General features: G+C 37.3%; 7 protein-coding genes across 7 annotated transcripts; 2 read left to right on the top strand and 5 right to left on the bottom strand.

Moving 5' to 3' along the window:
- The first annotated feature begins 24,094 nt into the window (after positions 1–24,094).
- Positions 24,095–46,549, top strand: LOC141289253 (uncharacterized). The gene is made up of 4 exons (XM_073821348.1): positions 24,095–24,518; positions 31,021–31,332; positions 38,855–39,172; positions 40,866–46,549. Exons 1-4 carry the CDS (start codon positions 24,197–24,199, stop codon positions 41,303–41,305), a joined length of 1,392 nt encoding a protein of 463 aa, XP_073677449.1. The 5' UTR covers positions 24,095–24,196; the 3' UTR covers positions 41,306–46,549.
- A 3,501-nt stretch (positions 46,550–50,050) lies between these two features.
- Positions 50,051–55,840, top strand: LOC141289252 (uncharacterized). Its single transcript, XM_073821347.1, has 2 exons — positions 50,051–51,171; positions 52,750–55,840. The coding sequence occupies exon 2, from the start codon at positions 52,913–52,915 to the stop codon at positions 54,407–54,409; it is 1,497 nt and encodes a 498-aa protein (XP_073677448.1). The 5' UTR covers positions 50,051–51,171; positions 52,750–52,912; the 3' UTR covers positions 54,410–55,840.
- Positions 55,841–60,851: 5,011 nt separating this feature from the next.
- On the bottom strand, positions 60,852–64,426 carry krt1-19d (keratin, type 1, gene 19d). Its single transcript, XM_073821249.1, has 8 exons — positions 63,663–64,426; positions 63,496–63,578; positions 62,115–62,271; positions 61,809–61,970; positions 61,589–61,714; positions 61,430–61,504; positions 61,181–61,323; positions 60,852–61,054 (listed from the first exon to the last, which is right to left on the bottom strand). Exons 1-8 carry the CDS (start codon positions 64,044–64,046, stop codon positions 60,925–60,927), a joined length of 1,260 nt encoding a protein of 419 aa, XP_073677350.1. The 5' UTR covers positions 64,047–64,426; the 3' UTR covers positions 60,852–60,924.
- Positions 64,427–69,599: 5,173 nt separating this feature from the next.
- On the bottom strand, positions 69,600–75,948 carry krt1-19e (keratin, type 1, 19e). Its single transcript, XM_073822296.1, has 8 exons — positions 75,203–75,948; positions 75,037–75,119; positions 73,484–73,640; positions 73,092–73,253; positions 71,656–71,781; positions 70,915–70,989; positions 70,632–70,780; positions 69,600–69,850 (listed from the first exon to the last, which is right to left on the bottom strand). Exons 1-8 carry the CDS (start codon positions 75,713–75,715, stop codon positions 69,715–69,717), a joined length of 1,401 nt encoding a protein of 466 aa, XP_073678397.1. The 5' UTR covers positions 75,716–75,948; the 3' UTR covers positions 69,600–69,714.
- Positions 75,949–79,653: 3,705 nt separating this feature from the next.
- On the bottom strand, positions 79,654–81,786 carry LOC141289209 (keratin, type I cytoskeletal 50 kDa-like). Its single transcript, XM_073821303.1, has 7 exons — positions 81,310–81,786; positions 80,975–81,057; positions 80,734–80,890; positions 80,484–80,645; positions 80,267–80,392; positions 79,961–80,181; positions 79,654–79,839 (listed from the first exon to the last, which is right to left on the bottom strand). Exons 1-7 carry the CDS (start codon positions 81,730–81,732, stop codon positions 79,707–79,709), a joined length of 1,305 nt encoding a protein of 434 aa, XP_073677404.1. The 5' UTR covers positions 81,733–81,786; the 3' UTR covers positions 79,654–79,706.
- A 6,243-nt stretch (positions 81,787–88,029) lies between these two features.
- Positions 88,030–90,053, bottom strand: LOC141290198 (keratin, type I cytoskeletal 50 kDa-like). Its single transcript, XM_073822398.1, has 7 exons — positions 89,567–90,053; positions 89,348–89,430; positions 89,106–89,262; positions 88,852–89,013; positions 88,636–88,761; positions 88,331–88,551; positions 88,030–88,213 (listed from the first exon to the last, which is right to left on the bottom strand). Exons 1-7 carry the CDS (start codon positions 89,984–89,986, stop codon positions 88,096–88,098), a joined length of 1,287 nt encoding a protein of 428 aa, XP_073678499.1. The 5' UTR covers positions 89,987–90,053; the 3' UTR covers positions 88,030–88,095.
- Positions 90,054–98,148: 8,095 nt separating this feature from the next.
- On the bottom strand, positions 98,149–100,358 carry LOC141290370 (keratin, type I cytoskeletal 50 kDa-like). Its single transcript, XM_073822536.1, has 7 exons — positions 99,823–100,358; positions 99,515–99,597; positions 99,272–99,428; positions 99,022–99,183; positions 98,806–98,931; positions 98,501–98,721; positions 98,149–98,405 (listed from the first exon to the last, which is right to left on the bottom strand). The coding sequence occupies exons 1-7, from the start codon at positions 100,306–100,308 to the stop codon at positions 98,252–98,254; spliced, it is 1,389 nt and encodes a 462-aa protein (XP_073678637.1). The 5' UTR covers positions 100,309–100,358; the 3' UTR covers positions 98,149–98,251.
- Positions 100,359–144,179: the final 43,821 nt, after the last annotated feature.

Genomic DNA, 144,179 nt, shown 5'->3' on the forward strand with positions numbered 1-144,179 from the left:
CAATAATGCTTTTGCAGTTACACTTCAGTAGTACTACTGTTTTTTTTCCTGATGGATGGATTTTCCTGGAGACTGTTTCAGTATGAGATGCAATAATAAAACAAAACCACATCCTTGTTGTAACAGTAAGCAGCAGAGCACTTTTAAACCTAGGGTTTGTATTATAGCCTGTATTTCTCGATGGCAATGAGGTGCACTTACTGCAAATGAATCATGACGTATATAGTCCTCTACTAGTGAAGCTCACACTGCAGGGTCATACTAATCAAGATTTGATATCAGTCTTGATTCAGTCTTCTGTCTGCTCTGTTTAATGCATTAAATTGCAGACTGTTGACCTCCGCACTGGCTGCGATTGGCATCTCCGGATCTGAGCTCGATTGCTTCTTATCTTACTTGGATGAAAATTCCTACCGAGTCAATTGGAAAGGGTCAGTCTCGGTGGTCTGCACTCTAAGGGATTTCAGAGGAAAGAACCAACCATTTATACTACATTTTTGGACCTCATAATACATGTGCAGGTTTACTAGTATACATACTGATTATTCTTGTAGATTGTTCTGCTTTTATCTCACATTTAAAGAAACAGTTCACCCAAAAATGACATTTGCTGAAAATGTACTCCCCCTCAGGCCATTCAAGATGTAAATGAGTTTGTTTCTTCATCAGAACAGATTTGCAGAGATTTAGCATTACTTGCTCACCAATGGATCCTCTGCAGTGAATGGGTGCCGTCAGAATGAGAGTCCAAATAGCTGATAAAACCATCACAATGATATACAAGTAATCCACTCGACTCCAGTCCATCAATTAATGTCTTGTGAAGAAAAAAAGCTGCATGTTTGTAAGAAACAAACCCATCATTAAGACATTTTAACTTTACACTGTCACTTCTGGCCAAAATACATGTATATAATCCATAATGCTTCTTTCAGTGAAAACATCTGTCCTCTGTTGTCCAATTCACAAACAAGAATTACTGTATACTCATCACACTTTGCAATAGCGAGAAGAAAATAATTCAGACATTTTTCTCAAAAAAAAAAAAACATTCTATTTTTTTAAATCTTGCAATTTTAAATGTAAATCTTGCAATTCTGAATTTATATCTTGCAATACAGAATTTTTTTTATCAGAATTCTAAATGTAAATATTGCAATTCTGAATTTATATCACACAATTCTGAATTTGTATCTTGTAATTCTGTTTTTCTCCAAAAAATATAAATATTGCAATTGTGAATTTATATCACACAATTCTGAATTTATATCTTGCAATTCAGATTTTTTTTCCTCATAATTCTAAATGTAAATCTTGCAATTCTGAATTTATATCTTGCAATTCCGAGTTTGTCTTGGCAATTCTGAATTAATATCATATTTCTGAGTTTATATCTTGCAATTGTTGTCAGGGTTAGCAAGAAGGGACCCAAATGCAGAGTGAATAAAACAGACAAATATTTATTAACACAGGTTCAGGGGTGCACAGGGGTGAACAATCTTGAGCTCCAATCCAGCTAAGAGAATTGTGCCTCCAGAGATGGACAATCTGGAGAACAGTACCATACATATGGCCAAACCAGGCAGAAGACTGAGGGGAACGCCAGAGCAGAAAATGCCAGAGCTAGCAGTCAGAGTGACGGGATGCAAAGCAGGCCAGAATCAGAGTTAGAATCTCAGCACCAGGCTTGGTTGGCAAGCTGCCCAGGAGGACCAACAGGCAGGGAGTCTCAGGCTGGGAGGTCAGGACTGGAGGGAACACACAGCACAAACAACATTCAAGACCACACGACACTAATCAGCACAACACAGGGAGAAACATGTAATATGTAAAAAATGAAAAAATAAAATACAAAAAAATAAAAAAAAGCAAAACAAAAAAGGTAAAAATGAATATCTGAATTTAAACTATAAAAAGTAAAAGTATTAAATCCAAATAAAACAAGACTAGAAACAAGACAAAAGAACTACTAAAAATAATATTTTAAGTAAATATTAGCAAGAAAGCTAAAAGGTATAAATTAAGAACAAAAGCAACAAAACTGCAGCAAGGATACACCAAACTACAAGGCAGGACTGGAATATAGAGCAGCAAGTGAGCACTGTCTCTATGACACAAGACGAACCCGCAAACACTGAAGGAGAAACAGCACAATATAAAGGGAGAAAGGTAATGAGGGCCAGGTGAGCACAATTAGAAGAAACGAGGACAAGACAAGGGCTAAACAAGAGGGCGTGACCAAGGGAAACAAGGAGGTGGGACCACAGGAACACATGGTAGACACAAACAAAGACAAAGCCATGTGTTAAGACACAAGATAAACAAAGAAACATTAAACAAAGACAGCACAGACAAAGCTGCCAGGGCAGAGCCCTGACAGTACCCCCCTCCCAAAGGACGCCACCTGGCGTCCAAACCAGTCCAAGGAGGTGGTGACACAACAGGAAACAAAGGGGGTACCAACTGGGGGGGTGGGCTGGGACTAAAACTTGGAGTTACAGGGCGGCCAGAAAACATAGGAGGTAGGACTGGGAGGGAAGAAAGGGATCCCGGGAAATAATTTGGGACAGACCAGGGAGGTGCTGGCTTTGGGAACTCATAAGGGCTAGGTAATAGGGAGGGTGGGATGGGGGCCTTGTTGGTGGTCCTACTAGAGACATGGGCTTGTTTTACTGGTGGAGTCTTGAAAATAGCCCTAGTGGTCTCTTGACTAGTGAAGGACTTGGGGACAAACTCAGGAGCCATGACTGCACTGGCAGGGAGGGTGAATCCTTGGGAAGCAGGCTCAGGGGATGCCAGAATAGTCTTAGGTACTGACTTGGAAGCACTTTCCAGGGCTTCAGGGGCAGACACTGGGCTTGATTCTGACGTGCCCTCCTGGGCTGCAGGGATAAACACTTGACTTGACTCTGGCGTGCCCTCCTGGGCTGCAGACATGGGGCTAGACTCAGACGTGCCCTCCTGGACTGCAGGGATAAACACTAGGCTTGATTCTGGCATGCCCTCCTGGGCTGCAGGGACAGACACGGGGCTAGGCTCTGACGTGCCCTCCTGGACTGTAGGGATAAACACTAGGCTTGATTCTGGCGTGCCCTCCTGGGCTGCAGGGATAAACACTAGGCTTGATTCTGGCGTGCCCTCCTGGGCTGCAGGGATAAACACTAGGCTTGATTCTGGCGTGCCCTCCTGGGCTGCAGGGATAAACACTAGGCTTGATTCTGGCGTGCCCTCCTGGGCTGCAGGGATAAACACTAGGCTTGACTCTGACTTGCCCTCCTGGGCGGCAGGAAAAGGCTCAGGGTTTGATTCTGATGTGCCCTCCTGGGCTGCAGGAACAGGGCTTGATTCTGACGTGCCCTCCTGGGCTGTACTAATGGTCTCTGGAGACTGCTGGACCGAAGATGACTCTGCAGGCTCCTGGAACGGAGCGGATTCTGGAGTTGATTCTGGAGAGAACTCAAGGGCTGGAGATAACACTGAAGTTAAAGCAGGCTCTCTGACTGGCCTCTCTGAAGCAGGCTCTGAGGACATGACATGACTGGCCTTCTTGGGCATTACAGGATTAACTGGAGGTTCAGGAAAAGTTACCTGGATAGTCACAGTCTCCTTCACCAGGGATGAGACAGCTGGTGAAGTGGGTAGCTTAGGGTTTGGTTCCACCAGGTTACGTACATCTGGGACCACTGGATATTGGACAACCTTAAAAGTGATTGCCGCTGACTTGACCATCTCTGGAATGAAAGGCCCGGTCTTGACTGGCTCTGGAAAGACAGGATCAGGTTCGACTGGTTCCAGAATGACTGGACCGGGCTCAACTTGCTCAGAGACGGATGCAGCATCTTGGGCCGCTCTCCTTGACCTATGCTTCCTTGGAGTCAGAAGATGATCTGGGACTTGACTTAGCATGGGTAAGAGAACTGGTTGGTTGCTGCAGTCTAGGTCTGGGATGACTAGAGAAGACTGGACTGACTCAGAGACGGATTCAGCATCTTGGACTGCTCGCATTCTTCTTGACCCATGCGTCCTTGGAGTCAGAAGATGATCTGGGACTTGACTCAGCATGGGTAAGAGAACTGGTTGGCTGCTGCAGTCTGGCTCTGGGATGAACTCTGACTGCTTCAGGACTGGCACTGGCTCTGGAACGCCCTCGAGGACAGCTGAAACTCCCTCCTGGGCTGAAGTAATAGGCTCAGTAGCTGACTCTGGAACGCCCTCGGGGGCAGCTAAAACACCCTCCAGGGCTGACAGAATGGATTCAGTAGCTGATTTTGGAACACCCTTGGGGGCAGCTGAAATGCCTTCCTTGGCTTCAGGAATAGGCTCAGTAGCCAAATCTGGAACGCCCTCAGGGGCAGCTGAAAAGCCCTTAGGGGCTGCAGGAATTGCCTCAGTAACCGACTCTGGAACGCCCCCAGGGGCAGTTGAAATGCCCTCTGGGGCTGCAGAAATAGGCTCAATAACTGACTCTGGAACACCCTCAGGGGCAGTTGAAACGCCCTCTGGGGCTGCAGGGATAGACTCAGTAGCTGACTCTGGAATGCCCTTGGGGGCAGCTGAAAAGCCCTTAGGGGCTGCAGGAATAGGCTCAGTAACTGACTCTGGAACACCCTCAGGGGCAGTTGAAACGCCCTCCAGGGCTACAGGAATTGCCTCAGTAGAAAGTAAATCACTGACCTTCCTCCTCCTCCGTTTACAAGGTAGCTCTGGGATGAGCTTTGGAGTCAACATTGGAGCGGACTTGAGGGCTAGTGCATACTCAGACATCTCAGCGAGGACAGCTTCAAACTCAATTGCCTGTGGGATGACTGTAGCATTCTCAACCAGCTCAGGGAAGACCGGATTTAGTTTGGTTACCTCTGCAGTGACTGTGGTTGACTCAGTGATGGCTACAGCATTCCGGACAGCTCTCTTCCTTCTCAGCCGGCGCTTTTGTGTGGGAGACAAAAGAGGGAGCAGATCTCGATTCAATGAGGAAGGGACGGTGGGATGGTCAGTGGTGGAGGATTCTGGTGGTGAAAGGATTTGCCAGTCTTTGCGATGATGCACATAGTTGGAGAAATTCCAGAAGTCTAAAATCCTCAGTTGCTCAATCTCCCACTGTGGCAAGGGGTCATCCAAGCAAAGATTGAAGGCATCCTTAAGAGCCGCATCGTCGTACTCCAAGCCCCTGGCCATAGTCCAGAAGAATTGGGCAAAACACCGCACCTCTCGGCCCTGCTGACGAAGCAAGGCCACACACTGCTGAAGTGCCAGCCTCCCTTGAGCAGTTGCAGGAGGAATTATTTTTATACTCATTCTGCTGGGTCCTTGTTATGGCGGGTTCGTAATGTCAGGGTTAGCAAGAAGGGACCCAAATGCAGAGTGAATAAAACAGACAAATATTTATTAACACAGGTTCAGGGGTGCACAGGGGTGAACAATCTTGAGCTCCAATCCAGCTAAGAGAATTGTGCCTCCAGAGATGGACAATCTGGAGAACAGTACCATACATATGGCCAAACCAGGCAGAAGACTGAGGGGAACGCCAGAGCAGAAAATGCCAGAGCTAGCAGTCAGAGTGACGGGATGCAAAGCAGGCCAGAATCAGAGTTAGAATCTCAGCACCAGGCTTGGTTGGCAAGCTGCCCAGGAGGACCAACAGGCAGGGAGTCTCAGGCTGGGAGGTCAGGACTGGAGGGAACACACAGCACAAACAACATTCAAGACCACACGACACTAATCAGCACAACACAGGGAGAAACATGTAATATGTAAAAAATGAAAAAATAAAATAAAAAAAAATAAAAAAAAAAAGCAAAACAAAAAAGGTAAAAATGAATATCTGAATTTAAACTATAAAAAGTAAAAGTATTAAATCCAAATAAAACAAGACTAGAAACAAGACAAAAGAACTACTAAAAATAATATTTTAAGTAAATATTAGCAAGAAAGCTAAAAGGTATAAATTAAGAACAAAAGCAACAAAACTGCAGCAAGGATACACCAAACTACAAGGCAGGACTGGAATATAGAGCAGCAAGTGAGCACTGTCTCTATGACACAAGACGAACCCGCAAACACTGAAGGAGAAACAGCACAATATAAAGGGAGAAAGGTAATGAGGGCCAGGTGAGCACAATTAGAAGAAACGAGGACAAGACAAGGGCTAAACAAGAGGGCGTGACCAAGGGAAACAAGGAGGTGGGACCACAGGAACACATGGTAGACACAAACAAAGACAAAGCCATGTGTTAAGACACAAGATAAACAAAGAAACATTAAACAAAGACAGCACAGACAAAGCTGCCAGGGCAGAGCCCTGACAATTGTGAGTTTATATCAGAATATTTCTCAGAATTCTAAATGCAAATCTTGCAAATCTGAATTTATATCACACAATTCTGAATTTATATCTTGTAATTCTGACTTTTTTAGAATTATGAGTTTATATCTCTCAATTATGACTTTTTTTTCTCAGTATTCTGAGTTTCTAATTCGCAATTCTGACATTTTCTCAGAATTCTAAATGTAAATCTTGCAAATCTGAATTTATATCACACAATTCTGAATTAATATCATATTTCTGACTTTATATCTTGCAATTGTGAATTTATATGATGCAATTCTGAGTTTATATATCTCAATTATGACTTTTTTCTCAGAATTCTCAGTTTATATCTCGCAATTCTGACTTTTTTCTCAGAATTCTAAATGTAAATCTTGCAAATCTGAATTTATATCACACAATTCTGAATTTATATCTTGTAATTCTGACTTTTTTAGAATTATGAGTTTATATCTTGCAATTCTGAATTAATATTATGTTACTGAGTTCATATCTTGCAATTCTGAGTTTATATCTTGACAATTCTGAATTAATATCATATTTCTGAGTTTATATCTTGCAATTGTGAATTTATATCATGCAATTCTGAGTTAATATTTTGGCAATTCTAAATTAATATCATATTTCTGAGTTCATATATATTATATGAGTTTATATCTCACAATTCTGACATTTTCACAGAATTCTTAGTTTATATTTTGCAATTCTGTATTTATACCATGGAATGTTGACCTGATATCTTACAATTCTGACATTTTTTTATAGAATTGTGAGTTAATATTTCACAATTCTTAGTTTATATCTCACAGTTCTGACTTTTTCCTCAGAGTTGCAAGAAACAAAGTCTGAATTGTGAAATCTACACTTGATTGAGAGAAAAAAGTCACAATTGCAAGATAAAAAAGTCACAAATACCTTTTTTATTTTTTTATTTTTATTTGGTGAGAGAAACTGGCTTCCATAACTGCCTGCTAACATTAGTGTAGCAATACATGAAGCACAAGCAGCTGAGCTTATAAAACTCCCAATCGTGCAGATTCTAAATATCTAAACATTGCCTATATTTTGCCTGAACATTAAAATACATAGAACATTATACAACCCCAAATCAGAAAAAGTTGGGACAGTATGGAAAACGCAAACAAAAAAAGAAAGTAGTGATTTCTAAATTTACTTTGACTTGTATTTCATTGCAGACAATATGAACACAAAATATGTCATGTTTTGTCTGGTCAACTTCATTTCATTTGTAAATATACATCCTTTCCTGTCATTCAGACCTGCAACACATTCCAAAAAAGGTTGGGACAGGAGCAATTTAGGGCTAGTAATCTGGTAAATTGGTTAAATAATGATGTGATTTTAAGCAGGTCATGTCAACTGGTGATTGTAATTATGTTTTGGTAGAAAAGCAGCATCCAAGTAAGGTCTAGTGCTTTAGGAGCAAAGATGGGCCGATGATCGCCAGTTTGCCAACAAATACGTGAGAAAATTATTGAAATGTTTAAAAACAATGTTAGATAGTAAGACATTTGGATATTTCACCTTCAACAGTGCATAACATAATCAAAAGATTCAAGGAATCTGGAGCAATTTCAGTCCGTAAAGGACAAGGGCGCAAGCCTAAGCTGAACAACCGTGATCTCCGATCCCTCAGGTGGCACTGCATCAAGAATCGTCATTCATCTATAAGCGATATCACCACATGGGCTCAGGACTACTTTGGCAAACCTTTGTCAAGTACCACAATACGTAGTTACATCCATAAATGCCAATTGAAACTGTACTGTGCCAAAAGGAAGCCCTATGTTAACAGTGTCCAGAAGCGCCGTCGAATTCTCTGGGCTCGGAGGCATCTGCAGGGAATATGATTTTTCCGGATTAATCCGAAATTCCGGATTTTTCGACCTGAAAATGTGACCTATGTCACGTATTTGCGACCGTTCGCAAATGGCATATGGCGAAGTATGATTGGTCAGATCACCTGTCAATCAAGCTCCCTGCTGCGCAGTGTAAGTTACCTCAGTCGCTCTCGCGCTACAGTGGTATCATGACAAGAACGATCGCCGGATCGGATGATCTGGGTATGTATTATTGCTTGTGTCTATATATAACCTATAAGTTACTAATTTGACTTTGTTGTCGATTGATTAGATGATTGATTTTGGTATTTTTTAGGATTTTTTGATCTCAGGTATTTTTGGGGAGAAATAGATGCCGTCTAAAGACAAAAAGAAGAAAAGGATCATCCAGACTGTTACCAGCAACAAGTCCAAAAGCCAGGGTCTGTCATGGTATGGGGTTGTGTCAGTGCCCTTGGCAAAGGTAACTTGCACTTCTGTGATGGCACCATTAATGCAGAAAAGTACATAGAGATTTTGGAGCACAATATGCTGCCTTCAAAAAGACATCTTTTCCAGTGACGCCCATGCATATTTCAACAAGACAATGCAAAACCACATTCTGCACACATTACAAAGTCCTGGCTGTGGAGGAAGAGGATACAGGTAGTTGACTGGCCTGCCTGCAGTCCCGACCTGTCTCCAATAGAGAATGTGTGATGCATTTTGAAGCGCAAAATGCGACGACGAAGACCCCGTATACTGTTGCCCACCTTAAGACTTGTTTGCAGGAAGAATGGGACAAAATTACACCTGAAACACTTTATCACTTGGTGTCTTCAGTCCCTAAACATCTTTTAAGTGTTGTGAAAAGGAATGGCAACATTACAAAGTGGTAAATGCTTTACTGTTCCAACTTTTTTTGAAATGTGTTGCAAGAACCAAAATTGGAATACGTGTTTATTTTGAAAAAAAAAAAAATCATGAGGAACACATTAAATAATGTGCTGTTGTATTGTCTGCAATGAAATACAAGTCAAAGTGAATTTAGAAATCACTACTTTCTTTTTTATTTGCGTTTTCCGTACTGTCTCAACTTTTTCTGATTTGGGGTTGTAACATTACTACTATATGGCTTAAACTTTATGATGTTATAGGTTGAAACAAATCACAATCTTAGGGTTGTTAATGCATTCGATAAGCTAACACAACTCAAACAGTATTTATATGGTGCATATTACAGTCTATCTTCTGTTGTCCTCACATCAAAATCCACAAACAACTGTTAGAACTGTTTTAGACTGTTTTCGCTTGTAAACAGTGCTTGATCTGTGCATACTTCTCTCCTGATTCAGACAAGATAACTTTTTCACTGGAGAAAACAGTATTATGTATTGCTTCTGGCTGTTGCTCAACCAGAAGCAACAGTTTAAAGTTAAAACATGCAAATTTCACTTCACGAGATGTTAACCGACAGACTTGAGTGGTGTGGATTACTTGCGGATTATTGTGATGTTTTTATCAGCTGTTTGGACTCTCGTTCTGATGGTACCCATTCACTGCAAAGCATCCACTGGTGAGCAAGTGATGTAAGGATAAAATTCTTCAAATCTGCTCTGATGAAAAACAAACCTATCTACATCTCAAATGACCTGAGGGTGAATAAATGTTCACTTGGGCGAACTACAGTTGTGGCCAAAAGTTTTGAGAATGACACAAATATTAGTTTTCACAAAGTTTGCTGCTAAACTGCTTTTAGATCTTTGTTTCAGTTGTTTCTGTGATGTACTGAAATATAATTACAAGCACTTCATACATTTCAAAGGCTTTTATCGACAATTACATGACATTTATGCAAAGAGTTCAGGACCTCTGCAATTCGACTGGGCATGCTCTCAATCAACTTCTGGGCCAAATCCTGACTGATTGCAACCCATTCTTTCATAATCACTTCTTGGAGTTTGTCAGAATTAGTGGGTTTTTTGTTTGTCCACCCGCCTCTTGAGGATTGACCACAAGTTTTAAGATCTGGGGAGTTTCCAGGCCATGGACCCAAAATATCAACGTTTTGGTCCCCGAGCCACTTAGTTATCACTTTTGCCTTATGGCACGGTGCTCCATCGTGCTGGAAAATGCATTGTTCTTGAAGAAGTTGCTGTTGGAGGGTGTTTTGGTACCATTCTTTATTCATGGCTGTGTTTTTGGGCAAAATTGTGAGTGAGCCCACTCCCTTGGATGAGAAGCAACCCCACACATGAATGGTCTCAGGATGCTTTACTGTTGGCATGACACAGGACTGATGGTAGCGCTCACCTTTTCTTCTCCGGACAAGCCTTTTTCCAGATGCCCCAAACAATCGGAAAGAGGCTTCATCGGAGAATATGACTTTGCCCCAGTCCTCAGCAGTCCACTTTTTGCAGAAGATCAATCTGTCCCTGATGTTTTTTTTGGAGAGAAGTGGCTTCTTTGCTGCCCTTCTTGACACCAGGCCATCTTCCAAAAGTCTTGGCCTCACTGTGCGTGCAGATGCGCTCACACCTGCCTGCTGCCATTCCTGAGCAAGCTCTGCACTGGTGGCACTCCGATCCCGCAGCTGAATCCTCTTTAGGAGACGATCCAGGCGCTTGCTGGACTTTCTTGGATGCCCTGAAGCCTTCTTAACAATGCAGTGAAAAGGTTTTTTTCGGGATTAAGTTAATTTTCATGGCAAAGAAGGACTATGCAATTCATCTGATCACTCTTCATAACATTCTGGAGTATATGCATATTGCTATTATAAAAGCTTAAGCAGCAACTTTTCCAATTTCCAATATTTATGTAGTTCTCAAAACTTTTGGCCACGACTGTACACTCTTAAAAATAAAGGTGCTTTAAAAGGTTCTTCACAGCGATGCCATAGAAGAACCATTATTGGTTCCACAAAGAACCATTCAGTCAAAGGTTCTTTAAAGAACCATCTCTTTCTTACCTTCTTATAATCTGAAGAACCTTGTTTCACCACAAAGAACCTTTTGTGAAGCCTAAAGAAACCTTTGTTTCTTTATGGAACCATTTAGACAAAAAGGTTCTTCTATGGCATCGTGAAGCAACTTTATTTTTAAGAGTGTATTCCTTAAATGTCTTTAATAATGCTAAGATCTTTGTGTATTCTTGACCTGCTTCAGTTGAAAGAAGAATATCTGACTAAACAATTTTAGAGAGAAACAGAAGTTCTTCACACCTCTCATCTGCAATGTCTGCAGAAATGGTGTGTAAACCGCTGGTTCTCTAATAATAACATTAAAGCATTCAAGAACCATGAGGCATTGACTCAAAAATTTGAATAGGAAAGTCCATTTATTTCAATAATTTGTTTCAAATAGTGAAACTTGTATGTTATATTCACTACACACAAAGTGAAATATTTCAAGCCTTTATTTGTTTTCAATTTTGATGATTATGGATTAAAGACAAAAAAAAAATCCAGTATTTCACAAAATTAGAATATTTCATGTGACCAATAAAAAAAGGATCTTAAACACATGTTGGCCTTCTGAAAAGTGTGTTAATGTACTTTATTATGTCCTCAGTATTTTGTTGGGCCTCCTTTTGCACTAATTCCAGCATCAAGGCGGCGAGGCATGGAGGCGATCAGCCTTTGACACAGTTGAGGTGTTATGGTAGCCCAAGTTGCTTTGATATTGGCCTTCAGCTCGTCTGCATTTCGGGGTCTCATCTTCCTTTTGACAATACCCCATAGATTTTCAATGGGGTTTAAGTCAGGTGAGTTTGCCGGCCAATCAAGTACAGTTATTCCATGGCTATTAAACCAGGTACTGGTAGTTTTGGCTTTGTGGGCAGATGCCAAATCCTGCTGGAAAATAAAATCATCATCTCCAAAAAGCTTGTTGGCAGCAGGAAGCATGAAGTGCTCTAAAATGTCCTAGTAGACAGCTGCGTTGACTGTGGACTTGATAAAAGACAATGGACCCACAGCAGCAGATGACATGGCTCCCCAAACCATCACTGACTGTGGGAACTTCACTGGACTTTAAGCAGCTTGACTTTTGTGCCTCTCCAGTCTTCCTCCAGACTCTGGGACCTTGATTTCCAAATGAAATGCAAAATTTGCTTTCATCTGAAAACAGGACTTGGGACCACTGGGCAACAGACCAGTACTTTTTGCAGTCATGCACCACATACAGACGTCATGCAGACGTCTGTATGTGGTGGTTCTTGATGCACTGACACCAGCCTCAGTCCACTCCTAATGAAGCTCCCCCAGATTTCTGAACCACCCTTGCTTGATAATCCTCTCAAGGCTACGGTCATCCCTGTCACTTGTGCACCTTTTCCGGACACATTTTTACCTTCGTCTTTAAACTCTGTTAATATACTTTGATACTGTGAGCTTCCAGCTTCTTTTGCAATTGCCTTTTGAGACTTTTCCTCCTTATGGAGGGTGTCAATGAAGGTCTTCTGCACAACCGTCAAGTCAGCAGTCTTCCCCATGATTCTGAAGCCTACTAAGCCAGACTGAGACAATTTAAAGGCTGCGAGGAAACCTAGATTGGGACACAGGGATCCTACAATTTTGAACATTGTCATGATATTCTAATTTTGTGAAATACTGGATTTTTTTTTTTTATCTTTAATCCATAATCATTAAAATTTAAACAAATAAAGGCTTGAAATATTTCACTTTGTGTGTAGTGAACTAATATAACGTACAAGTTTCACTTTTTGAAACAAATTATTGAAATAAATGGACTTTCCCTTGATATTCTAATTTTGTGGTACATACCTCTAGATCTTCAACTAAAACTTACTTAAAGGTCAGGATGCACTCCAAAAAAATTGAGCTAAGACATGAGAAGCCAGGCAACAGCTTGCTTGAAATTTACAAAATGAAACCGAGGATTAAATAAGATGAAAGTAAGCTCTGACAAACGTTCAACAAAATTGTTTTACAGACATGCATTTTTTTTTTCATTGTATCCTCAAGAACAATGAGGTTACACTACAGGTTTCATAAAGCCATTGATCATAGCAATGAAAACTCTTTATATGATTAGATTCATTTATTCTGAAGCTCGCTTTTGGTTTGCCAAGGGCCACTTTCTATTTAGCACTAATGTTTTTTGTTATTTTTTGTTGTTGTGTTCATCCAAGCAGGCCACGGTACCCCTGGCACACCAGAAATCCGTATTTGGTCATATTTGACCAATTCATAATGAACTAACTTTCTTAAAGGCACAAACAGGGAATTGCGTTTGTAATGTATATGACTTATAACCTCGGTTACCAGTGCCACGCAGTATTAAATCTCGGTTTAGTCCCGATTGTGATCTAGGCCATGAACACTGGCTGTGGAATGTGGGTTAACCCATTTACACTAACAGCATAGCTGAGTCCGACCCAGATGTTACATCAGTTGTAAAGTCCTTCGGTCTGACAGGCCTGTGGTCTGAAAACAAACTTTACTATGAGCAATACAAGATGTGGTAACAGTGCACACAAAAATGAGAAACCTGTCAATTACATTTTACCTTTTATCCTTGTGTCAGTTCAAACCTGCTCGTCTCGTCACACAGAGAAAGTGAAAGGAAATGAAAAGTCATATATATGGACTACTTTGTGATGCTTTTATGCTGCATCTTTGGTTTTTGTTCCACAAGAAGGAATGAAATCCTTATGAAATGACATGAGGGTGAGCAAATGATGACGGATATTTCATTTTTGGCTGAACTATTTCTTTTACGCCATTGAATTGATTGCTAGGCTGTGTTGAGCGCACTGCTGCAGGAGGGCTTGTTGTTTTGCATTCTGTGCTGCAATTTATGACCCACGTACAGGTCACTGAGTGCAGCGGCAGCGAAGGGAGAAACTTGCAGTCTATCTTAAATGCCTGCCAAGCTGCATCTCAATGCTGCAGCAGTCCCTGTGCCGGCAAGAGGCGACACAAGACCCCAGGGGTTTACAAGTGAAACATACACAAGTCTGTGTTTTTTCCTATTAAAAAGTGCTATAAATACATATTGTTTTACATTATTTGATCTAATAGGTTTTCTTCTCAAACAAATAACTTGCTCAAAATTAGAATAGTCATCATTTACTCACCCACATATTGTACCAAACTCACAACTTACGTACTTTCTTCTGTGGAACACAAAATAATAATTTCGAAGAAATGCTGTATACTCATCACACTTTGCAATTGCGAGGGGAAAAAAAATCTGACTTTTTCTTGCAATTGCAATTTACATTTCGCAATTTTTGCTTTTTTCACCACCATGGAATTAAAAAAAATAATAATTGCAACTTTTTACACTTTTGACTTTTTGGTGAAATGGTGAAATGGTGAGTTCATATTTCACAATTCTGATGTTTTTTTCACAGAATTCTGAGTTTTTATTTAGCAATTCTGACATTTTTCCTCAAAATTCTACATTTAAATATTGCAATTCTGAGTTTATATCACACAATTCTGAATTAATATCTTGAAATTATTGTGATTTTATATTACAGAATTCTACATTTATATCTTGTTTTTCTGACTTTTTAGATTTCTTAGTATATATCTTGCAATTGTGAATTTATATCATCCAGTTTCTGGGTTTATATCTCACAATTCTGACTATTTTCTCAGAATTTTACATTTACATTTTTATATCACACAATGCTGAATGTATATCTTGTAATTCTGACTTTCTTCTCAGAATTCTACATTTAAATCGTCCAAATCTGAATTTATATCACACAATTCTGAATTTATGTCTTGCAATTCTGACATTTTTCTCAAAATTCTAGATTTAAATCTTGTAATTCTGAGTTTATATCACACAGTTCTGAATTAATATCTTAAAATTCTAACTTTTTTCTTAGAATTTTAAAATTCAAATCTTGCAATTTTGAATTTATATTACAGAATTCTGAGTATATATTTTGCAATTCTAAATTAATATCATACAATTCTGAGTTTATATCTCACAATTCTGACTATTTTTATATTTACATTTTTATATCACACAATTCTGAATGTATATCTTGTAATTCTGACTTTTTTCTCAGAATTCTGATTTTATATCTTGCAATTATAAATTTATACAACACAATCCTGAATTTATAACTTGTAATTCAGTTTTTTTCCCCTCACAATTCTGATATTATATCTTACAATTGTAAGTTTCAAAATTCATATCTTTTATATCTGTAATTCTGACTTTTTCTCAGAATTTTGAGTTTATCTTACCTTGCAATTGTGAATTTATATCATCATTCTGAATTTATATCTTGGAATTTTGACTTTTTTCTCAGAATTCTGGGTTTATATCTTGCAATTCTGAATTTATATCACACAATTCTGAGATTATATCTTGTAATTCTGACCCTTTTTCTCAGAATTCTGAGTTTATATCTTGCAATTCTGAATTTCATATAAGAATTCTAAATCTTGCAATTCTGAATTTATATCAGAATTCTGAGTTTATACCTTACAGTTGTGAATTTATATCACACAATTCTGAGTTTATATCTTGCAATTCTGAATTTCATATAAGAATTCTAAATCTTGCAATTCTGAATTTATATCAGAATTCTGAGTTTATACCTTACAGTTGTGAATTTATATCACACAATTCTGAGTCTGTCTTGCAATTCTGAACTGATATTCCTTTTTTCTTAGAATTCTGTGTTTTACAATTCTGACTTTTTTCTTATAATTGTTAAGTTAATATTTCACAATTCTTAGTTTATATGTCACAGTTGGAGTTGCAAGAAACAAAGTCTGAATTATGAAAACAATGGTTTATAATAATCCCTACCATATTTGTTGTAACAAATCACAATCTTAGGGCTGTGTAAATGCATTCAATAAGCTAACACAACTCAAACAGTTATTTATATGGTGCATATTACAGTATAAGAGCCAGACTTGTCAGTATATCCCGATAATATGATGTGACACGGCTCCTGAACCTTACCCAGTGGAATACCGCTAGTTTCCTGAGGCTCATGAATATTAATAAAGTAACAAGACGTTCAAACACGAGCCCTAAACGATTGGCTGAGAAGGCACTGGACCACTGGTGAATTTAGGAAATCTACTATGGTGAAGGATTGGGCTTATGTGTATTAAATAGGTGGCGTGAACACCTGCGTAATGTTACGAAGCAGTGTGGCCATATTAATATTCATGTGCTGCGCGGATGAAGGGCAGGTGTTTATTGCGTCTCGTCACCTGTCATTAATTCTCTGCCTCAGTGGAATCACAAAATGCATGAATGAGAAGTGCTCGGTTCTCGAGCCACACACACACACACACACACACACACACACACACACACACACAAAAAACTCTGTTTTATGACAAATAAACAACCATGTCCGTTTTTTTCCTCTCAAATGAGCGTACCTTATCTTTTTTCCGACCCTTTCTTCACTTCCGGTACACGCCCCGTGCTTGTTAGTTCTTCGATTTATTTGTAAATAAATGTGGGTGTGATCAATATAGTGAATAATAACTACTTTTGGATGTATTTATGCATTAAACACTTAAAATTATGTTTTAAAAATTATCTTCCAGGGTGTGTGTGTGTGTGTATATACAAACCAAAAATTACGGAACAAAATTAAGCATTGCTTGGTAATTGGTGAACAAAGTATTGATAGTTGTGGAAATATTGTCATGCTAACAGTTTTTGGTTGATTGTAATCCATTACATAACTTTCTATCAAGGTTATCTGACATTATCAAGTTCTCAGTTCTTGTCACATTTTATTACCATTTTTTAAACCGTGTGAGATGTGTGATAAACAGTGTGATAATGTGAGAAATGTTAAAGGTGTCTGAATAAATTTTGGTTTGACAATATATGTGACCCTGGACCACAAAACCAGTCATAAGGTAAATTTTTACAAAACTGAGATGTTTACAACATATGAAAGCTCAATAAATAAGCTTTCTATTGATGTATGGTTTGTTAGGATAGGACAATATTTGGCCGAGATACATCTATTTGAAAATCTGGAATCTGAGGATGCAAAAAAATCAAAATACTGAGAAAATCACCTTTAAAGTTGTCCAAATTAAGTTCTTAACAATGCATATTACTAATCAAAAATTACATTTTGATATATTTATAGTAGAAATTTTACAAAAAATCTTAATGGAACATGATCTTTACTTAATTTCCTAATGATTTTTGGCATAAAAGAAAAATCAATAATTTTGACCCATACAATGTATTTTTGGCTATTGCTACAAATATACCCTAGCGACTTAAGACTGGTTTTGTGGTCCAGGGTCACATATAAACATTACCGTTCAAAAGTTCGGAATCAGTTAGACTTGAAATGTTTTGTAAAGTCTCATCAAGGCTGCATTCATTTGATCAAAAATACAGAAAAAAATAGTAATACTGCTAAATGTTTTTACAATATTTCTATTTTAATATATTTTAAAATATAATTTATTTCTGTCATGCAAAGTGTCACATTATCCTTCAGAAATCATTCTTTGTTGTTTTGGAACCTGTGCATTTTTGCTGAATAAAATTATTCATTTTTTTCTCAAAAAATTGCTGAGCGATTTATTTGTATTTCTGTTTTAAGGATATTTCGAGAAGTCTATCTGTAGATGTTTAGATGGTTTCATTTTAAGCAACTGGCTTACAACTTAAAACTTAAAAGGCAATCGGCGTGTATCAGCACTACTGAAAAAGCTTGTGACATATCCTACATGTTTAATTCATGATGAGTGTCTAAAATTTATTTATTTATTTCTGGGATGTTGTCAGTGCAGGGCTGTAAAAGCTGAATAAAACTATCCTATTTGTAGCATCAAGGTAAAATGGATACATCGACTTGAACTGGCCTCTTCTGGTGTTAAAATAACAGGCCAAATCAACCAACTGGCATGAAAACTGCACTGCATTGCACTGAAATAATAAAATAAATGAAGATTTAAGGATCCTGGCAGACCTGGCTGACCTTGCAATTGGCACTTTGTGCTTTCTCACTGGAGGTCTTGACCTAAAACTCTGTAGCAGCGGTTTTTATGCATTTTGATTAGTTTAATCTAAACAAAGGCTAATTGTTTATATAATCCCTAATCAGGTTATTTTTTTTTATTAATCAAGGTATTGTTTTATATTGTTCTCAGCTGAAAAGTTAGTTTAGAATGCAGTTACCTAAAATGATCACACTATTAAACGCATTATGTTTTATTTGATACAGTTATCATACTGCACCCCCTGGTGTTTGAAAACTGTGCTGTGCTTAGCGCATTTTAATTAGTTGAATACTAGATACACGAAACATAATTAAGGCAGACTTTGAAACAGAATGTGCTGTTTAAATAGACTGATATATATTACTATGAAGGTGCAATGAAGTGGCCTAATTTGTCAATTTTAAGTCATTTATAGAAGTATTCTCTTGATTGAACCCTCTGATTAAATTTAAATCCTATAGCAATGTTTAGTTTGTCTAAAGTTGTGAACTGCTGCAACTTGGCAGACGCTTTCCCAATAGAAAATAGAAAAAATAGAAAAAACCAAAATAGCTTTCAAACATAGTTTTGACATTCAAACAGCATTATTTCTTTAATACCACTAGCAATTCCTATTCAAGTTTGAATATGGATTTATAAATAACTGTACTGATATTGATTTGTGCTGTCATTTGCACTACTGAACACTCACTTCTCACGAACACAAGTTGCATTGAACTTTAATCCTTGAATAAAAGCAGGATTAATAGTTGAATACTTACTGAATGTGATTAACAAAAAAAGGCAAGTGAAAACTAAGCTCTTCCAACAATAGAAGGCAAGTGCAACACAGTAAAGAAACAAAATATAGCATTATTAGACTAGACTCACTATTAGAAAAACATCTGTACAAACTGAAAAAATATCGGATGATGAATAAGTTATATATAACAATCAACTGTGGTCTTGTGTACAAGAAGTGGAAACTACCTAGAATTACTTGTGTGTCTCTCTTTGCCCCAATACACTAATAACACAATTGGTGTGAGTCCCACAGTCTTCTTCCTCTGCTGCTAGGAACAGGAACCGGGGCTGTGGTATATTCGTGGCCACAGATCACTCGCACGACAAAGTTCTTTTCCTGCTGTTTTATGACTTCAAAAACTCAACAGATGTCTTCATTTAAAAACCTTTTACACAAGAAATGAACAGCATGTCTGAAAAACATGCAGGAAATGAAGAATATAGTCATATTAGTTGCCAAATATTTAGTTTTGTTTGGTTTTGTTTAAAGGAATAACTCTCATCATGTACTCACCCTCAAGTTGTTCCAAACCTGTATGAGTTTCTTTCTTCTGTTGAACACTATAAAAGATATTTTAAAGCATGCTGGTAACTTGACTTATAATGGTTTGGTTACCAACATTCTTCAAAATATCATATCTTCTTTTATGCTTAATAATAGAAAGAAACTTATACAGGTTTGAAACAAAATGAGGGTCTCCCTTATGAAAATGAACCATGGTTTTATTGTAGTAAACGTGTGGTAGCAATGGTTTTTGGCATTGATTACCGTTTGTATAACCACAGTTATACCATAGTTAAACTATGGTTAGCTAAATCATGGTTAATTTGTAGTTACATTGGTTTAACTATTGTAACCATTTTTTTGGTTTTATTTGTACAACCATGGGTAATTTTTATAAGGGATTTTTGGGTGAAGCAAACCTTTTACAGGAAGTGGGTCGCCTCATCGGGCAGACATCTTTTGCTTGAAATGAATGAATGAATGCAAACATGTGTGTATATGCTTTTTGTGGGTGTGATCAATATAGTAAATAACTACTTTTAAATTTCTTATGCAGTAAACTAAAACACTAAAAATTATGTTTAAAAAATAATCTGCCAGGGTGTATGTATATGCAGTCAAACCAAAAAATTCAGACACTTTGACCTGACCATGTTTTTTCTTTCTTCTAATTTAACTTTTTTACACCACAGCCTGAAAAAAAATTAAGCATTGCTTGGTAATTGGTCAACAAAGTATTGATATCTGTGTAAATATTGTAATACTAACAGTTTTTGTTTGATTGTAATCCATTACATAACTTTCTATCAAAGTTATCTGACATTACCAAGTTCGGAGTTCTTGTCATATTTTATTACCAGTTTGTAAACTATAGCAAATAAATAGTGTGAGATGTGTGATAAACAGTGTGATAATGTGAGAAATGTTAAAGGTGTCTGAATAAATTTTGGTTTGACAATATATACACATTACCGTTTAAAAGTTTGGAATCAGTAAGACTTGTAATGTTTTGTAAAGTCTCTTATGCTCATCAAAGCTGCATTTATTTGATCAAAATTACAGAAAAAAAACCCAGTAATACTGTGAAATTGTCACAGTCTGGCTGGTTGAGGAGTGAAGATGGACGAGGAGAACCGGAGTAACTGAACGAATGAAGTTTAAATAAAATACTGCAAAAATGAACAAATAAACAAAACCGAGAGCAGGAAATGAGCACATGGAACAAAACAAACGGAAGTAACATAATCATTGACCGACAAACAGGGTGTGCAAACACAGACTCTTAAATACACTGAAAAACAAGGCGTGGTCACAAACAAGATAACAGGATAACGAGGGGGAAATACAAATATGGGCATGAACAAACCAAATGGAAACAAAACTAGAGGGGAAGACAAGGACTAAACCATTTAAACTAGAAACAGAGGGGGAAAAACACTAGGAAAACAGAACAAAACACAGACATAATCCTGACATTACCCCCCCCCCCCTCCCAGAAGGCGCGTCTCGCGCCTAATAACATCTATAAGGGAGGGAGGGTGGGTGCCCTGGAGACCGCTAGGTAGGGACACAGGATACAGAGGTGGTCTCCAGGGCGGATCAGGGAGCTCAGGTGGCCATGGCCGGGTAACCAGTCCAGGAGGCCATGGTGGCGCGCTGGCTCTTGAGGAGCGGGCTCTGGACGGCGCTCTGGCGGCGCGGTCACTGGAGGGCGCTCTGGCGGAACCAGCGGAGACTCTGGGAGGCTGGACGGAACCAGCGGAGACTCTGACTTGGCGGTAGCCATCTTGGGTACAGACTCAGGCTTGGCGGCCATCTTGGCCGGGGACTCAGGATCAACGGCCATCTTGGCCAGGGATTCAGGCTTGGCGGCCATCTTGGCCGAGAACTCAGGAACGGCGGCCATCTTGGCCGGGAACTCAGGAACGGAGGCCATCTTGGCCAGAGATTCAGGTTTGGCGGCCATCTTGGCCGGGAACTCAGGAACGGCGGCCATCTTGACCAGAGATTCAGGTTTGGTGGCCATCTTGGCCAGAGATTCAGGTTTGGCGGCCATCTTGGCCGGGAACTCAGGAACGGTGGCCATCTTGACCAGAGATTCAGGTTTGGCGGCCATCTTGGCCAGGGATTCAGGCTTGGCGGCCATCTTGGCTGGGGACTCAGGAACGAAAGCCGTCTTGCATGCAGACTCTGGCGTGACAGCCATCTTGCTGACAGACTCATGCGTGGCAGCCATCTTGAGGGCAGATAGTAACATGGTGGCCATCTTGCGAACAGTCTCTGGCGTGGCAGCCATCTTGCTTGCAGATTCTGGCATGGCATTTTCCTCAGCCCGACTCATCTTCTGTTTGGTCGGTCAATCTGTCACATTCTGGCTGGTTGAGGAGTGAAGATGGACGAGGAGAACCGGAGTAACTGAACGAATGAAGTTTAAATAAAATACTGCAAAAATGAACAAATAAACAAAACCGGGAGCAGGAAATGAGCACATGGAACAAAACAAACGGAAGTAACATAATCATTGACCGACAAACGGGGTGTGCAAACAGACTCTTAAATACACTGAAAAACAAGGCGTGGTCACAAACAAGATAACAGGATAACGAGGGGGAAATACAAATATGGGCATGAACAAACCAAATGGAAACAAAACTAGAGGGGAAGACAAGGACTAAACCATTTAAACTAGAAACAGAGGGGGAAAAACACTAGGAAAACAGAACAAAACACAGACATAATCCTGACAGAAATGTTTTTACAATATAAAATAATGGTTTCTATTTTAATATACTTATATAAATATAATTTATTTCTGTGATGCAAAGCTGAATTTTCATCAGCATCATTACTCCAGTCTTAAGTGTCACATGATCCTTCAGAAATCGTTCTAATTTGCTGATTTATTATTAAAATAATCAATGTTGGCAATGTTGCCAAATATTTTTTTTGGAACCTGTGATACTTTTTTTCTTTATTCTTTGATGAATGAATAAAAAAGAACAGCATTTATTCAAAATATAAATCTTTTCTAACAATATAAGTAAGTCTTTCACATTTTATCAATTGCACATGTTTTTGCTGAATAAAAGTATTAATTTCTTTCAAAAAAATAAAAAGTAAAAAATTGACTGAGCCCAAACTTTTGAACGGTATATATTGTTAGAAAAGACTTTTAATTCATTTGAAATAAATGGTGTTCTTTTTAACTTTTTATTCATCAAAGAATCCTGAAAAAAAGTATCACAGGTTCCAAAAAAATATTAAGCTGCACAACTGTTTCCAGCACTGAAAATAAATGTGACCCTGGACCACAAAAGGCACGGGTGTACAGTAGTCAACATTTGAAGTGGATCAGAACCTTTCATCAGAGTTGTCCTAAAACCAAAACAATACCCGTTTTTGTCTAAGGACAACTTTGATCAACTTTTTTGATCCACTTCAAATGTTGAATACTGTATTTGTAGCAAAAGCCAACAATACATTGTATGGGTCAAAATGGTCAAATTTATTAGGACATGAAGTAAACATAATGTTCCATTAAGATATTTTGTAAATTTCCTACTATAAACATATCATAGTTTAATTTTTGATAAGTAATATGCATCGCTAAGAACTTCGGACAACTAAAAAAAAACAATAAAAATGATTTTCTCAATATTTTTTATTTTTTTTGGCACCCTCAGATTTTCAAATAGTTGTATCTCTGCCACCAAATATTGTCATATCCTAACAAATTATACATCAATGGAAAGCTTATATTCAGCTTTCACATTATGTACAAAGCTCAATTTTAAACAAATGACCCTTTTGACTGTTTTTGTAGTCCAGGTTCAGCATATTAGAATGATTTCTGAAGGATCGTGTGACACTAAAGACTGCAGTAATGATGATAAAAATTCAGCTTTGGTCACAGGAATAAATTAGATATTAATACATGGTAATAATATTTCACAATGTTACATATTACACCACAGCCTTGATCATCAGACACTTACAAAACATTTAAATCCTTAATGATCCCAAACTTTTGAACGAGACTGTATGTATGTATATACATATAGGCTTATAGGCCACACATACATACACACACCCTGGGAGCTCAATTTCAACGCGCCACACAACATGCCTTTGCATCAGTAATCTACCATGAATCTCGCCCCGCCTTCCTCTTAGATAATGCAGGCAGCGCCTGTTTTACCGTAGTTCACATAGTGCAGCGCACGCTAAACGTGTTGTGGGAATCAATATGCAATACAATCTAAATACTATGCTTGATAAAAGTCGTGCGTAACTGGATATAACTGGCAGTGACTGAATGGATGTAATCTACTAAAAAGTTTAAATGAATCGAGTGATAATGCGCGCTGCTCACCTACAAAACGTAGGACAGAAAAACCTGCAAACGGCTCAAAACTTATATTAAAGGTTAAAACGGCGTTTTACTCTGTCGCGCTTCCTACAACTCGTTTCTAGGTTATGTGCGCCAGACGTTTTCATATTTGGGGCAAAATGGCGTAGTGGTTGTCTGAGAGATGTGCTCGTGGACTATTTGGACTCCCAATGCGACTTTACAAAGTGGATTACGGTACAGCATACTAAGGGGTGTATACATCCACGATGTGTTTCGCGAGAAAGGGGTAACTGTTCATTTCTAGGCAGTTGTTCTGGGGGGACTTCTGTATATTTAACACTATTTTGGGAGGTGGGAAGAGGAAGAATGAAAGAGGTCTTCCTACAGAGCGGTTGTAAACATGAACGGTGCCCTGTACATTTCGTTTTTCCAAGGTCAGCTGGAGTCCGCACTGGAGCAGGTAGTGCAGCTCGCCGTTCAGGAAATCACCAAGACTGTTGGGGCCACTTTGAATTCAATGCTATTGGAAACGGCCACCAAAGAGCAAGAAAATCAGCGTTTGAGGGCGACCCTTCAGTCTCGTGGAGGGAACGGGAAAAGAAATGCGTCTAAGGGGAAAACAGGCACGAGCGATGAAACAAAGCAACACACCCCCAGTCAGAGCCTTGAATGTGGCGTTCAGTCTGAAACGCTCAGGCGTGAACAGAAAGCGAGAGCAGTTGGTAAGGCTAAACTGTGTTTTTATGGAATGGAAATGCATAAAACATGCTGGCTATCGCGCGTAATAATCCGTATTATTTCAACACTCGCGTTTGCAATGCAAATCTGACTCGATGGTTTGGTGCGCAGTGGCGAGGTTTATAAAACAAGGGTAAACACCATTTTGAACGGAAGGAGGAAGTCATAATAAACTTGGTCTGCTTTTGCACCCATGCATTTCAATTCCCTAATTTCAGAAACGTGGCACCAATGACCCTGCAGTTAAACCCATGCCCTAATGCGGGAAATCCAGCTTTTGAAACGTGGTTGATGGTTCTATGTGGTCTAAGTTGGCCATTAGCTGGTTGATTAGTTGGTAAAACCAGCATGACCAACTTTCTTGCTGGTCCAAGATGGTCTACTGGTTAGTAGTTTTCCATTGATGCATGGCTTGTTAGGATAGGACAATATTTGGCTGAGATACAACTATTTTAAAAAATGGAATCTTAGGGTGCAACATAAAAAAAATCTAAATATTGAGAAAATCACCTTTAAAGTTGTCCAAATGAAGTTCTTAGCAATGCATATTACTAATCAAAAATTAAGACTTAAAAAATATATATATATACAGTAGGAGATTTACCAAATATCTTCATGGAGCATAATCTTTACTTAATATCCAATTGATTTTTGAGCTAAAAAATAAAATTGACCATTTTGACCCATACAATGTATTTTTGTCTGTTGCTACAAATATACCCATGCAACTTAAGACTGGTTTTGGGGTCCAGGGTCACATATTAGACTAACTAGAAAACAACTGGAATATGCTGAATTTTAGTCTTGTTTGATTTTTATGTCTAGCTTATTGGTTTCTTCAGTTCAGATAGTATTTAAGATAAACTGGTCCACAGTACTTTAGTCGTAATCTGTAGGAAGTGTGCAAGTCTGCATAATTTCTAATGGGAGACTGCACAGAAGCAACGCATTGTTTTAGACCGAATGTTTTGTCTTTTGTGTGATTGCAGGAAGTTTTTGATGTCTGGTCTTTGTAATGAATATTACTCAGCAGTTTTCAGGCCTGTGTGGGCATGTATACATGGACCTTTTAATGTCTGGAGTGTGGCTGACTTGTTATGACTGCTGCCAGTGGCTGGTTTGGGTGATGACGCTTCTGTCGTTTAGCTGCTCCTTAGCGCTGCTTTTCATACTGCGGTGACGGTAGCCATGGGGAGGGTGCCTTTGCCTTGCATTTTGGCCAATGGAGGTGGTTCGAGAAAGCCACACCTACCAGACCCTGCAGAGGGTATCCATGGTTGGGCTTTGAAGAGTCTCCATAGTACATAAGCAGAGACTGCAGCCAAATCACAAGGGAGCCCAATTGATCCACTTTGATGTCATAGCTTGGCATGTCAATGAGTTTTTTTTTAGAAATGCACCATTTAATTTGTTTGCTATAGATGCAGCGCTAGAATTAAATACTAGTCACGCAATGAGATTTCAATTCAAGTCATCTTGACAGTGACGTATGCTTTAGGGTTGTTTCTGAAAAGGCAAATCTTGAATGTTTTCATTTGCAGCTTTCTAAAAGTCAACATCAGGGCTTAATGGTAAGGATGGCCCATTGGGGCCATTGTAAGAGGCTTTCAGCAGACAGTCTAGACTAGACTAGTTTTGGAGCTTTTGTGTTGAAAAATCCAAACCAGTGAGTACTGTTTTGCATTGTATGCCATAATTATTCCTCAAATACAATAAATGGAGTTACGTTATAGATTTATGTACATACACTACCAGTCAAATGTTTTTGAACAGTAAGATTTTTGATGTTTTTTTAAAGCACACCAAGCCTGCATTAACTTGATCCAAAGTACAGCAAAAACTGTAAAAATCTGAAATATTTGTATGTTTTAAAATAACAGTTTTCTATTTGAATATTTTAAAATGTGATTTCAAAGCTGAATTTTTTAGCATCATTACTCCAGTCACATGATCTGTCAGAAATCATTCCAATATTCTGATTTGCTGCTCAAAAAATATGTATTACTATTAGTATATGTTGAAAACAGCTGAGTAGATGTTTTTCAGGTTTCTTTGATGAATAGAAAGTTCAGAAGAACTGCATTTATCTGAAATAGAAATCTTTTGCAACATTATAATCATCTTTATCATCATTGATCAATTTAAAGCATCCTTGCTAAATAAAAACAAAATACTGACTCCAAGCTTTTGAATGGTATAGTGTGTAATGTCACAAAAGCTTTTTATTTCAGATAAATGCTGGTCTTTGGATCTTTCTATTCATTGAAGAATTTAAAAAAATGTACTCAACTGTTTCAAATGTTGATGATGATGATAATAATAATAATAAACATGTTTCTTGAATTGGTAAAGAATATTTCACAATATTACTGTGTTTTTTTTTTTTTTTGCTGTACTTTGGATCAAATAAATCCAGGCTTGGTGAGCAGAAGAGACGTCTTTAAAAACATTTAAAAACTTTAGACTTGAAGAGAGAAACTGTAAAAAGTCTGATATTTAATGAAAGTAGTATTTCAGGCAAATATAAAAAAAAAAATATTTCAATAGAATTTTAGATTTGTGTGAAACTTGTAACCTTCTGTGGGCATATTTTTGTAGTTAGGCCAGTGAAAATGTTTTTGAAAACCTTATTGTTGAGCCCTGAGAATGAAATCAGGATTGATTTTCTAATGCATTTTTTTTAAATCCTTGTGAATTATTCATTAGTGCACATTATTCCAAAGAAATAAAAGCTTTTGAAATGACTTTCCATTTTGATCAATGTCACACAGCCCTCTTACTTTCCAGCCAGGGACCACTTTGCATGATCCATTCAATTGCTGCAGGATAATGTCATGCCCTGTATTTCTTTTTCGTTACTATCCTGTTTCATTCTGGAGAGCATCGAATTACAGAAGTAAAATGGGTCGTGCATAGCATTAAATGTTGTCTAAAAGGTGTTGCACGATTTCATCATAGGTGTGAGCCAGGGTGGCACATTGCAGGGTTTGGGTGACGGGGGCAATTTGCAAAAATAAAGTATTATTAGATGACATTAGTTTGACATTGACATCTAGTGCATTTAATAGGGATGTAAGGATGTTAAAATCTCATGACACAATAATATCTTGATATGAAATCCCCCATACAATATTTATTCCGATATTTAAGTAGAAAAAAGACAGATTAAGAAATGTTCATTTTAAAGTTACATTTTTCTATCTAATGCACTTCTAATGCAGTTCAAAATTAAAAGCTCCAACCCATGTTCTTTACTAAGAAAAATTACTTCAGAATAAAGTCAGTGAATTGACTTGTACCTAAACTTAACACTGAAGTTTTAGGAAGCTAAACAAATTACAATATAATAATAATAATAATAATAATAATAATAACAACAGGAAGACTTTCGTTTCATTATGTGACCACGATATTGATAATACTGTTACATCCGTAGCATTTAATAGTTTAATGATCAAAAATCAATTCAATTCAATGGATCAGTTCAGATCAATGGGATTTTTGGAAGTATTTGCATTATCCTTTTCTAGCATCACTAGGTTTATTTTTATTTTCATGTTTTTTTTTTTGTTGACTTTCTATGTTGGATCTGCCTTGTGCTGCAATTTTAAAAGATTTTAGACCATTTTTAGATTGATAAAAGAACTGAAAACATATTTTTGCTGCTTGAATCTATACGGTGAGGAAAAAAATTGATTTGATCCTCTGCTCATTTTGTACGTTTGCTTACTGACAAAGAAATGATCAGTCTATCATTTTAATGGAAGGTTTATTTTTAACAGTGAGAGACAGAAGAACAACAACAAAAATCCAGAAAAAGGCATTTCAAAAAAGTTATAAATTGATTTGCATTTTAATGATGAAATAATTTTTTGACCCCATCGCAAAACATGACTTAGTACTTGGTGGCAAAACCCTTGTTGGCAATCACAGAGGTCAGACGTTTCTTGTAGTTGGCCACCAGGTTTGTGCACACCTTAGGAGGGATTTTGTCCCACTCCTCTTTGCAGAACCTCTCCAGGTCATTAAGATTTTGAAACTGACATTTGGCAACTCGAACCTTCAGCTCCCTCCACAGATTTTTCAATGGGATTAAGGTCTGGAGACTGGCTAGGCCACTACAGGACCTCAATGAGCTTCTTCTTGAGACACTCATTTGCTGCCTTGGCCGTGTGTTTTGGGTCACTGTCTTGCCGGAATACCCATCCACGACCCATTTTCAATGCCTTGGCTAAGTTCTCGCCCAAGATTTGACAGTACATGGCCCCGTCCATAGTCCCTGTGATGCGGTGCAGTTGTCCTGTCCCCTTAGCAGAAAAACAGCCCCAAATCATGTTTCCACCTCCATGTTTGACAGTAGGGATGGTGTTCTTAAGGTCATAGACAGCATTCCTCCTCCTCAAAACACGTCGAGTTAAGTTGATGCCGAAGAGCTTAATTTTGGTCTCATCTTTCACCCAGTTCTCCTCTGAATCATTCAGATGCTCATTGGCAAACTTCAGACGGGCCTGTACATGTGCCTTTTTTTGAGTAGGGGGACCTTGCGGGCGCTGCAGGATTTCAGTCCACTTCACGGCGTAGTATGTTACCAATTGTTTTCTTGGTGACTATGGTCCCAGCTGCCTTGAGATCATTGACAATATCCTCCTGTGTAGTTCTGGGCTGATTCCTCACCGTATTCATGATCATTGAAACTCCATGAAATGAGATCTTGCATGGAACCCCAGACTGAGGGAGATGGACAGTTATTTTGTGTTTCTTCCATTTGCAAATAATTGCACCAACTGTTGTCAACTTCTCAACAAGCTGTTGGCGATGGTCTTGTAGCCCATTCCATTCTTGTGTAGGTCTACAATCTTTTCCCTGACATCCTTGAACAGCTCTTTGGTCTTGGCTAATGGTGGAGAGCTTGGAATCTGATTTTTTTGGAGTTCTCTGGACAGGTGTCTTTTATACAGGTAACAAGCTGAGATTAGGAGCGCTTCCTTTAAGAGAGTGCACCTAATCTCAGCTCTTTACATGTATAAAAGAGACCTGGGAGCCAGAAATCGTGCTGATTGATATTGGATCAAATACTTATTTGTGACCCTGGACCACAAAACCAGTCTTATGTCGCTGGGGTATATTTGTAGCAATAGCCAAAAATAAATTGTATGGGTCAAAATTATTGATTTTTCTTTTATGTCAAAAATCATTAGGATATTAAGTAAAGATCATGTTCCATGAGGATTTTTTGTAAAATTCCTACTGTAAACATATCAAAATGCAATTTTTGATTAGTAATATGCATTGTTAAGAACTTAATTTGGACAACTTTAAAGGTGATTTTCTCAGTATTTTTGATTTTTTTTGCACCCTCAGATTCCAGATTTTCAAATAGATGTATCTCGGCCAAATATTGTCCTATCCTAACAAACCATACATCAATAGAAAGCTTATTTATTGAGCTTTCATATGATGTATATATCTCAGTTTTGTAAAATTTTACCATATGACTGGTTTTGTGGTCCATGGTCACATTTCACTCACTAAAATGCAAATCAATATATAACTTTTTTTAAATGCATTTTTCAGGATTTTTTTTTTTTTGACTGATCATTTCTTTCTCAGTGGGCAAACGTACAAAATTAGCAGGGGATCAAATAATTTTCTTCCTCACTGTATATATAGTAGATATTTATTTTAATAAAACTTTAGTAGGGAACTTGACCACTTTGACCTCTGTTAATATATAATATTTTTGGCAATAAGATGTTAATATTGTTCATATTTTTTTTAGTTTGCTTTGACAGTGAAGCATTTGATGTCTTTTAGATGTGGCTTTTCAGTTGTCTGATCAAAATGGGCTCTTGTACTGTCAGGGAGGAATGGAGAGGACTGCATGCTGTGCATTTTAAAGGCCTTATTTCTGCAGGGAGGTGCATTTGATACAAGTTACAAGATAATGTCCAAATCCAAATTCAGACCTGCAGCACTTCCTTCTGATTTGAATACAAGCCACCGATACCCTGTGTGTAGAGATTACCAACGATTTCTCCTGTGTCGTAAAATGCAGATTTAATTGGTATGCTTCCTAATGTGACCATTATAAATGTGTAAATATAATATGGTAGTATGTACATATTATTGCAGATCAGGTTTAAAATACACCACTGAATTTATACAGTTCATCTACTCCATTTCTCCATCAACAGAAACGCATTCGTAGTTTTGTTTTAGATTGCCTTCAAATTCTGACATAGCATAATTGAGCCTTTGAATGTGAACTTTTACTCGCTGAAAGTAGGGAGTGAAGCAAATTGGTGTGATTCTCATAAATGTCAGCCAGCGGCCTTATTTCTGCCATTCACTGCAGCGTGTGGATGGTGCAGAGAGCGATTAGAGAACCTACAGGCAATAACTACCTGTTTGTGTCATGACAACCTTATGGATGGATTTTTCTGAGTAAATATATCATCATGTCCCTCATTTTGTCTCCATTTTCAGGTCAGTTAAAATCTGTTATGGAACACGTGCTAGAATTCGCAGTTTGCGAGCTGACCAAAATCGTGGAAGACAGCTTTGACGACCTGCTCTCAGAGTTCACCAAGAAGGAGCGGGAAAACCAGATATTGAAAGACCAGTTACGGGACAAGAACACAGTGGAGGACAATGATGGGGTTGCTGTGGAAACAGAGGACCGCGAAAATGACTCTGCCTCTCCTAGCAGTTCCAAAACGGATAAGCAAGAGTCAAAAGACCTGCAGAAACGATCACCCAAAAAAGAGTGGGAAAAGGAGCAGACTGAAACCACAAATGGTACAGTGTTTTATTATCTATATTAGTTAGTATTAAGAATGTACGTGGGTCAAAGATATTAAAGGATAGCAATTGCCAAAATGCAGCCTGGGCTGTTTTTTTTTTTACTGTAATCCAGACAACCTTATATCTAAAAGCATAATTACGACGAACGAGCCGTTTTTGAGATTGACCGTGATTTCGTTTTGTGGTCAATGGCCGGTGAATGAGAGTAGTTTACATTAAAACAATTACATTCAATTTCCGTAGTAGGCTGTTAGACTACATTAGAGTTGCATAAAAGTATTCAGTATTTTATATAAAAAAAAAAAACTTTTTTTTTTTATTTCATTTGTATCTTTTTTTTTTCTGTTGTATTGCCATCTTTAAATTAATCACTAATATAAAGTTTTGGACCCAGTCATAATTGTGTTAAATAATCGTGATTACAATATTGACCAAAATAATCGTGATTATGATTTTTGCCGTAATTGAGCAGCTCTACATTAAACGTAAGTAAAGTGTCTACTTTTAAGGTTTCAAATAAAGTTTTTGGAGAATACGATTTTGGTTGAAGTAATGTTACATTGTCATTCAGTGTAACACAATATTTATGTAAAAATTCAAACAACTTGCTTATTCTGATTTGTACACATTAAAATATCAAAGAATAAGGGAGCATATTAATTTTTTTGAGTTACAAATTTTTACTGACAGATGGGCAAAACCTAGGATCATGGCAAATTTTAAAAATGTAAAATTACAACTAATTAGTAATTGGAGTGCAAGTAATTTGTCTTTTAATATGTCATAAATTGATTTTTGTTGTAAATATGCCTGACAAGACTGTTACACTGAATGACATTTTAGTGGGTGTCTTCTGTAAATTAGAGAAAATTGTATGATATTTATTTTGTGCTCAGAAAAACTAAAACAAAATTGCTATTAAATTAAACAGAAAACGTAAAAGAAAATATGGAAAAACAACAACAATTTAAAGCAGTATTGCACATTGTTTTTATGCTTAAAACATTTTTCGTCTTTGACCCATGATGCTTTGAAGAATCTCTTATGCATTCTGCATTTATTTGATCAAAAATACAGTAAAACAGTAAAATTGTGAAATATTAAATGGTTGTGTTAAGTTGGGATAGAAGCACTTATTTTTGTGTGAAAAATGTACACTTTATGAATTGTGCCCACTAAGGCCGTTTTCACACTTGGCGTCTTTTTTTTTTTAACTGCCAGCGTCTGTTTTACATTATAACCTATGGAGTAAACCGTCTTTTCAAAAAAAGCCCTGAGCGCTTTTTTTAAACGCCCCCGCTGGCGTCTTTTTCTGCAGCTCAGAGCGTCTTTTTAAGTTGAAAAAAGTTGAACTTTTCTGAAGAAAACGCCCTACGTCAAGCGCTTTTTTGACAGGTGACCAATGACAAGTGAGTAGCTAGACCTTTGTTTCCATAACAACAAGAAAAAATGGGAAAGGTACGATGGCCGAGAGAGCTCAACGCGCTGCAACTTAAACACATGCAAGCAGAAAAAAACGACAACACAATAAGAAAACATATTCATCAGTTTGACAACACAGGCGCTGCAAATCCTCGCAACACAAATACGGAAACGCACTGTAAATTCTCACAACATAACCAAACTCAGAAACGCGCTGCCAACACACGAACGCATTGCAAATTCTCACAACACAACCAAACTCAGAAACGCGCTGCCAACACACGAACGCATTGCAAATTCTCACAACACAACCAAACTCAGAAACGCGCTGCCAACACACGAACGCATTGCAAATTCTCACAACACAACCAAACTCAGAAACGCGCTGCCAACACACGAACGCACTGCAAATTCTCACAACACAACCAAACTCAGAAATGCGCTGCCAACACACGAACGCACTGCAAATTCTCACAACACAACCAAACTCAGAAACGCGCTGCCAACACACGAACGCACTGCAAATTCTCACAACACAACCAAACTCAGAAACGCGCTGCCAACACACGAACGCACTGCAAATTCTCACAACACAACCAAACTCAGAAACGCGCTGCCAACACACGAACGCACTGCAAATTCTCACAACACAACCAAACTCAGAAACGCGCTGCCAACACACGAACGCATTGCAAATTCTCACAACACAACCAAACTCAGAAACGCGCTGCCAACACACGAACGCACTGCAAATTCTCACAACACAACCAAACTCAGAAACGCGCTGCCAACACACGAACGCACTGCAAATTCTCACAACACAACCAAACTCAGAAATGCGCTGCCAACACACAAACGCACTGCAAATTCTCACAACACAACCAAACTCAGAAATGCGCTGCCAACACACGAACGCATTGCAAATTCTCACAACACAACCAAACTCAGAAACGCGCTGCCAACACACGAACGCATTGCAAATTCTCACAACACAACCAAACTCAGAAATGCGCTACCAACACACGAACGCATTGCAAATTCTCACAACACAACCAAACTCAGAAACGCGCTGCCAACACACGAACGCATTGCAAATTCTCACAACACAACCAAACTCAGAAACGCGCTGCCAACACACGAACGCATTGCAAATTCTCACAACACAACCAAACTCAGAAACGCGCTGCCAACACACGAACGCATTGCAAATTCTCACAACACAACCAAACTCAGAAACGCGCTGCCAACACACGAACGCACTGCAAATTCTCACAACACAACCAAACTCAGAAATGCGCTGCCAACACGCGTTTCCTTATTTGTGTTTGCGAGGATTTGCAGCGCCTGTGTTGTCAAACTGATGATGTTTTCTTAATGTGTTGCCGTTTTTTTTCTGTTTGCATGTTTTCTTAAGTTGCAGCGTGTTGAGCTCTCTCGGCCACCGTAGAAAGGTGCCGTTATAGACTTTCGTTTTATTGTTGTGAACCGGATTTGCCTCCCGTTAACTTCAAAAACCAGCGTGCAGCACCGATAGCCTCTTGAGCCGCATATCGACATGTACAGTAGCGCCGTTGCGCTTCGGGCGTCCGTTTTTCGAGTCCTGGCTCGCAGACCTTTCCTGATCCCGTCCCTTGCTCTCTCTCCCACTATGGGGCAGCCGTGGCCTAATGGTTAGAGAGTCGGACTTGTAACCTAAAGGTTGCAGGTTCGAATCTCAGGTCCGGCAGGGATTGTAGGTGGGGGGAGTGAATCACCAGCGCTCTTTCCACCCTCAATACCACGACTGAGGTGAGTCCCTTGAGCAAGGCACCGAACCCCCAACTGCTCCCCGGGCGCCGCAGCAATGGCTGCCCACTGCTCCGGGTGTGTGTGTGTGTGTTCACTACTGTGTGTGTGCACTTGGATGGGTTAAATGCAGAGCACAAATTCCAACTATGGGTCACCATACTTGGCCTCATGTCACCTCCTTTCCTTCCTTCCTTTTTCCACTTCACTTTCTGTCTAAATACTGTCCTATCAAATAAAAGGCAAAAATGTCAAAAAAAGAAAAGAGCCAGCTTCCTTTTCTATTGACATTTCTGCACCACACACAGGCTACTGTTGCAGCTGTGGTTATAGCAACAAAAAGATGCCCTCTGCTGCAACGCCTCCAGATTTTTTTGTAACTAAAAAAACGCCCTTTTTCTTGTCAAAAAAGACGCCAAGTGTGAACACGCCCTCATTGTTTATTTGCATGTGCTGTCTGTGTTGTTTTAGAAATCAGTTCACTATAAAAAGGATTATGAAAATTAGATAACTGTGCCAGTCCTATAGAGTGTTTGCAATTACTTCACTGTATGGTCAGTTATCCAGATGCTCAACCGTATTGGCGATACTTGAATGTAAACAGCAGCATGGATTGCAGGGTTAATGCACTACTGAATACGTTGTTCTAAACCACAGAATAAATGTGTGGAAGCTGCTAAATCATAAAGAGAAGGACTTATTAAGCAGGAAAGGGCTTAATAGTTTGACAAACTAAAATTAACAGTAGGGCTGGGTATCGTTCCAAAATTTTCGATACCGATACCCTGAATTCGATACCGGTTCCGAACGATACTTTTTTCGATGCTTTTATTTTAAGAAATATATTTTAACAAGATTACAGAACACATAATCTCAGAGAAACTTTGGTTTTATTTTTTTCAGGATGTTTGTGACACTTTTCACAGCAGAGCTTATCTCTAAGACCAATAAACAAGAGAACAAAAGTACAAAATTGTATTGAAAGTGTAGTTAACACAATATATCAGTGCAAACAGTTTTAATAAAGTCAAAATGAAAATATTTTGGATTTAATCCAAGAGCTTTCTGATCCTCCCATAGATAAATCGTTGAATAAAGTTATTTTTGTTTACTTTGCACACAGAAGTATTCTCGCAGCTTCATATAATTATGATTACTTATATCACATGGACTTATTTTGACTATGTTTTTGGTTCCTTTCTGGGCATTGAAAAATGCATATCCAGTAAATCTATGGGAGGATCAGAAAGCTCTTTTTATCTTCATCTCATTTGTGTTCTGAAGATAAACAAAGGTCTTGTGGGTTTGGAACAACATTAGGGTGAGTAATTAATGACAGAATTTTCATTTTTTGGTGAACTACCCTTTTAAGATCACCTGAAATCACTCAACAGTTCTTCTTCAGAAAAATTATGTCCCAGGGCTCGAAATTAACTTTTTTACTTGGTAGCACTGGTGCTCCCAACTTCAAAAAGTTAGGAGCACCAAAAAAAAATTTAGGAGCACACAATTTCTTTTTTAGTAATGCACCGATATTGATTCTTCATGGTCTATTTTGATTGCCGATGTTTTACAAGCAAATGGGCTGATTCTGAAAGCCTTTTAAATATATTTATTTTATGCCTTAAGCAAGGGACAAGAATGAATGATAATATAAGTACATGAACATTTATTAAGAGTACATTTATTTTCTCTGTTATAGGTACAGCCATTTAAATTAGAGACAACCACTGCATTTTTAAACAATCTACATAAATAAAATATATTATAAATAACAAAAAATAAACGACACAGTTCTTTCTTAGTCGTGTAGACAATAAATGCAGCCATAATCAAAGTAAGCTACCCTTTCAATATTCAAAGTGCAAACAGAGACCGAATCTTTCAAGCATGATACAGAGCTATAGACAGCTACACAACTTATTAAAGCCCACATACTAATAACAGCTTTGATATTTTATGTAGCCTAATTTTCACGCATGGGGGAGTTGCTCTCTAAACGCGGGGTATTAAAATTGCGTTTGAATGCGAGTGCGGGTTTTACTTTTGGTTTCGTTTTAACGATCAAGCGAAACTCGGCGGTGCTGAGCGTGCATTCTACAATATAAGGGCTTACTTTAACAAAACCTTTTGAAAGTGGGAGGACACAAACGGGATTTTGAAAAGCGGGACCCCAGTGAAAATTACGCCCCTACGTGAGTGCAACTCTGCCGCTGAGTTATCATTTGATGTGATTGTATGCCGCGTTGCACAGTAGCCTATATTGAGACTGAGACGCCAGAACTGTATCTGACAGAATGTGTCAGGAGTTTTATCATATTTGACGTGTTCCCAGTCTTGCACTCGATAACCTTTTTACAAATATTGCATCGCATGCTGTTGCCGTCAATATTGGCGTAATGTAGCCATACTTTTGATCGCTTAAACATCGTTTGTGTTAAATTTATGCTATGCTTTAAAGTGTAGTGTACATTACAGCCTCACATTTGACAAGCTCTGGGCGAGTGGGCGTAACCGCCGTAAACTATCGATTTTCAAGGCAGCCTCGCCGCAGCTAGTCGCCAGCATTTGATCGGGGCACGTTAAAGATGCCGCATGTTTTCTAGCTCACTGACGTTGACAAGATTATACCCTTGGGTATTGAAATTTGGTACCGAACGAAAATGATTTTTTCGATACTCGATAGTATCGAGACAATTCGGTCGGTGCTTAAAAAGTATCGAACTCGATACCCAGCCCTAATTAACAGGTGGTAAAGATACATACAACAATATTAATTAAGACATTAGCCTAATATTTCACCTACCTGACCGGGAATTATAAGAACAAACAAATGTTGTCAAGATTCTTGCCCTGGAAATCCTGGTTCAGTTTGGCCAACCACAAACTCCTTTTGTTCCTTAGACAGTTTTTTGCACTCTTCTCCTTGATTTGTTAGTCCAAATTTTTTTCCCGATCCGACCAATTAGTACAGCCCAAAAACATGACAATAATTGACAACTTTCAGTAGCAATAATCAGCGAAAAATGCAAATTTCATTCGGTTTAGTGGCATTCTTTTCATTTAGTGCCACTTATATGGCCGATTGATGGCGTGTCGTGAAAACACTCTATAAGGCTCAATCTTAATTTTCCATAGAAGGCATGTTTGTGCTGAAAAATGACAGCGAGTTAATTTAAATATGTCTGGTGTGAAGCTAATGTTAAAAGCTGATGTAAAATGGTGAGTGTTAAATATAATATGCCCAATGTTCAAACACAGTATTACACCAAAGTTTAAGTTTCCTTATTATTGATGCATTATATTGGCACGCCAAGTTTATTGTTCAACCAGACAGACCAGAAACGAAAGAACTTGATTGTTTCGCCATCTGTTCTTTGGGTTTCATTCAGAATCCTATTTTTAAAGCAGTTATGTAAAAACAAAGCAGACCAGGCCAACAATTCAGCTCACAATAAATGTCTTGTTTTCAGACAGACAGCGCCTGTAATTACTGAACAATAATGGTCGTTTTTCAGTTGTTTAAACATTTTAAAAAATTTTTAACAAGTTGTTGCTTTCAAATGCAAAAATCTATTTACAAAATGTCCTACACTCACTACCAGTCAAGACTTTTTAATGTTTTTTTTAAAGTCTCTTTGATCCAAAATACAGCAAAAAAAAAGAAAAAAAAAATGTTGTTTAAAATAACCGTTTTCTATTTGATTATATTTTAAAATGTAATTTATTCCTGTGATTTCAAAGCTGCATTCTTAGCATGATTACTCCAGTCACATGATCCTTCAGAAATCATTCTAATATGCTGATTTGCTGCTCAAAAACATGTTGAAAACAGCCGTTTACTCGGTTGTTTTAAATATTGATGATGATAATAATAATAATGTTTTTCTTGAACAGCGAATCAGGATATTAGAATGATTTCTGAAGGGTCATGTGACACTGAAGACTGGAGTAATGATCTTAAAATAGAAAACTGTTATTTTAATAGTAAAAATATTTGAAATGTTTACTGTTTTTGCTGTACTTCAAATAAATGCATGCTTGATGAGCAGAAGAGACTTCAACAGTAAAAATCTTCCTGTTCAAAATCTTTTGACTAGTAGTATAGGCATTTAAAAGCAAAGTCTGCATTATTTGCAAATGAATTGCAGCTAAACTCCTCCGGATCTTTGACTGAAAAACCCCAGTGAACTTTGCTTGCTGATTTAGCAGTTTAGTTTGGTGTATAATCCTAATTGGAGTCAATTCAACCTGAAAATCAAGTCTTATTGTTTTCATTTCCATCTATTATGTTGTTATCCCCCAACAGAACCAGACAAGCAAACTGTCATTGCAGTGGCTCAGGACTGGGTGCCCATCCTAGACAAAGTCTTTGGGCAGAAGTGGTGCAGTGACCTCTGGCAGATCAAAGAGGTCACCACCAGTAAAGAGGAATGCACCGGGCTGAGCTCGGGCCCGATGACCGACATGGACAGCCTAATTCGAGAGACACTCATGCCGTCTTGCTTGGCCACTCAGAGGAAGCTGGACCTGGAGGTGGGACAGCCTCCCTGGTTGCAGATTGATGATATGGAGGTGGTTTCTCTGTCCTCTGAGACGCGAGGCATTCCTGTCGTCAGCTCCACAGGTAAGCAGTGTTGTGCTGATGATCTAGTGTGGTCAGTGCTGAGTAGTTGTTCGTGTCTTTCTTTCTTCAGTTGCAAAGAAATTAAGATTTTTGAGGAAAACATTCCAGGATTTTTCTCCATATAGTGGATTTCAATGGGGATCAGTAATTTGAAGGTCCAAATTGCAGTTTCAATGCAGCTTCAAATGGACAACTCCAGCTCAATAAGGCTCTTATCTAGCAAAACGATTGGTCATTTTAAAAAATCAAAATAAAAAATGTATATATTTTAACCACAAATGCTCATTTTGTACTAGCTCGACTTATGTAATCACGCATGTGTGATGTAAGCGGAAGTACCAACCCAGTGTTAACAAAGTGAACGTGCAAAGAAAGTCAAACACCTTTTAACAAAAGGACAACTTTAAAGTTGAAGGAGAAAATGTAATGGATTTTTTTTGGCCTACCCTACATTTAACTAACCACTAGATAAGACATATTTCTCGGCTGGGATTGTGTTAGAGCCCTTTGAAGCTGCAATTTAGACTTTCAACCCATCGATCCCCATTGAAATCCACTATATGAAGAAAAATCCTGGAATGTGTTCCTCAAAAACCTTGATTTGCTTTCAATGGAAGAAACAAAGACATTAAAGGAACACTCCACTTTTTTTGGAAATAGGCTCATTTTCCAACTCCCCCCGAGTTAATAAGTTGAGTTTTACCATTTTGAAATCCATTCAGCCGTTCTCCTGTTCTGGCGATATCACTTTTAGCATAGCTTAGCATAGATCATTGAATCCTATTAGACCAATAGCATCACGTTCAAAAATGACCAACGAGTTTCCATATTTGTTGTATTTAAAACTTGACTCTTCTGTAGTTATATCGTGTACTAAGACCGGTGGAAATGCAAAGCTGCGAGTTTCTAGGCTGATAAGATTAGGAACTACACTCCCATTCCAGCGTAATAGTCAAGGAAGTTTGCTGCCGTAATAAGGCTGAAGCAGGAGCAGTAATATCACGCAGCACATGTGCAAATGCTAAACTAGCTGGGAACTCATTTCTGATAATACTCCGCCTGCTTCGGCCATATTACGGCAGCAAACTTCCTTGACTATTACGCCGGAATGGAAGTGTAGTTCCTAATCTTATCGGCCTAGAAACTCGCAGCTTTGCATTTCCACCGGTCTTAGTACACGATATAACTACAGAAGAGTCAAGTTTTAAATACAACAAATATGGAAACTCGTTGGTCATTTTTGAACGCGATGCTATTGGTCTAATAGGATTCAATGATCTATGCTAAAAGTGATATCGCCAGAACAAGAGAACGTCTGAATGGATTTCAAAACGGTAAAAATCAACTTATTAACTCGGGGGGAGTTGGAGAATGAGCCTATTTCCAAAAAAAGTGGAGTGTTCCTTTAACATTTTGGATGACATGGAGGTAAATAAATGATCAGGATTTTTTTTTTATTCTGGAAGTCTGGAAGTGAACTAATCCTTTAACAGTAAGTTTGTAACAAGTTATATAAAAAGTAATCTAAAAAGTATTCTGAATACATTACCCAAAATGAGTAACATAGATTACATTACTATCTACAGTTTTCATCATGTAATCTGCAATCAGTAACATACTACTACTTTGTAAGTACTCTAGTTATAATTTGAAATTATACCAACATTTCAAGTCACTGTCTTTTTATATACAGGCGACGACTCTCAAATCAGATCCCCATCGATGTTGCAAAGGCTCCTGACACTTCCTTCCCAGCTGCTCGCGGATGACGAAGAGTCCATGGATGCTGTTCCCAGTCAGGAAGTGTCCACGGACCCGGCTGAGTCTCAAGTCGACAAGGATTCAGAGAGTAATCAGACAAATAAGAAAAAGGATGAAGAGGAGGAAGAAGAGGAAGACTACGAAGATGACGACGAGATGACTGAAAGGACGGAGTCCTCGAAACACAAAGGTAGGAGGAAATCCCATGCTTGCAAAGAGTGCGGCAGGAAGTTCAGTCGAGCGCATCTTCTCAGAGCTCACCGACAAACGCATGAGGAGACGCCCAACCGATGCCCGCAATGTGGAAAGAGTTTCTCCCAGGCATCGAGGCTCCAGGCTCACTTACGGACGCACACGGACAAAACAATATGAAATAGAAGAACAATTCGGGTGAATAGGAGGTGAGGTGATTGTTCCAGTGATTGTTGTTTCTCGAAGTGAGTCCGACTTTCAAGTTCATTTCAAGTACTGGTGAAGGAAACGCAAGAAACGTGTTGCCGTGTTTTTTTGCAAGTTTGAAGGTACACCGGGGTAAACGGATTAGTCCTCCGACACAATTTAAGATGTTTTTACCTTCATTCCGTTTCCCTCATTTTAGGGATTATTGGAAGAAACAAAATCCAGTAACAACAAGCTGTGTACGCAGTGTAAATATCAAAGTAGGGCTGTATGGACCATCACAATAAGGATCAAAGAATTTCCTTTTTTCCATTTTCATAATACAAGTTTTCGAAAGATCCTAAAACTATGTAAATATTTTAAACTCATTACATGAAGATGTCATGGAAAAGGAGGTCCCTAGTTGATAGGTCCCTTGCAGCATGCTGGTCTTGTTTCGTTTTACAACCTTTTGAATGTGATCAAACGAACCAGAGACGGTGTAACGCGTCTCCTGCGATCAAATCGACCATTTTTTCAAATGTCCTTACTGACTTCGTACTCAACACGAAATACCTCTTATGTTCAGATGTCATACTGGATTTTTATATAATTAAAGTTTCGACTTAGGTGGCAGATTCTAGATGTTTTCTTTAACCTTTCGCCATGGATCGAGGATGGCTTACAGTTTTCGACTTGAACTCGCACACTTGTCATCGATTGCATGACGTGCACAATCAAGGATATCTTCAAGAGTATGAGGAGATGACAAGTGCATCGAAATGGTTATTGGAAAGAAACTTGAAGTTCCTAACTGTTCACATTTTGTTTCAGTGACTTTAAAAGAGGATCTGACTTTCTTAGTATCCTCAACTAGAGTAGCGTCTTCCTGTACTGTTTGCGTGAAGTGTTCGCATGGCTCTACATCTTGAACTTTGGAGAAAGTTGCTCAGTTGCCGGTTGTGTGATATGGTTTTCCCAGCATCGGTGGCATCTGATCTGAATATGGAGTCTTCCTTACGGAAGTTGTTATCTACTATTTCCAGACAGGCAGATGGATTCTGCACTTACAGTTTTCACCCTATATAAAAGGGATCGCTAACAATAGATTCCCACCTGTTACGCACATTCCCATTCTCGACCCTGAAGTTTTACAATATCTCTGTCAGTAATAACCATGATGGGGAACAAAGTACAAGGTGTTACTGTTTATTCTCAGATCAATACCTCATCAATGGGACCATATCTTTCGGGACTTCTGCAATATCAGGAGTTAAGGTCCTGCTCAAAAAAAAAAAAAAAAATGAAACGTTTACAAATGGAATGGGACCGGCTAGTTGGCCTGCTTATTATTTGATTGTGCATTTAAAAATGTGGCTTATTTAGTTTTATGCTACCTAATATGTCCCTGTAGGAAGGTACCAAGAATTTGCGACCCAAAGATTACAATGAAGGGAAACCATACATACTACTTTTTTTAAACCAATGTGGGCCATTACATTTTACATTATAAACCCTTAGCTTCTTTTCAGATGTGCTGAGTATCTTAACTTCATTAGTAGACTGTAATGAAGTGTATCATCTGTTTAGTGCCTAGATTTAACCGTTCAATAAGATGAACTTATAGATGTTGGTGAGGGTTGAGAGATTAATATGTTGTTTAGCACCCTGCCTTGGTTAAAAACTAACAAACTCTCTCCTTCTTGTGCTTAGTGCTTTTACCAAAACAGTCAGCTCGATATTGTACTAGTTCTCTTTAATCATGTTACTGCTAGTCTGATCTGACTTATGTGTAATTACATATGTTACAACAATTTTGTATGTTTCATCGATTCAGACTGCCAGGAGGAATACCGGAAAGGGATAGTTCACCCAAAAATGAAAACACTGAGGCATTTCTCAAAATGTCTTGCGGGTTTATTCATACAGATTTGAGGGTGAGTAAATTTCTTTGAAGGGATAGATAACATGCACTCTCAAAAATGCTGGGTTAAAAACAACCATTTCTGGGTTATTTGGCAACCCAGTGCTTGGTAAATATTGGACAGAACACATGCTGGGTTATTTTAGCTTTTTGTGGTTTTATACATTAACGCCTTTGCTGGGTTGGTTTTTTTGACACAGCGCTGGGTCAATTAACCTATCGAAGGTTTTTCGGCAACCCAGCACTGGATACATATTGGACAGAACACATGCTGGAGTATTGTGACCCAGTTTGTTAGGTTTTATACATTAACCCATTTGCTGGGTTGTTTTTTTTTTTACATAGTGCTGGGTCAGTTAACCTATCGAAGGTTTTTCGGCAACCCAGCGCTGGATACATATTGGACAGGTCACATGCTAGAGTATTGTGACCCAGCTTGTTAGGTTGTATACATTAACCAATTTGCTGGGTTGGTTTTTTTGACACAGCGCTGGGTCAATTAACCTATCGAAGGTTTTTCGGCAACCCAGCACTGGATACATATTGGACGGATCACATGCTGGAGTATTGTGACCCAGCTTGTTAGGTTTTATACATTAACCAATTTGCTGGGTTCTTTTCTGGCATAGTGCTGGGTCAATTTACCTATCTAAGTTTTTTTTCATCAACCCAGCACTTGGTAAATATTAGACAGAACACGTGCTGGGTTATTTTGACCCAGCTTGTTGGGTTTTATATATTAACCCATTTGCTGGGTTCTTTTTTGACACAGTGTTTGGTAAATTAACCTTTCGAAGGTTTTTCGGCAACCCAGCACTGGGTTAACCTACACTCCAAAAAATGCTGTATTAATAACAACCATTTCTGGGATATTTGGCAACCCAATGCTGGGTAAATATTGGACGGAACACATGCTGGGTTATTTTGACCCAGCTTGTTGGATTTGATACATTTAACCTATTTGCTGGGTTGTTTTCTGACCTGGTGCTGGGTCAGTTAACCTATTAAAGGTTTTTCAGCAACCCAGCTCTGGGTACAGATTGGACAGATCACATGCTGGAGTATTTTGCCCCAGCTTGTTGGGGTGTTATACATTAACCTATTTGCTCAGTTGTTTTTTGACATGGTGATAGGTCAATTAACCTATCAAAGGTTTTTCGCAACCCAGCAGTAACCCAATAAAATGATCCAACAGATTGAACCCCGCATTTCTGGAGTGCAGGAAAAACTACCCAGCACCTGGGTAAAAATTACCCAATTTATAGACCCAACAGGCTGAACCCAGTATTTGGGTTCAAAACAAAATTACCCAGGATTTCTTAGCATCCAGAAAAAATACCCATCACTTGGGGAAGAATGTTAAAAATAATGAATAATAAAATGACCCAACAGGCTGCACCCAGAATTTGGATAAAAAAATAAAAATAATAACCCCACATTTTTTAGTGTCCAGAAAAACTACCTATCAACTGGGTAATAAATAAATAAATAAATAAATGAAATTACCAAAAAAATTAAAATTAACAGGCTGAACCCAGCATTTTTTTTTATCGTCCTGAAAAAAAACTACCCAGCACCAGGGTAAAAATTGAGAAAAAAAAAAAAAAAGAAGACCCAATAAATTCCTGCTGAACCCAGCATTTTTAGCATCCAGAAAAACTACCCAGCACTTGGCTAGAAATGTTAAAAATAACACAATAAAATGATCCAGCAGGCTGAACCCAGCATTGGGTAAAAAGAAAACCCAGCATTTTTAGCTTTTGGTTTAAATAAAAAAGAGTGGCTAATCTTTGCCCATCCTCCAGTTCTTCCAAACTTGTTGAACACAAAAGAAGCTACTTTATTAAATGTTTGTAACCAAAATGTTGCTAGTATTGACCTCCACAGTATTGGAAAAAAACAAAGCAGCAACAGTTTGGTTACCAAAATTCTTCAAAATGTCTTTTGTGTTCAACAGAAGAAAAAATCCATACAGGTTTGGAACAACATGACGGTGAGTACATTATGATACAATTTACATTTTTATTTTTGGGTGAACGATCACTTTCAGCTATTTACAGCTCATTACAGTTGATAAATCCAAACAGACTGAACAGGAACTGGTGATATTAGTGAGAGTGACAATATTGTTTAATTTTGCATTCGACTTAATGCAATGAAATGCCCCATGTACGCCCTATTTATGACCATGAATTATAGAAACTTGGCATGTAAAATCGCTTCAGGCCACAGATATTTATTCAGTTAGTACTGGCGAATGTGTGACGCAGCCTCTTGTAAAAACGACATTGCAACTCTGTGCGGTATGTTTGTTTGTGAGTGCGCATTTGCAGTCACTGTATTTCCTTGAAGTGCATCATGATGATAACGCAGTTGACCGGCATTATTACCCTTTTATTATTTTGTAACCTTTTTTTATGAAGCAAAACGAACTGCAACTTTCTGCCAAACAGTCTGAAACATGAGCTTTGTGACGCAGTCCAACATTCGCCCAGAGAACTGCATTGTTCTAATGAATTACTTGAGCATTTTGGTGTTTTGTTTTTATGTTATGCATGATGACTCCTTTTAGTGGTTTTGTTACTTTTAAGACTCTATTGTTGTGTGTTGAAAACAGTAACAGACCAATTGGATAAACTCTTTTTCCATGGATCATGGTCGGTAGGTTTTGTTTGTTACAGCAGTAGCTCTGAGGAGATTATAGAGTTCAGCATTTGACCAATAAATGCCAAGTATTACTTTTGTATCTTTTTCTGTCCTTTTTGTTTTTTACTCCAGTATATATTTTGCACTGTTTTCCTGTTACTCCATACATCCATACCTCAGTTTTGTTGGTAGTCTGAATGCATTGCTCAGCTCATTACCTCAGGACTCGTTCACATAGTTTTAGCATATTTATGGCGAAAGCAAATACAAGAGCTCTGTTAAATTTAGGTTTACATTCAGTAATGTTTTTGTTGAATTCGGGGGGGGAAAAGTGATAGCGATTTCTATTTAAATTCATGTTGTTAATTTACAGAAAATGCACATTGTGATCCAGGTAATTATGAACCACAGACAAAAAAATAAATCAATACTAAATCATTTCCTTTCAATGTTGCACAAAATCTGGTCAACTCTATAGGGAAGCTGTGTATTATTCTTGTTTTTTAATCTCCTAGGAATGCCTGTTGTTGTAACCAGCATTTAATTTCTACTTCTTTTCCAAAAAAATGATTTGACCTATCACTGAAATGTCTTTTAATGTGACTGGAAGTAGTTGTACATTTGAATTATGGCAATACAATTAAAAAGGTGGAATATTGCATCAATTACATGCTTTGTCATTTTTCATTCTGAGTCATAAATTCTGTCATCCATAAAATCTGCTTACTTCATTTCTACCAGTGAAACAGTAGAGATGTGTGTTTACCTCTTAGATTAATGTTTTTTATTAACCTGGATGCACAGATTTGCAAAAGCAACCAAATTAAATAGCCCTATGTTTTTTTTTTTTTGTTGTTGTTTTTGCTTTCTAAAGTCATCCAGCCAGATGCAACTTGAAAAATCCTTCCTGTTTGATGCTATTGTGATGTTCTAAGCAGTTACAGATGTGTGATGGTTGCAGTTTGATTCGTATCAGTTGTGGAAGTTGCTGCACACTGCAAATTTACAGCAAATAACATACAGGATGAATATAAAGTGCATGTGCTCTTATTTTCTTTTTAAAGAAGTGGTTCAGCCCAAAAAGAACATGTTCTTATTCTCATGCCATCCAAAATGTATACTTGTTTCTTTCTTTCTTTTAACAGATGTTGAGAAATGTAGCATTGCATCACTTGCTCACCAATGGGTCCTCAGTAGTGAATGGGTGCCGTCGGAATGAGAGTCCAAACAGCTGATAAACACATCGCAATGATCCACAAGTAATCCACACCACTCCAGTCCATCAGTTAATGTCTTGTGAAACAAAAAGCTCCTTGTCTGTAAGTAACAAATCTACCATTAAGTCGTTTTAACTTTAAACTAATGCTAAGTTCTTAATCCATAACACTTTGTCCAGTGAAAAAGTACGTTTCCTGTTGTCCTCTCACATCAAAATCCACCAACACATTTGTTTAGAACAGTTTTTTTGCTTGTTAACAATGCTTGATCTGTGCATATTTCTCTCTTGATTCAGACGAGCTGACTTTTTCACTGGAGAAAGCAATATTTTGGATAGAGGTGAGAACTATTTTAGTGAAAAGCAATGTTTTGATGTTAAAAATTGTCTTAGTGATGAATTTGTTTCTTACAAACACTCTTTACAAGATGTTAACTGATGGACTGAAGTGGTGTGGATTACTGGTGTTTTTTTTAGCTGTTTGGACTCTCATTCTGACGGCACCCATTCACTCCAGAGGATCCATTGGTGAGCATGTGATAATGCTAAATGTCTCAAATCTGTTCTGATGAAGAAACAAACTCATCTACATCTTGAATATCCCGAATTTTACGTTTTTGGTTGAACTTCTCCTTTAATTTTGCCCTTAATAGCTTTTAATTTTTTCATAATATTTTCTTTGTCAAAGCCTGTTTAAATCCTCTGTGGTTCAGTGTTGTACATAATAAAACATGAAAATGACCAAATGGCAAACACTTTTATAGGCACTGTTAAATAAGCTGAAATCTCTTCCCTTTTAATGGTGATTGATTGTGTCCATCTTCTCAGGACTTATTGCCTCTTAAACTTTTGAATTGGTCTCCGTGTGGCCCTGGTGGTACATTACCCAAAGTTGTGATATCTTTAAGTCGTGTCCAAATGTGTAATGGAGATGCACATTATTAACCAACAAGTCAGTTATTTCTATCTTTTGCTGTGGTGCACCAGTAGGAAATATCAGTTTGCATTTTCAAACATTCATTTTGCCATTAATTGTAATAATCCAGTGAGATTTTTGTTTGCACAAGGAGTCTGACAACAGCCAGTGCTCCACACAGAGATCTGATCTCATCATCATCCAGTCTGTCTGGAATGACATGAAGAAACAGAACAAACTGAGACTAAATCCAGAAGAACTGTGGCAATGTCTCCAAGATGCTTCAAAAGACCTACCTGAAAAACTATGAGCAAGTGCACCTAAGGCAAAAGCTGTTTTAAATGCAAGGGATGGTCACATTAAATGTTGATTTAATTTAGTTAATAGAATTTAATTGATAAGGAAAATCTATTTATGACATTATTTTTGACAGCATCGTCATTTTACAGCATTTTTACACAAGTGCCTAAACGTTTTAACAGTAGTGTAGCTTTGCAGGGAGGTCTCTTGAAGTATCTTGTTGCCACAGTTCTTCTGGATTTATTCTGTCTCAGTTGGATCAGTTTTTCATGCAATTCCAGACAGACTGGATGATGATGAGATATCTTTGTGGAGCACTGGCTGTTGTCAGACTCCTTTTCCAACCAAAGTCTTAATGGATTATTACAATTAATGGCAAAATGAATGTTTGGAAATGTAAACTGATATTTCCTACTGACACACTACAGCAAAAGATAGAAATAACTGACTTAAAACCTTTTTTCTTTTTTTTGTTGTTGGTGAAAATACTAGTGGCCACAGTACTATATATATATATATATATATATATATATATATATATATGTGTGTGTGTGTGTGTGTGTGTGTGTGTGTGTGTGTGTGTGTGTATTTCTATACAAGAGGAGTGCTTTTTGATTCAATTTTACGGCCTGCTTTTAATGTTGGTAAAATGTTGTACAGTAAATTATTTTGCATCATTTATATTTTTTGCAAAGAACTATTCATTTTATAGGAAATGTATGCATAAAGGTAATGCACGTTTACGTTTACATAAATATTTCCCATGTATTATTAACATTATATTTATATATTAAATGTATTTTATTAGGTATGACGTCTTGTCAGCAATTTTGCCACTTTGGTGCTCAGAGGGTTAAACTTCATAACTTCTCTCTAGAACTTCTGAACACTTTTGGAACAATCATATCTGGTTCCAGTAGGCTACCAGTAGCACGCACACACACACACACACACACACACACACACACACACACACTGCCAGGCTTTGCGCAGCGGTCAGACTCTACCATCATCAATGCAAGATCTTAGTGAAAAATTAATGCAACACTGGATGGAAATAAATTTTGTGACATTGCAGAAGCTTATCAAAACAATGCCACAGCGATTGCGTGCCGTAATCAAAGCTAAAGGCGGTCCAACTAAATATTACAGTGTATGACCTTTTTTTTGGTGGCGACTTTTTTTGACCTGTGTGTGTGTGTGTGTGTGTGTGTGTGTGTGTGTGTGTGTGTGTGTGTGTGTGTGTGTGTGTGTGTGTGTGTGTGTGTGTGTGTGTGTGTGTGTGTGTGTGTGTGTGTGTACCTGGTATTCATCACATTGTGGGGACCAAATGTCCCCACAAGGATAGGAATACCAGTAGATTTTGACCTTGTGGGGACATTTCTCAGGTCCCCATGAGGAAACAGGCTTATAAATCATGCACAATGAGTATTTTTGAGGGAGTAAAAGTGTGCACAATCTCCTGTGAGGGCTAGGTTTAGGTGTAGGGTAGGTGTAGGGCCATAGAAAGTACGGTTTGTACAGTATGAAAACCATTACGCCTATGGAATGTCCCCATAAAACATGTAAACCCAACGTGTGTGTGTGTGTGTATACATATACATATACATATATACATATACACACACACACATATATATATATATATATATATATACACACACACACACACACATAATGTTTGTACAGATTACTTATTTTATTTTAATTACAAGATTTATTACAAAACACAATAGCAATTATTACCCATCTTCTTTACATATGTGACTCTGAATCACAAAACCAGTCATAAGGATCTTTTTTTTATTATTGAAATGTATACATTATCTGAAAGCTGAATAAAAGTTATCCATCCATTGACGTATGGTTTGTTAGAATAGGACAATATTTGGCTGAGATACAACTATCTGAAATCTGAGGGTGCAAACAAATCAAAATAATTTCGACAACTTTAAACACGACTTTCTCATTAAGTTCTTAGTAATGCATATTACTAATCAAAAAATACGTTTTGATATATTTACAGTAGAAAATGTACAAAATATCTTAATGGAACATGATCTTTACCTAATATCCTAATGATTTTTGGCATGAAAGAAAAACTGATAATTTTGACCTATACAATATATTTTTGGCTATTGCTACAAATATACCCGTGCGACAGGGTTTGTGGTGCAGGGTCACATATATCATAAGTCATTATTAGGCATTTTTATTTGATCCCATTGTGCATAAAACAATTAACACTCATGACAATGACAGCCCCTTTGTTCTGTGCAATGGAATGCGGGTCTCGTTATTTGCATATCATTGATTAACAACAAAACCGTGCACTATCCATCCACTCCACAACCGAAGTGTCCGAGCATGTGATTCTCCTCTCTAGTCCTGAGCTTTTGTTATGAGTAACTGCTGATGTGTCTGCTTCTTCAGATGATGCGTGATAGCATGAAACGATCCAAAGCAGCAAAAACACATCTGGTTGCACAAAACACATTTTCTCAGTCCGTGCAGATGTTTATTTCATTTCCCTGATCCACGCGTCCTCGAATAATACGGACGAAAACGAGCATTTGTAGGAAGTAAACAAAGTAGCTGTTCAGTAAACGGTACCGCTGCGCGCGCATTTACATTTTTACGACGGAAGTGCAACGGCTGAAACCCGGAGGAAAGCGATTACGGGAGTGAAAACGAAGCGGAATTAGTCAATGAGAGGGAGGAGAGAGCGAGAGAGAAGGAGTGTGTGCGACAGGGAGGCTGCTGGACGCTGGGGCCGAGGTGGACGTGGCGGGTCCGGCAGTGGATTTGATGTGGGTTCCGCTTGCGGCGCGTTGACGGCCGAAAAAAGCAATGAAAAGGTAACAAAAAATCGCCGAGTCGTCCTCCCGAGCGGTTTCATTCGCGTTCTGCTGTTTTCATCTCTTTTTTCCTCCTCCTGTCTCTCCTGATAGGTGGTGATGAGAGTGTGCATGAACCGCGCAAGTCATGCAACTCACCACGTACGCGCTTCTATCGCAGTGAGCGTTTTGCATTGTTATGCAAAGGTGAACGAGTCGATGTTTGCGTTCAAAAGTTGCAGCTGGCTCAACTTTCCCTCAGCGGATCGTTCAGTTGGCTGATGCAGCGACGTTCAGCTACAAACAAGATGGCCACTGGCTCGCACACGCTGAAGCTGTGGCATTTTCACCCTCCTGCCTTTGTATGTTCTTCATCACCACCGCTGGAAACACCGAAACGCGCCCTGCATGCCGATATACCCGCTATTCGCAAGCCGTTCTGTCTTTGTATCGCACGTTCTCCGTTCCCGGCCGTCGTGGATTAAAAGGTTCTCTCGTAAGGAAAAAAATTGCAAAAGATTTATTATGTGCACAAACGCCGCCAGATTCAAGAAAGGCAGCAGAAAAGTGCATGATGCGTGGCGAACTAGCGAAGCTACCTTGACTAGTTGCTTTAGTGATTTTCAGTAAAATCGACGCGCTTTATGCGTTTTTACACCCCACATTAACGTCAAGTTTCTTTATCTTTTTTATTTTTGTTGTCTTTCTGTGTTTCGCCGGCCTAAAACGTGCACTTTTAGACACAGTCGGCACACGCAATTACACAACTGCCACCACCTTGTAATTACACACTTATAAGCTTGAATCTCGCGCTTTTGTTTGTTTTCCCCCACAAATTTGCTTGTTTTTTTTTATTTTGTGATTCTTTAATAATAAATTCTGATGTGAACATCTGGTTGTAATGCTTCTCCAATGTGTCAGATTGACTTTGACATCTTGATGTGTAGATGCATATGTCAGGTTATTGTTCTCATGCATATGCTGTATGCATTTATTAGTGTTCTGCAGAGCAGAATTATACAAAGGGTTTGTCTAATTTCATGCTTTGCATGAACAGATTTGTCACATGCATTCAAGCAACAGCCATTTTGAAATGACTTTTCAAGTACATGCAAAATATCAGAATATATGAATTAGTGTTTAATTGAGCATTACTTGGAAGGCTTAACATTTTCCTTTAATGTAGATTCAATTTTGACAGCTTAAGCCATGCACGTGGTGCATTCAAGTCATTTCGGAATAATTGCATTTGTGAGATAAGTGCACATAAATGGCATCAAAGTCTTAATTATTATTGGAAAACTCTTTAAGTTTGTCTATTAAAAAATTATGATAGAAGCAAATTGCATGAGAACTTATGTCTGTGAAAGTTGACAATACAATATAGTTTGCCTTATAGCACTATAGCAATAACGCTAGCCAGAAAATACTATTAAGCTGGTTTGTTATAACCAAACTATAAGTGACCAAACTCTATTTCCCATGATATGATAAATTACACATCTAAAAAAACAAATTTGTTTTTTGAACAAGATTACCTAACGCTGTTTGAATGCTGTGCACTGAATTGTTTTTGTTTTGTATTTCCTCTCCATTCAGGAGCCAGGGGAATCAGCGTTGTTCCTAACCCAGGCCAGAGATTGTCGCGGCAGCAGTGACAATCCCCTTCTCAGGAACCCCCGCGTTTATCTCTGTGAAAGTAAGGTATAATACTGAGAAATAACAGGCGCTTCGGTCGGGCGGTGGAGTAGTTTCCACCAGGATGGCAGAGTTGGAGACAGAATGCATCACTTTAGGACTAAACAATTTGGTGTCGGAGTGCGGCACGCCGCCACTTGACCCTTTACAAGCCGAGTGCAGCACGCCGACCCTGACCATGCTGTCGTCCGAATGTAGCACGCCGACGCTCAGCTCGCTGGCCTCCGAGATCGTGGAGCCCATGGCCATGCTGCCGTGCATCAAAAGCGAGCCCGACCTCGACCCCATCCGCACTGTGGACCTGTCCGTGATCCAGCCCCTGAGCACGGCCGAGCTAGGCTCCGAACAGATCAAGATGGAGATCAGCGGCCTGGACTACATCAAATCGGAGCACCACAGCGACCTCCATTCCTTCCACAGCACGGAGCTGGACTCCTACAAGTCACACTACGAACCCAGTCTGGTGTTCGACTACATCAGTCACGTCTCGGACAGCCTGGAGTACATCAAGTCGGAGCAACATTCGGACCTCCACAGCTACTACGCCAGCGAGCTCGGCGCCATCAAGACCGAGTACGAGCCCAACCTCATGTCCAGCCACATCAGGACCGAGATGAACGGCTTGGAGTCCATTCACATGGCGGAGCTGCGCACCGAGCTCAACAAGCTCCGGCCCGAAACCGCCATCGACGGCATGGGGAAAATGGACCCGGATTTCCAATCGGGAAACCTTTACGAACTGACGTCCGTCCAGGCGAGCAAAGCGACTGCCGCTCACAACCAAACCAGCACAAAAGGCCAAGCGCCGACGCCACGCAAACCTCGCAACCTCACGGGTGAGAAGCCGTTCTCCTGCACTCAGTGCGGGAAGAACTTCAGCACCCTGGGGAACCTGAAAACTCACCAACGTATTCACACCGGCGAGAGGCCTTACACCTGCTCCCAGTGCGGGAAGAGCTTCGGCCAGGCCGGGAACTTGAAAAGGCACCAGCTCATCCACACGGGGCAAAAACCTTACACCTGCGCGCACTGCCCCAAGGGTTTCACCAAAGCGGACGACCTCCGCTCGCACCAGCGGCTGCACACGGGAGAGAAGCCGTTCAGCTGCGCCGAGTGCGGCAAGAGCTTCGGTCAAACCAAGGAACTCAAAGCCCACCAGTTGAGCCACACGGGAGAGCGGCCCTTCTGCTGTTCGCTGTGCGGCAAGAGCTTCTCTAAAGAGACGAGTTACCGCAATCACCAGCAAATCCACACGGGCGAGAAGCCGTACAGCTGCTCCCAGTGTGGCAAATCTTTCAGCAATTCAGGGGTCCTCAAAACGCACGAGAAGATTCACTCCGGGGAAAGACCGTTCGGCTGCACCCAGTGCGGCAAAAGTTTCGGTCGCTTGGGACATCTTAAAGCACACCAGCAAATTCACTCGGGCGAACGGCCGTACACGTGCCAGCAGTGCGGGAAGAATTTCAGCCAATCAGGTCATCTTAAAGCACACGAGCAGATTCACAAAAGAGAACGGCCCGATCTTAGCAGTGGCAGCAGTCTCAGTAACGATAGTAGCTAAAAGAAACCTCATTACGTCTCGAAAGTATTACTCTTTTTTTCGGTTCTTTTTTTCTGCTTTCTTTAGTTTTTTTTTTAATAAAAGCTACAATATATATAAATATATTATAAAATATATATGTTTCATTATGTTTTCATACTTTACGTCTCATCTTTTCTTAATATCTACTTTTGGGTACAGTTGTGACTGATTTTCTCTTACGAAAGTGTCTATGTTTGGGATCAGTGAGCTTACAGAGAGTCTTTGTATCTTGTCTGATCTGTGTCGTAGTGAGTGCCATTCTAGTTTCTTTCCTCCAGTAAAATACTCAGTGTACACGTTTATTGATAATATGTAATTCTTAAACCATGTACTGGAATGAATTATTAAAGAAACTAATGTAAAAAAAAAAATGCAGTTATTTTATAATTTTTTTTTGCTCTATTTCAGAATACAAACAGGTGTTTGCATCATTTGGGAACTGTTTGTAAATGAGTTCCTGTTTTTCCATTGTGCATTTGAAGAAGTGTCACCTAAGCCGTGGCTGATAAATGCAAATGCAAAGTAGTTGGTACATTTAACGTGTGCATGTGTGACCCTGGACCACAAAACCAGTCTTATATAGCAGGGGCATATTTGTAGCAATAGCTAAAAATACATTGTTTGAGTCAAAAAATATAAAATGTTATGCCAAAAATCATTGGGATATTAAGATCATGTTCCATGAAGATATTTTGTAAATTTCCTGCCGTAAATGTATCAAAATTTAATTTTTGCTGAGTAATATGCATTGCTAAGAACATAATTTGGACAGCTTTAAAGGTGATTTTCTCAATGTTTGGATTTTTTTTGCAACCTCAGATTCCAGATTTTCAAATAGGATTCAACCATTCTGGTTTTGTGGTCACATATATTGACCCTTATGACTGGTTTTGTGGTTCAGGGTCACATATATTAACAAAACTGAATACTTATTATAAAGTTAAAGGGATAGTTCAGCCAAAAATGCAAATGTATTTGATAGAAGAATGTTGGTAACCAAACAGTTGGCGGTAACAATCGACTTCTATATGATGGAAAAAAAAGTATTATGGCAGTCAATGGCTACCGTCAACTAACATTGTTCAAAATATCAGATAAAAGAAACTTGTGCAGGTTTGTAATCAGACTTTTCATTTTTGGGTGAACTATCCCTTTAAGGCTGCTGTGTTGCCTGTTTAGTTATATGAATAACCTGATTGATGATTGTTTAAATGTGGCTATTTTGGGACTTATTGCGAATCTCATCTGTGACTCTTGCGGCCAATTGTTCAAACGGCATCAATTAAACCGTAAATTAAACAACTGCACCTGTAAGTTTTGGTCTACCTCCAATCTAGTAAAAACTGGATTTGATGCCAAAGCACATTGATGTAGATGAATTTAAGTGGTAGAAGAATCTAGCTTCTTTCTCATTTCTTATGAGCTCTCGGTTGCTGTTCAAACATTTTTGTGATTTTTATATTTACATGTCATTCGTATGAGTCATAAAATGTTTAGAACAATTTGTTGACTGTAGTTCAATCATCTCGGTGGAATTTCTTAAACAGAGGTGTTTGTTACAGAGCGGCAGGGAACGCACATATGTTTTCAATCAAAGTGGGTTTTAAAAGCAGTTAATCAGCAAAGTGCATTCATCCAAGAATTTAACAGTTAGAAATGTAATCTCTCTCTCCATACAGTACGTATTTGCAGTGTTTATGTGTGTTAATTTTAATGAAATTCTATGGGACAGTCTGCACTTTTTTTTTAAATCTCCAGCACTGATGATATTAGCAGGTCCTGTGAGAATCACTGAACTTGTTTTGTTTGACTCCAAATAGTTATAATGGATGTTTATCACCTAATTGGTGTCCCAATAGTCTCCTCTTTCACAAGGGAGCCAGTCTAAAGTAGGTTAAAGTAAACTTGGCATAAACCAAAAAGATCTGGAGGTTGTTTTTTTCCCCCATAGCTGTGCAATGATTAAAATGACAGACTGCGGCAACAAGGATGTTGACATCTTTAACTCAAGTAAATATCAACATATGGTTATTTTGTATTTTACAGGGAGTTTTTATTGTCTGTGCTTAGCTTGTATAACTACTTGAGCTGCTTTAAGTAATGCTAAACGATTTAGACATGTAGGGAACCGTGGAATTAGTTCCCAGTAGCTTTATGTTTAAGGATGTGGACTAATACAAAAACACAAAGGCTTATTTCCCACTGAACTCCCAGCTGTTCCAGGGTAATTATCCATGCAGTTAGGAAACTAAATGCATCTTTGAGGAGTTGTTGCACACAAACCGGAATGGCTTCAAGCTGTTTTGCCTAGCATGGTTTTCTGAGTCAGATCTGCTGGCTGATATTAATGGTGTTTTGCGACACTGAATGCCACGTGGATGTATATGACCCTGGACCACAAAATCAATCATAATGGTCAGTTGTTGTTTTTTTTAAATAAGTTTTCCATTGATGTATGGTTTGTTAGGATAGGCCAATATTTGGCCAAAACAGCTATTGAAAATCTGGAATCTGAGTGGGCAAACAAATCAAAATATTGAGAAAATCACCTTTAAAGTTGTCCAAATGAAGTTCTTAGCAATGCATATTACTAAACAAAAATTAAGGGTTGATATATTTATGGTAGGACATGATCTTTACTTAAAGGAGTAGTTCACTTTCAGAACAACAACTAACAGAAAATGTACTCACCCCCTTGTCACCCAAGATGTTCATGTCTTTTTTTTTTCAGTCGTAAGGAAATAAAAAAAACAATTAGGATTTCTCTCCATATAATGGACTTCTATGGTGCCCCCAAGTTTGAACTTCCAAAATGCAGTTTAAATGCAGCTTCAAAGGGCTCTAAATGATCCCAGTCGAGGAAGAAGGGTTATCTAGCAAAACGATCGTTTATTTTCTAAAAATATTTACCATTTATATACTTTTTAGTCTCTACACAGAGCTAGACAAGGTGAGCATTTGAGGTTAAAAAGTATATAAATTGTAATTAAAATTTTTTTTTTTTTTTTGAAAATAACCGATTGTTTTGCTATAGATAAGACCCTTCTTTCCTTGGCTATGATTGTTTAGAGCCCTTTGAAGCTGCATTTTGGAAGTTCAAACTCGGGGGCACCATAGAAGTCCATTATATGGAGAGAAATCCTAATTGTTTTCCTCAAAAAACTTATCTTCCTTATGACTGAAGAAAGAAAGACATGAACATTATCTGTAATTTTTTTGTTCTGCAAATGAACTACTCCTTTAATATCCTAATGAATTTTGGCACGAAAGAAACATTTTGACTCATAGGCTATTGCTACAAATATACGTGTGCTACTTAAAACTGGTTTTGTGGTCCACATATATAACTTACTTACATATTAATCAAAATGCTGACATTTATGCAAATGTTTAATACTTACCTAAAAGTGATGTTTGATTTCCAAGAGGTGAAAACAGTTCATGTCTGTTGTAGGATGCCACCGTCTTGTTATCATTTTCATATCCAGGATTTTTAGGTCAACCACCAGAGGTCGCCGTCAGCTCATCATTAGAGGTCTGTCATCAACACATCTGCTCATAGTTGAAGACATTAAAGCAAATGTAAGTACGTTTTTACCTTAAAATATACGTTTTAAAATCATTTTTAAAATCATAATAAGACGAAGTTAGCTTCAGTGTCTTTCCCAAACGTCTGTTCTCGAAGTAAGGCGAGCGGGTACGAAATTCGGCTGCAACAAATGTATGTTTACGACCGTTAATTCAAAGGAGTTAAAAAGTCGCGAAAATACACAAAACTGCATACGGTTGTTTATGGAACTACCTTGTAAGTCATCAAATCTGCATTTAACTGTGGAAATACTGGTCTTTTTTTGGCTTTATAGATTTATCTTTGGACATGTATTACTTTGTATGTATTTGAGACTCAGCAGACTGTAGAAATGTTTTTGTTGTTGTTCATGAAGTACTGTTAATGTCTCCTAGACAGGTTTGCTGGTGAACATCAAGGATAAAACAGTGGGCCTTATTCGATATTCAGGAGCGCCACCTGCTGTTTTGTGCACTGCAGGTCTTTTTTATTTCATGAAAAATACAAATAGGCCCACTGAAAATGAGAATAGTCTGATTTAGACATAATGCTGATGTGACAACAGTGTAAGATTCATGAAGAACCAGTAAATGCCATTGCGATTTCCTGATTACTTAGTCCTAAAGTCATTTTAAATCAAAATTTGAAATACTTCTTAATACTTATTTAAAAATTCCTTATTTTTAATTTATTTTTTATTCTACATCTATTATCATAAGTTATGTAACTGGCTTCACAACCAAAAACTCATATAAAAAGCATTTAAGTATTCAAATCTTAGATGTTTACTAAGATCCTTTTATAATCTATTGAAACCCAAAATAATATTTTAAAATATCAGTAAGCTTAATATATATATAAAATCATAATTTATTGGGAACTTTCAATTAGGAGGTGGCTGCCCCGAACCTTAACCCCTATTTTAACTTATTAAAATGATATTGAAATAATTTTTGTATTTTTTTCCAATTGTTGTTTTAAAAATTGTATTTTCTTTGTAAATTATGAAACTTTATATGTAAAAATTATCCCAAATTTTTCATGTCACTACCGAAACTTTGATAGATAGATCCCGTCATTGTGAGGTAAATGTGTTCAAAATTCTGAAAAATCTGTGTGTACCTTTAAGGAACGTCACTACTAAAGACCTTTTTTCTGCAATTAAGCATGCTTTTTTGGGAGTTATGTCATAACATTTAGTTTTTATATGTGTACCACTGTTCAGAACTGTGTTAGCTAACCATGTGCTGATTAACATCTTTTAGGTTGAAAAAAATTACCTAAAATTTTCACTACCAAAACAGTGATGTCCAAAACATGTCACCATTGTTTCAGCAGTGACAAAAGAAAACACATAATCGTCATATTTGAAGGAAATAAACACAATTTTTGCACTGTTATGCATTTTTTTTTTTTGTATTTTAGTATGTTTTACTAGTGTTTTAGTATGCAAGTTAAAATTCTGTAATGTGATATGGTCGCTACCAAAGTATTACTGTCACTACTAAAAATGTGCAGTCGCAACTAAAACATGGGATGTTTTGTCAGAAATAAAGTATACTGCATTATCAACTAAGATGTTATGATAGTGTTTGGTTTAGTGTATATTCAAACTAATGAATTCTTAACTTTGACAGTATGATCACGTTTTGCCTTTTACAAAGAAGAATTGGATTCAAAATACTAATTTCATAAATTACACTTGAAATATTGTTAAAAATGCAATTGTTTTTGATTTACCTCTGGAAAAAAAAGCTAAAAAAGATATACATTTACAATGTAAATGTAAGCTAAATCTTAACAGGTCAATATAACCCTTCTAATTAAATTATATATTATGTATTATATATTATTTCGGTAGTGGCAAATTTGGGAGGAGGACACATATTCCAAAACTTTCTGAAAATGCATTATGAGAATTAATTGCACAATTACTTGAAATGTGTACCTTGGATATTAAACTATTTGCACACGTACACATTTTTTGGAAAGACCTTTCCAACTTTGGACCACTATAGCAGTGCATTAAGGGTAATTAAAGGTCATCATTTTTTAGCAGAATAAAATTGTATTACTTAATCCACTTTTACAAGTCCATTTACAACCCTAGGATTTGGCCCTAGAATGAAATGGTGTGTTATTACCTTATTTGGAACATTCGTGAATATTAATGATGAGCTCTGCTCTGATTGGCTGTTTCACAGAGCTGCTCATCTCAATAGCTCGCACATGGAGGAAAATATATATTTAATTACGGAGCTCTAGCTGCTTTTAATATGCGGTTTGTTGAATCTGCCGTTTTAAATGCACGATCATTTCACTCTCACTATTGTGATCGCATGTGCTCTGTGTAACGTTATACTGCAGCGACAGTACTTACCACACAAGTTTAGATGCTTGTTAGTGATGCTCAGGATCTTTAAATCATTCAGCAGAGTCATCTCTCCATTTATGTGGTAAGTGAAATCTTATGTACTGCAATGTAACCGGCTACCGCTAGCATTAAGCTAACCGTGTCCCTTCAGTGGCTTGCCTTGTTTTACTGATGTACTGGTGTTAATGATGATTGGGCTATGCAAATGTTGGGGCGTAACTATTGACAATCACGACTATTGCGTAACAGTCGGTGTTATGTTGGAATTGACCTATTTTTCAGTGGTCTTTTGCAAACTCCAGATTTATATAAGAAGGGGGAAATGGTGGTGTTTGAGACTCATGGTATGTCATGTCCATGTACTGAACTGTTATTTTTCAACTATGCCAAGGTAAGTACTGTTTTCCATTTTATGGCACCTTTAAGTAGTTCAACTAAATATTCATAATAACAAAAAAAGGAAATGAACTCCAGAAGAAGAAAGTTTAAGTGCTGTTTTATTTGGTTTCCAGTTTTGTGCATACTGCAAACTCAAACAGGCATTACAGCCAATCAAAGTCTGCGACTGTCAGACATGCTTGAGGACGTGGAGGTGGAGACCACTTTTCCATCTACAACCTCTTCCACAACTGTGATGACTTTCGTCCTCGAGGTGGAAGTGGAAGTGGCGGTTGTTTGGACACTGTGGAAGGACAACAACAGTTATGGGCCTTTAATTATAAACTCTCAATATTATAACGATAATAGTAGAGTGTTTTGGGGAAGTTTTAGCTGCTTTTAGAATGAAGTGGACAGCAAATAAACTTACGTGGCTTCTCCGTCCAGCAGTCTCCTGTACTCGGCGATCTCCATCTCCAGTCTGGTCTTGATGTCCAGGAGTAACTGGTATTCCTGACGCTGGCGCTCCAGATCAGCACGGAGTTGGACTATCTGCTCTTCCTGGACGGTGACCTGGGAGCAAAAAATGTTGTTTTGTTCCCTGTATATTACATTCCTAGTATGTACTAAAAAATATCTTCTTGTGTTCCACAGAAGAAAGCAAGGCAAACCTACTCACCTGATGTTGGTAGCCAGACAGCTTCATGGAGTAACGATTCTTTGTGTCATTCAATGTGGCCTCAAAAGATGCTTTCTACAGTAATAAGAGCACACAAATTCAGAATGAAGTAACATAATGAGTAACTACCAGAGAAAATGACAATTGCGGATCACTGACCATGGCCAAGGCGGACTGGAGTTCGATTTCCAAAGACTGTAGTCTGGATTTGACCGTGTTGACTTCAGTTCGAGATGTTTTCAAGTCTGTTGTGCTGGTGACAACTTCTTGTTTCAGAGTTTCCGTCTGAAATACAAAGCAGAGAGAGGTTATATGTTGAAACAAGCTGTCTCACCCACATTAAAAGCTTTCTGTCACTGTATGGTTTGATAAATCTCACCTTTGTCTTGAACCAGGTCTCCAGTTCTCTTTGGTTCTTCGCTGTGACTGATTCATAGTGCTCACGGATTTCTGCCAGGATCTTGGTGAGATCTTGGTGTGGAGCTGCGTCGACCTCGACGTGAACCTGTCCGCTCATTTGTGCGCGTGCGGCCAACAAATCCTAGGAATGTATATAAATGATTTATCTGCAGTGTAAAAACTTACATCTTCCATGCTGCATTGGAACTGAAATTGACAGTTTATTTTGCTCAAATAACTTATTCTACTATTATATTGTACATTTCCACACAGAATCGTTATGTACCTCCTCATGATTCTTCTTCAGATAGACCAGCTCCTCCTTCAGCCCTTCGATCTGCATGGCGAGGTCTTTTCTGGTGATGTTGAGCTCATCAAGCACCCTCTTCAGCCCAGAAATATCTGATTCCACTGACTGACGCAGAGCCAGCTCGGTTTCATATCTGTCACAAACACGTTCTTTAAAAACACTTGAAGACACTTAATGACACAAGACAAGACGCCCACCTCCAAACTCAAGGTAAAACTGCTTCACTATTCAACGTAAAACTATTAAACGCAACACTCATGTCATTGTCTACATTCTCAAGTGTAGAACAGTTATATGAAAGTTATAATTCTTATAAATGATTTATGTGGATATATTAAAATTGCAATTAATATGGTCACAGAGACTATTTATGAAACTTTCAAATATGAGGTTAAAATGAGAGCACCACTTTATTGTAGTATTATTGAAACGCTATGATCGTTTTTTTATTAATATTTGTAATTATTTATTTATTTTTGTAGATCTTAATTGTTTATTCATTTATATTTTAATATTATTTTTTTTATTTGAATGTTTTAGTAATTTAGATTTATTTTTGTCATTTTTACTAGTTTTTCTTGTTGTCATTGCGTATATTTATTATGTATATATAAAGACACACACAGTATATATTTAGAAAATATTTACATGTATTTACATCTATATATTTATATGAATTGAATTTATATATATATATATATATATATATATATATATATATATATATATATATATATATATATATATTATTTAATATATTAACATAACATATTTTTCTTAAATATATACATGCATGTGTGTGAAAATGAGAGCCCCGCTGCTATTTTAGTATTATTGAAATACCATGATAGTTTTTTATTAATATTTTTAATTATTCTTTTGTCTTTTTAAATCTTAATTCTAATAATAATTTAATTGAATGTTAATATATAATATTTTAATATTATTTTTTTATTTTAACATTCTGGTAATTTTTTTTATTTTTGTAATTTTTTATTTTTTTGTTGTTGTTTTTAAATAACTAAAAAGTTTTTGTTTACATAATACGTGTGTGTACTGTGTATATTTATTGTATATATATAAATACACATACACAAATATATTTAAGGAAAATATATTATGTTTATATGTTACATGTATTTATGTATAATATAAATTATGTGAAAATAAATATACATTTACAAATATTTACTGTATGTGTTCGTCTTTATATATACATAATAAATATACACAGTACAGAAACATATATTATGTGAACAAAAACTTTTGAATGAGATTATTCCAATTAATCATTCGACAGCATTAACATGAACTATTTCTGTGTATTAAAAAAAAAAAATCTTTTGGAAAGACTCACTTCATTTTGAAATCATTAACGGCCAGGCTGGTGTTGTCAATGCTGAGATGGATTCCCCCCTTCTGCTGAATGGCTGCTGTGATCTAGACATATGAATGAACATATTTTATTTTTTGCTCCACAGTTTGAATCTTTCACAACATGTAAACCTGGCAAACACAATATACCTTAGCCTGAAGATCCTGTATGGTGACAAAGTAGGCGCTGTAGTCACGAGCAACAGGAGAGGCTTTGCCATCCAGGAACTGGCGGATCTTCAGCTCCAGATCAGCATTGGCCTTCTCCAGTGCACGTACCTTGACCAGGTAAGCAGCCAGACGGTCATTGAGGCTTTGCATGGTGATTTTCTCATTGCCAATGATGCTGTTGTCTGCAGATCCTTCTACAGAGTAAGTGGCCTTGGAGATCCGCACCCCTGAACCTCCTGCGCCACCGTACACGCTGCCGGACCTCGCGGTGCTCACACGGGTGCTTCCCACGCTAGATGTGGATATACGCATGGAGCCGCTGGAGGACATGTAGCTGCTGCGGGTGGAGTAGGAGGAAGCCATGTTGCCCGAGACTTTGTTTCTGCGTCTGATCTGGCAGGTCAGTAAATGAAGGAAGGAGAACACTGGTTTCTTTTATAGAGTCAATTTGAATAGAAGACACAAAGCCTGGAATTCCATGCATGTCATCTCACTGCATTCGCTGGAACGATTCCAGCGACCTTAAAGGTCTCATCTAAGGTGAAATGTAGGACAAAAGACACTGTTTGCACATCTCTAAGCATCAGTTTGACTTTTGCGTACATTAGTGGTAGTACAAAGTTTTCTAGTTATATTTATAGATGAAAATGATCAGGACAAAAGAAGTTTGACAAGATATTAAAACTTGTTTATCCTGCTTATGTTTTCTTTCTTTTCCTGACAGTTTCTTTATGTAAGCATCTATGAACAAGAGTCATCAAACTGAGTTTTATGTTTAGCAAGGATGCATTAAACATGACAGTAAAGACTTTCACTTTGCTAAATATTTATATTTCAGATCAATTCTGTTCTCTTGAACTCTAGATTTATTACAGAAACCTGAAAAATAGTCAGTTTCCACAAAAATATCAATCAGCACAACTGTTTTAAACATTGATCACTGATGTAAGATCATATATCAATTATAGCTTATTAAATAAATTTAATAAGCACAAATCAGCATATTTGAATGATTTCTGAAAGATCATGTGACACTGAAGACTGGCGTAATGATGCTGACAATTCAGATTTGCACCACAGAAATTAATTACTAAGATATTTTAAAATATAAAAATTAATAAAATGTAATATATCACAATATTACTATTTGTATGCTATATGTATTAGTCAAATTAATGAAAAAAAATCTATTTTTTCTCTCAAGAACATTTAAAAAATCTTACCAATGCCAAAAGTAAATGGGTCAAAGACATTAAGATCAAAAAAATTTACAAAAGTAATTTTATGTCCATCGAAAGCATTAAATGTAAGTAAAGTGTCTAGTTTTAAGGGTTCAAATACGTTTTTGGAGAATGAAATGTCAAAATTAGTTTGAAACAATGTTACATTGTCATTCAGTGAAACACAATGTTTATGTAAAACTTCAAACAACATGCTTATTCTGACTTGTACATATTAAAATATATAAAAGAATGCAATTAAATTAAACAGAAAAACTTACAAAAAATTGGAACAACAACAACAATTTAAAGCAGTGTTACAGTATTATTGCTGTTTTTATGCTTAATCCTTTTTTCATCTTTGACCCAAATGCACCTTGTTATTTATTTATGTATTTGCATTTAAAGAATATCAACTGTAACACATAATGGTTTTGAAATCCACAACCAATGCAAAAAAAACAAAAAAAAAAACAATGTTCTCCTTCATCATAGACACTTTCCTCCTTTTTTTGGATCAAGTATTATGCATTATGGTGTTTTCTTGACTTTTCCACAGTTATTTTGCCATTGTTTAAAGATCTTGTGCAAAGATTCTAAGAGATCCCAGAAACATGCAAGTTTAAAGACTTGTATTAGTATTAGACATTAGTAACATTTTTTTTTTTTCCGCAAGACCTTTAATTACCGCCTCCACAGATGCTTTACCACAAAAATGATTTCTGCTTACTGACCAAACCACGTTTCTTTTATGGGCTGGGCTGGAAACTCTTGTGCTGTTGATGCATTTGACATTTGTGGTTTCTGTATGCACAACAGCATTATGATTGAAAGGTGAGGTTTATGCAAAAGCAAGTTCTTCAGAACAATAACCAGATTTGTTTGTTTGCTGCTTGTCATTGTAGTTGTAAGTTAAATACCTTTCATTCCAGTTTGACCTTTTAGGTACTTTTGCAACACAGTAGAAGCAATTTGTCAGGATTGTGCAATTCTAACTCCTTTATTATTACACTTTATGACCCTGTACTGAACCTATTCTACATCTTATCTTATCTGTCTTATCTTATCTTAGTCTTATTTACATTTCGATTGCTTTAGACCAGGGTTCCCCAAATCTTACCCTGGAGGTCCAATGCGCTGCAGAGTTTAGCTCCAACCCTGATCACACTCACCTACCTGTTATTCTCTAATGATCCTGAAGACCTTGATTAGCATGCTCAGGTGTGTTTGATTAGGGTAAGAGCTAAACTCTGCAGGAAAATGGATCTCGAGGTCCAGATTTGGTGATCCCTGCTTTAGACTACTGAAGTGGACTCATTTGATTAGCTTTTATTCAATACTGTGGCCTAAATTGAGTAATTGCAATAGGTGCGACTAATGCTAATACTTCAGTAGAATCTTTGATTAATATTATTGCTTCGTAGACTAAGTGTGAGCCCTGTGATTATCACTTAATGGCAAAAAATTTATTTTTGTCTTGTTTTCCAGGTAAAATATCTGAAAACCCTTAAAACAAGTGTACTTAGTAAGCAAAACCTTGTACAATTTTAAGCTTTTATAGATTGTAACTTGAATGTGTTTAATATATTGTTTATATACAGTTGAGGTCAAAAGTTTACTTACATTTTGCCAAATTTGCAAAATGATAATTATTTTACAAAAATAAGTGGGATCATGCAAAATGCATGTTATTTTTTATTTGTTACTGATCTGAATAAGCAATTTCACATAAAATATGTTTACATAAGAGAAGATAATAATTTAATTTATTAAATGTAAATTATCTTAATACTGTGTTGTTACCTGAAAGATCCATAGTGTTTTTTTTTTCTTTTTTTCGTTTAGTGATAGTTGTTCACGAGTTTGTGCTGAACAGTAAAACTACCTGCTGTTCTTCGGAAAAATCCTTCAGCTTCCATAAACTCTTTGGTTTTTCAGCATTGTTGTGTATTTGAACCTTTTCCAACAATGACTATATAATTTTGAGAGCCATCTTTTTTCACAACGACAACTGAGGGACTCATATGCAACTATTGCAGAAGATTCAAACACTCACTGATGCTTCAGAAGGAAAAACTATGCATTATGAGCCTGGAGGTGAAAACTTTTGAACAGAATGAAGTTTTTTATTATTCATGTGTACAATTATCTTTTTTTTTTCATTTAGTACAGCCCTTCTGAAGCTGCAGAAGATACTTACATGTTTCAAGAAAAAATACGTAAAATTTACTCTGAGCTTTAAATTCAAAAAGTTTTCACCCCCGGCTCTTAATGCATCTTGTTTTCTTCTGAAGCATCAGCAAGTATTTGAACCTTCTGTAACAGTTGCATATGAGTCCCTCAGTTGTCTTCAGTGTGAAAAGATGGATCTCAAAATCATACAGTCATTTTTGGAAAGGGTTCAAATCAAATACAAAAAAAAAAAAAAGCTGAAAAACCAAAGAATCTTTGAGATGTGAAGGAGTTTTGTTCTGAAAACCAGCGGGCAGTTAAACTGTTCAGGACTCATGAACAACTATTGCTAAACAAACAAACAAACAAAAAACAAAAAACAAACAGCTGTGGTTCATACAGGTAACAAAATAGTCAAGTGTATGTAAGCTTTTGAACGGAGTCAATTTTATAAATTCAGCTATTATTTTCTCTTGTGGACTATATGTAAACGTCTTTCATGTGAAATATCTTATTGAAGTCCGTACTAAATAAAAGAAATAACGTGTATTTTGTATGACCCCTCTTGTGGTAAAATCAACATTTTGCAGATTCTGCAAGGTGTATGTAAACTTTTGACCTCAACTGTGTGTATATATATTTATACATTTATATAAAAAAAGCAACAAAGTGAAAACAATCAAAATGCACTTGCAAAATACATACTCAAGTGCATCCTGTTTTTAGGACTTTAACTAGACAACAAGTTTGAAAAAAAAAGAAGAAAATAAAAAAAGTAATTTTAGTCAATTATTTTTATTAAATTATATAAAAGGCAATTCCAAACAGGCATAAATTAGACCATGCTGGTTAGTGCTGGTTTGGTGCTGGACTAGCTGCTTGACCCAGGGAGACAAGCTTTGGCTTTTTAGCATGTAACTACACCATTCTGTGGACAAAAGGCATATTTCTTTACTGACAGCAATTCAGAAGTAGCTGTGGATTGTAATGGAATGTTTTGCAAGCAATGTATAAATCAAACAAATATTTCATTATAGTTGATGTTTTATCCTTGGCAGTTTTTTGACAGGTGAAATGGCTTTATATTTTTCCTATAAGTGCATAATAGACTTATTTCTGCAACTGCCAGTGAGATAAATAGAATTGAGAATGTTAACAAATAGATTTCTCCAGGTTTTGCACAGGCCTCTTTGGATGGTCTGTCAAAACACATATGTGAGATTTGTCATTCCCGTGTGAAATGAGTATTTACTCTCACTACCATTATTTTTTTTTTGTTTATTCACATTCATATGTATTCATTCAGCAGATTCTGCCATCTGTGCAAGTTTGTTGGTAAAGAGGTCCATTAAGGGGATATTCGTTTGTAACTTGTTTACGTAATTCGGTAACACTTTAGAATAGGTAACGCTTATTCACTATTAACTATGACTTATTAGCATGCATATTACTAGAATATTGGCCATTTATTAGTACTAATTAAGCACATATTAATGCCTTATTCTACATGACCTTATTCTACATCCCTAATCCTACCCAATACCTAAACTTAACAACTACCTTACTAACTATTAATAAGCAGCAAATTAGGAATTTATTGAAGGAAAAGTCGTAATTAATATTGAATAAGTGTTACTTATTCTAAAGTGTTACCCGTAATTCACATACTGACACATAACTGTGGCTTTGCGAACCTTGCTTATAATGTTGTTTGTCTGCTATGTGTGGTTTAAAACGATTTGACAAAGTGAAAGCAGTCATTTGAAAACATTAAAGACTTACTGTAATATAAATGTTTCTCACCTGGATTTAATTGAGGATGAGATTGGATCGAGATTGGACTTGTTTATGGATGTGCATTGGTATTAAATCAAAGTAGATCTTCAAAATAAAAATTTGCTGGCAGTTTATTTACCCTCAGGCTATCAAAGGTGTAAATGAGTTTGTTTATTCAATGGAACAGTTCTGGAGAAATGTAGCTGCTCACCAAGAGATCCACTGCAGTGAATGGGTGCTGTCAGAATGAGAGTGCAAACAGCTGCTAAAAACATGTGTGTTTGTAATGAATAAATCCATTATTAAGGATAAGTTTTAACTTCAGACTGTGCCCATAATAATCCATAATAATGCTTCCTTCAGTGAAAAAGTCCATCCTTTGGTGTTGTCTCGCATCAAAATTTGTCTCACACCAACACATTTAGAACCGTTTTGGACTGTTTTTGCTTGTAAACGATGCTTAATTTGTGCATATTTCTCTCCTGATTCAGACAAGAGACTTTTTCAGTGGAGAAAGCGTTGTTATGGATAGAGGACTAGTAGTGGTTTAAAGTTAAAATGTGTTATTGATAGATTTGTTTCTTACAAACATGCAGTTTTTCCACTTCACAAGATGTTAAATGATGGACTGGAGTCGTGTGGTATACTTGTGGATTGTTTCAGATGTGTTTGTGTCTCATTCTGACAACACCCATTTGAAAAACCTCATAATTGCATCCATGTAGAACAGATGACGCAATCACACCCATTTTGCCTTTGACTCTTGCCTTTATTGTTGTAAATGCTCAAAGACCACCACCATATTCTGACAGCATGAGAGGAGATACAGGTCAGCTCTCCAGCCAACGCGAGCCTGGTGTGCTTTACTTAACGAGGGATGTTGAAGAGGAAGAAACCACCTTTCCATCAACCACCTCCTCCACAACAGTGATCACTGCTGTTTTTGTGGTAGTGGTTGTGCTGGAGGAGGAGCTGGAGCCAGAGCCAGAGATTGCGAGGCTGTTTGGAAACAAAAACCAGTTAAACCTGTAAAGCTCAATTTGCACTACAAATGTGGTCTTTCAAACTTTAAACCACAAGCTTCCACAGAACCCCAAACTGATCATCTACTCTTATTTAAAAATAAAGGTTCCCAAAGGCGTTTTCACAGCAATGCCATTAAAAAAAATATTTTTGGTATTCCTAAGAATCTTTCAGTAAACGGTTCTTAGAAGAACCATTTTTTTCTTAGTGTGAAGAACATTTGTGACCCTGGACCACAAAACCAGTCATTATGGTCAATTTTCTGAAATTGAATAAAGAAACAGCTGGATAAATAAGCTTTCCATTGATGTATGGTTTGTTAGGATAGGACAATATTTGGCCGAGAAACAACTATTTGAAAATCTGGAATCTGAGCGTCCAAAAAACCTAAATATTGAGAAGCCTTTAAAGTTGTCCAAATAAAGTTCTTAGCAATGCATATTACTAATCGTAAATTACGTTTTGACATGTTTACGGAAGGAAATTTACAAAATATCTTAATGGAACATGATCTTTACTTAATATCTTAATGTTTTTTTGCAAAAAAGAAAAATCAATAATTTTGACCCATTCAGTGTATGCTACTTAAGTTTTGTGGTCCAGGGTCACACTTGAATCATCTAAAGAACCTTTTGTGGAATAAAAAGGTTCCATAGATGGTAAAGGTTCTTAATGGAACCCTCAATATCCCAATAAAGAACCTTTATTTTTAAGAGTGTATCAACACTACTGTCCAAATCCAATGTCTGTGATATACCTGCCGCTGGCTTCTGCATCCAGCAGTCTCCTGTACTCTGCAATCTCCAGTTCCAGTCTGGCCTTGATGTCCAGAAGCATCTGGTATTCTTGACTCTGGCGCTCCAGGTCGCCACGAAGCTGCACCAGTTGACCCTCCATTCCACTCACCTACACGCCCGAAGGGAGAAGACAGAACTTTTAACCCCACCACATGTCAGTTTTACAATCTTGTTCAGTGAGCTGGCGACAGTAAGAGATCTTTCTTTAAGATTTATGAGATTCTTAGCCTTGGGAGCTCTCACCTGGGCCTGGTATCCAGACAGCTGCAAGGAGTAGCGATTCTGAGTATCGCTCAGGGTGCCTTCCATGGATGATTTCTGTGAGGTAGAGATAATGAGAAAAACGTGTTAGCAATGAGCAAACCTTCAAATTTTCTATTACGTTTGACAAGCAGGAGTGCAAGTACCTTTTATCTTACTTTTGAAAGGGTTAATTGTTTAAATGTAACAAATGAAATACACTACCTTTCAAATTTTTTGAACAGTAAGATTTTTTTTAATGTTTTTAAAGATGTCTTTTCTGCTCACCAAGCCTGCAGTTATTTGATCCAAAATACAGCAAAAGCAGTAAAATTGAGAAATATTTTTACTATTCACAATAACTGCTTTCTATTTGAATATATTTTAAAATGTAATTTATTCCTGTGATCAAAGCTACATTTTCAACATCATTACTCCATCCTTACTGACTTCAGTGTCACAAGATCCTTCAATAATAATTCTAATATGTTGATTTGCTGTTCAGGAAACATTTTTATTATTATTCATATTTAAAACAGTTGAGTAAATTTGTTTCAAATCCACAGATCAGCATTTATCTTTTGTAACATACACTATACAATTCAAAAGCTTGGAGTTAAGTAATCTATAACTTTTAAATCACAGGAATATGTTACATTTTAAAATATATTCGAAATATATTTAAACATGAAGCATCATGTGTCCAAATAGCTTTTGGGCTGTATTTTGTCTACACAAACTCACCATGGCAAGGAGAGATTGAAGCTCAATCTCCAATGACTGTACAGTGCTCTTCACTGTGTTGACCTCAGTTTTTGAAGTCTGCAAGGTCTCAGTGCTTGTTTCCACCTCTTCTTTCAAGGTCTCAGACTGCAAAAGAAGTGATTTAAAACAATTGTTTAACCTAAAACATGCATAAATTCAACATAGGGTTAGCTGTGCAGTTTGTCCACCTTGTTCTTCCCGTAAATGTGTAAATTTTATGTCTGGCTTCCGGTCTCATCTGCATCCAGATATTTTTACCTGTACAAAACAGCTCGTTTTGCTGCTTGATATTGTGGCTTACCATATTATTTTAATGTGTTATCTTAATTATGTTGTACCTTTTACTGCACATTGTTATTCTTGTTGTTTTCCTATAATAGATAATGAACCAGAAATCTCAACCATAGGTTTACTTTTGTTTGAAGAAAAAGATGGATAGACTGTCTGTGTAACGTCTTTGTAAAGCAATATTAAATATTTAATGTGTTCTGAGTTTTTCACACCACAGATAAATAATAACCGCCCAGCTGAATTTGAACGATAAAAACGCCAAGTAAATTAAATAAGTTAGTAAAATCTTAAAAGGTAAGCAGTATTCTCTGCTCTCAAACGCTGGGGGTGTGTCCGCAGTCTGCGCTGAAGCCACGCCCACTCGCGGGAAAGTTCCCGCCTTTCTCAACTGTCAACAACGCTACAACTTTAATGGACGACCGAGCTGTTTGTAAATTAGGTCATATACATTTACACGAGGAAGGCATAGCTAGCTAGCAAACTGTAGGCTGTAGTAACTAACGTTAATGACAGTAACTAGCGGGAGAACTGCTTCTCTCCAAAGTCATCTTTGGAAGATCTACTGCATTATTTTTTCATTTGTTTTGATTGCCATATATTTGTTTAGCTTTTCTTTCACATGTTATTCATTGGACCATCTTTATTATTTTATTCCCAACATTTCTGAGCTGAACCACTAGACTCCATAGGTAACCCTGGACCACAAAACCAGTCTTAAGTCACATGGGTATATTTGTAATAACAAGTAAAAATACAATGTATTGGTCAAAATTATCATTTTTTCTTGTATGCCAAAAATCATTTGGATATTAAGTAAAGATCATGTCCAATGGAGATATTTTGTAAATTTCCTACTGTAAATATATCAGAACATAAATTTTGATAAGTAATATGCATTTTTTTTTTTTTTTTTTTGCAATTTTCAAATAGTTGTATATTGGCCAAATATTGTTCTGTCCTCCTAACATAACAACCATACATAAATGGAAAGCTTATTTATCCAGCTTTCAAATGATGTGTAAATCTCAATTTCAAATAAAACTGACCCTTATAACTGATCTTGTGGTCCAGGTTCACATATAAGTGTTTGTCATATACAGATTGAAGTTCTGGACTAAACCAACCTTCTGCTGGAACCAGCCTTCCAGCTCTCTCCGGCTCTTGGATACGGCAGTCTCGTATTGCTCACGTATCTCAGCCAAAATCTTGGTCAGGTCTTCCTGTGGTGCCGCATCAACCTCCACGTTGACCTGTCCACTCATCTGATCGCGTGAGGTAAGTAGGTCCTGAAGATACATCATAAAGTCCATTTTAAAATATTTTTCCATCATCATCTGTTTATTCTTGCCTACATCAAATATGTTACAAAACAGTGACATCTAGAGCTTAAAAGCTATAAAACACCTGTGTGACCTGACCTCCTGTTTAAAACATTTAACTGGAACAATTCATCGCATAAATCATTTGTTTTAAACCTGCTTTACTTCATTCTGAGGGTTTTTCAATAATTTACTACCTCCTCATGATTCTTCTTTATGTAGACAAGCTCCTCAGTGAGCCCTTCGATCTGCAGGTTGAGGTCTTTGTGGCTCATGTTGAGCTCGCTAAGCACAGTCTTTAACCCTGCGATGTCTGCCTCCACAGACTGACGCATTGCCAGCTCATTCTCATATCTGTCAATAGAAAGGAACATTATACAAAAAAATGATGTGACTGGATATTTTCCCCATTATATGAGTTTTACTAGTTCATTACTAGTTAAAGAAGATATTTTAAAGAACGTTGATAACCAAACAGTTGACGGCAGACCTTGACTTCCATAGCGTGGAAAAAAATACTATGTACACTCTTAAAGGTTGTATCAGCGATTCTAGGCTGAAACATAAAGTGTCACATTCAGCTGACCTTTCTTCGCGATCCGCTCGCTGCCTGCCCCATAAATTGGCTGTAAAACAAAAACGCATCTCTGTGGTCAGCCTAGGGTTCGAGACAGGGGTGTTGCTAGACCCCCCAGTAAAAAATATGCTGTGCCCCGGTAAAATCTCTAATTTGAGTTATAACTTACATTGATGATTCCAAAATAAAGACATTAAACTACATGCAACAACTGAATTAACAAGTAATGGGGGCCTGTGCCCCAGTAGAGCTTTAGGTCTAGCAACTCCCCTGGTCCGAGATATGCCAAAAAAACAATCGGTGCTACCACCATTTCCACAGAAAACAAACAGTGTTCCAACCAATCACCGTCAGGGGGTTGGTGTTGTGAACTTTCGCTCTGCCTCCCTCACATCCCTGCACCAGTATGAAAGTCCACAACACCAACCCCCTGAAGGTGATTGGTTGGAACACTGTTTTCTGTGGAAAGGTTGGTAGCACCGATTGTTTTTTTTTTTTTTTGGCACATCTCCGACCCAGGCTGACCACAGAGATGCGGATCGTGAAGAACACTTTATGTTTCAGGCTTGAAATCGCTGATACAACCTTTAAAAAGAAAGGCTTCAAAGGAGTGTTTTTGCAGTGATGCCACAGAAGAACCATTTTTGGTTACCCAAAGAACCTTTTAGTGACCTAATCTCAGAAGAACCATGTTGGAAAACATTTTAAAAATCTAAAAAAAACCTTTTTCCGCTGTAAAGAACCTTTTGCATTTGAAAGGTTCCATGGATTTTCAAGGTTCTTCATGGAAGCATTAATGCCTAGAGCAGAGGTTCTCAACTCTGGCCCTCGAGGTCCACTTTCCTGCAGAGTTTACCGCCAACCTTGATCAAGCTCACCTGCCTGTAACTTTCTAGTAATGATGAAGAGCTTGATTAGCTTGTTCAGGTGTGTTTGATTAGGGTTGGAGCTAAACTCTGCAGGAAAATGGACCTCGAGGGCCAGAGTTGAGAACTCCTGGCCTAGAGAGAACCTTTATTTTTCAGAGTGTAAGTCACTGGCTGCTATATGTTCTTCTGTTTTCAACAGAATAAAGAAACTCGTACGTTAAAATCATTTAAAAAAAATTCTATGATACAAGTACATTTCCAAAGAATATATATAATAGAAATTTTATGAAAAATAAAATATTACTTCACTCTGAAGTCATCTGCCGCTAAGCTGGCATTGTCAATACTGAGGTGGACTGTGTTCTTTTCCTGCAGGGCACTCAAGATCTGTGAACAAAAAGTGAACATTGTTTGATTTTATTTACTCATTTTATGGTAATGAAGATTATTACATCATGCAGTTTTCTTACTTTAGCCCGGAGGTCACCAATAGTAGCTTCGAAGGCAGAGTAGTTGCGACCTTCGCCACTAGGAGAGATTCTGTTTTCAAGGAATTGGCGTATCTTCAGCTCAAGGTCAGCATTAGCCTTTTCAAGGGAGCGGACCTTCTCCAGATAGGAGGCTAGACGGTCATTGAGATTCTGCATGGTGAACTTCTCGTTGCCTATAACACTATCATCTGCTCCTCCACCGAAGCTGAATCCTCCTCCAGCACCTCCAGCTCCACCAGATCCACCAAATCCCCCGCCGAATCCTCCACCAGCGCCTCCTGCAGCACCAAATCCACCTCCGAAGCCAAAGCCACCTGCTGAGCCTGCTGAGGCCATGGAGCGAGAGGCACTGGAGATACGGACCCCTGAACCTCCTGCACCTGCATACACACTGCCAGCCCTCATAGCGCTGATGCGGCCACCTCCTCCACCTGAAGAAGAGAAGCGTGAGGAGCCCGATGAGGACCTGCTGGAAACGAAAGTGGTAGCCATGTGGACGGTGGTTTGTGGTCTTACTCTGCTCTGGCTGGAGAGTGAGTACAGTAGTGCAACTCAGGGTCCTTATATATGCTGGTAGCTGACAAGGAAGGATGCGTTGACCTTTTTTTCATCAAAAAATTCGCTGACAGCAAGGAATTCTGTCAGCTTGAATCACCTGAAGTGAAAGGTGACGCTAAGAAGTGAAATTGGTTGAGTGATCGTACCCTCAGGTGTAAAAGATAGACGCTTGCATTCCCCCCGTAAACCTTTCCCCAGATAAAAGCAGCTCTGTACTTGTTCAAACTTTTATAAATGCAGTTTTTTTACTGCTGGTTTTGCTGTTGTAAAGTCTCTCATACTCTAAAAACCTTGAATATTTAAGATCACTCTTAATTCAGAGGCCAATAACTAACTCAAATGATGGACTCATTCAATATCTGAGGCATGAAAAGTTCAATGCAGAGTTTAAAGACCAGTTGCATCATATAAGTTATGTAAATGTGTTGGAAGAAGCTAGTTTGTCTACAAAAAAGTGTTAAAATATGTAATTGGACAAGATATGAAACTACGTGGAGGTATGCTGATCTCAGCTGTGATGTAACATTTGCATACAGCCAAGTATTATGTAACAATTGTACTATAAAGGAGCATTGAGAGGTAAAAGTGCCTCTCATGTTTGTGCATGTACCTGTGTGCAGTACAGAGCAGCAGAATGTTTCCCACCAAGCTCAGCTTAACATTAAATTCCTCCCTTAGGCTGTTGAGCCAAAGAACAGATCTCTGCATTATTAAGCGATTCACAACGCATTTAGTTCTTATGTTGTTAAATTGAGCGCTTTTATTACTTTTGACATAAGCTAATTTGACTTAAATTTTAAAAGGGTCATAATTGTTTTAAGATTAGACTAATACGTATATGTGATAATTATAATTACAGTTGAAGTCAAAAGTTTACATACACCTGGTAGAATCTGCAGTGTTAATTATTTTACCAAAATAAGAGGGATCATACAAAATGCATGTTATTTTTAATTTAGTGACCTGAATAAGATATTTTAAATAAAAGACATTTACATATAGTCCACAAGAGAAAATAATAGTTAAATTTGACATAAACTTTTTTCCTAATACTGTGTTGTTACCTGCATTGAAAACTGGGCGGTGAAAACTGAATAAAGATTTTCTTATTTTACCTAAATATCTTTTTTTTTTTTCATTTAGTACCGCCCTTCAGAAGCTACAGAAGATGTTTCACAGAAAACTAAATACGTTCAATTTACCCAGATCTTCATATTCCCAAAGTTTTCACCCCCCGGCTCTTAATGCATTGTGTTTCCTTCTGAAGCATCAGTGAACTTTCTGTAATAGTTGCATATGAGTCACTCAGTTGTGATTAGTGTAAAAAGATGGATCTCGAAATCATACAGTCATTGTTGTTGTGGGACCTGAAGGATTTTTTTTGAAGATAAGCGGGCAGTTTAACTGTTCAGGACACGGAACAAGGGACTCATGAACAACTATTGCTGAACAAAAACAGCTGTGGATCATTCAGGTAACAACACAGTATTAAGAATCAAGTGTATGTAAACCTGAACGGGGTCATTTTTATAAATTTAACTATTATTTCCTCCTGACTATATAAATATCTCAGGTCTGTACTAAATAAAAAAATAACATGCATTTTGTATGATCCCTTTTTTGGTAAAATAATTCACATTTTGCAGATTCTTGCAAGGTGTATGTAAATGTTTCACTTCAACTGTTTGTGTTTTGTGATGGACTGGTGCATCCAGAGTGTTTCCTCCACCTGCATGCAGCCCAACATGCTTGGACAGGCTGCAGAATCCAGTTTGGAGAATGGATAGATGTTTAATGTAATAAAAATATTTGAATTGCCATTTGATTGATTAGACAGTGAATCCAATTAAGTTTAAAGCTTAAATTCAGATTTAGGAAATGTAATACTGCAGAAAAATGAATACACCATTCTCAATATTTATACCCAATTTGATGTTGATTAATCAGCGTAGAAAGTATGTGCCCCAGTTTCAAAATGTAGAGTTCAGCATGCATGAGCTGCAGGAATTTATAGTGCTTGACCCCGCCCTATTTTTCATAAATTCAAGTCATAAACTCTGTTCAAAAAGCTCCCTATTGTATAGTGCACTATGTTTGTTATCTGAATTCTGAGTGAATAATTTATTTCCCCAAATATAGTTTACAGTTGTATACCCATAATTCACCCTGTGTATTGTCCTAAAACAAAATAATCAAAAAGTTTACAATTTTAAAGTAATACAAAGTCTAAAATAATGGTACTAGTGTAATCACGTTTTATAGAAAGCATTAAAATGTACAAATTGTTCATAATTTTATTTATTTATTCACTGACTCAACATGATTTGGACTTAATTAAAAAGGGAGAGTGCAAGAATGGAGTACAAAAACATGTAATACAAAAAGTATGTTTGTTAACAGAGTTCTGCAAACAAGTAACCTAAACTCAAATTCGCTTCTCTAAACCCCATAATTATTCGTTTCAGGACCATTTTTAGTGAAATGTAGGTCAAATTATTGTAAAAATGCTGTTTCTTAGTTTGGCAGCGTGCTCGGCCACAAGAGTGCGCGCGCTTCACAGGAATGGCGCGTATTTCTGAGGGAGAGTTTTCAGCGAGGTGAGGCAATAATATTACCACATTTATATGATTTATTTAATCATGAATTATATCACGTATTTTTTATGATAAGTTAGGGGAATACCGTAATATTAATATTAAAATCTATCAATAGAAAACCGTATTATTTGAGTCTTAAAAGTGTTTCACGAAATTACTTGACTCACTTAAATTAAAGTTATTGTAACCACAACAGTCCGTAATGATTGAGTACGCAAACTAAAATACATTTAAACACCGTGGTTTCATCTGAAGATAGAGATTTGATTGAGTTTGACTACTTGTGCGAAAACAAATGTTATATTATAATCTAAGTATGTTAAAATAATAGTCTGTTCCACACAGATGTAGGCCTACTACATTAGTCATAACAATACCTACACTAAATAAAGTTATTACATTTTCAAAACATCTAATTTGTGTACAGGCTAATTGTGACATTCACATTAGGCCTTCTTGAATGTTTACTTGCTACAATATGTAATATTGATGGGTGCATTGGCGATAAAACACTGGCCATTTTTAACAACCTAGTTCTTCACATTTTCTTTAAGCTGTAACTATAGAACTTGTTAGTCCAGTGGATTAGTTTTTGTTTGACTTGCAGTGGGTCTCAAATCCCAACATGTCATCTTCTTTCAGCAGATTTTGAAATCACCAGCTTTCAACTGGATTACCCCTTACCCTTTAAAGTCATCTCAAAGTGACAAGGAAGCATCAGTAATGTTTCAAGAATGAATAGTGACTGAGGTAGAGAGTTAGTTGTCAGTTTGTGAAAAGGGAACGGAAAGGTTGTGCAACTTGTATTTGTTCTTTGATTTTATTGGCTTTGCTAGTGTTGGGGCCCCATAGCACAGTAAAGTGTAAATGACCTCATAGCGTAATTACATTTGTCTTGTTTAAGATTTTCCTGTACTCAGTAATGCATAAATGCGTATAAAGATGTGTGTACATACCAGAGAGACATTTTGGTTATTTTTGAAATGGATATAATTAATAAGGCATTTCCTTTATAGAGAAATGAACTTTAGCCTGATTTAATATATGCCGTTTAATGTATCAACAGCTTCTAATTTATTTTTTGTACTGATAATTGAGAACAGCATTGTAACTTAGTATTTTAGTTAGCTGTCGTTCTTGTTTGTAATTTTATTATTTTTTTTCACCACAACTAGGCTAATACTAGAAGATCTATTTTTGCGTTTAAAATCAGTTTGCATAAATTGCAACATAATATGACAACAAAACAGAAGAAAATCAGTCAAACACTAGAAATGCAGAGTTAGTGCACACTTTAGTGCAGTTTATTGGTTTTTCATCACTCTGACTTAGGATGTTTTTGACACAACCTCGCTTTTAGACTGGGAGGATGAACTGACTACTTTGCCATCCACCACCTCTTCCACAATGGTTACCACTTTGCGTGTAGTCGAGGACGTGCTTGAGTTTGAGGTTGAGAAGCTGCAGAGGTAGAAGGAAATAATTTTGCATTACAGAAATGTCAGACAGATATCCCCATCTCACTGAAAAATTGTGACACTACTATCTAAATCAAGAGATTTTCTGTTGTAGTTTGTCTCACCTTGTAGCCTCTCCATCCAGAAGTCTCCTGTACTCTGCAATCTCCATCTCCAGTCTGGTCTTGATGTCCAGAAGCATCCTGTACTCTTGCCCTTGACGCTCCAGATCACCACGAAGCTGCACCAGCTGCTCTTCCAGGCTGGTCACCTGGAACTGGTAGCCGGACAACATGGAGGCATAGCGGGCCTGTGTGTCTGCCAGAGTGCCTTCCAACGACCTTTTCTGTTGAGGGAAAGCTACGTTATTTTGTGCTCTATGCAGTGTGATGACCAAACTTCAAACTACAAGATTCAAATTTCTTGCTTACCATGCTGAGTTGTGACTGTAGCTCGATTTCTAGACTTTGGAGTGTGCGTTTAACTTCTGTAATTTCAGATCGGGATGTTTGAAGGGTTTCTGTGCTCACAGCAACTTCCTTGTTGAGGGCTTCACTCTATAAGAGACATAGCAAAGCATTCAGACCTTTTCTTGTTTTTTTTTTTTTTTTATAATAGTGCCCTTTCTATAAAAACATCTGATGTTACCTTAGCCTGGAACCAGGCCTCAAGATCCTTACGGTTCTTGTTGGCAACAGCCTCGTAGTGCTCACGGATTTCAGCCATGATCTTTGTCAGGTCTTCCTGTGGTGCCGCATCTACCTCTACGTTGACTTGTCCGCTCATCTGGGCACGGGCCGCCAAGAGTTCCTAAAGATGCAGTAACAAACCACTGAGCATTTGCCTGACATACACTGACATTCATGAACTATCAAGTGTGAACCAATCACCAACTTACCTCCTCGTGGTTCTTCTTGAGGAAGATCAGCTCTTCTCTTAGACCCTCAATCTGCAACTCCAGATCAGATCTGGTCATTGTCAGCTCATCCAGAACCTTCCTCAGACCAGCAATATCTGCCTCTACAGACTGCCTCATGCTCAGCTCATTCTCGTATCTGCACAAAAAAGAATCCAATATAAATGCTTTGGACCTTATACAGATGTCAGAATTCTGCTTATTCATGTTCCTAGTCACTTACTTGACTCTGAAGTCATCTGCAGCCAGCTTGGCGTTGTCAATGCTCAAGTAGATGCCTCCGTTTAAACCAGTGGCATGCTGAATCTTCATGGGGAAAAACGTGAAATTGCAGTATTTTTCACATTCTCTACAAATTAGGAACCATGTGGTATTGATGGATATTGGCACAAAATGAATAAATAAAAAAGGATCAAATTTAGATCACCCTTGCAGTTGCGTAATTGAGAAAGTCTGGTGTGAATGAGGAACCGTGGGTTTTATAGAATTGGTTAATTTTTGTCTAAAGGTAGTTTAATGATTGACTTGACTATCATGTTTTATAGGTAAGTCACGTACCTTGGCCTGGAGGTCACTGATAGTAGCATAATAGGCGCTGTAGTCACGAGCAGAGGGGGCTGTCTTGCTATCCAGGAACTGGCGAATCTTCAGCTCAAGATCAGCATTGGCCTTCTCGAGGGAGCGCACCTTCTCCAGGTAGGAGGCCAGACGGTCGTTGAGGTTCTGCATGGTGGCTTTCTCGTTTGCAGACACATCAATGGCATCATCCAGGTTGAAGCCACCTCCGAAACCAGCACCAGCACCACCACCAGCAGAGAAGGAACGAGAAGAAGAGGCACTGGAGATACGTGTCCCATATCCTCCTGCTCCTCCGTACACACTACCGGCACGCATGGCGGTGACACGACCAGCTCCACCACCAAAGCTGGAAGAACCTCCTGAAGACATGTAGGTGCGGGTGGAAGAAGAAGAAGGCATCATCTTGAAGATGGCTTGGTGTCGTTCTCAACTCTGGCTGGAGAATGAGAGAGCGGATGAGTGAGGAGAGGACGACCCCTGGTCCTTATATGTGGACAAAGGGGGAGGGACTAGATGGATCGCCTAAGGGGGTGGGCCAAGAAACTACTGCCCCGTTCCCTAAAGAAACAGGCGTGGCTAAAGACTGCATGGTATGTTAACATTTTAGAGTTTCATTTAAGCTCCTCAGTAATTTCTTTAAATTTTGCCATACCAAAATGTGTGTTTTTTGAGTATGTTGAGTAAATATACAGTAATATATTCAAATATTTTCAGTAAATTATAGCTCAACGGTAGCCCACAATGTGTGTAGTTGGCCTATCTTTTGTTAAACAAATCAAAATTAAAACTGGCCAATTTATAAATGATTGTGGGGTAAAAGTTTGACTTATTTTAAAATAAAAGGCTGTTTTTCACTACACATGGTGGTTGGTGTCATTTGAAGCATGCCACAGTAAGTATGTTTTATATGTATTCTTTTGTACCGATACTAAATTTAAACAAAGCAGTTCTTGCCTAATGTCTTTACTTTTGCATCAAAATGAGCTATATTGAACACCAAGTGAATAAAAGCAGGTTTAGCTTGTCTGAAGAGGGTTTCGGATGACCTGCAAACGATAATCAAGCATGTAGTGACGAGTTGGAATGTTTAGTTTTCAAAAGGCAAACTGAAAGTTTACTTTAGTGTGCAACACAGTTGTGTTGTGCAACTTTTAAATATTTCGAGCATGGAGTGAATGTAATACTGAATGTATTTACATCTAATATTGATTAATTCTAAAAATAAAAAAATTTATTATATAAATTCCTAACATTTGTAGTTACAACTAGTTCTTAAATTATGATTTTTAGATTTTGCTAAAAGTTTTAATTCATTCTGACCCATATGTGGACCACAAAACCAGTTATAAGGGTAATTGATATTTTTACATACAATATTTGGCCGAGATGCAACTATTTTTTATAAATCTGGAATCTGAGGGTGAGTTATCCAAATGAAATCTTTACCAATGCATATTACTAATCAAAAATTAAGTTTTGATATATTTACGGTAGATCTTACATGATCTTTACTTAATATCCTTAAGTTTTTTGGCATAAAAGAAAAATTTATAATTTTGACCCAAACTATATATTTTTGGTTATTGATACAAATATACCCGTGCTAGGTTTTGTGGTCCAGGGTTACGTATTATGTTTTATGTGTACAGAACTTACCCTACTTTACACCTTTTGACCAACAGGAGGCAATGCCCAGAAACTCTGCAGGGATCCTCCCGGTATGTAAGTATGTGGTCATGCAACAAAATGGTCTTTATTGCACTATATTTGATGCAGGGAATCACCTAGAGCAGTGTTTCCCAACCATGTTTCTGCAGGCACATTGTTAAATCAGGTTTTTTAGTGAGATAAAGTTTGAAAATATGCATTGTTGGTGCTGGCCTAGAGCTACCTGGGGTTATGTCCTTTGCTACAGGCCACACAGGTGATGACCCTTTAAGGTTTGACCCTGCAACCTTTACCAACCTATGTCAATTGAGAGATATTGCTGACACACCTTTGGTGCTTTCATAGGCAAACAGCTTTAAATACACTTATGATTACCTGATTTAATTTGGTGAGGATCAGTGAAACTTCTCTGTAGTAAACGATTACACGTAATCTGGATTGCGTAAACAGATTTCATAAATCTAGTGGTTCTAACTGGATTATATTACATTTTAAAATGCTCATAATCAGATTACAGTTACTTTTTATGGATTACATACGTAAATTCTTCATAATTTATTGATTCACCTTAATTTTTCTGTTTTTGTCATACCATTTAGCTTTGGCTTTATTCACAATATGGAATGGCCATGTTAATGTCATGTAACTAATTTTGTGATCTATGCTTCTAAATTTGGTGGGGGAAATTGGGGGAAGCGTCCCTCAAGCAATTAGACCATCAATTAAAAAATAATTATGCAAGTTACTAAGCACTGGTGATGTATAGCTGTGAAATATTTTCATCGTATCCAGTGACCTTCAGAAATGGTTGGTTCTGGAGGACTGAACAAAAATATTTAAAACCTGGAAGACTGTAAGCGTGTAATGTCATTGTTATTTTCATGATGATTAATGTTTGCTCATGTAATGCAGGCATTCCCAAATATTTTGGCAGCCAACAACATTTGACATATAATATTTACTTGAAATATCCCTGAGGAAGTTAAAATTTCAATAATTTAACAAGACATTTGCATGTTTACAGTTCCCTGATGTAATTTAATGGTAAGGTAAAAGTAATCTAAAAGGTAATTACAATACATTTCGAAAAATTAGAAACCTAGATTATGTTACTAAGTACAATTTTTATCATATAATCTGTAATCATTAACAAACTGAGTAATACATAGTCTATCCAACACTGAGTAGGAATAACAAAGAAAGACTTTTTTTGATAAAGATAGACAATTGAAAGTACAGTAATAATTGAACTCTTCATGCACTGTAAAAAATTTTCACCAGATTCAACTTAAAAACTTAAGGCAGCTGCTGAACTTAGGTTTTTAAGTTAAATCAGCTTAAAACTACAAGTCATTTTAACTTATTACAATCAAAATTAGTTGATTTAACTTAACATTTTAAGGCAGCTGCTAAACTTAAGTTTTTAAGTTGAAACTGGTGAAAACTTTTTACAGTGTGCCTCATGGAATCTAATTAGAGCGAAAGCATGATTCAGATGCGTAGATCAGTGTTTTTCAACCACTGTGCCGCGGTACACTAGTGTGCCGTGAGAGATCGTCAGGTGTGCCGTGGGAAATTATTCAATTTCACCTAAACAGGCCCAGGTTTCACATTGAGTAGGTAGAAATATGAAAGATCAAAAAAGACTGTTTTCATTGTGTTTGTTTGATTCCTATTCAAGACACTTTGATAAGAATGACTATATATTGTTAATTGCACTTTTTATTTGACAGAAGAAGGAATATCAGGGCTCGAAATTGCGACCATTTTGGTCGCATATGCTCCCAAAATTTAATCTGCGCGACCGCTAAATATATTTGGTAGCATTTGTGCGAGTGCGAGAAATTGTTGTGGTGCGACTTGTTTTCATTTCTTTACAAAACTTTCGCTAGCCTAACTATCGCACAGACTGCTGTGAGCTGATGCAGTGACAGCCTCGCCGTTCTCTCTCCAATATTACATAACCAATTAAACGTAATCTTTTAATTCTTATCTTAAATTCAGATTTGAGATATTACCTGTCAATCACTCCGTCACTGACACTGCGCTCTGCTCTCCGCTGAACCGAACGTTTTTTTGCTCCAAATGTTTCTCTCTCTCTCTCTCTCTCTCTCTCTCTCTCTCTCTCTCTCTCTCTCTCTCTCTCTCTCTCTCTCTACCTCCGTTTCGAAGGGTGTGTGATGTGACTTGATTGTGATTTTTGATTGTGGACCATTAAAATATCTTCACTATATGCTTATGAAGAAATATAGTATCGTACACATTCTCTCATATGCAATTCTGGCACCTCCGCCTCAGTATATAATGTACAAGGCATACATTCACATCAGACTTTTCGAAATCCCGTTTGTGGTCCCCCACTTTCTAATTCTTTTGTTAAATTAATGCGTTGATGCATGCTCAGCACCGCCGAGAGTTTTGTGCGATCGTCAAAACGAAACCGAAAGCAAAACACGCACGCGCATTCAAAGGCAATTTTAATACATCGGGTTTAGAGAGCGACTCCCCAATGTACGCAAATTAGGCTACATAACATATCTAGGCTGTTATTAGTATATGTGGGTTATAATAGGTTCATAGGTTGTGTATTTGCAATAGCTCTGTATCATGCTTGAAAAAATTGGTCCCTATTTGCACTTTGAAATTGAGAGAGTAGCCTACTTTGATTATGGCTGCATTTATTGTTTGCACTTAATAGGATTAAGAAAGAATTGTGTAGTTTATTTTTTGTTATTTCAACCATAGATTGTTTAAAAATGCAGTGGTTGCCTCTAATTTAAATGGCTCTACCTATAATAGAGAGAATAAACATCTTGTTCATGTACTCATATTTTAATATATTCTTGTCCCATGCTTAAGGTTTAAAATAAATATTTTTAAAAAAGCCTTTTAGAATCTAGAGTCAGCCCATTTGCTTGTAAAGCATCAGCAATCAGAATCAGCCATGAAGAATTAAGTTTGGTGCATTACTAAAAAGAAATGCCAGGATGAGTGCTGGCTGATCTGCTCAATTGGCAGTTGTGGTGCTCCCTAATATTCAGTGGGTGCTCCTAATTTTTTTTTTGGTGCTCCTTACTTTTTGAGTGCTACCAAGTAAAAAAGTTCATTTCGAGCCCTGAATATGAAAGATCATAAAATACTTTTTTCTTTGTTTTTATTTGATTCCTGTTCAAGACACTACGATAAGAATGGCTGTATATTGTTAATATAGGCTACAGAGTTACATTTTTTTTTTACAGTTTTGATTGTTGGTGTGCCTTGTGATTTTTTTCTATTAAAAAATGTACCTTGTCTCAAAAAAGGTTGAAAAACACTGGCGTAGATCACGGTGACAAAGAGTTATACAAGGTTATTTTTACTCAAAATCTTTGCTATGATACTTCCTGTGAGACATTTGTCATCTCATTCGTTACGTAAAAAATTAAATCATCTATTTGGTAAGTTTTGTGGGGATATGTCAGAAGATTAACTAAGTTTATGTTAACTCATTTAGCAGATGTTTTTATACAAAATTATTAATGGATTAAAAACATCACAAACTAATATCATATAGGAGTCGTGACTTAAATGTTAAGTATGGTATTACTAGTTGCCATATCAACACTATATAGAAAAAAAGCGTGCCAAAATTCACATGCCTTTTGACATCGCTGAATATTTATTTTACCATAGTAAAAGTAAATTTATGGCTAAAGTAATTTTTTCATCTCAGTTTTTAGTATTCATTTAAAATGAGAGAAATCTGATATAATTTTAATCTCCAGTCTGTTATTTATCAGTTTAGTTTATTAATGCTTTGCAAGCAAGCCGAAGACACTAGCCAGTTTTAAACTCCAGTCGCACAGATAGGTTAAGTTGTAGCACTGCGTTACAATGTGCCACGCTATTATTAAACTATGTTCTGTGACATTAGCGATGTAATTTACACCATTTACTTGAATGTATTTTAATGAGAAACCACAAGAAACAGGTAAATATACACTGACAATCGATGTCTAATGTTCAGCAATTATTTCAAGAAATGTAAAGCATTTTGTCTGGTTTATTTGTCTCGTGTTCTATGAGAGCTGTGTGTGGAGGGAGGGGAGTGTATCTCTGAATGTGTTTCATCTTTTTGCCCACATTTTGAACTATACTGTATAGCTGTGTGTTGCGATCAGGGCCATATCAAGCATGGTTGCCATGTGTTTATTTTCAAAATCCAAATTTAGATAAATTTTAATCCAAAAAAAAAAAAAATTATTTTAAAAAGTAATTTGTCTTGCATATTTTTTTCATTTGATCAGGTAACATTTTAAGCTGTCATAGGGTCATGTTACAACGTGCCCCTCAGATGTTGCAAAGTACCCCACCTACGGGGCATATTGTCATATTTCACTTCCTTTCTTTTGAGGTAAATAACTAAAAACATATACATTGTAATTATAAAACAAAGCCTCATATTTGTTCTAGACAAGTGTGAAATTAATGTGGATAAAAGATTTACTTTGAACCCCACGTGGATTTACACAAACTGACAAATTCAAAAAGTTTTAGGTTGTGCCCCGCACTCACCTATTGATATTTGCAGTTGCGCAATACTGTGTGGCAAAGGTAAGCTATACTTATAATAATAGGGAGTAGACTTAAAATAGACTTCTAATAGAGAGAAGAACAGGGAATTTTTACAAATTATTTACAAAAGATTTATACGAAGTTGTAGAAAGTCTTGCATATTATTATTTGTCTTGCCAATTTTACCTATCGTTTTTACTTTAACAGTCAAACTATTGTTCATTTCATTATTATGGAAGCCAATCAAAGTCTTTGAGTAAGTGGTCACCATGTTTTAATGGCTTAGACCAATACTTGCCATATTTATAAGGGTGACAGGAGTAAGTCATGTCACTTTGTTTATTAACACAAATAGTAGTTTTATTATGCTAGCTAATTATTAGTTTTCATATTTGGTTCTCATAAGACTTCATATTTGCAGAAATAGAAGATTTTATGCAAGGTGCCAAAAAAAAAAAAAAAGACAAAACAAAAATGCACAGTTAGACCAGTTTATTGGCTTTTCATCACTCTGTTGTAAAAAGCTTTTGCTCCTGAGTGGTTTTAAGATGTGGTCTGGCTTGTAGATTGGGAGGATGAACTGACTACTTTGCCATCCACCACCTCTTCCACAATGGTTACCACTTTGCGTGTAGTTGAGGATTTGCTTGTGGTTGAGACACTGCAGAGATAGAAATAAAAAAAATATATATTAAAAAATGCTCACTTAAAAATGAGAAAGTTAATGTTTAATCTACATGGTCTTCTTAAAAGATTATGTGTTGTAGTTGTGTTTTACCTTGTAGACTCTCCATCCAGAAGTCTTCTGTACTCCTCAATCTCCATCTCCAGTCTGGTCTTGATGTCCAGAAGCATCTGGTACTCTTGCCCTTGACGGGCCAGATCGGCACGAAGCTGCACCAGTTGCTGTTCCAGGCTGGTCACCTGCATTTGGTAACTACTTAACATGGAGGAGTAACGGGCCTGTGTGTCTGCCAGAGTGCCTTCCAGCGACGCTTTCTGTTGAGGGGAAAGTCATTATTGTACAATCCTAATGACAACAAAACATGTTACAAGATTAATCTGTTTTAGGAGATTGCTTACCATACTGAGTTGTGATTGAAGCTCGATTTCAAGACTCTGAAGTGTGCGTTTAAGCTCTGTCATCTCTGATCTGGACGTTTGGATAGTTTCTGTGCTCGCAACGACTTCTTTATTCAGGGCTTCGCTCTGTGAGAGGAAATCCATCGGAAAGCATTCAGTTAAGTCTTTTTATTACACTCTTACTTTGACAATTTTACAGATTAATTGTCATTTTACCTTGGCCTGGAACCACTCCTCAAGATCTTTGCGGTTCTTATTAGCAACAGCCTCATAATGCTCACGGATTTCAGCCATGATCTTTGTCAGGTCTTCCTGTGGTGCTGCGTCCACCTCTACGTTGACTTGTCCGCCCATCTGGGTGCGTGATGCCAAGAGATCCTAAAGATACAACAACAAACCACTGAGTATATGCATACATCTCACATACATTTCTAAAGCAACTATCGAGTGTGAACCAACCACCAACTTACCTCCTCATGGTTCTTCTTGAGGAAGATCAGCTCCTCTTTTAGACCCTCAGTCTGCATCTCCAGATCAGATCTGGCCATTGTCAGCTCATCCAGTACCCTCCTCAGGCCAGCAATGTCTGCCTCTACAGACTGCCTCATGGCCAGCTCATTCTCATATCTGCACAAAAATGGATCCATTGTAAATGTTTTGGATCCTTTATAAATATGTTTTTATAGTACAAGGCTTCATAAAACAGACTTACTTGACCCTGAAGTCATCTGCAGCCAGCTTGGCATTGTCAATGCTCAAGTAGATGCCTCCATTAACACGAGTGGCATCCTGGATCTTCAGGGGCACAGAATGAAGATGCATAAAAAATACATTTTTGATCTCTCTTTCATGAGTACATGAACTTTAAATATTGCATAAAGGTAGTTTAATGTTTGACTTGACTAATATATTCAATAGTTATGCCACATACCTTGGCCTGGAGGTCACTGATTGTTGCATAATAGGCACTGTAGTCACGAGCAGCAGGAGTGGCCTTGCTCTCTAGGAACTGGCGAATCTTCAGCTCAAGATCAGCATTGGCCTTCTCGAGGGAGCGCACCTTCTCCAGGTAGGAGGCCAGACGATCGTTGAGGTTCTGCATGGTGGCTTTCTCGTTTGCAGAAACATCAGTAGCATCAGCCAGGTTTAAATCACCTCCGAAACCAGCACCAGCACCACCACCAGCAGAGAAGGAACGAGAAGAAGAGGCACTGGAGATACGTGTCCCATATCCTCCTGCTCCTCCGTACACACTACCGGCACGCATGGCGGTGACACGACCAGCTCCGCCACCAGCGACAGAGATGCGAGAAGATGCTCCTGAGGACATGTAGCTGCGGATGGAAGACATCGTTTTAAAGGGAGTCTTGCTGTCGGTGTCTGCTCTGGCTGGAGAATGAGTGAGCGGATGAGTGAGGAGAAGACGACCCCTGTTCCTTTTATGTGGTCAAATGGGGGAGGAACTTCAATGAGTGCCTTAGGTGAAGGAGAGTGAAACTATTCCCCCATTCCCCAAGGCAAGACAGCAGGCGTGGCTGAGTAGGATGGTATTTGAATGGTATGTTATCATTTACAGTTTCACAAGAAGAAATAAATCAGGGGTTTATGTGAGTTTCTGCTGTTGGTTTTTGTAAGTCTTCACACTTCTGTGCTTGCATCATCCATTACTTTTCATATCTGAAAAATACATAATAAAAATGTGACTTCATACATTTTTTAATAGTCACTTAAATCAATACTCAGTTGCACTGTAGGTGGATATTTGTATTTCTTAAAATTCTGACAAAAACACAAAAAAGAAGCCATAGATATTAACAAATGAATTGTTAAATGTTTAGATGCACCTTTATTTAAAATTAAAAATACTTTCAAATTAGACCCTGAGAAAATGAGCCTCTTTAAATGAAACCATTTTTGTAGAAAACCTGATTATTATCAGATCATGCAGAATTCGCCCCAAGCATGATAAACCTGTTTTATCTACTGAACATGTCAGGTTTACCCATCAAACTGGCAGGTTTATTTTTTTCAATTTAATTATGTTTTAGTGTAAATTGTGGAGCTCTGAGATATTCATTTGATTATAAAATCAACAGCTCTTAGGGTTGACTTTTCTGCTCCAGAGCTGATTATTCATACAGGTGGTATCTGTATATGTTTTAGGATGACAGTACAACAAACATTTTCATGTTAAGTTCATTAGATTCATTACAATGTGGGCCTCTAGTTTTTATCTCTGTTCTTTCAGTCACATTGATTTGCATTGATTAGACTAACTTTGATTTGATCTATTTTTATCCAATGAGAAGAGTATTTAAAAAATAAAAAAAGGAAGCTGCCTTTTAGCCTATAAACCCACTGGGCAAATAACTCTGACAAGGAAGTGCTTGGAGTTAAGTAAGAGTTAGTTGTTAGCTAGAAAGTGAACAGGCAGGAAAAGTAACTCCCACAGCATTAAATTATGCAGAAATTTCACTTGTGATTGTGCAAGAAACATCAAAGTTAATCTGTGAATCATAAATCATCAGTCATTTAATTTAGATAAGAAGCCCATATATTGCATACTTTAACTGTTTGATGTTTGCATACCTTAACTCTAGCTTTTTTTTTTTTTTTTTTTTTTTTTTTGCTGTAGCTCTAAATTAAATGTTTAGCCTGTAAGTCAGCTTTATCAATGCTTTGTAACTTCTGTATGTGATTTATAGCAGGCAAAATTGCTAAAATTATATTAAGAAGATGAAATACTCCAAGGCACTTGTGGGCTAAATCTTTAAAAATTTTAAAAGAGTAGACCTATGTGTTTGAGCTGAAATTAAAGGCTTTTTACTTCACGAGTGCCTTGGAGTATTTCATCTTCTTAGTTTGATATTTACCTCCAAATATCCAAAGAGCACCGTTTATTACATGGAGAGACCAGTGCAGCATTCTTGGCTTTTTTGTTTTGTCTACTAAAATTATATGTTCTAAATAAAGCCAAATTTTTACCACTCAGAATTTCCTTGGTCTGAAATGACATAATGATTAAATGTATGTTTTTTTTTATAATGCTATATAAAACCATTTTTTTGATATTTTCTTTTGTAGGAGCAATGGACATTAGGAAAAAACTGAGTAAAGATGTCAGTGTAGAGTAGCAGAGGCTTACAAACAGTCATTAACTAAAGGGGAAAAAATGCCTGTGGCATCAGATTACAGCTGCCGAACCTGAAGAATGCCATACAGCTGCACAGATTTCCAAAAGGAGAACAGGAGTGATGTTCACAAATGGTATGAAAGACTGTACAACTCAGTACAATGTAGCATACTCTCATAGGATTGTAGAGTATTGTTCCTCTCAAGTATTCAGCTGTGGCCTGTTGTACCTCTGACATATTGTGTTGTCTTACAGGCAGGATCAACTAAGTTGCTGGAGCACACAATGTGCAGTCATCAGTTATTAGGCATTCTCTCCAGGAAACTATTTGCCATTGTTTCTATGGCGGTAAGTACACTAAGAAAGCAATTTTGCAGTATCACTGATCTGCCGCCACGAGTCATCTATTTGTGACTTTGTTATTAAAATGAAAAATTTGATGTTTTTCCCTGTTGAAAAAACAGCATATGCTGGTTAGGTATGTTTTGAAGCATATAGTAGCTGGTTTAAGCTGGTCACATGCTGGTCCTAAGAAACTAGCTCCTGCTCAGGACCAGCTGATAACCAGCTCAGGACCAGCTCAAACCAGCTGCCATGCTTTGAAATATACCTAACCAGCATATGCTGTTTTTTTTCAACAGGTTATTTCCACTGTGTCCTTAAATTGTTGGAATGAACAAAGGGGGGTCTAAAATACTTGAAGAAAGCTGTCTCTTGGCATCCTGTTCATAAACAACTTAAATGCTTCCATCATTTTATGGTCACTCATGGAAACATTTTTGGGCCATTTGTGTATTTAGCAATTTGTATGTTGCTTGAAAAAACATTTATTTCACCTACACACAGTAAATTGCCTTTTTTACATACATAGTGTTTGATGAGGGGAACAAGAAATGCAAGAGAAAGTGAGGATGTAAGTGTATAAAGGTTTATTAATAGTCCAAATGAAACATCAACAAAGAACAAAGAGAACAGGCACAAGAAACTAACACCAAGCAATGACAGACCAAAAGTAATACTAGGGCCACAGTGCTTCGCGAAAGTATTTATACACCTTTATTTTTTTTTTCACGTTTTGTATTGTTGCAGCCTTATGTTAAACTGCTTTTTTCAACTTTGCAAATTAATAAAAAAAAAAAAAAAAAACACTGAAATAAGCACATTGCATAAGTATTCATACTCTTAACGCAGTTGAAGCACCTTTATAGCCTCAAGTCTTTTTGGGTATGATGCGACAAGCTTTGCACATCTGCATTTGGCAATTATCTGCCTTTCTTCACCTCACCTCTTCACCTCTCAAGCTCTGTCATCTTGGATGGGGGCTGGGAGATATTTTCAGGTTTCCCCATAAATATTTAATGGGTTCAATCCTAGGTTGTGGCTGGGCCACTCAAGGACATTCACGTTGTCTTGTGAATGCTTTTTGCCCAGTCTAAGGTTCTGAATGCTCTAGACTGTTTTTTTTAAGCTATCTCAATATTTTGGTGCCTTGATCTTTACTTCTACTCTGACTCTACTCTAGTCTGAGTCCCTCAATCCCTGCCGCTGAAAAACAGACCCACAGTATGAGGCTATTACCAGTACACTTTAATTGTGGGATGTTACTCTATGGGTGATAAGCAGTGTTTGGTTTCCTTTATTCTATCATGCTTGGAATTTAAAATCATCAGACCAGAGAATCTTGTTTCTCACAGTCTGAGGGTCAATTAGGTGCTTTTTTGCAAATTCCAAGCATGTTTTCATGTGTCTTTACTGAGGAGAGGGTTGAGTTTGGCCACACCTCCATAAAGAGTGGTGGAGTGTTGCAGTGATGTTTCTATCTAAATATATATTCATGGAGCTCAACCAAAGTGATCATCAGCTTCTTGGTCACCAGTATAACCAAGCCCCTTCTCCATCAGTTGCTCAGTTTGGCCAGGAGGCCAGCTCTAGAAAGATTCCTAGTTGTTCCAAGCTTCTTCCATTATGGGTAATGGAGGCTACATGCTTCTATGAACCTTCAGTGCAGCAAAAAAATTTTCTGAACTCTTCCCCACATCTGTGACTTGACACAAGCCTGTTTTGTGCTCTACAGGCAGGCAGCTTGGTTTTTGCTCTGATATGCATTCCCAGCTGTTAGGCCTTTTCTGAGAGGTGTGTGCCTTTCCAAATCATAATCATTCAAATGAATTTGGCACAGTTTAGCTCCACTCCAGGTGTAGTAACATCTACATAAGCAACATGAGTACTCCTGAGCTAAATTTCAAGTGTCCCAGAAAAGAGTATGAATACTTACAATGGAATGACAATGATACAATGGAATCATTTCAGTTATTTCTAATAAATTTGCAAAGTTGCAATGTGGCATCATTATAATTATTTAACTGCTCCCGATCGAGGCTTAGCATCCCCAAACCGAAAACGTAAATATCAAACATGTTTGCTCTGTCGATTCTTGATCAGGCTGCCTCTGACGTGATACCCGCGTTAGCCAGTGAGAGTGAGCAAATATCATGATGTTGCTTGCTTCTATTGCTCAAATTTGGCAGTACTGAGAAAGAACATCACCCATATTCTTTTTTTTAATATTTTTTCACTGTAAAAAAAGAACACGTGCCAGGAGAGCCATCTGAAAATGATGATTGTTCTCCATTCTTTTTTCTTCTCTAGTCATGCTTGATCTGATAAGTCGTCATGAGATCACGCCTTACTGTAAAATTTTTTTACAATTACAACAAAATAGAACAAGCTTTGTGAAGCTAATATTACTATGATAGTAATTTCCTGCTAGAAACAACATCAAAAATTGAAAAGAGTTTATCAGAAACATGTACACACAAACTGACCACCAGCCGGCATCTTTGTTTTTAGCTTAACTGTCATAGAATGACATGCAAAGAATTGTGGAAAATCAAAGGCATCTCAGGAGACAGGAAGTAAGGCTAACTGTGGATTTGGACATGTCTTGATACTTTCCTGTCTTGGAATGCATCCTCCGAAGGCAGAATTTTTCATCACGCTATACACAAGTGGTAACAAGCTTAACAAGACACACCTGCAGAGATTAATCCAGAGGAAAAAGTACCAACTGACTACAACCATGGCACAGGAAACACTTCAACATAAAAGTCCAGGGACAAACACAGGGAACCTATGTCAGAGGTGTAGTAACAGTGTGTAAATATTACAATTACACAATTCAGTTTGTGCTATAAGCAGCTCTAAAAGTTAGCTTTAGTCTGCTCCAGTCAGTGCAATTGGTTCAGATCAGTTGAAGAGTATAAAGTTCAGGTTTGAAACAAGCTCTATTTAGCCATAAGTAGTTATGCCGAAACAAACAGTGGTGTTGTTCAGCTAATGTTTAAAGCACTGGTCTCAAACTCAATTCCTGGAGGGCAACAGAATTGTCATTTTTGAGTAACTATCCCTTTAAACCAGAGGTCTCAAACTCAGTTCCTGGAGGGCTGCAGCTCTGCACAGTTTAGCTCCAACCATAAACAAACACACCTGATCCAGCTAAACAAGGTCTAAAGGATTACTAGAAACTTCCAAGCAGGTGTGAGTTGGAGTTGGTTTGAGCTAAACTCTGCAGAGCTGCAGCCCTCCAGGAACTGAGTTTGAGACCTCTGGTTTAAAGGGATAGTTACTCAAAAATGACAATTCTGTCATTAATTACTCACCCTCATGTCGTTCCAAACCTGTAAGACCCAAATTAAGATATTTCTGTTAAAATCTGAGAGCTTTTTGACCCTCCATACACAGCAGCGGTCCTACCACATTCAAGTTCCAGAAAAGTACCAAGAACATCGACAAAATAGTCCATGTAACATCAGTGGTTCAATCATAATTTTACAAAACTACAAGAATACTTTATGAGCACAAAGAAAACAAAAATAACATTAAACGATTTCTTCTCTACCGGGAGAGTCTGCCACCATTATCTAAAGTAACACAGAGTCGTTATTTTTATTTTCTTTGCACACAAATATCACATTGAATATTTTATCAATGTCCTTACTACATTTCTGTGCCTTGACCCTCGAAGGACCCTTGATGTCTATGGAGGGTCAGAGAGCTCCTATATTTGATCAAAAATATCATATAATGGTCTGGAATGATATGAGGGTAATTAAATGGTAAATTTTTGGTGAAGTAACCCTTTAATGGTGCCTTAGCTTAGTTGGATAACACTGCCAGTGTTGCACGAAGTGATTCATCTCTAAACCAGATCTGTAGAAGACAATTGTGCCATCATCCAGCTTAGCTCAGTTCAAGTATTGCCATCTGATCAGTGTCAGTGTAGTAACATTAATAATATTACTGAGTATTTAAGAATATTGTCTTATCACAGTCTTTGCTTAAAATCTGTGCTGAGGCCTTGTCTGACTGATGTGTTCTTTGCTGACATTTATGGGTTACTGTGGTCACTTAAAAGCTTAGTATGATTATGTAAAATGTAACTTCTCACATGTAATGCATTAGCCCAAACAAGCCTTAGGGTTTGTAGACTAAGCTAGGTTTTCATTGTTGTAAGATTTAAGGCCAGTACCAAGGTCCCCTCCATTAAATGTATGTCATCTTTTGTAACAATAAAAATTAAAAACTTTAATTAAACAATTAATTAATTTAAAATAATACAAAACAATCAGGATGAATAAGTTACCAGTCAAATGAAATCCGCAACAACAATTCACCTTTGCACGGCACAGAAGAGCAGAAATGTGGCATTTAGGAATATTTACAGATTTGTTTTTGACAAGATTCAGAGGTGGCATTAATGCATTTCATAATAAGAAAGATGTTTTACAGATATAGATATATTGAATTATTTAAATGACTCAAATTATATTTTTACAATGAAACTGAAATCTCCAGTAGGTGGCAGTAAGTCAAAGTCTTTGTGACTGAATCATTAATTCAATCGATTCAAAAACATAGATTCATTCATACACAAAACGGTTCAATGGCTCAGCTGGAACTATTTTTGTTGACTAAATATAGCACAATCAGACTACAGTGTTTCTAAAATGTAAGTCATGTAATATTAACTTAATATTAACTAGTTAACTAAGCTCTCTGCACTGCATACTAAATCTATTATTTAAATCATCTCTACTCTTTGTTTGCTGTAATGAAATACAAGAGCTGCAGTCTGCTTTCACAATTTGTACTGTGAGGAACAGGACGTGCCAATAGAGAAATATTTCTGTTAGCTGCAGTCTGCAGTTATTATGGCAAAAGGCAGCATTGCACAGCGGAACATAGAAAAATATTGCTACGCTTTTAGTCTACATACGTTTATGTGTAAAACTGGGATTGCTTTTGTAGTATTTTAAATGGATGAAAAAGAGAAATCACTTTAATTTCTAAATAAACCTAACTAGTTGAAACTGAAACAGTCCCCTCTTGAAATTCACTCGCCACACTTCGCCCACCATGCCCCCCCATTTCCAGCCCTGGGTATGTGCAGCTGAAGTCAAAATTTTACATCCCCCTTTCAGAATCTGCAAAATGTTAATTATTTTACCAAAATAAGAGTGATCATACAAAATGCATGTTCTTATTTGGTACTGACCTGAATGAGATATTTCACATCAAAGATGTTTACATGTAGTCCATAAGAGAAAATAATAGCTTAATTAATTAAAATGACCCTGTTCAAAAGTTTACATCCCCTTTGATTCTTAATACTGTGTTGTAACCTGAATGATCCACAGCTGTGTTTATTTTAGTTTAGTGATAGTTGTTCATGAGTCCAGTATTTGTCCTGAACATTTTAACTGCCTGCTGTTCTTCAGAAAAATCTTCCAGGTCCCACAAATTCTTAGGTTTTCCAGCATTTTTGTGTATTTGAACCCTTTCCAACAATGACTGTATGATTTTAAGGTCCATCTTTTTACACTGAGGACAACTGAGGGACTCATATGCAACTATTACAGAAGGTTCAAACACTCACTGATGCTTCAGAAGGAAAAACGATGCATTTAGGAGCAGGGGGTGGGTGAAAACTTTTTAAATTTAAAGGTCAGGATAAATTTAACTTATTTTGTCTTCTGGGAAACATGTAACTATCTTCTGTAGCCTCTGAGGGCAGTACTAAATGACAAATTAACATCTCCATTTGTTCAAAAGTATTTTTACCCCCAGCTCTTAATGCATTGTTTTCCTTCATCCATTTTGTAAGATCCCTCTTATTTTAGTAAAATAATTAACATTTTGCAGATTTTAAAAGGGGGATGTAAACTTTTGACCTCAGCTTCATTTAGCTTAATTTTTTTAACGGAACATTCCTGGCAAAGCTCATTTCTTGTATAAGGCAAATCACATTTCTGATAATTCATATAATTCATTTCATTCATCTTAAAACAGCGGAGAACGAAAATAAAACTCAAACACAAAAGCACGTTTAAACCAGTTTATTTATTTTTTCATCACTTTGAGTTGTGTTATTTTATCTCAAGAGTTGTTGTCCTGGTTGTTCTTGTTTGAGATCTCACTTTTCTCTTAGATCACAGACTGGGTGGAAGAGATCACTTTGCCATCCTTCACCTCCTCTACAATGGTGACCACTTTGCGTGTAGTTGTGGATGTGGATGTGGATCCAGATCCGGATGAGGATGAGGTTGTGGATGAGGACTTCTGTGTAATTTGACCACTTCTGAGGTTTGGGGGGAAGGAAACATGAAGTTATAGACTTCTCAGAATCTTAATCTCACAAATCAGGATGTATATATCTGAATATTAATGCCTCACCCAGAACCCTCTCCATCCAGAAGTCTCCTGTACTCCGCAATCTCCATCTCCAGTCTGGTCTTGATGTCCAGAAGCATCTGGTACTCTTGCCCTTGACGCTCCAGATCACCACGAAGCTTCATTAGTTGCTGTTCCAGGTTGGTCACCTGCATTTGGAAACCGTTTAACATGCTGGAGTAACGGGACTGTGTGTCTTCCAGAGTGCCTTCCAGTGACGCTTTCTGTTGAGGGGAAAGTCATTATTCTAAAGGCTGTGTGATGTATGAAAAGAGCAAATATCAAGATAGACCTAGTCACCTGCTTACCATACTGAGTTGTGATTGTAGTTCGATTTCAAGACCCTGGAGTGTGCGTTTTAGCTCTGTGATTTCTGTTTTGGACGATTGAAGGCTTTCTGTGTTTGCAACCACTTCTTTGGTGACAGTTTCACTCTGTGAAAGACAATCCACAGGAAAGCAGTCAGATAAGTCATTCAGTTTTGATTGGTTTTGGTTTCTTATGACAAATGAATTTGATGTTACCTTAGTTTGGAACCAGGCCTCGAGTTCTTTGCGGTTCTTGGCAGCAACGGCCTCGTATTGCTCACGGATTTCAGCCATGATCTTTGACAGGTCTTCTTGAGGTGCTGCGTCTACTTCTACGTTGACTTGTCCACTCATCTGACCACGTGCCGCCAAGAGTTCCTACAGATGCAGTAACAACCACTGAGCATTTGCCTCATCAGGAAGAATAACGGCTCTATTGAAGACTGTCAATCAACCACCAACCTACCTCCTCATGGTTCTTCTTGAGGAAGATCAGCTCTTCTTTTAGACCCTCAATCTGCATCTCCAAATCAGATCTGGACATTGTCAGCTCATCCAGCACCCTCCTCAGGCCAGCAATGTCTGCCTCTACGGATTGTCTCATGCCCAGCTCATTCTCATATCTGCACAGAAATTAAATCATTAAGTAAACACGTAGGCTCATTTGAGATGTTTACAGTTGGCTTTTCTTTTAGCTGTGTGGACTTACTTGACCCTGAAGTCATCTGCGGCCAACTTGGCATTGTCAATGCTGAGGTAGATGCCTCCATTAATGCGAGTGGCATCCTGGATCTTCAGGAGACAAGAATATAGACAAATTTAGATACCTCTTGAGACATATTTGCGTTATAGTGGTAAAATACCTCATATTTGTCCTAATTACATCCATCTCCATATTTACACAAATCAAAGATTTAAACTGTTATGTACATTCTGCTAATCTGCTGCAGTAACAGTAAGTTATATTAGTAGTTATAAATACTGTTTTCAATGTTTATTTCTGACAGTACCACATACTTTGGCCTGGAGATCACTGATCGTAGCATAATAGGCACTGTAGTCACGAGAAGAGGGAGCTGTCTTGCCCTCCAGGAACTGGCGAATCTTCAGCTCAAGTTCAGCATTGGCCTTCTCAAGGGAGTGCACCTTCTCCAGGTAGGTGGCCAGACGGTCATTGAGGTTTTGCATGGTGGCTTTCTCGTTTGCAGACACATCAAATTCGCCTGCACCACCACCACCAAAACCAGCACCACCTCCGAAACCAGCACCACCTCCAAAACCAGAACCACCTCCGAAGCCAGCACCACCTCCAAAGCCACTACTAACACGAGAAGCAGAGGAGCTTGAGATACGTGTCCCGTGTCCTCCAGCTCCACCGTGCATGCTGCCTGCATACATGGTACGACCACTTCCTCCACCACCACCACCGCCGGACATGGAATAGCGGGATCCTCCCATGGATCCTCCAGATGTCATGGAACTGCGAGAGAATTGAAAAGACATGGTAGTAGAGGAGGCTGTTCTGTTCTCTGACTGGAGAGAGTGAGAAAAACAGATGACCCGTGATCCTTTTATTTGGATAAATGAGGGAGGGAACGATGGATGGGCGTAGTGGATTATCCAAGGAGGTGGAGTGAGAAACCACTGCCTCACTCTCCAAAAACACACATGGTCACACACACTCTCACAGCTTTCAGTGAACTGTATGTGTTGAGTATGTTTAAGATTAAGATCAGGTTTTTTAAGAAGGCATTTTGCCAAAAATATTATGCATAAGTTTTTGATTTGCACAGCACTGTTCTTGGTCTAATAGATTTCAGTATATAGGATAACTTATATGAATGTATGTATGTGTGTACATGGTAACACTTTACAATAAGGTTCTTTAGTTAACATTAGTTAACCACATTAGTTAACATGAACTATTAATGAAGTGCACTTATACAGTATTTATTAATCTTTGTTAATGTTAATTTCAACATTTACTAATACGTTATTAAAATCTTGTTAACATTAGTTAATGCAGTGTGAACTAACATGAACAATGAACAACTGTATTTTTGTTAACTAACGTTAGTAAATACAGTAACACATGTATTGCTCATGGTTCATGTTAGTTAGTACATTAACTTCTGGTTAACTAATGAAACTTATTGTAAAAGTGTTACCGTTTATATATAAAGAGAGAGAGAGAGAATATAGAGTACACTGTAAACAAAATCTGTAGAAATTACAGTATTACTGGCAGCTGGTTGCCAGTAACTTACTGTAGATTTAAATATATGCTATTTACTGGCAACAGTTTGTTCAAAGTTAATTGAACATTAAACATTAACAAGTCTTTATCTTTACAGAATAAAACTAAAATAACAGCCTCATGCAAAGCATTCTGGGAACCAAAATCTGAAGGAAAAAAACAGAAAAAGGTTGATGAAGGTTTCTGGTTCCCAGAATGCTTTGCAGTAGGTTGTTATTTTATAGTTTTATTCTGTAAAGACAAAGACTTGTTAATGTTTAATGTTCATTTAACTTTGAACAAACTGTTGCCAGTAAATAACATAAATTAAAAATCTACAGTAAGTTACTGGCAACCAGCTGCAGAACTACAGCAAATATTTTACAGTGTACACATAAAATTAATATTATATATTGTAAACTATATTATCAATTATTATGTTGTGGTCCTAATTTTAAGTACTTTTGTGCAACAAAAATTGCACACACACACAAAATCAGATTTCTAATTGATTTTTTTCCTCCATCCTTTCTAAGTTTCTGCATATATGCATGCACATTACCTGCTGAAACATATGATTTTAGCATTTTCTTGATAGTACACCATTAGTATATCACACTTTTTTATTTGTCTTTTTTTTTTGTAATTAGAAAATCACAAAATTTAAGATTTGCACTTTTTGAACCTGAGAGGAAAACAGTGCTGTAAATACAAAAACTAGAAAAGTGAGAGTTTCTGCCCTCAGGGTGCCAATACTGAGACACACCCAGTAAACAAGCTGCAGCAAAGCTGCGGTTACTGTGTCAGTTATATATATACAACAATATAGAACATATCTTTTTTATTAGAAAATACGCTTTATGTACATACAAGAATATAGAATACAATACTTAATATCGGGTCATCTAACTCTTAAACCACATTCAAAATCAACCCTAGTGCAAAACAAATATACTAAAATGTATTTAGAATACATTTATGTAATGCTAAGTATATTACAAATACTTTTACATATTATGCACTTAATAAAAATACTATGCAATTGTACTTTTAGTATACCAAACTGGTATATTTAAAGTATGCTTAATTGGAACAACAAATTTTGTACTTAATGCACTTTAATTGTGCAGAAATAGTTCTGAAGTCTAACTAAAGATATTGTGCTTAATTGGAATTATTGCAAGTATACTTTAGGTACGCTTTGAGTATATTAAAACATGTTTTAGGCTTAATATTAAGAAAGAGTAGTACTCCAAATAAAGTTTATTTTACAGTTTGTATATCAGTAAGTCTCGAGTGGTATCTCAGTAATTATGCTAGACTTTGCATTTTAAATCTATTACTTTTTTACTAGGGAAGTGAAGCATTTTGTTTGGATTAAATGATCATTTACACTACGCTTGCATATAGCATAAAGACAAGCCTTAGTGTTGCCTTGGCGACGAGAACAAAGTACAAAAACAAATTAAAGCTGCAAGCAGCGTTGACCGGGCCCTCGCCGTCTGGCAGTCGCCATCCCGATAGCATCAGGAAAACGGTGCCCAGTTGGCACATGCATTCACAATAACCCTTTGGACTAACCCTAACTGTCTCTCCTCCTGTCTGACTCTTTCTCTTACCACCCATCCCACCTCCTTACACTCAGCCACTTACCACACAAACACACACATAGAGTGCAGGGGTCCGTTCTTCGTACCTCGCTAACTAAGTTAGCTGGATTTGATTGTTGACGATTTGGCATGATCTTGGATTGTTTGGTTCTTCGAAGCTCATCCTGGACTTGCAGTCATAGCAACAGCTGCGCAAGCCTAAACCTGCTCTGGAGCAGGTTTATTTCATGTAAACAGGATTTAGGCTGCGCTCCTGGCGTGTTATGATTGGTTAAAATGGCGAGGTCACATCTGATTGGTTAAAGATTGGTAAAATATATATATTGAATAAACACTGTACTTTTTAAACTTGTTATTCATGAAAGAATCCTGGGGGGAAAAAATCACAGGTTCCAAAAAATATTTGGCAGCACAACTGTTGATATTATCCAACATTGATCATTCTAATAATAAATCAGCATATTAGAATGATCCCTGAAGGATCATGTGACACTTAAGACTGGAGTAACAGCTGATAAAAATTCAGCTTTTCATCACAGGAATAAATTCTATTTTAAAGTATGTTAATATATATATATATATATATATATATATATATATATATATATATAAAACAACAACATTATTTTATATTGTAAAAACAATTCGCAATATTAATGTTTTTTCTGTATTTTTAATCAAATAAATGCAGTCTTGATGAGCATAAGAGACTTCTTTAAAGACTATTACAAGTCTTACTGACCCCAAACTTTTGAACGGTAGTGTATAAAAAAATAAAAATATAAATAAAATAACATACCAAGAAAAAAAACATGTAACATGGGCAGCATTAACACATTTAATGTGTTCACTACTTTTTGCCAGCCCTCTCTCCTTGCTTTTCCAGCCTTTGCAGTTTTCCCTTGCGTTTTAATTAAACTCTGAAACTCCTGAAATCCCTCAATCAAGAGTTCTTGCTCTGCTGCAGAAAAATACTGAGCGCGCTCCTTCGTCATATTCGCCGACCAATCAAAGAGTTGCTGATCAATGTTTCTACTATCGATACGTACCCCCTTTTAAGCCACCCAGTGATCTCAAATAACTTCATCCAGCTATACTAATCATCAACAACAGGTGCGTTCGGAGAACCGGAATAGCGAGCTCATAGTTAGCGTGATGATTTGATCTTAGATGTGTCATTTGATCTTGGATGTAGTAAGCGAGGTACGAAGAACGGACCCCAGAGCAGAGTGAGATCAGATTTGTTTTTTAATTTTCTTTCATTCGTGGAGTTTTATATAATTATGAAATGAACTGTGTTTAATCAGAATGAATAGTTATTTGTATGAAAAAAGTTTCAAAGAGTTAGGATGCTGCACTTTAAATATATAACAAATCATTGAAAATTGAAAATGGGAAATGAAATTCTAGGCACGCTATCTGCCTCAAAAACACAGGAAACAAATATTTGAATGTATTTTGTATTTTTTTTTTTTATTTGCCATGGCAACAGCATTTGATGCATCAGGGACACCTTTACAGACTCTCATCAGCCGTGTTTTTACATCATTCTGATGAAGTTTGAAGAAAATCGAGTACAAATATATTGTTCGTTGTTCGTTCGTGTGTTAGTTCATTAACCAATGTTAACAAAAGAGACCCTATTTTAAATAGTTACCATGTTTTATGATCTACATCCATTTTTTAATATTATTTTAATGATCTATAAGCATCTGTGAAATAATTATAAACAAATATATTAAAAATAAATACATATTTACTTAGTTGATGTATTTGTTTCTCATTCTAATTAAGTGAACTGAGCAGTATAGTGTCATACTTATAAGATTTTTTATTCTATCAGTGAGATTGTATATATGTATATAAATCATATAATTTTTCCTTAAAAGATTAAAAAAAGATTTTAATGCTCTTTAAGCACCTATACAAAATAATTATGTAAAAGTACACTGACAGTACAGTCTATATCAACTGATTCTATTGATTATTTTCATTCTTATACACTGAGAATGAGCTAAATAGCATTAGAGGTCAAACGATTCCTTATCTTATGAGGACCTCTAGTGTTCATCCCTGGTATTAGAGCTTTAATCTGACAAATTTATGTGACACTTTTAATGTTTTTGGGGCCTCTGAGCATGATAACATTTTGAAACTACACGTATTTCATAAGAATTTCTTGTTCTTTATATGTAAAAAGTTTTGATGAGTTAGAATAATGCAATTTAAAGATATATGAAAATAACTCTTCATCTTTTTTATTGTTACTTTCATAAATCACCACATCAACACCGTTCAAGATGTCCCAAAGCCGTTCACAATTTAACATCTTCAGTATCTTGGCATCATGTTGACAAAGTTTGCTGTGAACTGTCTGATTCTGCTATGAGTGATATGAATTTATTCACAGCTATATTTAAAAACACAGGAAACAAATGTTAAAGTTTGACATGTTGCCATGGCAACAGCATTTGATGTATCAAGGACCCCTTCACAGATTCTCATCGGCCGTGTTTTGATATTATTCTGATGAAGTTTGAAGCAAATTGAGTAAAATTAAGAGGTTGATTTAAAAGCGTTTTGCAAGCAACACACTTCCTGCTGCCAGTTGGTGGCGCTATAACTTTGACTCATAATAGTCACATCTCTGTGATCGGTATCATACGACGAACAAACTGCTTAAGTTTGGTCAAAATCAGATAAAGTGTGTCAAAATTATTAGACATTTCCTGTTTCTCATTTCTCGCCATAATTCGTCGCCCTGCCACGGCCAAACCGTTCGAGATACCAAAAATCCCCTGGCAATTTTGCATTCCCAATATCTTGAGATCATGCTGACCGAGTTTGGTGGCCATCGGTGGAAAGGTCTGGGAGGAGTATTTCAAATTCCACAGCTTGATTTTTCAAAAAATCCATATTTAAATAAAAATAGCTGACTTCCTGTTGGTCGTAGCTAATGGGTGTAAATTAGAAAGTTGTCCGGCTTGATGAGTCCAATATATGTACCGAGTTTGGTGACTGTAGGACAAAGTAACCCCCCAACTTTTGTCAAAAGGTGGCGCTATGGAGCGCCTGCTCACGCCCATTTATGGGCTTTTATCAGTGTTTAACTGTCATTAATACAGATGTGTGTGTTGAGTTTCATGAAATTCTAAGCATTTTAAGTGGCTCAAAAACACAAAAAACTAAAGTTAAAGTTTGACACGTTGCCATGGCAACATGATAAAAGTTATGGATAACGCCCTTCACAGATTCTTATCGGTCGTGTTTTGACATTATTGTGATGAAGTTTGAAGCAAATTGAGTAAAATTAAGAGGCTGAGTTTAAAGCGTTTCTAAAACGTCACGCTTTCTGCTGCCAGTTGGTGGCGCTATAACTTTGACTCATAATAGTCACATCTCTGTGATCGGCATCAGACGGTGAACAAATTGCTGAAGTTTGGTCAAAATCAGACAAAGTATGTCAAAGTTATTAGGCACTTCCTGTTTCTCATTTCTCGCCATAAATTTGTCGCCCCGTCACGGTCAAACCGTTTGAAATATCAAAATTCCCCTGGCAATTTTGTTTCCCCAATGTCTTGAGATCATGCTGACCGAGTTTGGAGGCCATCGGTGGAAAGGCCTTGAAGGAGTATTTCAAATTCCATTGCATGCGCTTTTTAGACATCCCTGAATAGCTGACTTCCTGTTGGGCGAAGCACGGACTTTGAGCATTAGAGTTGTTCGGCTCGATGACGTCTATATGTGTATGAATTTTGATAAATATAGGTCAACCGGTGTGTGCTCCAGAGTCCCTCAAAAGTTGAAATTTTTAACGCTGTGCCACGCCCCCCCCAGGTGACCCCCCCATGTCAAAGTTTGTCCGGCCCTGATGGCCGCAGGTTCCAATGCGTGTGCAAAGTTTCAAGAGTTTTCGTGTATGTTAAGGACCCCGAAATCCCCCAAAACATTGATGAAATAATAATAATAATAATAATAATAATAATAATTAAAGCTGCAAGCAGCGTTGACCGGGCCCTCGCCGTCTGGCAGTCGCCATACCGATAGCATCAGGAAAACGGTGCCCAGTTGGCACATGCATTCACAGTAACCCTTTGGACTAACCCTAACTGTCTCTCCTCCTGTCTGACTCTTTCTCTTGCCACCCATCCCCCCTCCTTACACTCAGCCACTTACCACACAAACACACACATAGAGTGCAGAGCAGAGTGAGATCAGATATGTTTTTTAATTTTCTTTCAGTCGTGGAGTTTTATATAATTATGAAATGAACTGTGTTTAATCAGAATGAATAGTTATTTGTATGAAAAAAGTTTCAAAGAGTTAGGATGCTGCACTTTAAATATATAATAAATTATTGAAAATTGAAAATGGAAAATGAAATTCTAGGCACGCTATCTGCCTCAAAAACACAGGAAACAAATATTTGAATATATTTTGTATTTTTATTTATTTGCCATGGCAACAGCATTTGATGCATCAGAGACGCCTTTACAGACTCTCATCGGCCGTGTTTTTACATCATTCTGATGAAGTTTGAAGAAAATCGAGTACAAATATATTGTTCGTTGTTCGTTCGTGTGTTAGTTCATTAACCATTGTTAACAAAAGAGACCCTATTTTAAATAGTTACTGTGTTTTATGATCTACAACCATTTTTAAATATTATTTTAATGATCCATAAGCATCTGTGAAATAATTATAAACAAATATATTAAAAATAAATACATATTAACTTAGTTGATGTATTTGTTTCTCATTCTAATTAAGTGAACTGAGCAGTATAGTGTCATACTTATAAGATTTTTTGTTCTATCAGTGAGAGTCTATATATGTATATAAATCATATAATTTTTCCTTAAAAGATTAAAAAAAAGATTTTAATGCTCTTTAAGCACCTATACAAAATAATTATGTAAAAGTACACTGACAGAACAGTATATATCAACTGATTCTGATTATTTTCATTCTTATACACTGAGAATGAGCTAAATAGCATTATTGTTCAAACGATTCCTTATCTTATGAGGACCTCTAGTGTTCATCCCTGGTACTAGAGCTTTAATCTGACAATTTATATGACACTTTTAATGTTTTTGGGGCCTCTGAGCATGATAACATTTTGAAACTACACGTATTTCCTAAGAATTTCTTGTTCTTTATATGTAAAAAGTTTTGATGAGTTAGAATAATGCAATTTAAAGATATATGGAAATAACTCTCCATCTTTTTTACTGTTACTTTCATAAATCACCACATCAACACCGTTCAAGATATCCCAAAGCCGTTCACATTTTAACATCTTCAGTATCTTGGCACCATGTTGACAAAGTTTGGTGTCTGATTCTGCTATGAGTGATATGAATGTATTCAGCTATATTTTTCCAAAAATCCACATTCAAATCAAAATAGCTGACTTCCTGTTGGTCGTAGCTAATGGGTGTAAATTTTTTGCAAAATAAATCTGGTGACCAAAAATTATTAGGCTGTAGTTAAGAACTGTTAGTTTTATGGACAGTTAGAATGTTTTGTATATGCAGACAAGGGCTTTATGATGGGCCTGATTTGAATTTAGAAAAAAAAATATTTCTTAAACATGTTTGAAGTTCTTAATAGATTTCACTGTTGCACATTTAGTCTTTTTATTTTTTTACAGTAATGTGCATTTTGCAGTTTGTTTACATGGTGTACATTGGATGCACATATTTATGACTTCTTGTTACAGTATTCATTTAAAATTAAAGTTGTTTAAAATAAACAACTGTGTGCACCCTATTATTAATGTAGATGTGTATTTCAGTAATAAACTTAAGTAGGGGAGTTTTAAGTTACCAGCATTTATATCAAAATAGTGATCCCATGTCTGCAAAACTAACATTTTAAATGAAATATTGATAGCTAATCGATATCGAATCGAATTGAATCGAATCGAAACCATAAAAATAACAATTGAATCGAATTGCCAAATTGGTCACAATACCCAGCCCTAATTCACATCCTAATGAATAAACAACCAAGAGTTTAAATATTCCCTTCTATCTCCTCCTCTCTGACTCTCTCTTTCCACCCATCCCCCCTCCCCACTCTCACCCTAACACTCAAAAAACACACACCCACTTACCACGCACACACATAAGTGCAGAGCAGAGAGGGATCAGATTTGTTTTTTAATTTTCATTAATTCATAGATCTTTGTATAATTATGAAATGAACAGTGTCTGATCAGAATGACTAGTAGTCTGTATGAAAAAAGTTTCAAAGACTTTGGATGCTGCACTTTAAAGATATAATAAAATTACGGCTATCTTTTTTTACTCCGATTTCAATCAATCACCACATCAACACCGTTCAAGATATCCTAAATCTGCTCGCAATTTAGAATCTTCAGAATGTTGGCATCATGTCAAAAAAGTTTGGTGTGAATTGCTTGGTTTTCCTGAGAGAAGTATATAAAATTCCACAGCCTGATTTTTCCAAATATCCACATTCAAATCAAAATAGCCGACTTCCTGTCGATCGTAGCTAATGGGTGTAAATTAGAAATGTTTCTGGCTTGATGAGATCAATATATGTACCGAGTTTGGTGACTGTAGGACAAACTAAACCCCCATCTTTTGTCAAAAGGTGGCGCTATGGAGCGCCTGCTCCACGCCCATTTATGGGCTTTTATCAGTGTCTAAATATCATTAATACAGATGTGTGTGTGTGAAGTTTCATGAAATTCTGATTATTTTAAGTGGCTCCAAAACACAAAAAGCTAAAGTTAAAGTTTGACACGTTGCCATGGCAACATGATAAAAGTTATCGATAATGCAATTCACAGATTCTCATTGGCCGTGTTTCAACATTATTGAGAAGAAGTTTGAAGCAAATTGAGTAAAATTAAGAGGTTGATTTAAAAGCATTTAGAAAACGTTGCGCTTTGTGCTGCCAGTTGGTGGCGCTATAACTTTGACTCCTAATAGTCACATCTCTGTGATCGGCATCATAAGATGAACAAACTGCTGAAGTTTGGTCAAAATCAGACAAAGTGTGTTAAAGTTATTAGACACTTCCTGTTTCTCATTTCTCGCCATAACTTTGTCACCCCGCCACGGCCAAACCGTTCGAGATATCAAAAATCCCCTGGCAATTTTGCGTCCCCAATGTCTTGAGATCATGCTGACCGAGTTTGGTGGCCATCGGTGGAAAGGTCTAGGAGGAGTATTTCAAATTCCATTGTATGCGCTTTTTAGACATCCCTGAATAGCTGACTTCCTGTTTGGTGAAGCACGGACTGTGAGCACGGAAGTTGTTCGGCCCGATGAGGTCTATATGTGTATGAATTTTGGTGACTGTAGATCAATTGGTGTGCGCTCCAGAGTCCCTCAAAAGTCGCAATTTTTAACGCTGTGCCACGCCCCCCCCAGGTGACCCCCCCATGTCAAAGTCTGTCCGGCCCTGATGGCCGCAGGTTCCAATGTGTGTGCAAATTTTCAAGAGTTTTCGTGTATGTTAAGGGCCCCAAAATCCCCCAAAACATTGAAAAAAAAATAATAATAATAATAATAATCCTTAGAAAAACAATAGGGCCTTCGCCCTTTTGGGCTCGGGCCCTAATAAGTAGGAACCAGAACAAAAGGAAAAACTTTCAGTGCAAGCATTAAAACAGTAAATGTGATTGCCTGATATGAGAACAAGAAAGCTCTTTAATAATTAAGCTACAGCTGATAGCAGGGAGTGTTTACTAGTGAAGAAATAAGAGTTGGGAATGAAACGCCTGTGCCATAAAAACAGAGGAGTAGACTGTGAGTGAGCAAGAACTTGATGCATGAATAATAATGCTATTTATTCTTAAACAAAATGCTGAATTGCTTTATCCAAAATGCAAGCAAGTTGTTTTATGAATAGGTTTTGAAATGAGGGTGAGAGGTCTTGAAGTGGATTGCATAAGTTGGTCTGCACGGCTTTCTGCTCCCGAACTTCTGCTCCACCCATTCTGGCTCACATTATTTTAGCTTATATATGCAAGAGACCACAGTTTCACGCTTTGCTGCAGGAGTATTTATATTTTACAAAGACTCGCTTACTGTAAACAAGGGAAGTGTTTTTGACCAAGCTTGTGGAGGTGTTGAATTCATATGTATGGCTCTACATACACAGTGTGAATGTGCATGAAGAGACTTGTAAGTATGAAGTATGAGGTATGAACTATGAAGTATGAACTTGCATTGAACTCGATAGTGAGGTGGCCAACCATTTTTAAGTTGTCAAAAAGGGTGGTCCTCTTTTTCAAGTTTAAGCTGCTTAGTGTAAATAAAGTACAGGGAAGTGTGAGAGAAAAAGTCAAACATTTGGTGATATATCGTTTTATGGTAGCCTTGCACAATTTGCACAACTCCAGCATGACAAATAGAGGAGTGTGACAGAAACGCCTGAACTGAGACAAACTCTGAAGTCTAACGCCTGCTCCCTATTAAATGCAAAATAGTAATTATGTACAAAATAGCATGTTAGTAATTTGTCAGTCCTCTCTAAATTATTCAAGACTGGTTATGTGCAGCTGGCAAATAGGGCTTGTCTCTTTGTAGTTGCTCTGTACAATTAAAAATTTATGTAAACATAAGTTATAATAATTGTAATGTACAGGAGAAAACCTGTGTTTTAATTTGCAAATGGTTGCCATGACTAATACGTTGCAAATAGTCATAATTGGATTTAGTTTAAATATTAAGAATCTTCTTGTGTTGCTTTAATTAAATAATCAGAATATGACTCGAAGCCAAAACAACAAAGAAATGTCTATAGTTTTATAGCAAATGTTATTTGCTTTTGTATCTCACTCTGAATCATGAACAAAGGCATGCACTTTGAATGCATTTTAATCAATGTGTCTTTCTTTGCCCTCTGTTTAGATTTTCATTGCAGCGCTATTGTGCCGAGCCTCACATTGAATGTGACCCTTTGTGCGCCTGCACCAGGTAAGCATTTGAGGACAAAGGGTGTGTCACATCAATACAAAGCGCAGGTTAGGTAACATCTAGAGACTAACAAGGGGACAGATTCCTTCATTTTTCTCCCTCTGGGTTTGACAAGTATATGCAAGTACAAGGGAAACTGTGCTAGCGGTGCCCTCCGCCCTCCTGTCAATCACTCCTGGTCCTTTTCAAAAAAATTGAGCAATTCTTTTGTCCTTCTTATGATTGCAATTATGATAATTTAGGAATCGTTTTGGAGGAGCACATGTGAAAAGTGCTGATCTTTGCTTCAAGTGGAATACATTATACCCCTGCTGTCAGATTTATCAGTTTCTGTAACATAAAGGTTTTTTTTATGTTTTAAGATATATTTTTACTATATTAGAATACATACATATGTGCAGACATAGATAGAGATCTGTGAAAGACTTCTTTATGGAAGCCCGTTTCCGCCATTGAATAATACATTTTAAAAAAAGGGTATTGCAACTTTTATCTCACAATTCTGACTTTTCTTATCAAAATTGTAAGTTTACATCTCGCAATTCTGACTTTTTTGTCAGAATTGTGGGATATAACGTCAGACTTTTTATCTCTCCGTTCAGATTTTTTTCTCACAAATGCAAGTTTTTATCTCGCAATTCTAACTTTTTTCTTGCAAATGCTAGTTTGTATCTTGCAATTCTGGCTTTTTTTGCAGTTGCGAGTTTTTATCTCACAGTTCTGACAATTTTTCTGGCAAATGCAAGTTTGTTTCTCGCAATTCTGACAATTTTTCTTGCAATTCTGACTTGTTTCTCACAATTTAGACTTTTTTTCTCACAAATGCAAGTTTGTATCTCGCAATTCTGAAATTTTTCTTGCAATTCTGACTTTTTTCTCGCAATTTGGACTTTTTTCTCGCAAATGCAAGTTTGCATCTCGCAATTCTGACTATTTTTCTTCCAATTCTGACTTTTTTCTCGCAAATGCGAGTTTGTATCTTCCAATTCTGACCATTTTTCTTGCAATTCGGACTTTTTTTAATCACAATTCGACATATTTTTACTTAGAATTGTGAGATAAAGACTCGCATTTGCGAGTAGGAAGTCAAAATTTTTCGCAAACGCGGGTTTGTATCTTGCAATTATGACTTTTTTTCGCAATTGCGAGGTTGTATATCACAATTATGACTTTTCTCGATTTTATGACTTTTTTGTGATTCTGCCATTTTTACTTGTGATTCTGACTTTTTTTCTCAGATTTGTGTGATTATAAACTCACAATTGCAAATAAATAAAGTCACTTTTTATTTCACAATTCTGTTTTTTTTTTTCACATTTGCAAGTTTGCATCTCACAATGACTTGACAATGGTGAGTTTATATCATTTTTTCTTGCAATTCTTACTTTTTTCTCAGAACTGTGTGATAGAAACTCACATTTGTGAGTTATAAAGTCCAGTTTTAAGGGGGGAAAAAGACTGATATGTTCCCAGGATTGCAAGTTTGTACCTGATCCACCTAAATTGTGGCACCGCTGAATGGGAAAAGTTATATGCTTGTCAAGAGTTTTATTAACACTCGCTTACAAGAAATAAAGTCAGACTTTTTATCTCACAATTCGGACTTTTTTCCTCTCAGTTGCAAGTTTATAATTTGCAATTTTTTCTTGCAATTCTGACTTTTTTTCTCAGAATTGTAAGACATAAACTTGTGTACTTTTACGTTATAAAGTCTAGTTTTGACTAATATGTTCTCAAGATTGCGAGTTTGTATCTCACAATTCTGACTTAATAACTTCAGTCAGTCAGAACTGCAAGATATAAACTCAATTCTGAGAAAAGTCTCAATTGTAAAATACAAACTCACAATTGCGAGAAAAAAAGTAAGAATTGTGAGATAAAAAGTCAGAATTACTTTTTTTTATTCAGTGGCAGAAACGGGCTTAGATACTTCTTTAATGGGAATTGTGTGGTTTATTTGACATGCTAAAATCTTTTGTAAAGTTATTAGACATACAGGTTTAATAGCTCACATAAATCCAGAGCCTAAATGTAATAGACTGTAAACATGGCTTTTTGAAGTTGCAAATAAAACCAACATTTTTGGAGTAAAATTCTGTTTTGTTTTTTATACTTTGTTTAATTCAATATTATTTGCCATTTTTTTGCAATTGTTTGTTATTTATGTATTTAAGAATATCAAAGGCCAAAAGTTTAAAAATGGTGAAATACCTCAAAAGGAATTTGTGATAAGCCACCTAAACCAAACAATACATTTTCATTATATATATTAAATGTACGTTTGTGTACTTTTACGTTTGTGGACATATCTACAAAATACTTTTTTAATTGGACTCTGTGGTTTATTTGACATGCAATCAGCTTTTGTAAAGTTATTATACATGCAGGTTTAATAGCTTATATAAACTAAATGCAATACAGACTGTAGATAGGAGTATCTTTTACAAGAAAATACTAATTTAGTTTGTTTTTAAGTCAATAAGTTAATTGCAATTTCTGCACCAATATTTTTTTTCTTTTCTTTTTTTAGTGTACTTTGGAATATCAGAGGCCAAAAGGTGGTTTAAAACTATAAACAACTTCAAAAGAAATTTGCGATAAGCTTTACTACATTTTTCTTGGCCATTCTAGCTTAAAATCCCTGTTGAAACGTTCGTTTCTGTGTTACTTATCTAGTATGTCAGTGTGTCTTAACTATGAGGTACTGAAGACTTCAGGAATGTGCAAACAAAGGCTTGTACAGGCGCGTCACGTAGTCTTCTGCTAGCTCTCGACCAATGAGAATCTTCCCTTTTCACCTGATCCACCTAACCCCGCTGGGAATTTCAAAGAGTTTGTTGTTTTATGTGGCTTTCAGAGATTTATGGCACCGCTGAATAGAAAAAGGTATATGCTTGTCAAGATGTTTATTAACACCCGCTTGCAAGAAACCACCATATCATTAAACGAAGAGGAGGTTTGGGTGTGTTGCATTGACAAAAGTGTGCCAATAACAGTAATCTTAAATAAGTCCTGCTCACGTAAAGTTTGCAAGAATGTGACAATAAGCATGTAGATGTTTTTTGTCTTTGACGTCTGAGTTTAGGGGGAAAACACTGAATTGCTTGTTTTTTTATTCTTAAGTTTGAAGAGCTTTTCATCTGTAACCTATTACGTAAGTCTTAAAGTATTAGGAGTACGGGCCGTTTTGAACAGAGGTTTCAGTTTGCTTTAGTTTTATTGGACCACCCAGTCCCCACCCCACTCCACCCATTGAAGCTCACATTACTGAGGCGTACAGGCTAAAATCTGCAGTTTAACCCTCGCTGCGTGCTTCCTCCTCAAGAGTATTGATATTTTACATATAGACTTGGTTAGTATAAACAAGCAAACCAATAATGACCAAGGCTGTGACCCTGTGCTGTTGTAAACAGGGTTAAACTCGCCATTCAGAACTAAATTACCTATGATTGTATTAAACACGTTTAAAAGATTACCAGTTTTCCAGTTTCCTAAAGCAATTTTAGGCTTGTTTTAGAGGATACCAGTAATTAAAAGTACCAAATTGCTATCTCAGATATTCATCTGTTGTTTTATTATACCTAAATGACTGTAATTAAATTTCAACAACATAACTGTAGCACAGTTTGTGATAATAGGACGCCTACACAATATTATATGCAGTGAATACAATTCAGAATGAATCAGAGTTACTTCTACAGCTGGAAAGATGATTTACAAAAGACACCCGTGAGAACCCGTCCATGGCATTCGTTCATAAAGTGACCTTTTTGTTCTGCAGAGCATTGTGAGTCATAACTGAGTCATTTGTTGACTGTATAGGATTATGTTGAAACAAAGTGTCTGTTTGTACATGCGATAACCTTTGTGAATCTCTGCACATCCGCGCTTTTTGTCAAACCGAATATAAATAGGTGGCAATTATTATATTTAGTGTTTTTCATTTGAGGAATGCTTACATTGTCCCTCTTTTTCTTGCAGTGAATGCGGCCCATGCACCTCTTTGGTGCGCGTTTGAGGACTGGGTGTGTCGGATTGATTCGAAGCGCAGGTTGGGTAACATCCAAAGACTAGGGGACAGATTCTTTCATTCCTTCTCCCTCAGGGTTTGGCAAGTAAACACAGGCACGACAGCAGAAAAAACTGCTATCAGTGACCAACGCCCTTCCATCAATCACTCGCCTGGTTCATTCACACACTGTGCTGTCAGATAATCTTGTGAAATGTGTTTTTTTGCGGTTGAATTAAACTTTTCGGGTTGATATGGTGTAGTTTATGGGTGGCCTTTCCACAGAATTGGTGCAAACAGTCCCACAACCAAAAAACACAGTTAAAAAGCATTTAAAGGAGTAGTTCACTTTCAAAACAAAAAATTACAGATAATGTACTCACCCCCTTGTCATCCAAGATGTTCATGTCTTTTTTTTCTTCAGTCGTAAGGAAATTATGTTTTTTGAGGAAACCACTTCAGTATTTCTCTCCATATAATGGACTTCTATGGTGCCCCCGAGTTTGAACTTCCAAAATGCAGTTTAAAGGGCTCTAAACGATTACAGCTGAGGAAAGAATGGTCTTATCTAGCAAAACGATTGGTTATTTAAAAAAAAAAATACAATTTATATACTTTTTAAGCTCAAATGATCATCTTGTCTAGCTCTGTGTGCACTCTGTGTAGAGATTAAACAGTATATAAATGGTAAATGTTTTTAGAAAATAACCGATCGTTTCGCTACATAAGACACTTCTTCCTCGGCTGGGATCGTTTAGAGCCCTTTGAAGCTGCATTTAAACTTTAAAGCATTTTGGAAGTTCAAACTTGGGGGCACCATAGAAGTCCATTATATGGAGAGAAATCTTGAAATGTTTTCCTTCCAATTTTCTGATAATTTATGACTGAAGGAAGAAAGACATGAACATCTTGGATGACAAGGTGTGAGCACATTATCGGTAAATTTTTTCAACTTATGAAAATGATATTTGAATCATTGTTATATATTTGTATTTTTTTCCACCATTTGTATCTTTTTGATTCTTTTGAAAAGTTAGGTTCAAAGTAAATCTTTATTGAAAAAATGCATCCCACATTAAATAAATACATTTTAATGAGAGGAACCACTATAATTTTTGCCTAAACTCTACTCAGAAGGTGGCCCATTTTAACTAATATTATTGGCTTATTTTATCTTAACACATTCAGGTAAATTGGGCCAGTAACTAAAGACATGAAGCTGAGGCCATCAAGACATGGGTTATCATTATTTCTAAATGTACATTTGTTTTTATTGATTTATAATCCTTTCTATTCAGAAGTAAGATTGGATATGTCAGACCACTTACCTTGCTTTTTTCTGATGCGGTCTCAAAATGAGGCATTGCCCCTCCCCTCTTAGCAACCTTAGTCCAATAAAACTATTTGCTAAATGTCAAGAACTTTTATGGCAACAGTTTAAAATTCTTTTAAGTCATTTACTGTTAACTTTTAAGGAGATATGGCACTCAAACCTTAAATGGCCCGTTTTACCTGATGGCCCAATTTACCTGATACCACCCTACTGAATTATCAACTAAGATGTTATGATAGTTTTTGGTTCAATGTATATTCAAACTAAGGAATCCTTAACTTTGAAATCAGTCTAATCATCATTTTACCTTATTATATATTTGCATACATACACATTTTTTTTAGAAAAAGATGCTCCCAACTAACTCTGACTGTGGACCAATTCTGTAGAATAGCCCATTTATGACTGCTTTTCAGATGAGCGAAAAAAAGCCGCAGTCTAATTTCTGCAATTACTGCTTTTGCTATTTCTGTTTTGTGCTTGTCACACTCAATAAATGTTCTTTATTGGCATCGATGGTTCCATGAACGACCTTACATTCATGGAACATTTTCACTGCTCTAAAGTTTCTTCACAGTGAAAAAAGATTCTTTAGATGTTCTTCACATCAAGAATAATAGTTCATTTCAGAACTTCTCACTGAAAAGAATCTTTGAGGACATCACGGCAAAAAGCCCCTCTCAGAACCTTTATTTTTTGTTTTGTCAATGTTTCGATGCAAACCTAAAATCGTTTCATAACTGGTGCACGTTCGTGACTTGCTCCCCGGATTACTCTGATATCCTAAAATATACTGAGTAATATTCTTAGAGCTTGTCTCAGCTTGTCTGCAAGAGTTAGTTGCCCTTTTAAGGTCTGTTGTTGGAACCGTTCTGCAAGTGCAATCCAACAGATGAACTCAAGCCAATATCCCACACATGTGTCCAATATTTTTCACCATAAGCCATCCAGCTGCATACTGTTGTTGGGCTTCCAGTTAATTAGAATGAACTGTGGAATAGTAGATGTGACTTTTCCACTGCTGTTTCCAGGGAGGGAAAGGAACTGTTACTGACACTTTCCGAGCATTAACTGATTTTTATTATGTAAGTGTGAGTTTTGTAAATTTGGTGTGAGCTTGCAGACAAGCATTGTTGCATTTGTCATTAAGAAACGACTACATTAAGAAACTACTATGTACAATAGTCCCAGAGCAGTTTGGGGTCATTAAGATTTTATAATGTTTTTGAAACAAGTCTCTTATGCTCATTAAGGCTGCATTTATTTGAATACAAATGCGATGAAAACGGTAAAATTGCGAAATATTATTTTAATTTGAAATCACTCCTTTCTATCTGAATGTATTTGTAAAATGTAATTTATTCCTGTGGTGCAAAGCTGAATTTTCAGCATCATTACTCCTGTGTTCAGTGTCACAAGATCCTTCAGAAATCATTCTAACTTGCTGATTAGAAGACTATATGCAAATTCATAATGTGTCCCCTGTAACATTTGTGGTTTTGACTCCCATCACTGGTGGTTCAGCGGAAAGCTTATGAGTTTTTCCCTATAAGGTGCTGTAATGATCTTAAGAGTTGCAGAAACCTGCCCTTGTCACAGTGCACTTAATGTGAAGTGCCTAAGGCAGAAAAAGCTGTTAACCATAGGAATGTATAAGCAAACGCTTAGTAAGATAGAGATAAAACCAAAAAACAAACTTTAAACCCTCTGTTGCATGCATATGCTTAGAAAATACACTGAAACAATGAGTTTGATTCAGTGTTCATGCATAATCCATTATATTTTATGTGCATCAAATTGTATGCAAAAAAGTGTGTTTGTTGCCCTGAAGCAACATTACGAATAGAAGTGCGTGAGTAAATATTGCACTGCGGTGATTTGAATATAAAGTAATATACGCAACACTTGTTCAGACAGAACTCTGTCTGCACAAACACATTCTCTTCTAACTAAATAAAACAGCCCCACAAGCTCTAGTACTAACAAAGACTAGCTTATGTGAGGAGTTATTTCAGTCTTTGGTCCATATCGTAATATAATTCCCTCATCACTGACTTGAAATTTGTTGCAGATGCTTTATTGCACAATTTTGCCAATGAAATCTGTGCTCCAGCTGGCTCGCATTTGAGATGCTGTAAGCACAGTCTGAACGTCAGCCCAGCGTGTGCTTTCTTAGAAGATTACAGTGAGGTGTTCCTGCTGAATCATCCTTTAATGGATTTAAAACAGTTTCCAAGAACTACAAGAACAAGCATGCATTATTGTTATGCACACTGAAAAGACTTTATTATCTTCATCTATACACTCTTAAAAGTAAAGGTTCTTTATTGGCATTGATGGTTTCATGAAGAAGTTTTAACTTCCATCGAACCTTTCCATTTCACAAAAGGTTCTATATAGTGGAAAATGGTGTTTTAGATTATTAAATCTCTAAAAAATCTGAACTCATAACGAAAATGTACTTGTGGGAACTTTTTCGCAAGACGGGAAATACCGCCATTTACGTTTCGTGACATATTCGATGTGAAATTTTTATAGAGATGCGCTAAAAGAATGTTCTTTTTATTTTTCCCCTGGAACAGATGGATGCACAAATGTTATGTTTTATGTGACAATTTTGTATGTTTCACCACAGTTCTGACTTGAAATGTCTGACGCTCATAGAGGGCGAAAGGGCAAAAATATATCAAGATTTTTTCAGAAATATCACGATTCATGATTATTTGTCATGTTGGTTTTACTATTTTGCATGTTATCTGAGCAGTACAACCAAACTTATTTCCCTTTTTTTTTTTTTTTAAACAAAAGTCTTAGGCCGCGATCAGAGCCATATAGAAATGTATGCCTCTGGCTGCGATCACACCAAACCCGTCTTTTAGTTCTAAAAACGCGAGGCGCACAGCACTGCCTTTTTTCGGTGACTTTTAAAAAAGAGCAGTGTGCTGCGTTTTTTTTTTTATGTTGCTAAGAAACAACCAAAACAGCTGTCCTGTCAGTCAAATCAAAGGATTATAGCGCGAGCGCTCTAAAATCTTATTTTTTTGCTGTTAAGTAAACTGTCATATTAGCAGTTATTATGCCTAAACAATACAGCTCCGGGTAACCCACGATAGACACCAAAGGTTTCTCCTCTAATTCTTGCAGTCTCCGGACTTTTTAAGCAACGGTAAACTTTCATCACCACAACAGAAGGCCCGCCTCTCCATTCATTCGATTGGACAATGGAAAAGAACGCGAATGACTTTGGGCGTTTTTCCGCTCAGAGTTGATTTTTTTTTTCAACTTCAGGCGCTCGGAGCGCTCCTGCAAAAATGCGAGGCGCAGTAGTGGGCCCATAAACAGCACGCAGAACGCTCACTGCCAACAGAAAACCATTCAATAGAGGCGCCTCCAACTGCAAAAACGCGTTCGGTGTGATCGCGGCCTTACAAGGTAACAAAATATATAATAAAAAGTATGGCAGAGGTTTAGGCCAAAGTAGGGAAAGATACATTTGTCTAGCACTGCCTTAATCCTGCAGCTCCGCAGTAGCAGCAGCACTCATGCAGCCCCAGACCCTGATGCTACCACCACAATGCTTGACTCTAGGCAAGACACAATTTTCTTGGTACTCCTCCCAGGGCATCGCCACACATGCTGGACACCATCTGAGCCAAACAAGTTTATCTTACAGTCTCATCAGACCACAGGACATGGTTCCATAATTCATGCTTTTGGACATGTTGTCTTCAGCAAACTGTTTGCTGGCTTTCTTTTGAGCTAGCTTCAGAAGAGGTATCCTTCTGGGACAATGCCTATGCAAACCGACTTGTTGCAGTGTGCGGCGTATGGTCTGAGCACTGACAAGCTGACCTTCTACTTCTGCAACCTTTAAAGCAATGCTGGCAGCACTCATGCATCTGTTTTTTTGAAGCCAGGTACTGCACCTGACACACAGAGTGAGTGCTTAACTTCGTTGATCGACCCTTGCAAGGCCTGTTCTGAAGGGAACCCATCTTGAAAAAACCTCTATATGATCTTGGCCACTCTAATGTAACTCAGTTTCAGGGTGTTACTGAACCTCTAATAGCCATGGCTATCTTTGAGGAGAGCAGCAATTCTAATTCTCAAATCCTTTTTCAAATTTCTCAAAGTTCTTTGGCATGAGGTGCCATGCAAATATCCAGTGGTCAGTGTGAGAGAATTGTACTGAAAGCACCCAATCTTAACAGCTCTAATACACGATACACACGTTTGTATGGTCCTGTCAAGCAGACAAAAACATAAACATGATGAATAGGACATGTGGCTTTGCATGGTTAAACAACATAATGCTGTTATCACTTAGGGTGTACTCACTTTTGTTGCCAGCTATTTTGACAATAATGGCTGTATGTTGAGTCATTTTCAGAGGACAGTAAATCTATACTGCTATACAAGCTGCACATTAACGACTCTAAATTATATTCAAGTTTCATTTCTATAGTATTGTCCCTTGAGAAGATATACTAAAATGGTTGCTAAAATGTGAGTGGTGTACTCGCTATTGTGAGATACTGTACTTACTGGTACATATTTCCCATCTTGTGAAAAACTTCCCATATGTATGTTTTCATCATAAGATCAGGTAGGGTTGCTGTGAAAAAACCCTTTTGGAGCATTTATTTTTACGAGTAGTTGAATTTAACGTGCAATGTACGTGTCACTGCAGGATGCAACTTTGGCATCACTTTGATTTTACAGTAATTAAGTTTTCAATTTTAATAGCTTGATTGCACAAATAAGTCAGCGTGTGCACAATAAGTCTTCTTATAATTTTCCTTTCCACTCCTCAATTATCTTCAAGTACTGCAGGCTCTGTTCCCCTTCAGTTGGATGTTTGTGACAGTATTAACACACGAATGCAGTTTCTCAGTTTCTTTAGCAGCAAACAATGTGTCGTTTCTCTTAGATAATCCTGTAGGTAACAAACATCTCATTTGTTAAACAAATTAGCAATTAGCATCTTGTGAAGATATATCCATTGTGAATAAATCCATTATTAAGGTATATTACATCTAAAACGTTGCCATTGTAACACTTAAAGGGTTACATGAAAATCCACTAACATATTTCAAACTTGTTTTGACTTGTAAACTGTGCATATTTCTTTCCTGATTCATACAAGGTGACTTTATAGATGAAAATGATGGATTAAGGTCTCATATTTTAAAGGGAAGTAATGGTTTGGGGTTAAAATTGAGGTTAATTACGGATTAGTTTCTTAAAAACACAGGTTTTCACTTCACAAGACATTAATTAATAGACTGGAGTGGTGTGGGTTACTTGTGGATTACTGTGATGTTTTTATCAGCTGTTTGGACTCTCATTCTGACGGCACCCATTCACTAAAGATGATCCATTGGTGATGCTAAATTTCTCCAAATCTGTTCTGAAACAGAAACAAACTCATCTCCATCTTAGATGGCCTGATTGTGAGTAAATTCGGAGCAAATTTTCACTTTTTGGTGAACTATTCTTTAAAGTCAAATCCTCCTGACTCAAGCACAATAGCTCTCAGTGTTTCTGAAATGATCAGTATCATGCTTTAACGGAGTGATCCTGTGATCCTCCTTATCTTTCCTAAACAATTGCTATTGATTTGTTAATGAGGCAGAAACTCCTGTTGTGACCTTAACATGCCAAATACATAACACGCAGTGTTTTCTGTCTGGTTAACACAACTAAGCCCCATTGATTTAGATGTTATCCAAAATGATCTGAGTTTCTATATCTTTGAGGACAGATCTCAGAAGATAATCAGCACACTTAAGGCGATGACAGTTTAGTTCTTTATATTCATGCGAAATTCCAGTTTACAGACGCAATTAATCTGTCAACATCCACTGGAATGAACAGCGATACCAGAGAATATGTGATAGAAAGTGAAAGATCTTTGTGTAGATCTTCATGCAAAGATTTTCACAATAACAAGCTGCCAACTTGCAGATGTTTACTTGCTGTGTAAATAACCTCGCTGTGTAAATAACCTCGCTGTCATTGAAACTCGCAAGCAAACACTCTTGCATCTGCTCCGACCAGTTCTACCCGTTACATGTGCTGTCCATTCATTCGCCCTCCTCCCAGTTTGCATTTCCTGGAGAGGGTGTCTAAAGAGGTACTAAATGTACAAATCATACCAATCCTTTGTCACTCCTTTGTCCAAAAAGAAAAGAAAGAATGTGAATACCTGATCTCCAAACCACACCTGTAATCATAATGTTGTCATGGAAAAGACTAAAAACACTTTTTATCTTGTTTTTGGTATGCGTCATCGCCCACCCTGACACTGTGCGGGTTGTTTTCATAATGTCACATTTCCTCAGTGACCAAACACTGAAACACTGTATGCTTTTAAAGGGATAAAGCTTTGCAAAATTGAAAACTGCATCATTAATGCAAACTCATGTTGTTGCAAACACGAGTGCAAAAGAAGTCATTTTGATTCAAAATAACTTTTCGCTACTCATAAATGAGAAAAGTCCTGCTGGAAAACTGCTTGTGTCAGCTGTGTTATGTTATATGCATTACTCAGAAAGCTTTTGTAGATGTGATAAGACAGTTTTCAAAGCAGGATGCATGTTGTGTCAACATTATAGAAAGCTATAGAAAGCATGCTTTTAAAATATACATTAGATGTCATCTCATCTCATGCATATGGCAGTTCAAGACCAAGCCCTGCTAGTGCAAACATTGTCCAACATAAGTGCATGATGAATTAATTCATTAAGTCAAGTCGGGTCATTTTATTTGTATAGCGCTTTTCACAATCCTTAATGTTTCAAAACAGTATTAAACAAGCCTTAATGACTTTAATACCTCAGTAAACAAGCCAAAGTGACTGGCAAAGCACAAGTAAAACATTGTACTCACATTTATTACATTTGGCAACCTGCGTGTATAAAAGTGCTTTAGCTTTACATGTGATTGCACATTATTTTAAATAGATAGAACTTTGCAGAGTTCCTATGAACCAAATTGTAACTGTTTATCTTAAACTGAGAGTGTCTTCTGGATCAGTGCTTTGACATGGCCATTGTAGGACATTTACCCTTTTGGTCTAGAGCCGTTCCAATAAAAATATGTCCTTGTTTTTTTGGGTCTCTTTCCTAATGGGTGTATATTTTAGCAGTCACAAACCTGAGCAACATTTTCCAGCATCCGCTCTTGTGTTTGAACAAGATTTCCTGTTGCGTTCTGGTGAAAACAGCTTTTGTCTTCAAAATCTATTTCCCGTCTTACTCAGTTAAATGCTGTAAAAGATTTTGACAAAATCCAGACATGCTTTAAACTTTTTTTTTTGTGAACTATATTCATGCTTTCTCTCCATAACTTCTCCAAACAACTGGTTTCTTTCACAGTGCCCTTGTTCACACATAAAGACATAGGCATTTCAAGGGAGTGTCTGATTTGATACAGCTTCCTCTTGCTGATTATTGTCCCAATGGGTGCTGTTGCTTGAGCTACGCCAGTATTTCTCAATCCTGCTTCTTCTTTTTTTGTTTGATGTCTCTCTTATCTAAGTTCTGATTAGCCTCATTAGTTCATTAGTAATGTGCTGTTCCATGACCTGAACTGGGTGTGTCAGATTATTGAGACATCTCACACGGCATTGAGAAACACTGATCAAATGATTAGAACAGTGTTACACACCCTTAAATCATTTATTACTATAATGTTTCCATGTTTAAAATGATTTCTATTTGCACTGTAAAAAGAAATGGAAAATGTTGTAGCACTAGCCATTATCTGTGGAGTTAAAAGACACAATTAAATGCTATGCATAATACAAAATATGGGTAAAACACCTAAAAAATCAACATGGAGAATTTCACTGACATTTTTTGGCATCTACTGGCACATGGTTACCGTAAATAGGTCAAATGCAGTAAAGGAAATAAAAATGATATCACTATGAAGCGGTCTTTTAACAGTTGAATACTCCATGGATGGAAAATCAAAAAATATCTGAAGACCATTTTCTGACTTCATCTTGTATTGTGTCCCATGAGCAAAGTACTCCACCTAGTGGCTAAAGCAAAAAAGAAAGCCATTTACCATGATCACATTTTTTCTTTTGACTGTATTTTTAACATGAAATGGAAGTCCAAGAATTAAATTTAATTAAGTTTAGTTTGGTATAGTTTATATCAGGGGCATTGCTAGGGTTATATAAGTAAGATTCAAATCAAAATGTGTATCAAGTAAGATACACATTTATTGAAGTATCACTTACTGATATAAAATTATTATTTAGTTTTATTTGGAGCACTTTGCTATTGCACAATGCACATTTCTTAATATTATGTCTAATATGTGTTTTTATATCACAATTAATAAAGATTGTATGATCTCAGTATATTATCGGTCATTAAATGCAAGATATTTAAAGTGGACCTGAAGTATACTTGCAATAGTTCGACTTTAACACAATCAAATATACAGTAGCTATATCTTTATTTGGACTTCAGCTCTACTTCTACACAATTAAATTAAATTAAATTAAATCAAAAAATAAATTAAATTAAATTACATTTGAATTAAATTAAATTAAATTAAATTAAGCACAAAATTAGTTTTTCCGATTTGGCACACTTTTAGGTATACCAGTTTAGTATACCAAAAGTACAACTGAAGCACATGAATATGTAAATGTATTTGTTGAATACTTAGCACAAAATAAATGTATATGTTCTGGATGCTGAACCTTTCTGACCAGATCTTTGATGTTTTACCTAAAATTAAAGTAATTGATTTGTTTACATACAAGTGGATAGATGACCAATGTTAGAGCTGTGCGATTCTGGACTACCATCACTATTCTCCTACCATTATTTTGAAAAAAAAAAAAAAAAACTGAAAGAAAAAAACAAAACAAAAAACTAAATTGCATGTAATTTACTAGAGTTTCTACTAAAATGTCTGCAGTCTATTAATAAAATATCTTCAATATTCAACGAATGGTTAAAAATGTAAAACAAATAATTTAAGGACTTGCTCATAAAGAAGTAACTTGTTTAATTAATGAATAAATCAACGTTTTTTGAACGAATTTCTTTTTTATCAGTCAGTCGCCACCTGCTGGCGTTGTGTTGTAATTGATACACAATCTTAATTTGAAGCGTCAATTGGAATGTTTAAAAGGGTGATTTTTTCTCTTTTGCTCGCTACTGTAGACAACAGCGTTTATATCCGAACCATAAACTTTTATTCCAGCACTTTTGTGATTATTTGGATGTTTGTAACAGAGAAAAAGCAATACAAAAGCCTGTGTAAAGATGTTTCAAATGCATTAAACTGTTCTCTCTGGGCAGCTCCAACGCAGATTTCAATGTCAGATTGTGACTCAAGGCTTTAATAGACATAGCTGAATCCTATCATTAAGGAACAAGATTGCATGGGGGATTGAATCTGTTCGCGATCTGGCTATTTAAATATCGAAAAACATCAAAAGATGGCTTCAAAACTGTTAAGGCGAATGTACAATTTCTGGCTGTTTCGATTGGAGACATGTTTAGTTGAAAATAATGAGCAGCTAAAATAACTCAATTTTAACTTTGGTTCCTCCTAATTAATTCACTTAAAAATGTGAAATGTGTGCTACTGCTGTTGCACTCAGCCAAAAAATGTTGCTGCTGCAGTTGTTGCATTCTACTGAGTGAAGCCTGCAGCCACTGCTCTTTTGATTTGAGTCACTTTTAAAAAATTGCTAAAAGGAGCCAAATTAATGTTAAAAATTGCTAAATTTATTGCTAGGTGCTTTTTAAAAAAAAAAAAAAAAAAGTTGCTAGGGTAGTATGAAAAGTTGCTAAATCTCGCAAACATTGCTAAATTGGCAACACTTGACTGGAAACTTTTATACGAACCACACTGCCATCTACCGTCTGTGAGTGCTAAAGAACTTTTTGAATCAAATAGTGCATTTGCTCCACCTGCTGGGGGCATCAAGTATTACTCATTCAGCACCTGCTGGTAGATGCTGTTACTACACCAATGCTTTAAAAAGCATCTTTCTTCATTTACGCCAGTTAGATGTGTATTCTGATTTTTTTTTCTTATAAACATGAAATGTACTAGTTTTCTCATTATGCTTTTCTATTATGTATGTATTTATTTGATCCAAAGTGAAATTTTTTACTGCTTAAAATAACTTTTTTCTATTTAAAACAAAACAAAACAGCCTTTTACCTTGTCAAAATCAGCTCTGCAAAAACTCAGCTCGTTTTAAAGGGGTCTTCGGGTGCAGAACTAACTTTTCCAAGTTGTTTGAACATTAATGTGTGTTTGCAGTTTGTGTACACAACCACCCTACAATGATAAAAATGCATCCACTGGAATTTTTTTTTATATTTTAAAGTAATATCCCCTTTTTAAAATGAGATAATTCTCAGCTTCTTGTTGTTGTGACGAAATACATTTAATTGACATGAGCTTCTTACCTTAGCCCTGCCCTCACCGAGCTGAAACAGTCCCAAAACGATCGTCATTGTGTGACTCGGGTGCAGAAGCAGACTATAATTGACCGAATGAGGTGTTCTGTTGTTGGATGTAATTCTGAACACAGCCGTCGTCATTTACTGAAGATGCAGAGGAAAACGTTACTTTCACTTTTAAAAGGAAAGCGCGATTCGGTCTACATATGCCTCTGTGTTTGTGCTAATCATTCCTGATGCAGCTTCACCCACAGCAGAAGTGAGTATAAAGATTGTTAATGCATCTTTGTGAATGGCCTTTCTTAATAATGTGCTTATAAGCAAGTTTCACCTTGGCATTTAAAGGGGTCATCGGATGCCCATTTTCCACAAGTTCATGCGATTCTTTAGGGTCTCCATGAAAAGTCTCTAATATACTTTGATTAAAAATTCTCAACAGTAGTGTAAAAAAACAGCCTTTTACCTCATCAAAATCAGCTCTGCAAAAACTCAGCTTGTTTTAAGACATGGCTCCTTTAAATGCCAACGAGCTTTGCTCGCCCCGCCCCTCTCTAGGATTATGAGATATATTGTTTAATTTAGCCGGGTTTAGCGGTGAAATGTGCTTATAAGCACATTATTAAGAAAGGCCATTCACAGTTCACATTTAAAAGTGAAAGTAACGTTTTCCTCTGCATCTTCAGTAACACATCAATCTGTCAATTAGAGTCTGCTTCTGAACCTGAGTCACACAATGACGAAAGTTTTGGGACTGTTTCAGCTCGGTGAGGGCGGGGCTAAGGTAAGAAGCTCATGCCAATCAAATGTATTTCGTCACAACAACAAGAAGAATAGGCCTATGTCACGCAACTATTGAATATCGAAGAACGTCTCTGAGTGGGGAGACGGCAGTTCCGGTTAGCTTTTTACAATGGCGATAAATACCGCTGGACCAAGTCTCTCCGTAACTTGCCTGAAGTCACCTACGACGACGTGGTTCGGATTGTAAATGAACACTCTCAAGTAGAAACGTCCAAACTTCGGAATAGTTTGCCGAAGGTTTAAAAAAAACAAGCTAACATAAATTGTAAGTGTAACAGATGGTTATATACTTATATATATATATATATCTGGGGAACATCAGGACACACACATAGCTCAGCTACCGAACAATCCTTTTATTTTCATTCTCCTCTTACGACCCTCTCACTCTCCTTTATACTGAACTAGAGTGCCCTCTATTGTCCATTGGGTTCCACTACATCCCCCTCTTTTAGTTACAACCCCACATCAATATTCTATCCAACTAAGCACTGTTACATATCTTACTTTCTCAGGGAACAAACATCTCAACATGTATAATACTAAACATTCCTGAGCTGGAAGCCAGGGTAGACTGCCTGAACATTCCTTACTCTGCTGAAGGGATTATTCTGCCCTTTTCTTGACAGCAGGTCTTCCTGTACTAATATTCAACTTATAAGTCCAGTCTTTCTGGAGGACGGGAAATCCTTCCTGACCTTGTCACTGTTCCATTAACTTCCTGCGGAGTTGGTTCTGGAAGAACTGTAAGGTGAGCTCTGTTCCTTCTCAGTGTTCCCAACTCTGTTTCTACCTGATACGATCTGGGTGTTGACGCTTCTCCTTGAAGCGTTCCTGTGATCTTCGATGTCCTGATCCACACTTTCTTTCCAGGAACAATGACTGGTAGATCTTTTGCTCTGTGTCTTGATCTGAATGTTACTTTTTGTTTTTCTTTCAAAATCCTGTCTTTCCTTCTGAACAGCTTCAAATCAGGCCATTTTGGTGCAAGAGACTTTGGCGTAGCGGGAACTGTTGATCTTATCCTTCTCCCCATCAAGAGTTCCGCAGGCGAGAATCCTTGGCTCAGTGGAGTTGATCTATATGCTAGAAGAGCTCTCTGAGGGTCTTGGTTCTTTCTCAGCATTTGTTTCACAGTCCAGACCGCTCGCTCTGCCTCTCCATTGCTCTGAGGATATCGTGGACTGCTTGTGACATGTTCGAAGTCGTAGTCTCGAGCAAACTCTGCAAACTCACAGGAAGCAAATTGAGGGCCATTGTCTGTGAGCAGTGTTTCAGGGATTCAGAATCTGGCAAAGATGACCTTCAACCTTTCCACTGTTGTTGCCGTTACCAGTTTTGACAAGTTTGTAACCTCAATGTATCTTGAAAAGTAGTCAACCACAACTAGATAATGACCTCCTTCCCATTGAAAGATATCTGCAGCAACCCGTTGCCAAGGTCTCGCTGGTAGTGGTGTTGGCATCAATTGTTCTGTTTTCTGCTGTGAATGCAGACAGCAGATGTCACATCGCTCCACTAACTCTCTTATGTCTCTTATCACACCAGGCCACCACATCGATTGCTGTGCTCTTGCAATGCACTTTGTCGTGCCTTGATGTCCTTGATGAAGTCTGTCGAGCATCTCCCTTTTCATGGGTTTTGGAATCAGAATCCGTTCTCCTTTTAGTAGAATCCCATTGGCTACATGGATATCTGCTCTATGAGGCCAGTATGGCATGAGATGTTCCGACACTGCTTTCTGATGTTCTGGCCAGCCTTTTTGTGTATACTGTTTCAACTGTTGGCAGGTTGAATCTACGTTTTGCATTTCCTGAATCTGCTTCAGTTTTGCACTTGTCGCTGGGATTTGCTGAACAATGAGATCCACAAAAACTCTGCACTCTTCCTCCAATGTTTCATTTTCCGTTGAACTTTCGGGTCCAGATGGTGCTCGCGACAATGCATCTGCAGTTACCAGTTGTTTTCCTGGGACGTGCATGATGTTGTACTTGAATCTGAGTAGCCTTAGTCTGAACCGAAGAATCCTTGGAGGTAAGTCATCAATTGATCTTTTGCCCAACAGTGATATTAAGGGTTTGTGGTCGGTGTGCACTGTAAATTCCAATCCGAGTAAGTATGCACTAAGCCGCTCACATGCCCATGTCACCGCAAGAGCTTCTTTTTCGATTTGGGCATAACGTGTCTCTGTAGCTGTAAGACTTCTTGAGATGTATACGACTGGCCTCCACTCACCGTTTTTCTGTTTTTGCATGAGCACCCCGCCAAGGCCATAGGACGATGCGTCAGCTGAAACTACAGTTTCACTGCTCGGACTATATTGTGCCAGTATAGCTGGTGAGCTGAGTTCTTCCTTTACTTTTGCGAATGCTTCTTTCTGCTGCGCATCCCACGCCCAGATGCTATCATTCCCTAACAGATCTCTCAGTGGCTTTGTGAGAGTCGGCAGATGGGGTGAAAACTTCCCAACATAGTTAACCATTCCCATGAAGCGTCACACCCCTTCTACGTTCTGTGGCTCAGGCATGTTGAGAATAGCCTGAATCTTGTCCTGGTCCGCTTCGATCCCTTGAGCGCTTATTGTGTGGCCTAGGAACTTCACTCTCTTGACAGCGAACACACACTTGTCATTCAGGGTCAATCCTGCTTTTTCGAACTTTTTCAGCACCTCGCACAGTCTCTCATCATGTTCTTTCTTGTCTTTTCCAAACACTAGGATATCGTCTGCATGGCAAAGAACTCCAGTCGTTCCTGCAATGATCTGCGATATTCTGAGCTGAAAATGCTCCGGGGCCGAAGATATCCCAAATGGGAGACGCCGGAAGCAGTATCTGCCAAAGGGTGTAATGAACGTTGTTAATGGCTCGGAGTCTTTGTGCAGGGGTATTTGCCAAAACCCAGATGTGGCGTCTAATTTCGAAAAAATAGCTGCACCCTCAAGCTGGGCCAAAGTATCATCCACAGCAGGTAGTATGTGTCTTTCTCTACACACATTCTCATTCAATCTTGTGAGGTCGACGCAAATCCTGAGACTGCCGTTGGGTTTTGGCACTACTACTATTCCTGCACACCAAGCAGTAGGCTCTTTGATTTGTCGAATAACTCCCATTTCTTCCATTCTGCGGAGTTCCAGTCTTACTTTCTCCACAAGAGGCAGCGGTACTCGTACTTTTGGATCGCAGGCAGTCCCAACAGTGGCATCACTAAATCTGTTACAGCGTATACATCTTGCTGGATACGCCTTTTGTCCTTTTTCAGGCAAGCTTTGAATGTACCCATGACATTCAGAGGAGTACTGTTAGGCCCCAAGATCATCTTTTTAGATTCTGTGAGTTTCCCCTGTTTTTCAACTGAATACATAGATGCTGGAATCGCCGTAACAGCTGCACCAGTATCAATTTTAAATGTGATTGGTTCTTTATTCACCATGATTTTCTGTTGCCACATTCTTTCTTGGTTTTGGGTCTGGATCGCTCCCAAGAAAGCTGCATCGTACGAGCTGTCAACTATTGCTTCTAGTCTTTGAGATGACCGGCATACTGCAGCAAAATGTCCTTTCTTTCTGCATTTTCTGCATTCTGAATCTCTGGCTGGACATATCTTCCATGGATGTTGAGGACTTTTCCCGCATCTCTTACAAATTTCCATCTGTTTTGTTCTCTGAGCTGCATTAAAAGTACTGTGTATTCGCTGAGTTGTCCCCTCTGCTTTCTGCAATGTTACTTTTGCCTTAGACATTCTCTTTGTCGTGACTGCATCGACATTCACTTCTTTCATTTCAGATTTTTCTCGTCTTATTATTGGTTGTTGACGTTTTACTTCCTCGTTTTGTCTGACTTGAGTTACCGTTTTATCCAACGTCAAATTTGGGTCTAGTTGCAATTTTTCTGAGAGTTTTGCATCTCTTATGCCCACTAAAATACGGTCTCTGATCATTTACTCATGTAAATCGCCGTACTTGCAGTGTTCCGCCAGCCTATACACCTCCGTGTAAACTCTCTGCTGATTCACCAGGCTGTTGAAATCTGCTATTGAATTTCGCTCTCTCGTAGATGACGTTATGTCTGCCAATAAAGTGCTCACTCAAAGCCTTCTTGACGTCTTCATAACTCTTTTTCGCTTCCTCGCTCAAGGGTAACGTATTTAAAATATTGTCGCTTTTCTCCCCCATTATGTAAAGAAGCGAATTTACCTGGTATGCAGAGTCTTTATCTGCAAGTCCCGATGCAACTCAGAATCGTTTAAAGCGGCGCATCCACTGTGGCCATGAACTAGGCTCTTCGAAATTGAAACCTCCCGGAGGCGTCAACGAAAATATCTGGTCCATATCTATATCGTGTTCACTCACTCTTGATTCTAGACGCACTGCTCCGTTGTTTCTTCGTGCCGTTTTTCTTTTCTTTTCAGGTCGTCAACCAGCTTCTGACACCATGTAACAGAATGTTATATTCTTATATATATATCTGGGGAACATCAGGACACACACATAGCTCAGCTACCGAACAGTCCTTTTATTTTCATTCTCCTCTTACGACCCTCTCACTCTACTTTATACTGAACTAGAGTGCCCTCTATTGTCCATTGGGTTCCACTACAGTAAGTCTTTGAGAAGAAAATTAAACCGACAGGTCACAGCGGCTAGGCCTATAAATCACATTTATTATATTCTGAAATACTAATTTGCATTGCAGATTATGCAGTTTTCGGTTGCTATGTGGGCACTCAGTTTTGTTTTTTTGTTTTTTGACATTTAGCCAAAATATAAAGATTCAGATTTCTCTGCTCCGTGTTCCGGAAGCAGGAAGTGAGACATAGGCCTATTAGCTCATTTTAAAAAGGAGATATTACTTTTAATGAAAAAATACCACACTCTAAAAAATGCTGGGTTAAAAACAACCCAGCGCTGATTGAAATATGGACAAACCCAGCGATTGGGTTTTGACCCATGCAGTTGGGTTAAATGTTTAACTCATCCTTAACTCATCCTATATTTCTTGCTTAAAATATGCCCAAATAGCATGGAAAGTAACCTAGTCCTCAGCAATTATCAAAAGGTGAACATATATTTATTATTATTTATTACTTATTACTCATTAAGCACATTTTTTTAAATTTAACTATTATTTATTCAACTTATTAATAATTGTTCAGTTTTTAAATTATTAATAAATGTTACTTTCCAAGCTATTTGGACATATTTTAAGCAAGGAATATAGTACTTTTAAAGCAATATTTGAGTTAAATAAAACTACCCAAAAGGATGAGTTAAACATTTAACCCAACTGCATGGGTCAAAACAACCCAATCGCTGGGTTTGTCCATATTTCACCCAGCACTGGGTTGTTTTTAACCCAGCGCAGTGGATGGATTTTTATCATTGGGTGGTTGTGTACACAAACTGCCAACACACATTAATGTTCAAACAACATGTAAAAGTTAGTTTTGCACCTGATGACCCCTTTTAAAATGTGATTCATTCCTGTGATTTCAAAGCTGAATTTTTAGTATTACTCCAGTCACATGATCCTTCAGATATCATTCTAATATTCTGATTTTACTGCTCAAAAACGTATTGTTTTTAATATGTTAAAAACAGCTGAGTAGAATTTTTCAGGTTTCTTTGATGAATGGAAAGTTCAGAAGAACAGCATTTATCTGAATTCGAAATCTTTTGTAACTTAAATGCCTTTGTTGTCACTTTTGATCCATTTAAAGCAATGATTTTCAACTCCAGTCCTCAAAGCCCACTGCTCTGCACATTTTGTATGTTTCTGAATCTGACACACTTAAGGCGGCTGCACACTAGAGGATTTTAAGACTGATTTGCACCCCTCAAGACGGAGAGTCTCCGAACTCAAATCATTGTTGTTTGATCGGGCTGCCTCTGACATGATACCCGCGAAAGCCAATAAGAGTGAGCAAGTGTCACTTACCAGATGTTGCGTGCTTCAAAATGTGACAGCCACAAAAATGCCACAAAAGCAGAATACATCCCCCAGATTCTTCTTCATATTTAGTTTTTCATAGTGAAAGAGAATGCGCACAGGTAGAGCCAGCTGACAACATATGTTATCTTCCATTTGTTTTCCTTCTCTTGTCACATTTGATCTCGGGAGTCTCAGAGAGATCTCGTGCCACTGTGAAATCATTCCTATAGTCAACAAGTATGTGGTCTTGCAGTCTGGTCGATTCGTCTAGTGCACTCAGAGGTATTTAAGCTAAAAATCTGTAAAAAGTGTCTTCATGTCTGTGGTCTACCATGGTTTTAAAATCGGTTAAGATTTGATCATCCTCGAGTGTGCAGCCGCCTTTAGTTTAGTTCATGGATCTTTCTCCTAACAAGCTGATGATGTGTGTTATGTGTGATGTGTGATAATGTGTGTTAACCCTTTATCAGGCGAAGAACCATATTTGATCTCTTAATCGAACATTTTCAATGCCGTTTGCATGCTTTGCATAAGATCGTGTTAGCACAAGGATTAGTCCCAGTCAATAAAGGGATGTTAGTCAACTTCACAGATAGTGACACCATGATATCTGACCAATCGGAAGTTGCCCAGGGCGTTTCAAACTTCAGCGTGCTTCCGGAATGAGAAAATGCTGATTTACACTCCTACCTACTCCTACAAAAACGGAAAAAGCATCGCAAATGCAAGTAAGTCAATGAAACTCACACATTATGTAGTTGAATAGTTGTGTTATATGTGACGTTGTTTGCGTAGGATTTCTAGAAATTAGTGAACGATGTGGTATAAAAATGGTGTGATCATATTTGATTTGATCAAACTTAAACCATTTATTAAAGTGATCAAGAAATAAACAGTGGAAATGTGTAATTTTGGTCAGTTTTAGTACCTATAGATTGGTGTTTATTATTTCTGCTAAAATAGATGGTACCACCAGTACTTTGTGCTATTTTTTTTCACTTCTTATTATATATTTACAATTTATGTGAATATTATATGTTTTCAGTAGATCGCCGTAGACCAGCAAGGACCCTACTGATGAACTCTAACATAGACTTTCTAGGTCTGACTGAAACTTGGCTAACTTGTCAGTCACCTGAAGTAGCTGTAAATATGCCTGGCTACACAACCTTTAGAAGGGATAGAGCTTTAGGCCAAGGAGGAAGGGGGGGGGGGGTAATGTTGTATGTCAAGAGTACTTTGAAATGTAAACTGATTGAATGGCCAACTAATATGGCATTGGAATGTATTGGTGTTGATATTATCCTCTCTACTGAAATGCAATTTAGTGTCATTTGTCTACAGTCGTGGCTAAAAGTTTTGAGAATGACACAAATATTAGTTTTCACAAAGTTTGCTGCTAAATTGCTTTTAGATCTTTGTTTCAGTTGTTTCTGTGATGTACTGAAATATAATTAAAAGCACTTCATACGTTTCAAATGCTTTTATTGACAATTACATGACATTTATGCAAAGAGTCAGTATTTGCAGTGTTGGCCCTTCTTTTTCAGGACCTCTGCAATTCGACTGGGCATGCTCTCAATCAACTTCTGGGCCAAATCCTGACTGATAGCAACCCATTCTTTCACAATCACTTCTTGGAGTTTGTCAGAATTAGTGGGTTTTTGTTTGTCCACCCGCCTCTTGAGGATTGACCACAAGTTCTCAATGGGATTAAGATCTGGGGAGTTTCCAGGCCATGGACCCAAAATTTCAACATTTTGGTCCCCGAGCCACTTAGTTATTACTTTTGCCTTATGGCACGGTGCTCCATCGTGCTGGAAAATGCATTGTTCTTCACCAAACTGTTGTTGGATTGTTGGAAGAAGTTGCTGTTGGAGGGTGTTTTGGTACCATTCTTTATTCATGGCTGTGTTTTTGGGCAAAATTGTGAGTGAGCCCACTCCCTTGGATGAGAAGCAACCCCACACATGAATGGTCTCAGGATGCTTTACTGTTGGCATGACACAGGACTGATGGTAGCGCTCACCTTTTCTTCTCCGGACAAGCCTTTTTCCAGATGCCCCAAACAATCGGAAAGAGGCTTCATCGGAGAATATGACTTTGCCCCAGTCCTCAGCAGTCCATTCGCCATACTTTTTGCAGAAGATAAATCTGTCCCTGATGTTTTTTTTTGGAGAGAAGAGGCTTCTTTTCTGCCCTTCTTGACACCAGGCCATCTTCCAAAAGTCTTGGCCTCACTGTGTGTGCAGATGCGCTCACACCTGCCTGCTGCCATTCCTGAGCAAGCTCTACATTGGTGGCACCCACAGCGAAATCCTCTATAGGAGACGATCCTGACGCTTGCTGGACTGAAGCCTTCTTAACAAGAATTTAACCTCTTTCCTTGAAGTTCTTGATGATCCTATAAATTGTTGATTTAGGTGCAATCTTACTAGCCACAATATCCTTGCCTGTGAAGCCATTTTTATGCAACGCAATGATGGCTGCATGCGTTTCTTTGCAGGTCACCATGGTTAACAATGATTTCAAGCATCACCCTCCTTTTAACATGTCAAGTCTGCCATTCTAACCCAATCAGCCTGACATAATGATCTTCAGCCTTGTGCTGGTCAACATTCTCACCTGAGTTAACAAGACGATTACTGAAATGATCTCAGCAGGTCCTTTAATGACAGCAATGAAGTGGAAAATTTTTTTCAGGATTAAGTTAATTTTCATGGCAAAGAAGGAATATTCAATTCATCTGATCACTCTTCATAAGATTCTGGAGTATATGCAAATTGCTAATATAAAAACTTAAGCAGCAACTTTTCCAATTTCCAATATTTATGTAATTCTCAAAACTTTTGGCCACGACTGTATATCGTAAGCCTACATCTGCAGTAGACTTTTATGACCAACTGAAAATGCTGCTAAATTTATGTAATTTTAAAAGAGAGGTTATTATAATGGGGGACTTCAATGTAAACTGGGACAATAAGGGTGACAAAAAATATCTTAAACGGCTTACAGACCAATTTAATCTTAACCAGCTAGTTGAACAGCCCACTAGAGTGACAAGTCAATCCAAAACAAGAATTGACTTGCTTTTTTCAAATAAACCTGAAAGGATTGTGAAGGTATACAACCTCTTTACTGGGCTCTCAGACCACAATGCCATATTTTTCTCAAGAAAACTAACCAAAGCCTGATTCTGTAACATTCACAACTGTAAAAAAGAAGGATGTAACATAATAGTGCCTTCCCTGAGTGCCTTCACTCAGAGATAAAAGAGATTATCGCATCACACACGAGAAAAGTGAGACCAAGAGGACCAATGAGAAACCTATCATGGCTCACGAATGAATGTTGGCAATTAATGAAAAACAGAGACCTTCTGCGTAAAACATCATTAAAAGCTGGTTTGACAATAGATAGGCAGAAATTTGTATCAGTAAGGAACAAAGTGATCCAAGTCTCGAGAAAAACCAAAGCAAATTATTTTATTAACGTCATTAAGTGTGCCAATGGGAACCCTAAAAAGATATGGCAGCAACTGAATAAATTAACAGGAACACACAAGGGAAAAAAAATCTTTAGAGCTTAAGATTAACAATGTGATAGAGTCCAATCCTACCATCTTGGCAACCAACCTAAGTGCATATTTCATTGATTCAGTCAAAGAAATTACCAATCTTTTCTCTTCACATGTATGTAAAACAATCCAGTAAATCAGGAGCAGTCTGTTTTCACCCTAAAGGAGATATCAGACAGCGAGGTTGTTAAAATGATAGATGCTCTGAATAACTCAAAGGCCAGAGATAGCTATGGCATTGATACACATTTTTTAAAACAGCATAAAGATTGCATTATAAAGCCAATCAAACACCTTATAAATCTCTCCATTCAACAATCAATTGTGCCTTCAGCTTGGAAAGTTGCCATGATCACACCTATATTTAAATCTGGGGTTTAAGACCAACATGAAGAAGTACCGTCCAATAAGTTTACTTTAGGTCATCTCTAAAATCATAGAAAAATGGGTGGCTAAGCAACTCATTGAGCATTTGAGCGAGGGCCAGACCCTACTTCATCCTATGCAGTTTGGTTTCCGTGCCCACCATTCAACGGAATCTGCGTTAAATGTTTTCTTGGAGAAAATTAAGCAGTCTCTCGACAATAAGGCGCGTGTTGGGGCAGTTTTTCTTGACCTAAAAAAGGCTTTCGACACAGTTAACCATTGTGTTCTTCTTTCCAAATTGTTCACATTCAAATTTTCCCCAAAAACAATCTCATGGTTTGAATCCTACCTCTCAAGTAGAAAACAGTGTGTGTCTGTTGGAGGTGCGGTCTCATCATACCTCGAACTGCCAGTAAGGCTCCATACTGGGTCCCATACTGTTTTCCTTATACATAAATGATAAGGTGCTTAAGTGTTTTTTTCAAATTCAAATATTGCCGCATTAAGAAACGACAGGTTTTACGGCAGGAAAATCGAACGCTCATTGGTTCTCACCTGCATTCGTCACAGATTACGGCATGCCGTGTTTCTGGTGTTTCTGGTGATATGTGTTTGAATGATGCATGGATAATATTTTCAGCGATTAATGATTTAAATATTGCTCAGCACCTCAAACAACCCTACTGCATTCTGCCAGAGAGGACTGCGGCTGCAAATGCATCGTCATTTTTGATTACTTTTTGGTACGGCCATTGACATTTTTGCAATAAATCAATAATTGTGCACTTTTAAGTCTCTCACATTTTGTTTTCTTTATTACTCTACAGAGAGAGTTATGGTTAACGCTAGGTTTAGAGGTAGGAGTGGGATAAGCGACTATAACAAATATTTTTATTACAAATTCTTACTAAAATGGTAATTTCCCTGCATATTTTTGTCAGTTACGTTTTATATGCTTTAATATTCGCTATAAAATTGGGTATGTTTAGGTTTGGGGGTAGGTTAAGAGGGCTAAAAACCAAAATCGCTTATTAATAAAATGATAAAAATGCATAATTGCTATGAAATTGGTATGTTTAAGCTTGGGTTAGGTTAAGGGGACTAAAATCTAACTCGCTTATTAGTAAAAATTATTTTAAAAGCATTGATACGAAAAATTTAATGAAATAAAAGATACGTAAAAATGTTTTAAACATTTTTTTAGCAAAAAATACGTAGCTTTTTGTTTGTAGTCTAAATTTTACGTTTTAGCATCGATAAAAACATACAAAAATCTACGTTTTGTGCCTCTAAACGTTACGTATAAATACCTACGTATAAACAATGAGACCAGGCTGGATCATTTGATCATTAGTAAAACACCAGTCATAATAGATCAAGAGGGGTTTCTGTATTCTGTACGCATTATGGCCCTTTTCTTAAATGGTGTGTAACTAGGCCTCTTGAATTCACAATTGTGCTTTGGTCTTTTCTTTGGGGTCTGTAAATGGGGAAAAAGCATGGATGATAAGGTTTACTCTATATCTATCGGGGTTAAAAACAAGAACCTACTAAATTGGCCATAAACAGCTGAAATAACCTCAACTAATGCAACTCTTTCATTTCATGTTGCATGCTGAAAAACTCACATTCTGTTGCATTTAAAGCATTGGACAAGCCTTTAAAACATGAACCCATGGTACTTGTGCAAAAATATTAAATACAATACAATACATTTTCTTTGTTTGGTTTAGAAACTGTATCTGGATATACACAATATTTATTAGACTGATAAAAGCAGAATGGCCATATGTAGAAATAAAAAATAAAAAAATAAAATCTTATAAATTAAAGAAAATCAGATAATGACTGGGTATGAACATACATTCGCTAACTTTTTATTAAAATTTTCAGGCTAGATTCAAAAGTATAGAATGCACAATATTTGATTTTGGGAGAGAGCTGGAAAATTAACTTTTAGCAATTTTTACCCAGATCAAGTATTGCTGACCTGGACTTTTGACCTTTCTAAATGGTGTCAGTGTGTGTGTGTGTGTGTGTGTGTGTGTGTGTGTGTGTGTGTGTGTGTGTGTGTGTGTGTGTGTGTGTGTGTGTGTGTGTGTGTGTGTGTGTGTGTGTGTGTGTGTGTGTGTGTGTGTGTGACACAGTATGGCACACCCTGTTTCTTAAAGCATATTTGTCAACATGATTATTTTGTTTTATCATGTTTTGACCCTACATTTACTATAAAATTTACTTAAATCTTTGTAGAAAAAAGTAAAATCATGTAGATCCATGAGACTTGTGAATCCTTAAAACTTAGCAAAAGTATTACCACAATTATTAAATTCTATACTTTCAGCACATATTTTGTACAAGGTTTTAACAGTGGAGATACTTTATACCAGAGGACAAAAATTGTTAGCTGCAGCTATTTTTAATGATTGGACTTGTTTGAGGTTGTGTATCATTTTTAACATGTAGTTAAAAATTGTCTAGTTCAGGTCTATTTTAAAACATGCTTATTTGTGTAACGCCAGGCCAGCAGAGGGAGCCCTTACTCACTCTGACTGTTACTGCTCCCTCTGCTTCCTTCTGTGGTAACTTCCTGTTTGTCAGCCATTTAAGGAGGGCCATGCCAAACAGGCCCTCGCAAAGTATTGTTTTGCTGTAGCAGACTCTAACAAGCGTTTATCCTTGTTTTCATGCCATTGGCATTGCCATTGTTCTCTTTTGTTTCAATGCCATAGTTTTACCTTGTTTCACTGTTTTGTTATTTTGTTACTTTGGACTGCCCTCTTGGATTTTGACCCACGCCTATATTTCTGGATTACGCTTTTGTCCTGCCCTGGATGTTACTGTTTGCTGGTATTTGACCCTGCGTGTTTTGACAACGTTCTGTAATAAAGCTTGCATTTGGATCTATCAACGCTGTTGTCGAGTCCTGCGGTTACAATTTGTTAGTACCTTTGTAGAAAGAACAAACTTAAAGAACCTACTGTAAACTTTTAAGCAATCTAAAGTGTTTGAAATTAAATATAAATTATAGTTTGAGGCTACTTTGACACATCATTTCTACCAGAGGATATCAGATGTAGTAGTATTTACTTATACAGGCCCTTCTCAAAAAATTTGCACATTGTGATAAAGTTCATTATTTTCTGTAATGTACTGATAAACATTAGACTTTCATATATATTAGATTCATTACACACAACTGAAGTAGTTCAAGCCTTTTATTGTTTTAATATTGATGATTTTGGCATACAGCTCATGAAAACCCAAAATTCCTATCTCAAAAAAATAGCATATTTCATTCGACCAATAAAAGAAAAGTGTTTTTAATACAAAAAAAGTCAACCTTCAAATAATTAAGTTCAGTTATGCACTCAATACTTGGCCGGGAATCCTTTTGCAGAAATGACTGCTTCAATGCGGCGTGGCATGGAGGCAATCAGCCCGTGGCACTGCTGAGGTGTTATGGAGGCCCAGGATGCTTCGATAGCGGCCTTAAGCTCATCCAGAGTGTTGGGTCTTGCGTCTCTCAACTTTCTCTGCACAATATCCCACAGATTCCGCCTCGGGAACAGAGACAGCGGTTGCCGCCGCATCAGGAACAGAGACAACGGCCGCGGCCGCTCCGGGAACAGAGACAATGGCCGCCGCCGCTCCGGGAACAGAGACCGCGGTCGCCACCGCGGTAACACACACAAAAAAAGATTTTGTCTTTTAATCGAGTCACTTTTTAACTTGAAATGTTTATAGGACTTATTAGATCACAAATGTGTATAATAATTTGGATATTACACTGATATAACAACCTAAATGTGATTTATGATGAAATGTCTTGAGTCATACTATAATAATTTAGATTACTTACAATATTTTATGAAACATGGTAGTATGTTTTTTCGTGATGGATAGGTGCTCAGTTTGTACAGTAAAAACTTTTATTAAAAATAGAGAAATAGAGAAAGTTTACTGTGATTGGGCAGGTTTAGGGGGTGATGCAGTATCAGATTATCAGAGGTCCACAATATTCCTTATGGTTTGGTCTGTTAAAAAGGTTGCTTTACTTATTTTGACAGTAGTGTTTATAAACCTACATGACAAACATGATTTTATATTTCATCTAAATTTCTCACTTTAGATTAATTGTTGAATCAGTATTTTGAACAGTGGCCTCTGTGCTAGCCATCCTCTGTGAGGAAATATCACAGCATGCACGCCCCAAAGGCATCATGGATGGGGATTCTTGCTGAAAGTCTCACATGTGTCCGCACAGAATAACCTATTGTGCATTTTAAACAGAGCAAAACATTAGTGGCTGCATCAGGGGCCAAACTATTACCCATATCTGATGCACATAACAGCTTTTTAAATTATACATTAAAGTAATTGTTGTTTAAGAAGAATAAAAACGAAAAGTTTCACTGTGATGGGTATGTTTAGAGGGAGATACAGTATAAAATGTATTACAACAATGTAAATATAAATATAATAATTTCCCATTATAATGTAGAAACTTACATTTTCTGCGAATAGCGTAAAAAAAGAGAAAGGTAAACTGAATTGAGTTATGTCTATGGAAAGCCTCGATAAAACATTTGACATGTCCAGGCATGCAGGGGTCACAATTTCCCTTATCATTTGGCCTGTTAAAATATATAAACTTTCTTTTATTTTTTATTATTATTATTATTTTTTTACATTTGGTGTTTATACTCTTGCTTAACAATCTGTTTTTCCAGCTCCTGGAAAATTATACAACATTTTTTTTTAACAACCTAAAACTAGTGTGAGAGAGAGAGAGTGTGATATCCTCCACCCTCTCCTCCAATTTCACACCACCATGGAGAAGAAAGACAGAGAGGATCTCAAAAGTTGGATCTAATTTTTCAACTTATACCATGTGCATTTTGTCTACATTTAATTTGAGGTAGTACTGTAGTAACATTAAGATGTGTTTCACCCTGCTCTCTGGAAAATGTAAGAGACTTTTTTCAATAACTTTAAAGTTTAATTGATTGAGTTTGTTTTTTATAATGACAAGATGTTATATGTATATGCACATAGATATTGGTTTTCTGAGCACACTAGTATGCTTTATGTTTTTTCTTTACACACTGTACTGATTTTTATAAGGGTTGGTCCATAGATGTAATGATTACAGCTCATATTTACATTAACATATTTATATTTTAAATAAATGTATGTTTGTTAGTAATTTAATTAAAATGGCTCACAAAAGTATCCTCATAAACCACATTTATTATTAAAGTGTACCACATAAAACCATATAAGCATACAAATCTGTGTTCTGATAAATCATATAAACAAGCGAAACCACACACACACACACACACACACACACACACACACCATTGAATATATATAAAATGACATTTATTCTTGTATATAAATAAAAATATAAATTGTACATCTTTCTTTTCTCCCACCCTGAAGAAATGTGGTAGCCAGGTAGTCGCCAGATGTCTGGAGAGGTCAATCTTTAAAAATGACCCTGCATTGCTACAATTTCAACTATCATTAGTCTTCATATAACCCTAAAGACATCATTAGCAGGTCACAGGTCATCTCCGGAATTTTAATTATGTCTATTCATACACATCTGGACATCATTAGCGGGTCACAAGGGGGAGGTCAAAGAGCACAAAAGGTCACAAAGGGGGAGGGGAAAGGGCATGAAAAGTCACAAAAGGGGAGGGGAAAGACCACAAAGGTCATGACCTGTCAATCAATCAATTTTTTTGACATAAACACCCGGCCATTACTACTATCATTTGCACTAAAAATTTCCCTAAATGTTTTATATGGTTATTTGATTTTTTATTGCATCTTATTTATTTGTTTTTATTGCACTTTAATTTGTAAAGTTGTTTCCTCAATTAAAAACAGTCAGGTTCAGATTTATATCCCCTTGTCTTTTTTTAATAAAACTAGAATCCCCCACCCCTGCTGTTAAAAAAAAAATTACTAGTTAACTTTACTAGAGTACAACTTTAAATGAGTTACCTTTTACCTTTTTTTACCAGGACTGTTACTAACAGTTTTACGTTTGGTAATAGTTTCACTTTTAGTAGAAGTTTCACTTTTAGTAACAG

Source organism: Garra rufa, chromosome 17, assembly GCF_049309525.1.
Source record: "Garra rufa chromosome 17, GarRuf1.0, whole genome shotgun sequence".
NCBI lineage: Eukaryota > Metazoa > Chordata > Actinopteri > Cypriniformes > Cyprinidae > Garra > Garra rufa.

Coding starts and splice junctions, on each gene's coding strand:
- krt1-19e (XM_073822296.1), bottom strand. CDS start 75,715: ATGGCTACCACTTTCGTTTCCAGCAGGTCCTCATCGGGCTCCTCACGC. Junction 73,254..73,483: donor TAAAGAAGAATCATGAGGAG/GTAGTAAATTAT, acceptor ATGTATCTTCAG/GACCTACTTACCTCACGCGA. Junction 71,782..73,091: donor AAGGCTGGTTCCAGCAGAAG/GTTGGTTTAGTC, acceptor CTTCTTTTGCAG/TCTGAGACCTTGAAAGAAGA.
- LOC141289252 (XM_073821347.1), top strand. CDS start 52,913: ATGGCAGAGTTGGAGACAGAATGCATCACTTTAGGACTAAACAATTTG.
- LOC141290370 (XM_073822536.1), bottom strand. CDS start 100,308: ATGTCTTTTCAATTCTCTCGCAGTTCCATGACATCTGGAGGATCCATG. Junction 99,429..99,514: donor GCAGATGACTTCAGGGTCAA/GTAAGTCCACAC, acceptor ATTTCTGTGCAG/ATATGAGAATGAGCTGGGCA. Junction 98,406..98,500: donor CTGGATGGAGAGGGTTCTGG/GTGAGGCATTAA, acceptor CCCAAACCTCAG/AAGTGGTCAAATTACACAGA.
- LOC141289209 (XM_073821303.1), bottom strand. CDS start 81,732: ATGATGCCTTCTTCTTCTTCCACCCGCACCTACATGTCTTCAGGAGGT. Junction 81,058..81,309: donor TCAGTGACCTCCAGGCCAAG/GTACGTGACTTA, acceptor TTCCCCATGAAG/ATTCAGCATGCCACTGGTTT. Junction 80,646..80,733: donor TCAAGAAGAACCACGAGGAG/GTAAGTTGGTGA, acceptor CTGCATCTTTAG/GAACTCTTGGCGGCCCGTGC.
- LOC141289253 (XM_073821348.1), top strand. CDS start 24,197: ATGAACGGTGCCCTGTACATTTCGTTTTTCCAAGGTCAGCTGGAGTCC. Junction 31,333..38,854: donor GCAGACTGAAACCACAAATG/GTACAGTGTTTT, acceptor ATCCCCCAACAG/AACCAGACAAGCAAACTGTC. Junction 39,173..40,865: donor TCCTGTCGTCAGCTCCACAG/GTAAGCAGTGTT, acceptor TTTTATATACAG/GCGACGACTCTCAAATCAGA.
- LOC141290198 (XM_073822398.1), bottom strand. CDS start 89,986: ATGTCTTCCATCCGCAGCTACATGTCCTCAGGAGCATCTTCTCGCATC. Junction 88,762..88,851: donor AGGAGTGGTTCCAGGCCAAG/GTAAAATGACAA, acceptor TTCCTCTCACAG/AGCGAAGCCCTGAATAAAGA. Junction 88,214..88,330: donor CTGGATGGAGAGTCTACAAG/GTAAAACACAAC, acceptor CTATCTCTGCAG/TGTCTCAACCACAAGCAAAT.
- krt1-19d (XM_073821249.1), bottom strand. CDS start 64,046: ATGGCTTCCTCCTACTCCACCCGCAGCAGCTACATGTCCTCCAGCGGC. Junction 61,715..61,808: donor AGACCTGGTTCAAGACAAAG/GTGAGATTTATC, acceptor TTTGTATTTCAG/ACGGAAACTCTGAAACAAGA. Junction 61,324..61,429: donor TGTCTGGCTACCAACATCAG/GTGAGTAGGTTT, acceptor TTTTGCTCCCAG/GTCACCGTCCAGGAAGAGCA.